This window comes from Pelophylax lessonae (assembly GCF_965119305.1).
Source record: "Pelophylax lessonae genome assembly, chromosome: 6".
Lineage (NCBI taxonomy): Eukaryota > Metazoa > Chordata > Amphibia > Anura > Ranidae > Pelophylax > Pelophylax lessonae.
This window is the reverse complement of record NC_138773.1, coordinates 76,903,075-77,047,253: the sequence shown is the minus strand read 5'-3', so window position 1 is coordinate 77,047,253 and position 144,179 is coordinate 76,903,075. Positions and strand designations below refer to the sequence as shown.

Sequence of the window (144,179 nt, the reverse complement as noted above, 5' to 3'; positions counted from 1 at the left end):
TATAGTACTGTATTGGCAGCCCGTCCGGCCCTGGTGCCTTTCCTGTTTTTGTGTTTTTAATTGCTGTTTGTAATTCCATCAGGGAGATAGTGGTAGATAATTCTTCCCTCACCTCCTCTCTTAATCTTAACATACCTGATTTAGAAATGTAATTAATCACTACTTCCGGATCAATGGACTGCGGAGACAAATTATAGAGTGACAGATAATATTTTCGGAAGTCCCGTGCTATATCTTCAGGTCGTTCAGCTTTCTGCCCTGCTTGTGATATAATCTTAGGAATATAGGTTCTCGTTTGTGTGTCACGTAAGGTTCTAGCTAACACTTTCCCACACTTGTCCCCTGTTTCATACATCACCCTACGGGTTCTCTGTAGTGCTGCTTTGGCTTTATATTGTAGTATATCCACTATCTGTTTGCGTATTGTAGTAAGCTCTCTCGTCAATTCTGCTGTAGGTGCATGTTTGTGTCGTGATTCTAAATCATGTAAAGTCTGTAGGAGTTCGTTCATCTGCTGTATACGTTGTCTCTTCAATCTAGCTCCATGTTTAATAAATACCCCCCTAATTACTGCCTTGTGAGCTTCCCATATCACCCCCGGACTTAATTCTTCATCTGAGTTAGTTTGAAAATAATGTGTGAGTTCCTTCTCCACTTCGCTAATCACCGTCTTATCTTGTAGGAGGCTCAAGTTCAATGACCATGTCTGTGATCTGATTAGGGGTGTATCTGATAATGTGTATATTAGTGTCAATGGTGCGTGGTCGGACCACGTAATAGAACCGATTGTTACAGACTGTACAGATTGTAGTTGTGCATGCGGGACTAAAAAATAATCAATCCGCGAGTATGATGCGTGTGGAGGGGAGTAGAAGGTATAATCCTTTTCTCCAGGATGTAGTAGACGCCATACGTCAATCAGCTGTTTTTTGTGTAATTGTGTCGCCACTCGCTTTCGGATTCTGGTGGGTAAAGAAGTAGTTCCTGCTGATGTGTCTTCAGATGGAATTAGGGCCATATTAAGATCCCCTCCAAGAATAAGCTGACCCTCCTGAAATTCCTGAAGCTGGTTCAAACATTTTACTAGGAATACATCCTGCTGAATATTTGGTGTGTATACTGAGGCTAACGTTACTCTGATACTCCCAATATTTCCTTTCAAAAAAAGGAATCTACCTTCTGGGTCGGCACAGACCTGTGAGCACGTCCATGGCACCTTTCCTGAGATCATTATTGTCACTCCTTTGGTTTTACCATTCACACAGGTAGAATGGTACACCAAGGGGAAAAATTTATTTTTTAGTAATGGTGTTCTTACTTCCTTAAAATGTGTTTCCTGTATATAGGCTATATCTATATGTGCATTCTTTAATTCAGAGATTAACATCCGCCTTTTCTCCGGTATGTTCAATCCCTTGACGTTTAGTGAGCATATTTTAATAGTATTCATGTTATGAATAGGCGGTAAGTAACCAGGGGAGAGAGAGAGAAGAAGAAGAGAAAAAAAAAAAAAAAAAAAGAAAAAGCAAAAAAAAATTGGGCAAATATGGCGTCTAGTGGTCCTCGACCCAAAAAAAACCTAGACGCGTGCCCTAATAGGGTGAAGATTGGGAGACGCCGGTGAGGACTCTCCAGGCTCCCTCCCCTAACCCAACCCACTACCCCCAATCAGGGGTCTTTTATTGAAAAACATTTTATTATATATATACCTGCATTTTTTAGGTGTCATATTTCCAAAAACAAAAAGGGAAGAAGGGGAGAAGAAAAGAAAAAAAAAAAAAAAAAAAAAAAAAAAAAAAAGGGGGGGGGGAGGAGAAAACTAAAAACCAAAATACTCAAAGACCCTCACACCATTGTTCCATTACTACCATTACTATGTGACGTTATTTACTATAAACTTCACAGAGTGATGAAGGTATCCCCCTCAAAACCCCTAGGGGTGTCCCTATTACGTGCTTTCACTTTCGCCTCTTTCGAGGCATTGACTCTTGCATACGTTCTATGCTACTAGCCTCCTAACTCAGGTGGCATCCAGAGGAAGGGGAAGGACCCTAAAAAAAAAAAAAAAAAAAAAAAAAGGAAAAAAAAAAAAGGGGGGGGAGGGGGTTGTGACGGGCTACACTCCCCTTATCATTCCCCCCCTCCTCCTCCCCATCTAGCTACCTTGAGATCTGGGGTCCCCCTCTCCAAAAAAAAAAAACAAGAAAAATTCTAATCATGTATAATCATGTGTAATATTCCTCTCTGATCTATTTCTCTTTATTTATTTAAGATGGATCTACTGTATCATAAATTCCTTAAAAATAAGAGGTTCGCTATCTTCACCTAAATACCCTCCCCTCTTCATCACCCCTCATCACCCTGTGAGGTACCATATTTTTTAATTAACATATATGCAAATTCCAGACAAAAAAAAAGGGGAGGGGGGGATGACGCCATAAAGAGCGCAATTCCCTACTGAAGATTTGGAGTATTAACCCTTCCTTCATTCCCCTCTCTCTCCACATCCCAAAAAAAAAAAAAAAAATTTCCCCATTCAGAATAAGCTAAATTTATGAGCTCCTCTTTCTCATCCCTCTCATCCCTCTCCTAATGTCCTCATGAAGTGAGTAGGGAGAGGACTAAGAGAGAACCAGGGGGGGGGCTCATAACCCCTCCCCCCATCTCCCCCCCATTCCCTCCAATCCCCCTCCTCTCACCCAAGAGGTCATCCCCCCCCCCTCAGAAAGGGGAAAACCATTATTTACATATTAACATATATGGATGGGATTATATGGATGGGATGAAAGCTTCTCTCTTAGAGTACCTTGTATACCAGAGCCATATCTGTCCTCATAGTCTATAGATAGTCTGTAGATAAGAGAGAAATATCTTAGACTGACGGGAGGTAAGAGAGTGGGCTGGCTAGTGGGGGAAGCCCCCCCAACGATCCTACCCCACCAACCCCCTCCCCTCCTCCCCTCCGGTAGTCAATATATATACCATCTTCTCGTTTCTCCTTGATTTCCATCCATTTCTGCATTTTATATTATTCTAGTCAGAGTCTTCAGGGGGTCTCTTTTTCCACATGTGCTCCCATATCGCTTACAGCAGAACTAAATGAGCTGATTGTAGCATTTGCTAGTCCCCCAGTCAAAAAAAAAAAAAAAAAAGGGGGGGATACACAAAGTAATAGTCAATTATATGTTTTTTATAACTCACACGGTCCCTCCCCTCGATTGATGTCACGCTCCCTCTGCTGTCCCTGGGATTGAGGGACAGGTCTACCACGGTATGCTTCAACTGTCCCCCTGTTTCCAGGTCGCGGTAGAGTAATCAGCCAATCCGGGATCTGAATTGGGGTGGCTCCTAGAAAGGAAAAGAAGGCAGGCAGCTCTGTAGGATTTCGGAGTGTAAATGTGGTAGTGTTCTTTCGAAAAAAAACTGCTAATGGGTATCCCCATCGGTATGTACAGCCTGCTTGACGGGCGATATCTAACGCTGGTCTGAGAAGTGCTCTGCGTTGTAGCGTGGCTTTGGAAAGATCTGGTAAGATTTTTATAGATGCTCCATCAAAATCCACTGCTCTCATGTCCCATGCCTTACGCAGGATAACTTCTTTTTGGAGATAGTGGTGCACTCTGCACACCACGTCTCTTGGTCTTTCCGGGTTGGTGGATCTTGGTCCTGGCGCTCTGTGAACTCTGTCTAGCTCTACTGCTTCCAAAGATTCCGAGCCTAGAACTTTTTGAAATATGGCTGCTACTATCTCTCGCAGGTCTTCTTTGCCTGTAGTCTCCGGGATACCACGGAGCCGTAGATTGTTCCGACGGCTCCTGTCCTCCAATTCCTCTATATGTAGCTGTATGGAGATGGTTGTATCTGCAGATTCCTTATGGGTATTTTCCAGGGATACCACCCGTGCTTCTAGTACCTTAACAGCCTGTTCCCCCACCTGCAACCTATCTGAGACTGTCTGCATTTCATTTTTTATTGCCTGATAGTCTCTGCGGTGAGCCTCCTCTATTCTGAGCACTAATGTCTCTATCTCTGTACGTGTTGGGAGTGCTCTAAGCAATGCCCGGATCTCTGGGTCCATCTGTAGAGGAGTAGAGAGCTCTGGGCTACGGGGGGTCGTCACCTGCTGTTGCATACTTGCTGTGTCTGGGGCAGTCGGGTCCACCGTCTCGGATAGAGATGCCGCACTTGCCTGTGTAACTGGGCTGCTAAGCTTCTCCTCTGCCTCTTGCATCTGTGCTCTACTCCCCGCCATCTCGGATGTCAGGTCTGTAGCCGCTGTATGTGTCTGCGGCTTGAGATATTGTACTATCTCTCCCCTTTGTTTCCCGGACGTGCGGGCTGAGGAACGTATCCTGCTTGTTCCGCGCCTTCTCCCTGGGGACATGCCGGGCTCACATATGTATCCCCCTTTTCCTTCTCCCCTTCCCTTCCTCCTTCCTCCCTTCTCTCCTTACGGAATTTCCCGGTGTGTTAAAAAAGAGTGTTTAAATATCTCAATGTTTCACTTGAAATATCACACAACCTGCAGTCATGAACTCTGTCCTTTTAACAACATCCAGGAATGCAAGTGGTAACTTTTTTTTTTGTATCACCCAATGAGGGTATGGGGAACCAGCCCCTCTCACCTTCCATACCCCCGGCCACAGATGGATCTCCTGCTCTCTGTCTCTCTCCGAGCTGACTTTTGTTTGTTGCCTCTCCGGACTCCTAGGGGTCACGCTCCCTCTGCTTATGCTGCCGGACGCCGGCTACTCGTTTCATCTCAGCGTCTCACGGTACCTCGCCCAGCTGATCCTCCTGGCTGCGGGGTTTTTTTTTTCCAGCTACCTCCTGCAATCGCGGCGGTCCCGGCTCTCAATACACACTGCTGCCGTATGGTGAGTCAGCAGGAGTAGGCGGGCGGGCAGGCGTTGGAGTGCGCGGCCGGCTGCTAAGACAGCAGAGTCTCTCTCATCTTTGGCAGGTGTTTGCTACTGATGGATTGCTGATTTACTGAAAGGCTGGAGCCGGTCGGATCGGGGAGGGAGCAGACAAGAGCTCATGTCGAGTGCGTCCTCACCCCTATTATTTGCTCTCACTTTGGAGCCCTTTTTGTGCACTGTTAGAAATAACCCCGATATCAGTGGCATAAAACTGGCAGGCACTCAACAGAAAGTATCCGCATATGCAGACGACATGTTATTTAATCTTACCAACCCTCTGATTTCTCTACCAAACTTACTACAGGAATTTAGTCTATATGGTATAGTGTCTAATTTAAAGATCAATCTGAGTAAGTCTGAAGCAATGGGAGTAGGAATTTCACAATCTCTGAAGGCACAACTGTATACAAATTTTAATTTAAAATGGACAGACTCGGCCCTGAAATATTTGGGGACCTTATTACCACCTGTGCCTTCTCAGATATTTAAGATGAATTTTCCACCACTATTGAATAAAATAAGAGACCAATTACAGAGATGGCGTACAGGACTTAGTTCCTGGTTTGGTCGCAGTAATATAATTAAAATGAACATCTTACCGAAATTCCTATATCTCCTTCAGGCTTTACCTATTTCGATTCCATCAAGTTATTTCCGACAGGTGCAGGTAGTACTTTCAAAATTTATTTGGGCCCAACGGAGACCGCGACTTAAGAAGCAGTTACTTTATCTTCCTAAAAACTATGGTGGATTAGCGGTTCCAGATATATTAAGATATTACCACGCAGTTCACTTAGGCAGACTTATAGACTGGAACCGTCATAAGGAGATTAAACTATGGCCTAGTGTAGAACAGGCGCAATGTGATATACCGCTGAATAGAGCACCATGGTGCTTTGGCTCATTACCACGAGATATGACACGACACCCGACTGTAGGTACAACGATCCGGATATGTTCAAAAATTTTTCAAAACCCAGCTCTCTCGACAAGGCATTCACCATTAATGCCTGTTTTAGGGAATCCACAGTTTGCCCCGGGATATCAGGAGAAAACTTTCTGTAGATTAAGAGACAGGGGGATCTATCAGGCATCCCACTTTTTGAGATCAGGCTCTTGGGTGTCGGTGGATATATTGACCTCCCCTGAAGAGGGGTATGGATTAGATCATTGGAAAGCATTCCAACTCCATCACTTTTTACAATCACAGCGTACCCCACGGGAATTTGATAGGCCACTAACCACCTATGAGAAGATGTGTACACAAACAGGAACGATATCCCATGTAATATCAAAGGTTTACTCCCTAATAGTCACGCCAACATCAGACTATAGACCATCTTATATAGATAATTGGGAGAAAGAATTAAATTATAAGTTTTCATTAAGACAATTACAACATATTTTACAATTTACATTTAAATCCTCCATCTGTACACGGGTACAGGAGACAAACTATAAATTGTTATCTAGATGGTATTACACACCAACACGCTTACATATATTTTCACCGAACAATTCAGATAGATGCTGGCGCTGTCAAGAAGAAAAGGGGACTTTATTACATATTTTCTGGGAATGTTCTAAACTTGATAACTTTTGGAAACAGGTGCGAGAGATTTCCCAGAAATTTACAGAACATATAATACCGGACGAACCTGTTTTCTTTCTTTTTCACGCTCCGGATATGCCGGATAGGCAATATAAACATTCTATCATTCGCCATCTATTGGATGCGGCTAAGGCGTGCATACCCCTGTGCTGGCGAGAAACTAACTCGCCGACTATTAACATGTGGATAAACAAAGTAGAAGAAATGAATAAATATGAAGACCTGATTCTATCAACACGAGGCCAACACGAATTATACACTAAAACATGGACATTATGGAATCAGTTTATAGTTTCAGATGAAGGGAGAACTCATTACACTTCCCCTTAGTTAGTAGAAAATAAATAGGGGTAAGGGAGGATACCAGACTCATAGGGAGAAACATTTAGAAAATACCAAGATAGCACGGAGAATACAATAGGAGCATCAATGGACACTCCCCCAAATGGAGGAGGGGTGTTTTTTTTTTTTCTTTTTTCCTCCTTTTTTACACAAGGGGTGTGGATGGGTCACGGGTGGATTTAATTGGCACAAGTGGAGGGGAGGGTTTGTCCTCCTCCCCATAACTAAATTTTTTTTTTTTTTTTTTTTTTTTTCTTATGTATTTTATATCACAGTTAATCACGTCACATTTTCAGTGGAAATATATTTATTGTTGTGGCACAATACTTAAACTAAACACATAGTAGCACCATTTTAAAGGTATTGGTTAACGAGACTACTTAACTGTAGGTAGCCTTGGAACACTAATGATAATCTTAAATAAACACAGTATCACATGACACAGGATTACACAGATACTAGGAATACAAGGAAACACAATAGGGAACACCAAGGGAAGGGGAAGACACTTAGAAATAGGATTTGGGGGAGGTTGATCTCAGTGAGGGGATTACTAAACTTAGGAGAATTCTCCGTGGACCGAGGAACCCCCCTTACATTACTTCTAAGAACATCTCCTTCCTTCAAGGGAGCAGTTCATAGAGTACCTTTGAAGGAAATATAAAAGGGAAAGTGAAATGAATAGAAGAGAAGAAAAAGAGGAAGCTTATAAACAGAGACCTTTGGGAATATAAAATGAGAAGAGGACATATATGTTTAACCCTATTTAGGGATTCTGACTTACGAATTTAGGGGAGTACTATGTAGAGACAGGAATTGATGATATAAAGGATAAGGAGCTAAAGTATTCATGGGATAACAGTTGAGGGGGGAGGGGAGAGAGAGGGAGAAACTCTTGATTTATAATCCCTTTTTTTTTTTTTTTTTTTTTTTCTTTTATCTTTCTTTTCTCTTGTTTTATTAAATAACGTTAGAAAATATTAGGGACAATGGAGAGTACAGATGACTTTAGTTAATTGTATCAATTAAGTCCTACAGCCTTGATTGAATTTAATGTAACAGATGATGTTGGAAATAATTTTGTGTTGAATGCTTTATAATGTAAAATGGACTTGAAATGATGTATTGGAATATTTTCATTGTCTCTTTTGAATAAATAAATAAAATTTAAAAAAAAAAAAAAAAGTCAGTGGTTCCTCCTGCTGAATTCCATGACTACTCTATCCTGTAGTAAGATGAAGGCTGGTGGGAGAAACCACTGAGATCTGCGGGGGGCACAGCAGATCGACTCTTGCAGAATTATCAGTGTATGTACAGAGATCAGTGAACAATTTTCTTGCAGCACAGCTGTGTTTAGCGGTAGAGTAGAGCTGCACGATTAATCGTATGAAAATCGCGATCTCGATTCACCCCCCCTGACGATCTAAACCTGACATATTCTCGATTCTTTGCATAGCTGAGGGAGCAGAGAAAACAGCTGTGGAAAACTCCCAGTAACTATAAACAAAATGATTACATTGTATCTTTCCTCCTGCAAACGCCTATCAGCATAAGTCTCCCAGTAACTATAAACAAAAATGATTACATTGTATCTTTTCCTTCCCTCTGCCAGGGAGAAAGGAAGTTTAACCTCTTAAAGACTAGACCTTTTTCTGACATTTGTTGCTTGCAAGTTAAAATCATTTTTTTTGCTAGAAAAGTACTTAGAACCCCCAAACATTTTATATATTTTTTTAGCAGAGACCCTACAGAATAAAATGGCGATTGTTGTAATATTTTATGTCACACTGTATTTGCGCAGCAGTCTTTCAAACGCAATTAATAAACTTTAATGAATAAAAAAAAAAAACGTAACAGTAAAGTTATCCCAATTTTTTTTTGTTACACAGAGAATCGTGATCTTTCTTCCAAGCTAAAAAATCGTGATTCTCATTTTGGCCAGAATCGTGCAGCTCTACGGTAGAGGCAGCAAAAAATGAAAAATTATTTCCTTCTTTACATACCACAACTTGGTTTGAAACTATATTTTAAAGACATAGTCATTTTTATCCTGAAGCCTCAGCCTAACCAGGACCAACTGCCTCAAATATTAGAAAAATGTATAGGATCAGGACAATTTACAATATACTTTTATGGATATATACATATAACAACAAAATAATGATGTGATAAAAGTTTGTATCCAAAATGCATTAATCAAATTATTAGTGCTGCAAAATATGCACCAGACAAAAGTGAACAGTACACGGAACAACATTTTGTAAGTTGGAATGCTGAGGAATAAATCTTCAACACTGATTATCAACTCCACAATAATGTACACTCACCGGCCACTTTATTAGGTACACTTGTTCAATTGCTTGGTAAAACAAATTGCTAATTAGCCAATCACATGGCAGCAACTCAATGCATTTAGGCATCTAGATGTGGGGAAGACCACTTGATGGGGAAGAAAGGAGATTTAAGTGACTTTGAACGTGGAATGGTTGTTGGTGCCAGACAAGCTCGTCTGACTATTTTAATAATTGCTGATCTACTAGGATTTACAAGCGCAAATATCTCTAGGGTTTACAGAGAAAGGCCGAAAAAAGAGAAAATTTCCAGTGCATGGCAGTTGTGTGGACAAAAATGCCTTGTTGATGTCAGAGGTCAGAGGAGAATGGGCAGACTGGTTTGAGATGATAGAAAGGCCACAGTAACTCAAATAACCACTCGTTACAACCAAGGTATGCAGAATACCATCTCTGAACGCACAACACATGGAACCTTAAAGCAAATGGATTACAGCAGCAGAAGACCACACCGGGTGCCACTTCTGTCACCTAAGAACCGGAAACTGAGGCTAAAATTTGCACAGGCTCACGAAAATTGAACAATAGAAGATTGAAAAAAACATTGCCTGGTCTGATGATTCTGGATTTCAGCTGCGACATTCAGATGGTAGGGTCAGAATTTGGCATAAATAACATGAAAGCATGGATCCATCCTGCCTTGCATCAAAGGCCCAGACTGGTGGCGGTGGTGTAATGGTGTGGGGGATATTTTCTTGGCACACTTTGGGCCCCTTAGTACCAATTGAGCATAGTTTAAATACCAGAGTATTGTTGCTGACCGTGTCCCTCCCTTTATGACTACAGTGTACTCATCTTCTGATGGCTCCTTCCAGCAGGATAATGCACCATGTCACAAAGCTTAAATCCTCTCACCACTGGTTTCCTGAACATGACAATGAGGTCACTGTACTCCAATGGCCTCCACGGTCACCAGATCTCAATCCAATAGTGCACATTTGTGATGTGGTGGAACTGGAGATTCGCATCATGGATGTGCAGCCGACAAATCTGCAGAAACTGCGTGATGCTATCATGTCAATATGGACCAAAATCTCTAGGAATGTTTCCAACACCTTGTTTAATCTATGCCAAGAAGAATGAAGGCAGTTCTGAAGGCAAAAGGGGTCCAACCTGGTACTAGCAAGGTGTACCTAATAAAGTGGCCGGTGTGTCAATGAGGTCAATACACTACATTTCAGCTTCTGAAAATTGGTATGCTTTTATTTGGTGTGAAAGAGTCAAGCTGATTTCTAATCCTCTGATGAAGGTTTGGCAGCAAGGTAACATTTTGTTGCCCATATGGATTTGGCACTAATACTTATGTGACGCATGTCACAGTTCAATACACATTTATCACACAGAAAATGTAAGTTATCAATGCCATTACTCAAAAGGCTAGCTATCTTTCAACCTAAATACTAGACTTTCAACTTCATCTTCATGCATAAGGGCTCATTCAAACAGGCAAAGAGTCCTGTGCTCCGTGTGGAGATGCTTTTCCTGCGTCTGCATCCACCTCAGAGCTGTATGCAGGCAGTCCATATAAGTGGATGCAGATGCTGCATGGGCCCAGTTGCATGTAAATATTTGCCACTGCGGGCAGGAGTGGCTTCTCGGCTCTGTTCCGTGCATTCAGATCTGTGTACCCACTCCAGCCCGCATGTCAAATTTTGACATGTGACTATGTCTGTGCACCCGCTGCTTCTGCATCCACTTCTATGGGCTGCCTGCATGCAGCTCCAAGGTGGATGCAGGCACAGAAAAACGTGGCTTGGAGCCTGTCAAGCTTTTTATATTATTTTTTTGTTAACCACCCCTTTCCTGTTATGATGGCTTATCGTTATTTCACATACTCACCCGCCCAGCAGATCCATCGTTGTCCTGCTGTGACCGCTGTTCAGGTGTCACAACCCAGGCTGCACAGAGCCATCTTGGAACTCCTCAGTGATCTTGAGCCAGTTCCAGGTTCATGCAGCTGGCCCACAATGACGTGTGCCAGCTTCGCCCATGACTTCTGTGTGTCCCTACTCCTGCAACCTCCAGGGATGTGTTATGGGGATATCCCAGGAGACTGCAGCAGAAGGTACACATCGTTTTTGCCTAGGCAAGAATGGCAGGAGGGAAGAGGTAGCCAGATTTAAAAAAAAGATCATTGTAAAAATCTTCAGAGTTCTGAAGACCCCAGACCCCTCCTCTGCACTTAAAAGTATTCAAAACGCCAAGTTTGGCTGTTTTGAATGCTGTAATTTTTTTTAATCTGGCGCCAGTACCCGGAAGTTATGTCATGACATAATTTCCGGGTTTTTGCATGGAGACCCAATCAGAGCCGAATGCGGCTTTGATCAGGTCTTCGGCGACCGTGCAGGCTGGTTGCCCGGGTCTCCCGGTGGAACGGGAGACCCGGGCGAGCCACAGAAGGCGGCAGGAGGGGGGGACGTCTTGGGTTGCTTCAGTATGTCACAGTACATGTTGGCATTCATGGTTCCCTCAATGAACTGTAGCTCCCCAGTGCCGGCAGCACTCATGCAGCCCCAGACCATGACACTCCCACCACCATACTTGATTGTAAGCATGACACACTTGTCTTTGTACTCCTCACCTGGTTGCCACCACACATGCTTGACACCATCTGAACCAAATAAGTTTACCTTGGTCTCATCAGACCACAGGACATGGTTCCAGTAATCCATGTCCTTAGTCTGCTTGTCTTCAGCAAACTGTTTGCTGGCTTTCTTGTGCATCATCTTTGGAAGAGGCTTCCTTCTGGGATGACAGCCATGCAGACCAATTTGATTCAGTGTGCGTGTTTGGTCTGAGCACTGACAGGCTGACCCCCCACCCCTTCAACCTCTGCAGCAATGCTGACAGTACTCATACGCCTATTTCCCAAAGACAACCTCTGGATAGGACGCTGAGCACGTGCACTTAACTTCTTTGGTTGACCATGGTGAGGCCTGTTTGGAGTGGAACCTGTCATGTTAAATCGCTGTATGGTCTTGGCCACTGTGCTGCAGCTCAGTTTCAGGGTCTTGGCACTTTTCATATAGCCTAGGCAATCTTTATGTAGAGCAACAATTCTTTTTTTCAGATCCTCAGAGAGTTCTTTGCCATGAGGTGCCATGTTGAACTTCCAATGACCAATATGAGAGAGTGAGAGTGATAACACCACATTTAACACTCCTGCTCCCCCATTCACCCCGGAGACCTTGTAACACTGACGAGTCCTAGAGTAATTGCTTGTCTCCTGGAATCTCCTCCATGCTCTTGAGACTGTGGTAAGAGACACAGCAAACCTTCTGGCAATGACATGTATTGATGTGCCATCCTAGAGGAGTTGGACTGCCTGTACAACCTCTATAGCAGTGATGGCGAACCTATGGCACGCGTGCCACTGATGGCACGCAGAGGCCTCTCCCTGGGCACGCGAGCTATAGTTTTCTGAGCAGTTCCGGGCACACAAAAGCTCCACACACTTCACTGAGAGGAAATAGCGCCCAGTGTCCATGCACTGTCCCGGCACTGCCCTTCCTCCTCCAGATCATTCACAGCACTTTGACTCAGAGCACAACTCTTTGGCGAAAAGCTTTGGAACCAAATAAGACTGGCAGGAAGGGCAGCCAATCACCTCCCCCAGCCGTGGGATGAACAGCCAATCAACTGGGAGGCCAATCACCTCCCTCATTTAGGGAATGAACAGCCAATCGACTAGAGGGCAAAGTAGGTGAAGTGGGAGTTTGTTTGACCGGAGGTTGCCGAATGCAGCTGCTTCAATCCATAGGGGAGAAAGCCCAGAGATGAGTTCGGAGCTGATGGTAATGAGCTGCGCCATGTGACCATGTTCTGTGCTATGTGCATTTGCTATGGGTGTGTGGGCAGAGGAAGTATGATGGGCTATATGAGTGTCACTGCACCACTGCCGTACAACAGCAGAGGGGGGAGGGGGTGGTGAGCTGCAGAGGGGGGACCAGATGTGTGATGAAGAGGAAAGTGTGACATTAGCTGTATGGAGGGTGGGATGCATGGTGAGGAGGTGTGCTATGAGTTACATGACGATGTGTAATGTGCAGCTCACTGATGTGATGTGGCTGGACAATAGAGTTGTGAGCTGAAGGGCAATACATATTATGTACTAGAAATTTACAGTGTGATGGAGTTGTGCGATGTGCTGCATGGGGATGGATGATGGCACTTTGAAATATATAAGTTGGTTTTGTGTCGCAGTTTGGGCACTCGGGCTCAAAAAGGTTCACCATCACTGCTCTATAGGGTCCAGGTATCGCCTCGTGCTACCAGTAGTGACACTGACCCTAGCCAAATGCAAAATTAGTGAAAAACAGTCAAAAAAGATGAGTAGGGAAAAAAATGTCAGTGTCCTCAACCTGCAAAACCATTCCTGTTTTGGAGGTCGTCTCATTGTTGCCCATCTAGTACACCAGTTGTTAAATTCATTAACACCAAAGCACCTGAAACTGATTAACAACCACCTCTAACCACCTCTGCTACTTAACTGACCAGATCAATATCCCAGGAGTTTTTTATTGACTTAATGCTATACTCTGATTAAAAAAAGTGTTCCTTTAATTTTTTTGAGCAGTGTATTATTGTGCAAGAATTTAATGCACCTAAACAAATCTATTAAAATATGAATAAAAAAAGATTCTGGCACCGATAAATAATATGGCATATTTTTTGTGCCAAAAAACTGTGCTGGAATTTCTATGCTGTATGCATGCAATAGATCCGAACAAAGGTTTACCTTATGACACTTTCCCCTGTAGCTGTAACAAGCAAAGTCTTCTCAATACAAAGAATGTCCGCCGTCTTACCAATCCTTCCAGTCAGCTTCACCTGTGGAGCACAACCAAAACAATGAGACAATCTACCACATATTACAGGTTGTAAAGTATTAGAGATGGGGTATACAAATGTATTGCCAGCCAAAACCTTTTTTTCTTAGTTTTTGCTAGGGTGGGAAAGGGTTAGAATGCCTTTCTGGTTTTTACTGCTATCTGGGGCCCAGTTAGAGAGATTTACCTTCACTTTCTGCCCTGCTGACATTTCGCCAGACAAAAAAAAATGAGAAAAACTTCAGATTCTAGAGGGCAGTGCTGACTTTGGACTTGATAAAAAACAGTGGACCAACACCAGCAGATGACATGGCTCCACAAATCATAACTGTAGAAAATGTTGTATTTCATTTGGAAATCAAGGTCTCCGAGTCTGGAGGAAGAGTGGAAAGGCACAGAATCCAAGTTGCATGAGGTCCAGTGTGAAGTTTCCACAGTCAGTGATGATTTGGGGAGCCATGTCATCTGCTGGTGATGGACCACCGTGTTTTATCAAGTTCAAAGTCAGCACAGCCCTCTACCAGGAAATTCTAGAGCACTTCATGCTTCCCTCTGCTGACCAGATTTATAGAGAGGCCAATTTCATTTTTCAGCAGGACTTGTCACATGCCCACACTGCCAAAAGTACCAACACCTAGTATGATATTTGGGGGTTATTTAGTTTAAATGTAGAGCCTACCAGTGAGCAGAGTCCACGGCAGTTGTGCCATTCAAGGGCTTTTTGGTCCACTCTTATTAAAGAAAAATAACAAACATAGTCCATCCAGGATTCCTAAGCAGGGGTTTCAACTTTACATAGCAGTAAACATAATAATCAAATAATACCAAGCCACCTGGCTCTCTGGTCAGCACTGCGGCTCAGGCTTTGACCTCGGTCCTCTTGACCCTGTAACAGTGTCCCTGTTAGGTACACACTCTGTACCCCTACTGACACTCTCCTTTTGAAGTCTCCTTGCTGATCAAACCCACAGGTTTGGGCCCTCCGTCTGCACTGTCAGACTGCACTGTGCACTGTACTTCCTTGCATGCCAGGACTCCTGGGGGGGGGGGGGGGGTTGGAGCCCAGAACCCCAATCCTGTCTCTACTAAAAAGGCCCAGACCCACCTGCACAATCAGTGTCCTGGCTGTTCCCAAGACCTGGTCCCAGGATTAGAGATTTCATCCCACATTGATCGCTATGAAATCTCCAGGCTCCAGGTCCCCAACTGGATTTTGTCAACCACAGGGGAAACTGAAAACACAGTTTCCTCCAAGTTAAACAGTCCTCCTGGAGCCTCTCAACCTGCCTGCGACATGCCCCCTCACAGCTGACTGCACTGTCACACTGGTTTAATAATCATGGTATCACTGTGCTTGATTGGCCAGGACCTGTCTCTGTTGATGTCCGCTTTAGGAGGAAACGCGTCAGGGAGGAGCGCCGCATCGTCATCATTCATACCCTCTGTTCGGTCCAGTCCCGAGGCATTATTTAAAGACAACCAATGTAAGTGCATCCTGTAATTTTTCAATAAATGTTAAGAAGGTACTGCACTATTGTCTGGTCTCTGTCTTTATGAGAAACCGTGTGGACATATTCACTGGCACCAGAGGGGAATCATCCAGATCGAGGCTGCCCAGGATAGAGGACACTTACCATCAGGAGAATCTACGATAAGCCCTATACCGTCTACTATCTGGTAAGAGGCTCATCCTCCCGTTTGAGTGGTGCTTTTTAGTACACATCCTCACCTGAGCACCCCTCTCCTATCTGGATTCCTATTCAAAACGCCCTTAATTTCTCAGCTCTGGTAAGGGGCCAGTCCTAACATGGTGGTGGGATCAACTGCACCTTAAAGTTGCTGTGAACATTTCACCTGGAAATTTCCGTATTCATCACGGATATTGTTTTGGACTTTATGCACCTTATTTTCTGTTTTACACTTATACTTAAGTGTCATTCTTGTGTTCACATTGTCGATTGACTCACTGTATTTGCCTTTGTGGCTCACCAGTTTACATTCACCAGTTCACTGCAATATATGTATTGGTGTTGAGACCAATTTATTTCATTTTATTTTATTGTATTGGTTTATCTCAACCTGATTGGTTGACACTTCATGAGTTTAGCGCACCTGTTTCTTTTATTCAATGCTCACTTTTTGACAAACTCTCTCTAAATGAAAATCCAAGGGGTCTCCATGAGCCACGGACACCAAGGAGTGTGCCTCCCCACTGACTGATTCAGCAGTGTGTCATAGTGACAGTAATCCTCTAGGTCTAGGCTCACCTTTGAGATCTCTTCAGCGTCCCCTTCTGGGGTTATGAAGAACCGTAACAGCAGGAAGTTCTCAGAGATCACAACAAGCATAGATTTCTTCTCTATGAAATGCAGTGTGCGCACAGGACTGTCCATACCAATTATCTGGCTACTTTTACCCTGTTCGTTCACCCAGTGTATCAAACCTAGAATCAAGAGGAAACCAAGTTCAAAAAGCTTGCATAAAGTCTGTACACAATCTACTGCAGATTCAAGCAAAGAAAGTCATGAGGCAGGTTATCAAGCAGTTATAAGTAAAATGTTTCTGTTTTTCATACTTTAGTCTCCCTCATAAGTAATCCCACTTTGGTGCATCCCCACCAAGGTAATTAATACTAATTAAATAGTGATAATCCCTCACGCTAATATGATAGCATTAATATTATTCAAAATTCAAACTGTTTAGAATAATGTGCTAATAATGTGACAGTTAGTCTACTACTGCTGCAGCTTAAATCCAAATAAAACCACCAGTTTAGTGTACATACAAATCAAATTCCTACAGCAAGCTGCGCATAAAGTGAATCAATAAATATTTTGCATATAATCAACAAATTGTAAAGAAAATTATATGTCATAGAACTCATACATATATGTTTAAATAAATGATAATAAAGTGTACTTGCTGAAAGCATATGTTCCTGGATGACATCCTCTCAATGTTCAAAGTCTCATATAAGAACTCCCCAGGTGTGGCTCCCATGAATTTAACTCGGATCACTTTAAAGAATCCACCACCAACGTGCAAAACCACTTTCATCAGTTGGTCTCTTTCCAGAAATAGTAGCCCCCCATACTCATGGTGTGGGCAAATGCGTATTTGGGATAACAGTATCACCAGTCCCCTCAGGGTTAAATAAGTGCTCTCAGGATGTCCTCTTGCACACGATTCCCAGGTAATCATATGAAAAAGAGAGAAACGTGTGATACCGTTTAACTAAAAGTTTTATTTAACATTGTAAAACCTTCTCCCATTGCACTTACAATGTCAACATGAAAACAACACATTGGTGTGAACTAAGGAGGATGTGGAGCGCTTCAATGGTCCTTACCACCTCAACGAAGTCGGGAGTGACGAAACGCATCGGGGCGTGGCTATACGGTAAACCGGATTGTCTATTGGAGGAGTGGAGGACGGTGTCCGAGGTCTGAGAACCAGCGTGGAGGTGGTAAGGACCAGTGGAGCGCTCCACATCCTCCTTAGTTCACACCAATGTGTTGTTTTCATGTTGACGTTGTAATTTTCTTTACAATTTGTTGATTATATGCAAAATATTTATTGATTCTTTTTATGCGCAGCTTGGTGTAGGAATTTGATTTGTATGTACACTAAACTGGTTATTAATACTAATTGCCGGGCTGCTATGCCGACTTATTGGTTTTGATATCTTCTAAGCCATTAGCGTGGAAAACGCATGAACGCCAATTAGACAAGTGGGAGTAATGTCAGGATTCTTATTCTTTATACTTGTCTGGGGTAAGTGACACATAATATTGTTTAGCATGACAGCCAGGCATCTAGAATTTCAAAAGAAGAGGTCAGTAAGTGCAACCGCTAAATAGGCAGATCTGAAAGGATACATTGCCATAAATAAGTTTACACCACAAAAGCCAGCGCATTCAGAAGAGGCAAATATGTATATCAAAATATGATCCAGAATACCAGGATCTAGGGAGTCCCCATATCCTGTGTGTCAATTTCCACGGTAAACACCTTTTTTAATAAAGAAGAAGGAGAACAAAAGTGATCCAAGGGGTCACGTAAACAAAAACAGCAAAGAAAAGAAAGAGAAAGGATAGGAAAAAAGAGGGAAAAAAAAGGGGGGGGGGAGAAGTAAAGGGAAGGGGACCAGGGACCCATTCAAACTACCAATCAGTCCTCCCGGGATCGGGGACCAATCATTATAGTCTCCAGCATAGGAGATTTAATTCAACAGCTTTTTGTACTCCTCAGAGTAGACAGATTTGTGCCAGTAAAACCATTTTTGCGCCACAGTAATTATAAGATGTAATATGGATCGTCTATAGACCTTACTAGAAAACCGCTGGTAATGCAGAAGGAAAAACGCTGGATCTTTTGGTAGCTCCCTTTCAGTGAATTTTTGGGTTATGCGAGCATCAGGGGAATATCCTGTGAATCTTTACCGGCATGAGGGTTATTTTAAGGTGATAATGTAGTCAGGCTATGAGTCATCCAAGTACCTAAAATCTCTTAGCAAATTAGTAAATTAGCTTTAACACAAGATCTCACTGACCTCTGTAGCTGCAGGCACTGTGCAGCAATTCATCCTGAAAGTAAACCACGTTTCCCTCCTCCCAAAGGTCCTCTTCTGTGTTTACATTAGAGATTAAAAGGCAAAAAGACTGCTGATAAGGTTTGAGCTAAAGGTTTGAACCAAGGTTCGGAGTGAACATTTATCTGTTCGTTGGGAGCTAAACATCATGTATAATAGTAGTAATACTACACATTACAGTTTTCTGCTGTTGGTAGTTGTTAAGGGCGTTGGCAGGAACAGGCACTTACCAACCAGTTGTGTCACCGGACCCAGTCACATAGTCAGGAACCCCCCGTGGGGTGGTGGTTACATCATTGACAAAATATGTCCATGGTTATAGACCAAATATAACTATGTCTGGATTTGGTCCGTGATGTCACCACATCCTTGCCCCCTTGTATATAAATCTAAAGACTGCTCCAGTCAGCTGTTATAAGTGGCATGAGTGGATCGGTCAGTGTATTAACAGGTTTTTTTCTCTCGCAACGATCACCAGTAGAGGTTTCTCATAACTGACATTGGATTTACAATGCTAGATTTGTGGGAGGGCTATTTTTTTTTTTTTAAAAGGACTCTTGTGTGTTTTATTTACATCTGACGTATTTGCATATGTATGGGTGATATGTGCCCATTACTCATTCACACAGGAGAGGGGCAAATATTTGGGGGCAACATTATCTTAAAGGGGTCTTCCAGATTCCAATAAGTCTCCTCTGCACCCCCATAACAATCAGGCTAGGGGTGTGGGAAGAGGTCCTTGTCCTCATTAGCATGGGCCCCCCACTTCCCATTTGAGGGCATGTTTTCAGAAGAAAAAGAGGCAGCATGACTTTTTTTTCCCATCCCAATCCAATTAGCTTAAAAGAAATATAGGGAAAATGGATTTGACATTTTAGCTTCTATTGACGTCAATGGGGTTCGCTTTCGGCATACGAATTCTTAAAATGTTCAGCTGAACGTCAATGAACTAAACCCAGGTGTGTTTGGCTCATTCTCAGTGCTCAGTCACTGCTGGCATAGGGTAGCTGGGGATGTTGAGAGAATAACTTAAATGACTTCAGTGCTTCCGGGGGGGATTTTGAGTTTAAATTACTCTACAGTGTCTTTAGTTACAGCAATCAATGAGGGTTTGTTTTTTAAACTAAATTGTCCACTGGATAAGAACATGTTAATACTTGAATGTTCATAGTCTGGCCACATATTTATTTTGAAATCTATATTTTAGTTTTCAGTGGTCACTGGCAAGTTAAATCACTTGCTGGCTGCTTGTATCTCTTGAGAACTCTATTGGCAAGAACTTTGCACCAGAGTTTCCAGTTTTGTCCAACTGATTGATCTTACAATGCCAAAAATGTGTCACTCTGCCCATGAAAGCTCCATAATATATACTGTAGCTAACAAATAGTTGGGAATCCAGCTGAAAGCAAGACAACTTTGTTACAGTCTTGTGGGAAAGGGCGGCAACTATAGGGAAATCTCACCACAGAAGTTACTGAGCCACTAAATTTAATTTGTTTCAATGGGATCTACAGAATATGCTCAGTATACCAAGGAAAGCAGAATGCACACACATTCATCCTGGCTTATTTTTGGTGTTCTTGATTAGGTCATTCCAGCTGAACTGAAGTTGATGTGATGTGGAAACCATTTAGATGCTCTTAGTATTGTTCCCTTAATCAATAATACCCCTAAGCAGAACTTAAATTCTCCCCATCCCCAGAAACATCAGACAATTGCTGTACCATGCATGATCTGGGGTAAGAACCTTGTCTCAGATTGGACTTCGAGGTTGCTGTCTTTTGATAGGGATGTTCCTGGATGTAGTCACAATGAGCTCAACACACCCAGGGCCACTATAAGAAATCATGGAGCCCCGTACAACCTACCTGACAAGGGGTCCCCAACCCTGCTCCTGACCCTACCCCCTGAGAGGGCAAAAGAAGTGGGGGGAGGGAGAGTGAGGTGAGAAAGGGGAAGGTGAGAGGGAGAGAAAGAGAGGGAGGGTGATAGAAAAGGGGGGGTGAGAGAAAGTGGGGGAGAGAGGAGGAGGGATAGAGAGGGGAGGGGTGAGAGAGAGGGATATGAGAGAGGGGAGTGAGAGAGAGAGGGGTGAGAGAGAGGGGTGTCAGTGTGATGAGTGTATAAAGGGTAGGGAATTGGCACTGCCCAATAGGGATATTATGATGGCGTCTCTTTTCTATATATATATATATATATATATATATATATATATATATATAGAAATAATTCTATATATAACTCTGATATTTTATGTATAGATGTACCATATATTTATGTATCTCCTATTTATTTGAGTATCCATTATAGTGACGCCATCATAATATCCCTATTGGGCAGCGCCAATTCCCTACCCTCTATACACTCATCATTCAGATATAGCTTTTGCTATATTCTAAGGAGGCTGCAGCCCCTTCATCCCCTTACATCTCCATAGCGCGGGATTTTTTCTAATATTTAGGGGTGTCAGTATGTCTGCTACTCACAATTATTTTAGTTGCACATGTTTTTAAATGGTTGATTTATATACATTATTTATCCGTGCGATCTTTGTTTTACAAACAAGCATTTATTAGAAGACAAAGGATTTCCAGAGTACTATGTATTAGCTAAAGGAACAGTACAGCAGTAATCGAGTCCTTTCCCTGAAACGGAGTCGTTTTATAAGGGATCACTGCATTGTGCGATTCCGATGTGTGTATATTCATCTGAAGTATAAAGCTTTAACCGCTGGGATTAATTTCTTGTTTAAAGTACTGCATATCCAAAAAGGTAAAACTTTTTTCTCGGGACATAGTAAGGAAAGTTTAACACAACAGTACTGTTTAGTATGTGGTCCTTTCAGTAGTCCCTCCACACCCACGGGTGTGGTCTGCTTGTTACAAACCTGTCTGCAGTGAAAACATCCCTGCCAGAATCCCTACTTAATGTAGTTAAGAAAATAAAAAACAGGCAGACTATTCATTGCTGAAGAGACATGCTATATGTCTTCTACAACACAGCAAACCTGCCTGCCTATTTGTAATTTTGTTCAGAATGTGCACTGATCTGCGAATGTGGAGCTTAGTGTACATTCTAAAGGCAATGATGGCAAACCTTGGCACCCCAGATGTTTTGAAACTATATTTCCCATGATGCTAAACTACACTGCAGAGTACATGAGCATCATGGGAAATGTATTTCAAAAACATCTGGGGTGCTCAGGTTTCACATCACTGTTCTAAAGCATGAATTAGACACACAGAAGAGGCAAGGTAAGGAAGCTCGCACATCTCACAGTGCTGAAGCACAAGTTCTGCTTTTAAGTGTTTGTGAACTGCAGCCCTATCATTCCGAAGTGTGAGCTTTGTGGGTTTAGTTTGCACCTCTTTTTATATTGATTTGGTTGCTTCTTTTATTTATATTATCGACCCTGATGAAGCTTTATTTTATTTGAGCGAAACATGTTGGGTTCTTTGGGAGCACTATTGGATTTTTTAGGGGTACACATGGATTTTGTTGGGGAGGAGCTGGCTGACTCCTTTTTGAATTTTTGGTGGCCTCTTTTAATAGTCCAAACTTCTGTATGTAAAGGGGGGCACAGTGAAATAAGGGGGCTGATAATTGTCCTTAAAGTCACTGTTTTTGAGACAATAAATTTGGCACCTCCACTATTGGTCTGATTTGAATGGGGTATAATGCCGTGCTAAGTGTGGTTATCACCCTTATAGGTGAAATCTTTTGTGTGTACCCCTGTTCTGCAAAAGAACTGTGATCTAGAATCATAAGTGGGGACCTTTTGTTTTTCTGGACAAGATAAAAATTATTGATCATCAACTTCTTTGTATGTTTGGGCTACCCTATATTGTTGGAGTCTACTATAGCCCCCATAAGTAAATAAGCACACACACAGTCTTTGCCATTTTAATAAAAGCCTTAATAAAGGTTACGTTTTATTCCAGTGCAAATTGGTGCGTAGGGAGACACATCCTTGTCCTGTAGTAACAATTAGTTGCCATATTGGAAAAAATTATATTTGGAATAGTGAAGGCTTTTGTTAGTTGATCTGATATGGTAAATGATCACAATTCTACCCTGACATGTTTGTTTTGATCATTACACAGTGCCTTGGAATAAGCATGGCAGGAATGCAAGCCTAGATCACACGGGGTTTGCCTCCTACTTACCATCTCCTGTGCTGACGAAGAAGGAAAACTCTTGCTTTGCTCCTGTCTTCATTTTCCAATTAAATTTATCAAGGGCTTTCTCATCCCCACTCACTGCAGCCTTAGCCAGCTGGGTCATATCCCTGAAACAATCACCAGAAGCGTCACACAATGTTCTTGTACATGCATACCAGCCAATCATAGATCTTCTTGACCACTGTTACGTATACTCATATAAGTGCCTTATCTGGAAATATGGTCTTGGGCATGCTTAAGGTTAATATCTTGCTAAAAAAAAAGGGCTTAGTGCACATCCATAAGGGCAGGTAGCATGTACCACAGAAGTACCTGAGCTGTCGGTGATTCCCAATTTAGCTTAAAGTTGCAGCATTGCTATTGTTCCCTATCCTATAATGCAACACAGGTGTTCCATCAGTCTACAATGAGGTTCCAGGATTGCACTAGGAAATGCATTGGCTGCCAGCCCAACTAGATCAGGGATCAGGGTGCACCTTTGAAGAGGTGATGTTTAGATTTAGAGCCGATTCACACAACCACGACTCAAAGTCGCCTCGACTGTGGCCGACTTTGAAGTCGCCCGTGCAGCACGACTTCATCACAGCTTGCCAACGACTTCTCATAATAGAAGTCAATGCAAGTCGCTCCGACTTCGCCCAAAAGTAGTGCAGGAACCTTTTTCTAAGTCGGAGCGACTTGAGTCGCTCTGATTAGAACGGTTCCATTGCACAGCATGGAGCGCTACTTGTCAGGTGACCAAGTCGCCTGACAAGTCAGAGTAGTGTGAACCAGCTCTTAAAGGTACAAGTAGGCGCCTTGTACTGTTGCTTTAATTGACTTGTCTTTTCACTGGGTAAAAAGCTAGCTTACATGAAGTACAAATGTAAAGGGTTTATTGTAAAATCTGGAATCAAATGACTACTAAAGAAAATATACAAAGAACTAAAACGACATCTGCAAGAAATAAGGCCTGAGTTGCACTCTTTAAATAATCTTTAAAAGTGTGGTGCCCTTAAAGCCATAGCCAATGCTAAACTACTAAAGGAAGGGAGAAGATATGTCTTTGGGAGTCATTAACTATATATGGCACATATGTGCATTTATATAGAATCTGTTATTCTTCTTGAAAGAGACTCTGTACTGATAACTCCTTAATAAATGACAATACAAATGAATGACAATAAAATACTAGTTTATATTTGGTTGTTTTGAGTATTTTAATAAAGAGTTTTCATATTGATAGCCATAACAGGACTCTTTATGCATTCCATTCCATGCATTTCATTCAACATTTAATCAAGCCAAAAAGTACTCTATGTTCATAAATATTAGATAATGTTTGTATCACTTACTCTTCGGGGGCTACTGGTTTAAAGATGCAGTGAGTTAATGGCTTGTGGTATTCCAACTTCAGTAAGGGGGGACCCTGAACACGACCTCGCTGATCCAATTTCCACACAATCAACAGACCATTCTATAACAGAAGTATAATTAATAATGTATATTCAAATTATAAAGTAAAATAAGCATATCATCTAAATAAAAAAACACAAAGGCACTAGACACACACATATAGGTTTCTTTCCCATTTTGGATAGGGCCAGGAAGGGTTATAACTTGTCAGATTTTTTTTTTTCCCACCACCTGTGTGCAATTCCCCTGCACTTCCTTTCCCACAGCCCAAACAGGAATTAAGGAGAAATCCCTGCAAATTAAGGGAATTTCTTGGGGACCCCCCAGGCCACCATAACTAGTGTCCCCATTTAAAGATTTCCTTTCTATTACTTTTCCGGGGACAACCCAAAATTTGGGATTTCCTTTTACTTTCACTTTCAATGATAATGGTAAACAGAACAAATAGAGAGGGTGAATCTCCCTAACGGGGGCACAGACAGCAATAAGATTTTTAGTGTTCTAATCCCTCTGTACTCTATCCAAAACTTAAAAAACAATTTGCCTTTAGTTATTCTTTACGTTTAGAAAGCTCACAATATATACTGTACATTGTGAATGATCTGAATTTAATAGGTCCTCTTTATTGACCATTAAACCAGGGCAGTTTACCTAATAAAGTGTGCACGCCATAGGGTGAGTTGGTCTACTTCCTGAATCCTATGCTGTCAACTTCTGAAAACCTTAGCAGGAAGGCTGAATGTTCTGTATGCATGCAAAGGCTTAGTCCTCCATTGGACTTGTATGTACCTTTGATAAAAATGCAAATGTGTTGCGCTACCAATTAAAGAGCTAGTGCATCAAAAAAACTAAGATATAAATCAATGAAAAGTGAAAAAACATAATACCGGTGCTTAAATAACATCAACATGTGAAGATGGATTCATTCATTAATATCCAGACACAATACATTGGAAAAGTGTTCAGTGCAAAAACAATCCCAACAAAGAATGCTTAGTGCAAACAGTTTATGAAATTGATGCGTGTGCTGCCCATACTGTGTGAACGTACACCACTTTACACCCAGGGGCACACCCCACTCACAAGACGCTTACTGACAGGCAAGACCTCAAAGGTGGAGGTCTGGCTGCACTTTGGGAGAAATCCTCACTGGGATGGATGGCACACTCCAGGGCTCAGGAACAGGGTTTCCAAAGCCATCCCGAGAAAAGCTCAAGAAGATGTAAAGGCAAAAGGAGGGACTCATAGTGTAGTAGTATAAGTTTCCACCAATTTATTAAGTTAAAAAACTACTCACATATCTACTCACCAATAACGGAGCAACAGGGGTGAGGTAATGACGTCCGTCTGGGTGTTCATTGTGCATATCTGACTACATGCTATCTTTTTACTACATATGTAAGTAGTTTTTAATTTAATAAATTGGTGGAATTTTACACTACTACACAGGATTTTCGGATTTGGGCAGCACACACATCAATTTAATGAACTGTTTGCACTAAGCATTCTTTGTTGGACTGTTTTTGCACTGAGCACTTTGCCAATGTATTGTGTCTGGATATTCATGAATTAATGCATCTTCACATGCTGGTGTTTATAATATATAATAAAGCACTGGTTTTATGTATTTTTACTTAGTTGATTTATATCTTTGTATTATTGATGCACTAGCACTTTAACTGATAGCACAACACATTTTCACTTTTATCAGTTATATGTATGTACCTATTTAGTGAGTGCTGGTATCACTTTATAATTACTATATTTGATTTTTTCCTGACACCTAGCGCAACCATTCTTTGTTTTTTCAGGATGTACAATACCTTTGCTCTACCACTAGGCTTTGAAAATATGGAAGGAAACTCAAATACCTGGAGGTAACCCAAAAAAAGGGAGATCATGTGAAATCCATGAGGACACTTTAGAAGAGAGATATTGGTGGCAAAATTAGATGCAAATCATGCTGCTTCTCATTTAGCAAAGTCAATGCGAAAAATGTTCTATACATTTACGACCCCCTATTTCACTGTGACGAGTCTTGCTTCATTGCTAGTCATTATAGCCAAGTGATTGCAATTTTTAGCCAATAACAATCATAAAATAATGTAGATTATATGTATTGATTGTATATTATTTGTATTTTTTTCTTTCTTCTTTCCAGCAACCCGTTCTAACCACACCCCCTGAAACCCTGAGGAAGCTTATAAAGTGAAACGCGTCGGGATGAGTTATCCTTTCCATATGTGAAAAAAACTCTTGGATGTATTTGCTGTACATCAAACTGATCTCACTCTCTCAATGTCCACAGGGAAGGACCTCTATCTATAGGGGTGTCTTGGTTAAAATATGGGTTGTGGAAGCTTTTCATGATTTTAGGGAAATATATCCCTTATATTAATAGAGGAATATGATCCAAAGCAAACACAGTAACGTGCCTCCATAATTTTCAATATCCCCCATGTTACTTTTTAATCACATTTCGTAATAAAGAATATTTTTAATCAAATATTTGTATAATGGTAGTCATCCTGCGAGAAGGTTTCAACCCCTCTACAGTCCCACTTCCTTAATTATTTTCTGTACTTTCATTGGGGATGTGGTGTAGATATTTTAACTGTGCTCATTTTCTTTCATGGGTTGTCTATGGTTCACGCCTCTTTCCACTAGAAACAATACGCTACACGAGCAGTGTGTGTGAAGTTACTGGGAGAATGTCTATTCTGGCCTCAAGGAGAGGCAATCTGAGCAGGTCATTGCCCCTAAGAGACTGTGTTTACTTAGGCAGAAGCCTGTGTAGCTCCAAATTGGGCAGTTTGTCACAAAGCTAAATGAGAGAATGTGGTGGGCCAACATAGTCCAGATAGCTATGAGGCTAAACAAATGTACATTTTTCATTGTGACACTGAAAAACCTGTAATGGTAACCTTCTGTGTTTATATGTGGGGTACAACGACACTCAAAACCGACCCAGTGCTGCAGATGTGGATATGGCTGCGTATGGCCTCAGCCTCCGACCACCACCCTGGCATGTTTCTCCCCGCCTACCAGGGCTTAGTCACATCCTCCATGATCAAGCACCCAGTAGGCGGGGTGAAACATGTCAGGGGGTGTGGCCATAGCAGCGCTGGCTAAGGCCATACACATATCCACATCGGAAGCACTGGGTCGGTATTGAGCGGCATCATACCGCACATATGTCCATGTTTCTGAATTAGTGTCTGACGCCTGTTCCCACTTTCAGAATACCGGTAGGTTATTTTTCAGCTTTGACCGGCGCTCCAAGTCTACATGTAGTCTCCTATGTATGTTTTGAACTTTACTTTTGAAAAAGAGTGGACAATAAGCCCTGAAATGTACTTCACTGGCTGGACTGAAGTTCACGAAAGGCACTACATTTAAGTGAAACCCCACAAGGGGTATTCATATCCAGAACCTCAGAGTTGTAAGGTCACACTACTAAGCACTGCACCAGGGTGTTTCTCATATCTATTGTGGCTGAATGTCAAGCTTACTACTGTACACTCAAATGCATTAGCTTTAGTTACATTTCAGGGGTCTAAACTCCATAGCTGCCCTAAAAACAAATCTAACGTCTAATACATTACCCACTCCAAAGTATTAAATACTCACCAAGTCTCCAGTAAGCAAATGGCTGTTGTTTACGCTCCACATCAGCAATGTGATCTCTGCGCCATGTGTTGGGGGCACTGTATGAAACTCTTTATCCTGCTCGTTAAAAATGATCACCTCTCCCATGACCCAGCCCATGGCAAGAAGACGTTTTGTTGGGTGCCAGCTAAGCAAAGTAGGCTGGTAGGACCTTTCCACGTGCGAACCAGTGATATGTTCACCCTGTACAGAACATTACAAAGAACGCAGTTTAAAGCCATTAAATCAGTAAGAAGCAACAGTTAATTTGACAGTTATGGTCAACAAGAATACATAATATTACATGACCTGCTGATCTGACTAAGGGCTAATTCACGCCAGTGCATCGATTTCCGTTTTGACACATGCTGTAAAATGCAGCTCAATGGAAGGACATCTAGATAAGAATAATTTTCAATGTGTCCTATTCACATCATAACTCTGCGCATGCATGTCAACAGACGTCAAAATGTATGTCAACGGACATCAGCGCACGTAAAATGCGACTAAAATGGATGGAAATATACATGCATTTACCATACATTTTAGCACAAATCATTGAGAATTGGCCCTAAACCTAAACTACTTCAGTTGTTATAAATACTGTGCCTGTTTGCTAGTTGATGATAATGCTACAGAACCACGGTACAAATAGACTTTTTCAGCATGGGGAACTTCAACTGGCATGGATTGAGTATGGCCCTAGACAAGTCTAAAGCCCCATACACACGGGCCGAATGCCGTTCGTCTGTACGTCAGGTGGTCTGTGCATGCTGGAAAAGCAGCAGCCGACCGGCTCCCTGATCAGAGTGTTCTAATGGGGGGGGGGGGGGGCTGTCCCTCTGCCAGAACACTACAACTCAGCGGGGGAGATCGCTGTACTAATGTTGGATCGTTAGTACAGTGGCCCCAACCAGAGCTGACAGTTTTTTTCAGGTTGAAGGAAGGAAAAAAAAAAATCAGTCTGTACCAGGCTTAAGGCTGCATTCACATTTGGCCATTTTGAATCTACCCGTGATTTCAAAACGCTCTGCTAATATGACAAATCACACAACACGAATTTCAGATGCCATTTCAATGGCCCCTAAAGACGCGGTGCGGTCCTGCCACAATTTGCGCGTGATAAATCATGCTGCAATCGTGGTGAACCACATCGTGCGAAGCTTGTCATCTGAAAGAAGCTCCTGACTCTTTTTTTTCAGCGACAAGCTTCACGTGATGCAGTTTGCCATGATTGCAGCACGATTTATGGTGCGACAATCAAAGCAGAACTGCCATTAATATGAATAGCATCTGAAATTTGCGTTGTGCAATTTGTCATTTTAGCAGAGCCTTTTGAAATCGTGGATAGAATAGCGGCGATTCTGCCCATGATTCAAATCGCCCAGATGTGAATGCAGCCTGACAAAGGTCGTGGCTTTGTTACTGTGTAGGTAAACAGGTGGGAATGTGGTTTCGAATAGATGAGTAAAAGTGTGGGTTAATTTTGGTGTATATCCCCCCCCCCCTTCCCAGTCTTACAGTCACCTGTCCCTAAACAACACAAAATCAGCTGTATAATCTCATCAGCAACAGCTGCTTGTCAAAATCTTCTGTGCTGGGACCAAGCATATGCTCTGCGCTCTTATTCAATCCACTGGGAGTTCTGGAGTATAAATTTGTACTTCAGACTTTCTCTCCATAGAACTGAATGAGAGTGCAGTGCAAATTCATGAGCCTGGCACAGAAGATTTTGACAAGCAGCTGTGTGGGTCTGTTGAGGTTACATAGCTGCTGTCTTGCTGTATTGGGGACAGGCGAGTATATGACTGGGAGACTATGCCCTAAGAATATGCACTTCTGTGCACAGGGCCTGCCTTCTGAACTGCAGAGATACTAAGAGGAGGAGTTTCAGGAGGCTGAGTCAGTACAGGAATCACTGCTTACAGGCAGCAAGGTACCATGGGATATGTAGTCCTTAGAAACAAAGCACACAGCAGAAGAGAAGATGCAAAGCAAGGTGGGAAGTCAGGAAGCTGTGGAAAGAGATGGCCAGTAGACAGAAGGCACTCACAACATGAAAAAATATTTTTTCAAATAAGCTTATATAGGATTGTCATAAATAACTCATTTGTATAGTTACAATACTGATGTTATAAAATAAAAGTGTATTCTGTGACTGCAGATCTCCTTTAACACAACATGTTTATTTATCTGTGATGCAATACACACTACCACAATGCACAAAAATGTGTGAATGGGCCATTAAAGTAGAACTATAGGCAAAATATTTTTTGATTTTGGATAGGGCAAGGGAGGGTTATAAACCGTCAGTTTTTTTTCACCATCTGTGTTCTATTGCGGAGATTTCCCTTCACTTCATGTCCCATAGCCAAACAGGAAGTGAGAGGAAATCCCTGCAAATAAAAGGAGTTCCTTGGGGACCCCCAGGTCAGTAGAACTAGTGTCCCCATTGGAAGATTTCCCCTCTATTACTTTTCTGGGGGAAACCCAAAATGTGAGATTTTCTTTTACTTTCACTTCTAATGAGAATGGTAAGCAGGACAAATAGAGAGGGTGTCTCCCCCTAACAGGGACACAGACAGCAATAAAAACTGACAGGGGTTCTAATCCATTACTACTCTATCCAAAACTAAAAAAAAGTTTTGCCTTTGTCCAGGTTTTGGAGTGTCAGCGAACACCTTATAGAAGCATGGAGGTGAGGATTCTAAGAAATCTTGAGTTTGAAATAAAGACCGCTGGTATGGTTGCAAGCCAAAGAAATTTTGATGTTTTTTCCAAGTTTTTACATTACATTTCAAAACTATTAAATATGAGCTTCTATTTATTAGGTCACAAAAAAGTAGTCGGTGTGGCAGAAATGGAACCTACCAGTTCACTGTAAATGTCCACACCTCCTGATGACGAGCTGATGGAAGCCACTGCCAGCAGAGCATGTTGACTGTGCCAAGAGATGTTTGATGGGGATGCTGCAGGGTTCGGGGCTTCTATCCGATGGTCAAAATACACCGCCATGGCGAATAAACCTCCCGCAAGACCAGACCTGTGCAACACATATAATATTAGTGTGATTCTAGAGACATTAAAGAATATTAAAAATAAATGTCACCTATTTATGGCTGATCTAATTAAGTAAATAGCAAGCACAGCTTTCTATCTCATGAAAAGAATAAGTTATTACCCGATAACTCCCTTTCCAGGAATCCTCCAGGACGGTCACATGAGAGATGGCTCCTCCTCCTACAGGAAACACAAGCACAATTAAGTTTAAAAGGCCGCCCCCCAGGCTGCCCCACAGTTGTTTAAAGATGAACTGGCCTGCTTAAGCGACTAGCTCAAATTATCATTCTAAGTATACAATTTATTAATAGGGTGGGGGTCCACCGTCCTGGAGGATTCTTGGAAAGGGAGTTATCAGGTAATAACTTATTCTTTCCCAAGTCATCCTCCAGGACGGTCACATGAGACCCCAACGATGCATACCTAGGGTGGGACCACTGCCTGGAGCACTTTGCGACCGAAGGATAGATCCTGGGCGGAGACCAGGTCGACCCTGTAGTGTCTGACAAACGTCAGATCACTTGACCAGGTAGCTGCTTTGCAGATTTGTTCTGCTGAGGCCCCAGCCTTTTCTGCCCAAGATGTTGATATTGCCCGGGTAGAGTGTGCTTTGATGCCGGCTGGTAAACTCTGGTCTTGCGCTGTATAAGCTGCACCGATGGCCATTCTGATCCACCTGGCTATGGATGATTTTGAGGCTGCTTGCCCTTTCTGAGTGCCTCCGAAAAGGATGAATAAGTTGGCGGATTTTCTGATTTCTCTGGTGACTTTTATGTAGTGTAGTATACACCTCTTGACATCCAGAGTAGCGAATACCTCCTCCCCTGGGGAGGTTGGATTTTGGCAAAAAGATGGGAGGACCACTTCCTGCGTCCAATGAAAATCTGATGAGACTTTCGGGAGAAAGAGAGGGTCTGTTTTGAGGATTAATTTATCCGGAAAAATCTTTAAGAAAGGTTCCTTGATGGAAAGAGCCTGTAGATCACTCACCCTCCTGGCAGATGTGATTGCCACTAAAAATGCCGCTTTTAGAGTAAGGTTCTTTCGATTGCATTCTTCTAGAGGCTCAAACGGAGCCTTGGTGAGGGCCTGTAGAACTAATGTTAGATCCCATGGGGCCAGACTAAGATCTTTGCTTGGTCTGGATCTTTTGATGGATTTAAAGAATCTCTTTACTAAAGGATCTTCTCCTATAGGTTTTTCCAGAAAAATCGATAGAGCTGCCGCCTGCACTTTGCGACTGCTTACAGCTAGACCTTTGTCTGCTCCATCTAGAAAAAATTCAAGCACAGTACTAATGTTCTTTAGGTTCCTGTTGCTTTGCTCCATTTTCAGTTTGTATGTTTTCCAGATTTTATTGTAAATTTTCCTGGTCACTGGTTTCCTGCTTTGCAGTAGTACCTCCGTGACTCTTTTGGATAGTCCTTTATTCAATAGTATGCAGCGTTCAGGATCCATGCTGCTAATTGTAACGTCCGACTGGAAGGGTGATGTGCACCTTTTTGAGCCAGGAGATCCTCCTGGGCTGGTAGCATCCATGGTTCCTCTTCTGCCATCTTCTGGAGTGGAGTGAACCATGCTCGTTTCGGCCAAAATGGTGCCACTAAAATTACCCTTGTCCCTTCCAGGTGGATTTTTCTGACTGTTCTTGGAATCAGCTGGATCGGGGGAAATGCATACGCCAGACCGAATCTCCAAGGGAAAGCTAGGGCGTCTATTCCCAGTGCATTCCTTTCTTTGTGTAAGGAGTAGAACATCTTCACTTTTCTGTTGTTCTCTGTGGCGAAAAGGTCCACCTCTGGTGTTCCCCATTTCTGGACCATTTGGTTGAAAACCTGCTGGTTTAGTTCCCACTCCGCTGGGTCCAGGTGCCTCCGGCTTATGAGATCTGCCAGTACATTTTCCGACCCCTTTATGTGCACTGCCGAAAGGGATAAAAGATTTGCTTCCGCCTCTGAGAGAATGTCTTGTGCTATTCTCATCAGGTGCTTTGAGCGTGTGCCACCTTGGTGGTTTATGTAAGAGACTGTCGTAATATTGTCCGACTGGACTTGAACATGTTTCCCTTTTATTTCTTGTTGGAAACTCGTCAGCGCTTCTCTTACGGCCGCTAGCTCCCTCATATTTGAGGATACTTCCTCCCCAGACTGGCACCATGTTCCCTGTCTCACTTGATGTCCTATGTGGGCTCCCCAACCAAAAAGACTTGCATCCATCGTTATTCTGACCTGAACTGTTGGCATCCAGAGTCTCCCTTGAGAGAGGGAGTCTTCCTTTAGCCACCATGTTAGCGATCTTTTTACGGTTGGTGGGATTGATATTAGGCCGTCCAACTCCGAGGTCTTTCCGTTCCAGTGGCTCAGGAGGTATCCCTGCAGTGGTCTCATGTGTAGCTGGGCCCACTGTACTGCTGGGATGGCTGCTGACATGAGGCCCAGAACCACCATGGTGTCCCTTCTTGAAATTTGGTGCAGTTCTATCAAGGGCCTTGTAGCTTCTCTGAGCTTCGCAATCTTGTCTTCCGGTAGTAAGATTTTCTGCGAGACTGTGTTTATCAGATAACCCAGGAACAGCATCTCCTGTGAAGGAGTTCTGTGGGATTTTTGGGTATTGATCACCCATCCCAGAGAGGTGAGGAAGCCCTCCGTTATTTGTAGGTTTTCCAGCACTTCTGACTCTGATTTGCCGTATATCAGGAAATCGTCTAAGTAGGGGATTATTTGGACCCCTCTTACCCTGAGATCCTGGACTACCTCCGCCATAATTTTGGTGAATATCCTGGGTGCCGATGAGATTCTGAATGGGAGTGCCTGGAATTGGAATAGGCGCGTTTGTGACTCTCGTTTGGTTGCGAACCTCAGGAACTTCTGATGCCCTGGATGGATTGGCACGTGTAAGTAGGCGTCTTGAAGATCCAGAGTCACCAGGAATGCGCCTTCTGGGAGTAGAGTTCTCACTGAGAAGATGGATTCCATCTTGAACCTCCTGTACCTTACTCTGCGGTTGAGGTCCTTGAGATTTAGAATCAGGCGGTGTTTGCCTGACGGTTTTAGCCTTAAGAAGATCCTGGAAAAGAAACCTTCCCTTTGATGTGATAAGGGTATTTCCTTTATTACCTCCTCTTGTAGTAGGTTCGAAATGGATTCCTCCCAGGCTTCCCTCGCTGGTGATGCTCTCGGTAGAGATGTTACTCGGAATTTGTGAGGGGGGGTTGTCACGAATTCTATCTTGTAGCCTTGTTTGACTATCTGTACTATGAACTGATTCGTACAGAACCTTTCCCATTGGGGGAAGAAGAATCTTAGTTTTCCCCCTACCGGCCGTCTGGCATCACTGGGGCTTGTTGACATTGCTACTATTGGTCGGAAAGGAGTTGTTTGGTCTGCCCTTGTTTTTGTTGTATACCCACTTCCTCTGGGTGTTGGGCTTTCCTCCCTTGGTTTATGTGTCGCCTCTTGGGCGGCGAAAAAATCTCTTCTGTTTCTCCCTTTTCTTAGAGGGGAAACCTTTGGACTTGTCCGCCGATCTTTCCAGAACTTTGTCTAGTTCCTGGCCAAAAAGTAGCTTCCCCTCAAAGGGGATACTGCACAGCTTATTCCTGGAGGCATAGTCTCCTTTCCATGTTTTGAGCCAGAGGGCTCTTCGCGCTGAATTTACTAGCCCGGTGGTTCGGGCTGCAATTCGTACGCCCTCAGACGCCACGTAAGCCATGTAGGCCAACCCTTTCTCTATCAAGAGGAGGGAGTCTTGTGCCTCCTCGCTGCCCGGGACTTTTTCCAGCTGTTCCCTAAGCTGTTCCAGCCAAAAAGATATGTTTCTTGCTACGCATGTGTTAGCCATGTTTGGCTGAAAAGATGCCGCCCCCGCCTCGTAAGCCCTCCGAAGTGTCACGTCGATCTTCTTATCCATGGGATCTTTTAGATGGCCCATGTCTTCGAACGATAGGTCCGACTTTTTTGACACTCTGGCTAGAGGCGCGTCGATTTTCGGGCATTTGGACCATACGCCTACAGATTCCTCGAACGGGAATCTCTTTTTCATCGCTTTTGAGAATAAGAGTTTGTTTTCAGGGCATTCCCATTCTTTCTTTATAATCCCTTTCAGGGATTGGTGGACTGGGAAGGTGCGTGTTTTCGGGACCTGTAGGCCTCTATAGAGTCGGTCTCTCACCGTTCTTGGCTCTTCCTCTTCTTGTAAGCCTTCGGTTACATATATTGCTTTCAGGAGTTCTTCCGTTTCTTCGGTTGGAAATAAGTGTCTAGTCACCTTTTCCTGGACTTCGCTATCTTGCTCTTCTGAGTCTGAGCTGTCCTCCGGCAGGAGTTCCCCTTCCTCGTCCTGGGAATCTGATTCCGAGGATTCCTCCATCAGTCTGGCGACTTTTTGGATCCTTGCTGTTTTTAAGCGGTATCCTGACGCGGAGGTTTGGTCTGCTTTTTTCATCCCTTCTATGGAGGATTGTAGCGATTTCAAGGTGGACGTGACCTCTTTTTTGAAATCAAGGAAATCCTTTCCTATTGGTTTAGATTCTTCATTAATTACTTTCCTGATGCACTTTTGGCATAATAGCTTGTCTGAGTCCGTTGGCATTTTTGTCCCGCAGGTACGGCAGTGCTTTTTCTTTGGTTTAGCAGTAGTGTCAGTAGCTTCTATATGTTTGGGCTGTAACGGAAAGAAAGAGACAGAGATACATAGCTAGTTATCCATCATCTAGGGGTGTATGTACCTCCCACCCTTCCCCCGGCTAGCCCCCCCTTCCTCCGGGATCCAAAAAAGGATTAAAAAATTTCCCCCCCTTTTTTTTTTTTTGGGGGGGGGGGCCTCCCAGGTAGGGAGTGGGGCATCCCCCTCTTCTTCCCTCCACTTACCATACTCGGGCTGGGGCCACACGCCACAGCCTCTGGCAACAGGGACTGGTCCTCCACCATTAGGACCGCCTGGAGGGAAGGAATCTTGCAGCAGGTGAGCGTAGCCAAGCCGATTCGTCTGTGAACTGGCGCCATTTATGTTTAAATCTCCCGCCAGAGCCCTCTGACGCTCTTCCGGCGCTTTTGCCCACATCCAATATGGCCGCCGCCCCACTTCCGGTTGCGACGCCATATTAGCTACGTTACTTCCGCCGCGCCAGCGGCGACGCTGGCTAACTCAACACACGATGGGAACTCCACCGGGAGCCCAGCGTGGATATGACACTTCTGAGGGGAGATGGCGAGCGGCTCAGCACGGCCTCCGGCTGGCCGCCATGGTCCCCTCTAGGTCGGCTATTCCTCAGTCCCACACGGAGCAAGGTAAGCTGTCTTTGGGCAGTACTCTGGACTCTACCGGCTTCGGTCTCCAGCTCCATTTGCCCAAAGATAAACCAGGGGAAGAGGGTGTCTTCTCGGCCATTCTGTCCCCTCCTCTCCCTTAGGAGGTCCTCCTCTCTTGCCCCCATTGCTGGTACCTGCCCGCCAGATACTCTTATCGGCTCAGGCCGGTAAAGGGAGGAGGTATCCCGGGACGCCTGCCCAGGATAGGGAAATAAAAATAACAAACGGGGGATGTTTGGAATCATGCTTGTGTAAGCAGGACGGGAAACACAAGAACTGTGGGGCAGCCTGGGGGGCGGCCTTTTAAACTTAATTGTGCTTGTGTTTCCTGTAGGAGGAGGAGCCATCTCTCATGTGACCGTCCTGGAGGATGACTTGGGAAAATATATATTTTCACAGTATCTCACAAAAGTGACCAGTATTCCAGGGGCAGTATTCCAACATTATAACAATCCCAAACACACCTCCAAGATGACCACTGCCTTGCTAAAGAAGCTGAGGGTAAAGATGATGGATTGGCCAAGCATGTCTCCAGACCTAAACCCTATTGAGCATCTGTGGGGCATCCTCAAATGGAAGGTGGAGGAGCGCGAGGTCTCTAACATCCACCAACTCCGTGATGTCATCATGGAGGAGTGGATGAGGACTCCACTGGCAATCTGTAAAGCTCTGGTGAACTCCATGCCCAAGAAGGTTAAGGCAGTGCTGGAAAATAATGGTGGCCACACAAAATATTGACCCTTTGGGCCCAATTTGGACATTTTCACTTAGGGGTGTACTCACTTTTGTTGCCAGCAGTTAAGACATTAATGGCTGTGTGTTGAGTTATTTTGAGGGGACAGCAAATTTACACTTTTATACAAGCTGTACATTCACTACTTTACATTGTAGCAAAGTGTCATTTCTTCAGGGTTGTCACACGAAAAGATAGAATAAAATATTAACAAAAATGTGAGGGGTGTACTCACTTTTGTGAGATACTGTATATGCATTATACAACATTACAAAGCTGTTATTTAAATATAGTCTTCAGTCTCTGCCATACGACAGTGCAGCTGTTGCAGTTATGTCACTGTAAATAAACCAATTAAGGAAAGCTGTAGCAGAATATGTGCCATTGCTAACCTTCTTCCGGAAACACTAGTTGCATTAGATACGGACAAGCATGCAGCTAGAAAAGTCAGAACTCCTGATCTCCATACATGTTTAAGGTGAATTGCTTACAACCTACCAAAGCCTTTGCATAAAGTCAAAGCCAGCAGCATGCCTAAGGGTGTACTGCATTTATGAAAAATGTGCAGTTATTTGTTCTTTGAAACTGCATGTGCATTTGTTTTGTTTTGTAAATGGGGGCAAAAACTAACATCATTGGTCTATTTTGATTCCAGGTCAAATGCTATTCTTCATACAGAATAAAGTATATCAGGAAAATACCACATCATGACCACTAGATGGAGCTGCTATTCATAGTAAATGGGGTATTATTTTCTATTATCATCAGCTCCATCTAGTGTCCATAATGCACTGTTTTCCTGAATTATGCTGTTCTAATGAATGAAAAACCTTAGACTGGTAGAGAAAATGGCCAAATTTGTTTTGCTCCCATTTGAACAGAAAAAAACGTACGTGCAGTTTCATAGGATGAATACCTCCGTAAGCTTTTTTATTAATGTGTGCACAGTGTAAGAGGATTGCCAAAAAACTTAGAGTCCAAAATCTTGTAATGATTGAAATTGGATCACAGCAGGTATATCAGAGGTTAAAGAAACCCACCCTTCTTCAGGGCTAAAAAGCAGACATGAAAAATACAAAGGATAGGTACGTAGGCATCCTGTACAGACTGCAAAATTCTATATTTATTCCTCTACAGCCTCAAAAAACACATTTTACACTTTTACATTTTAAAGAACAGGGTTTTAGTTGACACGCATTTGCAAACGCATGTGTAAGCTGCAGGGCCTCTACAGGGCACCCTGTTTTACCTGCAGTCCTAACACTTTTGAGGCAGCCCAAACATCCCCCAACCCACCCCCATCCATGACTGGTCTAGTATCTCAAAACTCTAAGGCTACATGTACACGGGACGTTTTAAAAAGTCCCTTGAACACTGGAATTTTAAGGACGTTTAAAACGTCCGTTGTGTCGCGTTTGCATGCCGCGTTTAGCGGGTGTTTGCGCTCAGAACTGTTTCTAGAGGTCAAAAAATCATTCCTCTTTAAAAAAAACGCAAAAAACGCGAGCGCTAAACTTGGGTGATCGCGTTCGGTCGTGTTTTTGCGTTTGAAACGCCGGTTAACACACGTTCTAAACATCCTGAATGCAAATAATTGCTTCCAAAAAACGACACTGAACTCAACTGCCTGTAAATGACTGTAAACGACCCTGTGTACATGGACAGATAGGATAACATAGAGGAGGGTTCAGGGGCTTCTAAAAAAAATGCCCAACTGCTCCTAAACGGCCGTTTACAAGTTGCAGTGTACATGGACCCTAGTAGCGATGTTATTGCAATGGTACAAACTGAAAACGACCAGCTGAGAAGCATAGACCTCCAACCCCTTGGCGGATGCTATGTAAAACACAGATTGGGACTTTATATGAGGCAATTGTCTGTAAAGCTCAATGCCTCCATCCCTAATTTCATTAAATATTTGGGACTTTACATGAGACAAGCAGGTCATGCTATTGGTCTCCATCCCTGTATATGAAAAAGACCTGACAGCTGTGTCTCCGCACACAGCACAGAGAACAGCTGTCATCCTCCTGCTCAGCGGGGGATCAGCGGATCGATACCCCGCTGAGAAAAACGGAGTCCGTCGACGGAGCGGACTGTGTAAAAGGAGCCTAACTCTGCATATTGATTCATTTATCAGAGGTACCGGCTCCATCAAAATGTTTATGGACTATATAATCTTCTTTAGCGCCGCATAATTGTGTTTGTTATTTTATATAGTTCAAGATCATATGAACTTATTTTGCTGGCTACTATTATTAGATTTGTGAGCGTAGATTGATATCCCTTCTGTTCCAAGCACGGATACGTTTTATTATTAGCAATAAAAAATTGACTGATGTTCTAATCCATCTCCACTGTATCCAAAATGATAAAAAAACAGTTCTGCCTTTAGTGCTGGTTCACACATATGAGATGTGGGAACCCTGCGAATACACTGCAGGTTCCCGCATCGCACTCGACTCGCAGGCAGTTCACACTGCCATATGCGAATCGATGGGGGTGTCAATACTAAGTTAACAACACCCCGAGATCAGTTTGCATATCGCAATGCAAACTGTCAATTCAGACATGAATCGATTCTGGTGCAGACCAAAAAATGGGTCATGTGTGACTTTGGTTTCAATGCAATGCGAATTTAGCCATACAATCTGTATGGCTGAATTCACAATGCATGGACATCGCATGTGATTTGAAGAGCAGTGCGCTGCGAATCACATACGATATCTGCATATGTGTGAACCGGCAGGAAGTTATAATTTAATCAGATCTTTTAATCTTCCTTGGACATGGAATGGGGGGTGCACCACAGTGTCACAGCGGGGTCACATGCAACCCTTAGGTTACCAATAAGGACCACTACTCTACTAGAATACAGAACTGCAAAATTAGAGAAAAGCATAAAGATTTCAAAGAGTTAGACTCCGAGTGCCAGGATTTGCAAATGAATTCTAATCTGCGAAGAAAAAGCTGGAGCCTGGAGTGGATCCATCAGTAATTCAGTCTGGACAGGTATACAGTACAGTATATCAGTTCCCTATCACAGGTATATTCCTGCATCTGTATCTAATATTTATTATTAATTATATGTAATGAATTGATCGTGGAATGGGACAATAGGCTCATCCTCCCCTCCATACCTGAATTCTTTGCATTCTTTGGTAGCTCACACCTGTGACTTTCCTTTGTTCTCAGGGACATTACAGATCTATGGTGTAAAGACTTTCATACTGCTGTGTGTTTTGACAGATAAGAAGTAGTTTAACCACTTGCTTACCAGGCACTTACTGTATACCGCCTTCCTGCCCAGGCCAATTTTCAGCTTTCAGCGCAGTCATACAACACTATACCCACATTAAAATTTTTATTTTTTTTCCCACACAAATATAGCATTTTTGGTGGCATTTAATCACCACTGGGTTTTTTGATTTTTTTTCCTAAACAAACAAGAAAAAGACAGAAAATTAAAAAAAAGTTTTTCATATATTTTTTTTAATTTTGCAAACAGGTAGTTTTTTTCCTTAACTGATGAGCACTGATGGGTACTGATAGGTGGCACTGGTGGGCACTGATAGGTGGCACTGGTGGGCACTGATCAGGAGGCACTAATGAGGCTGCACTGATGGGTGGCACTGATACGTGGCACTGATGGGCACTGCCAGGCAGCATGGAGAGGTGACACTGATAGGCGGCACTAAAAGCAGCACTGATAAGTGACACTGAGGCACCGATGAGCACTGATTGGCAGCACTGAAAGATGGCACTGGTGGGCACTGATTAGCAGCACTGGAGGGCATTAAGGGGGCCAATGTGCCTCTAACAGAAGCCAGTTAACGGCTTTCTTATTTTCTCCACGCTAACAATGTGAGCTGAACAAAAAAAGAGCCGATAACCGGCTTCTGTATACTTCCGTGATCAGCTGTCATTGGCTGACAGCTGATCACATGATAAAGGAACTGCTGTGATTGGCCCTTTACCCCAATCAGTGATCCGCCGAGCCCCAAGCACTCGGCGATCACAGAGTGCAGGAATGGAAGCACGTCCATGTATGCCCTTCTGGCATTTTACGCCCGTGCTGTAGCCATCTTTCGGCTATAGCATGAGCACCAAGTGGTTAAAGTGGAACTAATATCTAAAATAGAAAAAAAATGAGCAAGCAGGCTCTTTATTTCAGAAGAGACATGCAATGTCTGCTTGCTTGCAGTCTTCCTTACAATGTACACTGAGCTGTGCATACGCAGCTCAGTTTACATTCTGGCACAGTGCCTGAACCTCTGCACGTGCTGGGGAAGACATCATTCCACACCAGCCATATACGGTAGGATAGCTGAAAACCGACATCTGGAAGAAGCCGGGTAGAAGATGCTGGCGAGAGATCTCAAAGGCATTGGATAGTTGAAGCATAGGTAAGCATTTCAAAGTTTAGTTCCACTTAAAAATTACAGTAAATTCTAGTTTAGAAAAAATATATATTAAAGTATATATTCTCAACTCAAAAAGTACCTTCTATTGATCTCAACCTCATCTAAATCTCCAATTTTTTTTCTAGGGCCAGTTGCTGCCCTCTTAACCCCCAGACCTCACATGCTGTTTCCCAGTGTCCATGTTGCAGATTTGACAGTTGACAATTAAAGACCAATGAAGCTTTCAGTTAAAATCATAGGCGTGCGCACAGGGTGTGCCGGGTGTGCCTGGGCACACCCTAATCACCTAGGGCACATTAGCATTATCGCTCTGTTTGCCAGTGAGGAGATGGGAAAGATCTCCCTCGGACCTACTCTGCCATAAGAGAAGTGCCACACACTTCTATTTCACTTTGCCAGCAGGGAGAGTAATGTACCGGGGCCATGTACATGTAGGCAAACACATGCATGTGTATTTAAACTTTGGGGTGCACACCCTAATGCAATAGGCTGCGCACACCTATGGTTAAAATGCATTTTGTTCTGATGCACCTGGGATGTATTTTGTGGATTTAAACAGAAATTGCAGTTAGGCTTTATGCTGGCCATACACTAGCCAAAAAATCTGTCAATTGGTCCGTTCGTTTTCATCCAGTAAATGGGCACAAATAGAAAATTTAACTTTTCAGAGCTGAAAATCGAAGGAACAGTTTGGAAAATTCTGCCCAACAAACGATAAATTAAAAGGTTAATTTGTTTCTCGCCCAAACTTTTGCACTAGGTATATGTGACAAAATGAACGAGAAACTGATTTATGTCCATTGAATGATTTATCGATCAAAATTCGGTCATTACATGATGGCACGATCGTCTGCTCTCACGGCCGAGTGTTAGTTTTTCGAAAATGAGTTTGAACAATTTTTCGCATAGTGTATGGCCACCATTAGAGTGGAACAAAACCCTTCTTTTCAGCCAAGGAAGCGGCCATCCTCTGTTTAAACTTCAACCGCCATGATGCTGCACACATGATCAGTTATGACACCAGACATTTGATGGTTTGAGTTTCGCACAAATGAATGTGACAGTTAGCAATCCCGGCATTCCAGGAATTTAACTGTTTTTTTGAAACCGTTAAATTGGTGAGTTTAGTTCTGCTTTAAAATGGAATATTCAAATTCAAGGATAGGGCAAATCATAGCTGGAGCCTTTATAAACTGAAGAAATAGCATCCAAAAGCAATATAGAGATTTTTGGCTCTAACATTAGCTCTCTGGGGAACTACAAGTCACAAGTATTACATTAGCAGAATATCCTGGGAGATATAGTCCCAAGGACATTGACAGCCTTTGGTCAACCATAGACTCTTTAAGGGCATAGTTCAAACTGACTATGCAGGTAAGGGATATCTGTAGATGAAAACGAGCTGTGCAGCTTTGACCAAGGTTGAATAATGCCCTTGCTATAGGTGTAGGCCATTTACATACCTCCTGAAGCCTATATGAAAAACTCCCAGAAATCACATTTTCCCATCCTCCCTTGTTGCTAGGACGTTGCTAAGGGACTCCCAGCTGTTACTGTTCACCTCCAATATCACAGGAGTGAGCTTTCAAATGCTAAGTTTAGAGTTACGGCGTCAGAGGAGAGGAAGTGCAAGTGAGGGGATTGAATCAGAGAAATAGTTTGCTCCTGTGACGGTGGAGGTGAACAGAAAGCTAGGAGTCTTTGAGCAACGTTCCAGCAACAAGGCAGGATGGGGATGATACAATATCTGGGAGTTTTTCATACAGGCTTAAGGAGGTACATACCTAAATGGCCGACTCTTCTAGCAAGGGCATTATTCATCTTGCGCAGTCACGTTGCAACAGGAAGGGGCCATTCCCAAACTGTTCCTAAAAAGTTGGGAGCATGAAATTGTCCTAAATGTCTTGGTATACTGACACCCTAAGAGTTCCCTTCACTGGAACTAAGGGGCCAAGCCCAACCCCTGAAAAACAACCCCACACTATAATCCCCCCTCCACCAAATGATTTGGGCCAGTGCATAAAGCAAGGTCCATAAAGACATGTATGAGCGAGTTTGGGGTGGAGGAACCTGACTGGCCTGCACAGAGTCCTGACCTCAACCCAACAGAGCACCTTTGCTATGAATTAGAGCGGAGACTACGAGTCAGGCATTCTTGTCCAACATCAGTGCCTGACCTCACAAATTTGCTTCTGAAGGAAGAATGGTCAAACATTCCCATAGACACACTCCTAAACCTTGTGGGCAGTTGAAGCTGTTATAGCTGCAAAGTGTGGGCCAACTCAATATTGAACCCTACGGACTAAGACTGGGATGCCATTAAAGTTCATGTGTGTGCAAAGGCAGGCGTCCCAATACTTTTGGTAATATAGTGTGTGTTTCTAAGTGCTTTCCAACCCTAGTTAAGAGATCCAACTTGCCCCCATCTTCTCCTGCCATGGCCAATCTGACAAGAGCTATGAAGGAGATGGATTACTAATAGCTATAGCTTGTCTTAGCAACAGCAAGAGGATTGCAGGGGCTGACATGTCCCCCTCCGTCTGCATTCCTCTTGCCGCTGCTTGTCTTGACAAGCCCAACCCCCTGAAAAACAACCCCACACCATCATCCTCCATCCACCAAAAGGTTTGGACCAGTGCACAAAGCAAGATCCATAAAGACATGGATGAGTGAGTTTGGGGTGACTGGCCTGCACAGACTCCTGGCCTCAACCCAATAGAACCCCCTTGGGATGAATTAGAGTGGTGACTGTGAGCCAGGCCTTCATGTGCAACATTGAGTTTTCACGGAGGCGAGCCGGGGCATGCACCGGTGTGGGTCATCAGGCAATTACACCACCTTGAGCAGTGAGTTCTTGTTTCTCCCATTGCAACATCAGTGCCTGACCTCACAAATGTTCTTCTGGAAGAATGATCAAACATTCCCATAGACACACTCCTAAACCTTGTGGACAGCCTTCCCAGAAGAGTTGAAGCTGTTATAGCTGCAAAGGGTGGGCCAACTTAATATTGAACCCTACGGACTAAGACTGGGATGCCATAAACGTTCATATGCGTGTAAAGGCAGGCGTCCCAATACTTTTGGTAATATAATGTATATACGCTCCTTGTATATAGGGAATGTTTCGGCCACCTATGATTGGCCGGCTGCAGTGACGGCCTCCTGGTGAGGCAGCTCAGATGGGTTGGCACTAGGATCCAGGCACACCTGAGCTGATCTCTAGTCTATGGCATGGAGGAGGAGCCAGACCTGTGCTGGGCTCTTGTTTTCCTGTGGGTTGATGCGCGATGCACTGACACCTTGGCCACACATTGCACAGAAATAAAGTCGGCTTTCATCTACTGTTCTTTCACCCCAAACCAGCACAGATCAGTGCGGAGCGCTCCCATTCGCTCACCTTATATTTACAGCTCCTTGCATTGGCCTGTTCTGAAAACAATGTGCCAATGCATCTGGTGTGAATGGACTGAATGAAATCTGCTCATTCCTGCCTTCACAAAGTCTGTCCCAGGCAGAAAATAAACTGCAACAACCTTTCCAGCTGAGAGCCAATGATATCCTATACAGCCATGTATTCCATGGAGGAGCACACACAGCCTAATACTGATCCAACACGTCATATTACCCCCAGCTCCGATCTAATCCATTGCTCATCCTTCCCCGGCTCCCAGTCCCCCACCCCCCGACACCACCGTCTTACCCCGCCGGCCTCCTTCTTCTTTTTTTTTTCCTCCCGTAAGGCTTCTACTCCTGTACCAGGCCGCTTCGCTTCCCGTTACCCTGACAACGGGCCGGGCAGTCACGTGATCCGAAAGCACCAACCCTGGCCTTCCTATTGGCAGCGCGCTGACCCGAACTAAACATGCGCTTCCGAAGTTAGAGCGAAGGGTTCCGGAACGTAGCGAACACCGCTCGTGTTTTTCCGGGGAAAAAAAAAAGGCCCGCTGTGAGGGATTATCACTTCCTGTGATACAGAATGATTGTGTGGGAGATACAAATATGTTCTATAGAAACGTGCAATAAAAGATTTTCTGTCATGTATAAAGTGTATGTACAGCCTAGACATTTTTGCTTGGTTTGGGAGAGGTTAGGGAAGGAGTAAAGCAGCCATGTTAGCGGGGATTAATATATATATAAAAAAAGGTCCTTTTTAGAGAGGTGGCGGTCCATGTACTGCCACCCCCCAACTACAGGCCCGCAGCCTCTGTCAGCAGGGCCGCAGATAGGGGGGGGAACACCACTCCTCCTGTAGGGGCCCGGGCACACAGGGGGGCCCCAACAGCACAGGGAATTGGTGCAGTCGGGCGCAGAGGCAGCTGAAAGTCAGCTTCTCCCCCTCCTGCCAGCTTTTAGCTGCTGCAAAGAGAGACACAGGGCATCGTTCCTGTAAGCGCCGGTTCACACTATTGCGATGACAGACATCGCATGTGAATCGGAGCGCACTGCTCCTAAAATCACATGCAATGTCTGTGCGGTGCCAATTCAGCCATACAGTTTGTATGGCTGAATTCGCACTGCAATCGCAGTGAACTTGCACAGGACCCTTTTTTTGGTCCGCAGCAGAATCAGATCGCATGGGGGTTCACACCAGTGCGATCCGATTCATGTGCGAACAGTCAAATCGCACTGCAATATGCGATCCGATCTGGGACTTTGAATTGACACCCCCAGCGATTCGCATATGGCAGTGTGAACTCCCGCATCGCAATAGTGTGAACCGGCAGTAATTGCTTCTCCGACAATGATCCCCCTCCCTATTCTGCCTGCTTCTGATAACCCCCCCCCCCCCTCGTGTGCTTCCTTTCAAAGATTTTTTAATTAATTTTACTTTGAAAAACAAAACCAAAACATTACATACCATTTAAAATCACATATATAAGAAAATCACATATAAACATAGTATTCCTAAATTATGCATACTATCAAACATTTAGATACCCCTTGATATACATATAATTCCATAAATCTCTCAGTCCCCCCACGAAAAAAAAATGCATATATATATTTAAGTAATCTTAACCAATGTAGGAAGGAGAATCCGGTGTTCTGTGAGAATAACCTATCCCGTGAGAAATGCCTACCCTCGTCACTTCCTGTCAGGAACAGCTGAGCAGCGTAGCAGTGCGCATGCTCACAGCCCTGGATACGTAATGGAACAGCTGAGGAGCTGACTAGTGCGCATGCACGGAGGGTATGAAATGATCACGGCAGTGTGTGTAACGCGGCGGTTACATTAAAAGAGCTGTGCTGCAATATGAGTCATCTCCGCTCCTGTCCCTGTCACTTCCCTGATCTTGGCTAGTAAATATAAAAGCGGCGGCGGGTGTATGAAATCCAAATGAACGGAGATCTTGGCTCCGTGATTTATCTTTTCATACACCCACCACCGCTTTTATATTTACTAGCCAAGATCAGGGAAGTGACAGGGACAGGAGCGGAGATGACTCATATTTCAGCCGAGCTGTTTTAATGTTACCGCCGCGTTACACACACTGCTGTGATCATTTCATACCCTCCTTGCATGCGCACTAGTCAGCATCTCAGCTGTTCAATGACGTAATGGTGACGTAGGTGCACCGGAAGTGGAAGTGACGAGGGTAGGCATTTCTCACAGGTAGGTTTTTTTCACGGAACACCGGTGGACTCTATCACTGGAGATTTCCCTGATGCTACCCAACAAAGATCAAAGGTACCCATACCCCTAAATCTCAACCCAGTGAATAAATAATGATTTTAGTGTAATTTTTGTGGAAATATTGTCTTGATATATTTTTGGGGGGCTGCCAGGTAGGCTGTATGTGGCCCCGTGATTTCTAACAGCAGCCCTGTCTGTCAGTGTCCCCCTGCCATACACCGTGGTTCCTTCCTCCAAACCCTTACCTCAGCAAGAACATACAGTGCCTTGCGAAAGTATTCGGCCCCCTTGAACTTTGCGACCTTTTGCCACATTTCAGGCTTCAAACATAAAGATATAAAACTGTAATTTTTTGTGAAGAATCAACAACAAGTGGGACACAATCATGAAGTGGAACGAAATTTATTGGATATTTCAAACTTTCTTAACAAATAAAAAACTAAAAAATTGGGCGTGCAAAATTATTCAGCCCCCTTAAATTAATACTTTGTAGCGCCACCTTTTGCTGCGATTACAGCTGTAAGTCGCTTGGGGTATGTCTCTATCAGTTTTGCACATCGAGAGACTGAAATTTTTGCCCATTCCTCCTTGCAAAATAGCCCGAGCTCACTGAGGTTGGATGGAGAGTGTTTGTGAACAGCAGTTTTCAGTTCTTTCCACAGATTCTCGATTGGATTCAGGTCTGGACTTTGACTTGGGCATTCTAACACCTGGATATGTTTATTTGTGAACCATTCCATTGTAGATTTTGCTTTATGTTTTGGATCATTGTTGTTGGAAGACAAATCTCCGTCCCAGTCTCAGGTCTTTTGCAGACTCCATCAGGTTTTCTTCCAGAATGGTCCTGTTTTTGGCTCCATCCATCTTCTCATCAATTTTAACCATCTTCCCTGTCCCTGCTGAAGAAAAGCAGGCCCAAACCATGATGCTGCCACCACCATGTTTGACAGTGGGGATGGTGTGTTCAGGGTGATGAGCTGTGTTGCTTTTACGCCAAACATAACGTTTTGCATTGTTGCCAAAAAGTTTCGATTTTGGTTTCATCTGACCAGAGCACCTTCTTCCACATGTTTGGTGCGTCTCCCAGGTGGCTTGTGGTTAACTTTAAATGACACTTTTTATGGATATCTTTAAGAAATGGCTTTCTTCTTGCCACTCTTCCATAAAGACCAGATTTGTGCAGTATACAACTGATTGTTGTCTCCCACCTCAGCTGTAGATCTCTGCAGTTCATCCAGAGTGATCATGGGCCTCTTGGCTGCATCTCTGATCAGTCTTCTCCTTGTATGAGCTGAAAGTTTAGAGCAGGGGTGGGGAACCTATGGTTGGGGGGCCGTATGCGGCCCTCGAAGTCATTTGGTCAGGCCCCCGTGCAGCTGAGTCTGTGTCTCTCAGCTGATCTGTCAGAAAGGAGCCGATTCTTCCTGTATAGTTTCGGCTCTGTTCTGACAGTCTGCGTGAGTCACAGGCGAAAGTGACCAATACTCGAAACATCGCCTCTTCCTCCAGCGCGGCCCCCGCTGCTAGCCAGCATTTCCCGCCAGCAGCACACACAGCAGTACCAGCCAGAGCCAGCAGTACCAGCCAGCTATGCCCACCAGCAGTACCCGTCAGCAGTTCTTTTCAAAACTTACCACAACAAAGAGTCGACTGCGCTCCAGACTAACCGACTCAAACCTGGAAAACCAGTTGCGAGTAGCAACATCATCAATACCAGCTAACATCACACACCTCACCAAAGAGAAGCAGTTGCAGCCATCACATTAGGGGTAAGTTAGTTAAATGTTTGACCAAATATAACAGGCACATTTTTAAGTTGATAATTTTGTGCGGCCCCCGAATGATTTTATAAATACCCAAATGGCCCTTGGCAGAAAAAAGGTTCCCCACCCCTGGTTTAGAGGGACGGCCAGGTCTTCGTAGATTTGCAGTGGTCTGATACTCCTTCCATTTCAATATTATCGCTTGCACAGTGCTCCTTGGGATGTTTAAAGCTTGGGAAATCTTTTTGTATCCAAATCTGGCTTTAAACTTCTCCACAACAGTATCTCGGACCTGCCTGGTGTGTTCCTTGTTCTTCATGATGCTCTCTGCGCTTTAAACGGACCTCTGAGACTATCACAGTGCAGGTGCATTTATACAGAGACTTGATTACACACAGGTGGATTCTATTTATCATCATTAGTCATTTAGGTCACCATTGGATCATTCAGAGATCCTCACTGAACTTCTGGAGAGAGTTTGCTGCACTGAAAGTAAAGGGGCTGAATAATTTTGCACGTCCAATTTTTCAGTTTTTTATTTGTTAACAAAGTTTGAAATATCCAATAAATTTCGTTCCACTTCATGATTGTGTCCCACTTGTTGATTCTTCACAAAAAATTACAGTTTTATATCTTTATGTTTGAAGCCTGAAATGTGGCAAAAGTTTGCAAAGTTCAAGGGGGACGAATACTTTTGCAAGGCACTGTAGGGGCCTGAGGAAAGAGCCATTGGCTGAGACAGGGGGGCGCTGACAGCCAACGCTCCTAGTAATACCGAATGCTCAAAACACTTCATTCCTGGAACAATATGGATGTAGGACACATGCAGCCGAAGAGGGGAGTATAATAACCATTCATCTATAGGAGACCTTAGATTTTTAGTATCTCTTGGGATTTTATGATGCCTATCAGCTCTGTTTTATTTTATTTAGTTATTGTTGTTTTTTTCTGTCTCACATTTTTCGGAAATTAACCTTCACTTCCTGTCCTGGAGACACAACAGGAAGTGAGAAGAAAGTTATGGGATATACTTTTGTATGATAGTCTATGGGCCATCACCGACAGCTGCCTAAATATCTGGTGAGAATAGCATGCTGTGTGCTTGTGAACATTTTTGGTAACATTTAGGGCTCATGCACACTGCAGGTCATAAAAAAGCTCACAAATAATATATCATTTTTGAGATGTGATTGACGTGTGATTAGAAAGTTTGTATCCCTCTTCATCTTTACAACACATATGTCTGTAAATATGCACCTTTACCTACTATGCTGGTAAATGTAACTTTGTTATCTTTGTTCACTGAAACATTGTCTACTCATGAATGTTTCTGCATTTATCTATGTTACGTTTTTATATACATTTTTCAATAAACTTTTTATTGTGAAAAAAAAAAAAGCTGCTTTTACAGGCATTTCAGCTTTTATTTTAGTTTGAAGAAGCTTGTGATTTTTTTTTTGTGCTCTTTTGCACATTTTTATTGAACTTCTTTGAACTTTTTTGAGCATAAGTCCCCGTTCACATAGGGGCGACGCTACTTCCAGGGGCGACCTCCGAGGTCGCGGTGCGAGCAGCGCGCCGCAACCTCGGAGCGGCCGCCACGGATTTCATAACATTGAAGTCTATGGCGGTCGCCTCCTGGTCGCCCCAAAGAAGCTCCGGACCCTTTTTCTAAGTCGGAGCGACTTGTGTCGCTCCTATTAGAATGGGTCCACATCTTCCCTATGGAAGGTGACCTGCGGCGACCTGTGAGGCGACCAGGTCGCCTAAGTGTGAACGGGGGCTAAGTGTTTATTTTCACAAACTCTCCCCTCGGCTTATTTTTCCTTTTTTTGTGTGTGTGAGTGGGTATTTAAACTTTTTTATGTTTTCTCGCGCTTTTTTGCACGTTTTCGGCCACTTAGGTGTCTTTTCTGCTTGAAAATGCCTCTCATAAACACAAGTATGGTGGATTTTTTCTGCCTGTAAGAGCATATGCCTGTAAACTCATGAAAAAGCTGCAGTGTACATGAACACATTGGCTAACAGGGAGGGGAGTTTCCAGGCAGAAAAAAATGAAAGCTCAAAAGCCTGTAGGAGCCGCTTCTTTGAGACAGTGTGCATGAGCCCTTGGGTCCCCTTCACAGGGGGCGAATCTGTCGGAATGGAGTCCCCCTGCTCTGCGGGGGATCTGTCCACTGATCCCCTCTAAGCATGGGGATGACAGGTCCTGTTTGCTCCACTATGCAGAGCGGACATGAACGGAGCCGGCTCTCCTCTATAGGGTGGTCGGATGGAAATGGACTGCATGTTCATTTCTATCTGATTGTCATCCAATCCGACCCGCTGGATGGATGGCGAACGTATTGCCATACGTGTGTTTTCAGCGGATTCTGTCAGATCGGATGCCAGGCAGGTGTCAGCAGACACATATCCGCTGACACCCAACTCCCCATAGAGTACAATGGGTGGCCCAATTGATTCTGCCTGAAAAACAGACAGGTGGACCCGATTGAATCGATCGCGTGAAAGGGGCCTTAAGCTGGATACACATTATACAACTTTTGTTGTTCAATTTCCTTTAGATTTACCTTAAACTATGTAGTGCAAGGGCCTGCCTGATTGCATACAAATTTAAAGTGTTTAGGTTTGACGTCATATTATATGGTTTTGGTAAATATAAAGGAAAGTTGTACAAGATAATTGTATAAAAGTTGTATAGTGTGTAGCCAGCTTTAGGCTTCATGCACACGGCCATAGAGAGTACATACAGCTTGCAGAGCCTGCATAATCTCTCTTCTGGAACCCACAGCTGCCACATACAGCCACCCATTGAGATGAATTAGAAAATGCAACTACACTATATTATCAAAAGTATTGGGACCCCTGCCTTTTCACACACACATGAACTTTAATAGCATCCAAGTCTTAAGGGCCATACACACTATAAGATTTTCTGAAGACTTTTTCCTTCAGATTTACCTTTTCTATGTAGTGCAAGGGCCTGCCAGATTGCATACAAATTGAAAGTGTTTAGGTTTGACCTCCTATTATCTGGTTTTGGTAAATCTAAAGGAAAAAGTCTTCAGAAAATCTTATAGTGTGTATGGCCCATTAGTCCGTAGGGTTCAATATTGAGTTGGCCCACCCTTTACAGCTTCAACTCTTCTGGGAAGGCTGTCCACAAGGTTTAGGAGTGTGTCTATGGGAATATTTGACCGTTCTTTCAGAAGCGCATTTGTGAGGTCAGGCACTGATGTTGGAGAGATGGTTTGGCTCACAGTCTCCGCTCTTATTCATCCCAAAGGTGTTCTATCGTGTTAAGGCCAGGACTCTGTGCAGGCCAGTCAAGTTCCTCCACCCCAAACTCACTCATCCATGTCTTTATGGACCTTGCTTTGTGCATTGGTGCGCAGTCATGTTGGAACAGGAAGGGACCATCCCCAAACTGTTCCCATAAAATTGGGTGCATGAAATTGTCCAAAATGTCTTGGTATGCTGACACCTTAAAAGTTCCCTTCACTGGAACGAATGCCTCGTTCACACGATCAGATAATCGTACAAAAAAAAATCACTTTCGAATTGATCGAACGATAATCTGATCGTTAGTACATAGTTTTCAACAGCCGATCACGACATTCCGCCCAACAAAACCCGAAGGGACAAACAGGAAAACTTTTGACGTATGATAGCCTAGCGAACGACAATCGTTTAATCAGTACAGTATACATTTGCTAAAAATCGATAGACAAAGACCACGCATAATCAGAAACACGAAAATAACCTGGAAAAATCCTGGCTGCCATTGTTTTTGTTTTGCATTATCCGATACGTAGCTACGCAACCAGGAAGCCTTTCCAGAATTGTACGAAAAAAAAACATACGTTTAGTAGGCATTGTTGAATTCGATATTAGTATTATGCAACAAAATTCTTCTCATCCAACATCAGTGCCTGACCTCACAAATGTGCTTCTGAAGGAAGAATGGTCAATCATTCCCATAGACACACTCCTAAACCTTGTGGACAGCCTTCCCAGAAGAGCTGATGCTGGTGTAGCTGTAAAGGGTGGGCCAACACAATATTGAACCCTTCGGACTAAGACTGGGATTCTATTAAACTTAATGTGTGTGTAAAGGCAGGCGTCCCAATACTTTTGATAATATACTGTAGTTGCAGCTGTTATAGCTGCAAAGGGTGGGCCAACTCAAGATCGAACCCTACAGACTAATTGCCAACATACACAGTCCGAATATCGCCCGACTGTTGCCCGCCGACCATCGAGACAGTGTTCGTCGGTCGAAAACATTGCCAACATTAACGATCCAAAAAAAATTGTTACAGACCAATCGATTACATACGTAGTTTTCACGTTTCACGTGTAAGCGGAAGATTTAAACTGAACGACCTCAACACCAACATATAGAATATTGTTCATTCGCAAGTGCGAGACGACAGAATTTTTCGTGTTTTTCAAACGGTATTTTTCGTTCACAATATCGATTTCGCTCATTGATGGCTGGGCATTATCGAGTAGAATATCGGCCGATAGCTCGCTGAACGGAAATTTTCGGCCGATTTTCTTATCGTGTATTCCAGCCATTGGACTGGGATGCCATTAAAGGTCATGTGCGTGTAAAGGCAGGCGTCCCAATACTATTGGTAATATAGTGTGTGTGTGATCAGGAAATCTGTATTTTTATTTTGTTTACATCCATGTATACCCTAAAAATGAATAATAAGAATCCTTTTTAAACAGAAGGAGAAAACAAGCAGCGATCTCTGAAATCAGGTACAAGGCAAGCAAGGACACTGTGATGTTGGATAACTGCCCTTCAATAAAACATGCCCCATCCCAAACACTGCTCACAAGGTGGAAGTTGTCACCGTTTCAATGACAGCCAGCTTCCGGCACGCCCATCCACATCAATCAAATCTCCAACGGCCAATAGAATCCCGAGGGAGGAAAGCTGCCTGAGACAGACGAGTTCACTTTTGAAACCTCTCTTTCCACTGGATAACCTCCCCAGCCAATCCGCGCTCTCCTTCCCTGCCCACTGACATCACACGGCCCGTCCCTTCTCGCCCATGACTCTCAGCGCTCCTCTAGCGTAGCGCGTTCCGATTGGTGACCCCACCGCAAGCACCGCCCTTCCCGGCGAACCGACCAACTCGTGCGTTTGTTTGGGTTGCGAGGGGCGTGACTCATTTTGGCAGGCTGGCTTGGCGCGGGTTGTTGTCAGATGCGGACGCGGGCTGGGAAGTGGAAGGTCGGCACCGGGTCTAAAGGAGCTTTGGGCCGGGCCCAGTAAGATCGGATCTGTATTATAGTACCTTAGATGTCCGCTGGAGCACATCAGGCGCCACCCGCATAGGCCCCAGGGCCTGGGCTGTCAGTCCTGGTCGTGCTGAGGATAAGGGAAGCTGCTGCAGGCCCTTCCATCATCCTGAATGCTGCAGGTAAGACCTGTGTCCCTCCACCCATTACATTCGCATGACCTTCACCGACATGGGTTGTCGCAGCATCTGTAGAACTATAAGTCCCAGCAAGTGTGGAACTACAATTCCCAGCAAGCAGAAGGAGACCTGCCATGTGATCAATAAACTCAGGCAGCCTCTGGGTTGCTGCAGCTATGACTGCCCCACTCCTATCCCCAGAGGATGGGGGGACATGTCTCCATGTCATCTGCACAGCTGTCAGGGTGACAAATGTCTTCCATCACACCTTCATGTCATTTCCCTGTCCATGCTGCAGTGCTGGACTCTTCCTATTGCCCTGTCACACCTGTCAGCATGCTGCAGTCTGGATACAACACTTCTTTCATTTCCAGGTGCCACTTGGTTGGTAAATAAAAAAAAAAAAAAAAATGGAGGGGGGGGGGAGTGATCAAGCTTTAAATTCCTCCAATCAGTGTCACGATATGCAGGACATGATCCCCCCCACCCTCAACACAAGTGGGTTTATATAGAGGAAACAGGTGCTGCAGGGGAGTGATGGTTGACAGCAGCTGTTGTCTGCTGGAAATCCTTATCTGCTACATTCATCTAATAACAATCTTATTATAATCATGTCAGGGGTCACACCATAGGCTGTGCCTTTATTTGCCTTGCCCAGTGTTTGTATCATGTATTGATAGAATGTATCCATTGATTTCCTAGTGATCAGCTTGTCCAGTGATTGCTGATCAATAATCTTTAATCAGGAAGGCAGCAGCTGCAATATCTTTCTTCTGTTAGCTTCATCACCTCTGCTCATCAAAATCCCCAGTGTGCAGCAAAATGATACATAATAATAAAAAATACTATCAATAGGAAGAATAGTAATTTTATTCTTCTCTTGATCATGTGCTGATTTCACAACATAGATCTGATCTGATTGTAATACTAATTGGTCTATAAATGTCTGTATTTTAGTCAGTGTAACCGGTTATTTATTTTGTGGTTGTTTTATGACAGTTACTTTTTCAGTTCCTTTATTTCTTGTTATGATCCTGATGCCTGTTTAATATAAAAACAGTGCATTGTTTACATGTTACCAGATGGCACCATGTGACTTCTTACCTGTCCCCATACACTGGCTGTGTACCTGTCTGCTATCAGTGTATTTGGTCTCAGTGTTTATTTTATCATTGTTGATTTTAGTATTTTCTCAATGACGTTGATCATCTTTTGTTGATCTCAGTGTTTTCTTATGAATGTTGGATCAGTGTTTTTATCACTGAATGGTGATCTCAGTGTTTTCATCTCAATCTGTGTTTTTTTTTTTTTATCAATGATGTTGGTCTTCCTTTTCTTTTTTTAATATTAATGTTGTGTTGTTTATGTTTTATTAATGTTGATTATGTTTCTTCATTAATGTTGATCTCAGTGTGTGTGTGTGTTGTATTAATGTTGATCTCAGTGTGTGTGTGTGTGTGTTCTATTAATGTTGATCTGTGTGTGTGTTTTTATTATTGTTAATCAGCATTTTCTCAATGAGGTTAATCCCTCCTTTTTCATTAGTATACATCTGTGTTTTGTCCATGATCTTATCTTTTTCTCCCCCCTTATTGTTGATCTCGTGTATTTTATTTATTTTTATTATTATTAATCTTGATCAGTGTTTCTTCATAATTGTTGATCTCAGTGTTTTTTTTTTTTTATTTAGTGTTATTTTATGTTGATAATGATTCTTCTTTACTGTTGATCTCAGTGTATGTGTTGTTCCATCAGTGTTTTCTCAATGAGGTTGATCCCTTTTTTTTTTTTTTTCATTAGTATAGATTTAATTTTTTTTCTTAATGATCCTCTCTCTTTTTTATTACTATTGATCTCCTGTATTTGTTTTTTTTATTAGTGCTTTTTATTTGATGGGTGTTTCTTCTTTTAAAGTTGCTCAATGTTCCCTCTCTAGTGTTGATCAATGTTTTGATCCTTTTTGTCATTAGTAGTATTTCTTCATGAATGCATCTTTTAGTGTTTTTATAATGAATGTTGATGTCAGTGTTTGTGCAGATCTGGGTGTTTTTCTCATTAATTTGCTGTAATTACAGTAGATCTCAGTGTTGATCTCCCAGACAGACATTTTGAAAATGGAGTAGTGGTGGTTGTTGTTGTTGGAGATGATGTTGCCCATCCATGGTGAAGTAGTTGCAGTTTTTGTGTCCTGTGTGTAATAAACACCCGGGGGTTTAGTGTGATTGGTGGGGGGGTCTGTATATTTTTTTTTGTCTGGGGGGGTTCATAAAAAAACAATAAAATGAATAGCAGTAAAGATCTGATGACGTAGCAAACAAAGTTCAAGCAGCTCCAGACAAACCCTCCCGACAGCCCCGGCGAGTGACCCCATTTTGGCAGTCCGCCGTTTAAAATCGCGGGGTCCCCCGGGGATGGTAGACCCCTCGTTGGAAAGCTGAGGGTCTCCTCTTTCTTTTGCACCCGGTGCGGAGTTTGACGGTCCCGGCGATCGGGAGTTAGAGGGCTGGGAAGGGTCGGTGCGGTGCCGGGCGCCTGGCTGTTGCTCGCAGAGTAGTGGGGAGCTGTGAGTCTCCAGCCAGAACGAGACGCAGCAGAGAGGAGACGAGGGCGCAGAGCGGCTCCCTCCGCCGATAATATGAGCGATCCCGGGCCCGTGGAGGCTCGGGCTCCCCCGGCTGCAGGGTGAGGACGGGGGAGGGTGGTTGTAGGGGAGCCGGGGACGGCGGATCGGGCGGCCCGGGACACTTTTTTAGAAGGCGGGCGGAGCGGTGGAGGCGGCTGGCTCTGATCATCATGTCGGGTTTGTCTTGTGTTCAGCCAGAGAGACAACAAAACCAGCCCCGGCCTGCCGCCTCCGCCGGGCCCTTCCACCCCCCCAGCCTGACCCCTCTGGGGCCCCCGCACCGCCCGGCCGCCCACAAGGAGATGCAGGCAGGTCGGTGAAGTCGGGACAGGGAAGAGGATTTGTCACTAACAATGGCGGCCATGTTGTTCAGGAGCTCTCCTCTCTGCTCCTTCTCTACACAACTTTATTTCTCTTCCCTAAGGCTTTTGGGGGCCCCCTGTGCCTCCTATTGGGGGGGCCCCCTCTTCCCTCTGCACCCCCTTTTTAACCCTTTTCGTTGTTTTTTTGCAGAATGACAGTGAAGCTGAAGAGTGGGGAGGAAAGGTTGAAGAAGCCAAACAAGAGAGAAGCTGAGGAGGAGGAAGAGGAAGAGGAGGCTGCAGGAGAAGTGGAAGACCTGGGAGTAAAAGAAGGGGAGCCCCTCATCCCCAGCACCCCCCAACAGGAGGCCCTGACCCCCAAGGGCCCACAAGACCAGCACCACTTCCTGAGGTCCAGCGTCCGGCCCCACAGCAAGCGGCAGAGAAGAGACTCCTGCAGCAACGGTAAAGCCGCCACCGCCGCCACTTCCACCACCGCCGCCAAGAGCAAAGGTACTCATATGTTGGCATGACCCTTGACTTCAGGGGGGCGCCCCAACTTTAGGGGCAAGTTTTTAATTTTTTTTCCACAGGTTTAATACAATATTTACATTATTTCACTTTCTGGGAGGGATTTTCATCTCCACGCCACATTAATAAGGAACATGAACATTCTACTGTTGTTGCAGCAGGTTTGGGGAGGGCACCCCAAAAATGTTAGCAGCACACCGAGATACCGCGATGGGCAACAAAGGTTAGGGGTGCGCTGGGGCAGGTTTTTATTTTTTTCCACAGGTTTAATACAATATTCACATTATTTCACGTTCTGGAAGGGATTCTCCTCTCCACGCCAAATTATTAACGAACATGAACATTTTACCAATGTTTTGCAGGTTTGGGGAGGGCACCCCAAAAATGTTAGTGGCACACCGAAATGGGCAACAAAGTTTAGGGGCACACTGGGGCGGGTTTTTATTTATTTTTTCACAGCTTTAATACAATATTTACATTATTTCACTTTCTGGGTGGGATTCTGATCTTCACGCCAAATTTATTACAGAACATGAAAATTTTACTATTGTTTTGCAGGTTTGGGAAGGGCACCCCAAAAATGTTAGCAGCACACCGAGATGGGCAACAAAGGTTAGGGGCACACTGGGGCGGGTTTTTATTTCTTTTTTCATAGCTTTAATACAATATTTACATTATTTCACTTTCTGGGCGGGATTCTGATCTCCACGCCAAATTTATTACAGAACATGAAAATTTTACCAATGTTTTGCAGGTTTGGGGAGAGCACCCCAAAAATGTTAGCAGCACACCGAGATGGGCAACAAAGGTTAGGGGCACACTGGGGCGGGTTTTTATTTTTTTCCACAGGTTTAATACAATATTTACATTATTTCACGTTCTGGAAGGGATTCTCCTCTCCACGCCAAATTATTAACGAACATGAACATTTTACCAATGTTTTGCAGGTTTGGGGAGGGCACCCCAAAAATGTTAGTGGCACACCGAAATGGGCAACAAAGGTTAGGGGCACACTGGGGCGGGTTTTTATTTCTTTTTTCATAGCTTTAATACAATATTTACATTATTTCACTTTCTGGGCGGGATTCTGATCTCCACGCCAAATTTATTACAGAACATGAAAATTTTACCAATGTTTTGCAGGTTTGGGGAGAGCACCCCAAAAATGTTAGCAGCACACCGAGATGGGCAACAAAGGTTAGGGGCACACTGGGGCGGGTTTTTATTTTTTTCACAGGTTTAATGCAATATTCACATTATTTCACTTTCTGGGTGGGATTCTGGTCTCCGCGCCAAATTATTACAGAACATGAAAATTTTACTATTGTTTTACAGGTTGGGGGCACCCCATAAATTTTAGCAGCACACCGAGATGGGCCACCAAGTTTAGGGGCACGCTGGGGCTGGTTTTTATTATAATTTTTTTTTTTTTTTTTACACTTTTGTACATTTTGATAAGTGTTTACATTACTTTTCTCGCAGGGTGGGGTTGTGATCCCAAAGCCTAATTATTAATAACGCACATTAGTTGTTTTCAAAAGTTTGGGGAGGAAGGGGGGTCACCTCAGAATTTTAGGGGTGCACCATGCCGTCTTTCACACTCCTGGATGTCTCGCTTTTTTTTTCAGTTTTTATGGTATTTTACTTTTGGGGTAACATGGTCCCCAATACCAAATTACCATTAATTTCATTAAAATCATTTATTTTTTATTTTTTGAAAACTAGCTAGTCCAGTGCCAAGAGAAATACACAGGTTTGTTCCCAACAGACCCACTCCCCTTTAAATTAGGGGTGCACCTTGGCTTTTTTTTTTGCATAATTCTGTCTTATAGGGTAGAATTGTTATACCAGTGCCTAACTAGTAATAACACACATTAATTGTTTTTGACGGTTGGGGAAAGAGAGGGCACCATGCCGTTCTTCACACTCCTGGGTGTCTCACACTTTTTTCAGTTGTTTTTATATTATTTTACTTTTAGGGTAACATTGTGGTCCCCAACACCAAATTACCATTAGTTTCATTAAAATTATTAATTTTTTGAAAACTAAACTAGTTAATTGCCAAAATAAATGCACAGGTTTGCCCCCAACAGACCCCCTCCCCTTTTAAATTAGGGGTGCACTGAGGCTTTTTTTTTTGCATAATTTTGTCATCTAGGGGTGTATTGTTATCCAGTGCCTAAATATTAATCACACACCTTTAATTGTTTTTGACGTTTTAGGAAAGAGGGGGCACCTCATAATTTTAGGGGTGCACCATGCCGTCTTTCACATTCCTGGATGTCTTAGACTTTTTTCAATTGTCTTTATTTTATTTTACTTTTGGGGTAACATTGTGATCCACAACACCAAATTATTTATTTTTTCCCCGGAAAACTAGACTAGTCCAATGCCAAGAGAAATACACAGGTTCACCCCCAACATGCCACCACCCCGCCTTTTTAAATTGGGGGTGCACCATTACTTTTTTTTCTCATTTTGCATAATTTTGTAGGGTTGCACCATGTCGTCTTTCACACTCCTGCATGTCTCACAGTTTTTTTTTTTAGTTGTCTTTATATTATTTTACTTTTCGGGTAATATTGTGATCCCCAGCACCAAATTATCATTAAATTAATTTAATAAAAAAAAAATATATATATTTTTTGTGGAAGACTAACCTTTTCCAGTGCCAACAGAAATGTACAGGGTTGCCTCCAACAGACCACCCCTCCCCTTTTTATATTAGGGGTGCACCGTGACTTTTTTATTTTGCATAACTCTATATATTTTGATAACCGTGAAGCAGAAGAATATTTTACAATTGTTTTTGGGGGCACCTCAAATTTTGTTGTGGGCGCACCATGCCCCCTTTTACAATGTCTCAGTGCATTTTTATGGTTGTGTTTTTATAATATTTTACCTTCCAGGTAGTATTCTGATTTTCCTATGCCAAATTGTCTGCAGCGCGTTAAAATAATTTTTTAAAATTAAAAAAAAATGTTTAAAAAAAAAAAAAAAAAATATATATATATATATATATATATATATATATATATATATATATATATATATATATATATATATATATATATATTTTTAAAAAAAACAAACAAACCAGTGACAAGAGAAATGCACAGGCTCATCCCCAACAGACAACCCCTACCTTTAAATTAGGGGTGCACCATGGCTTTTCTTTTCCCTCTCCTTTTGCACATTTTTGTACGTTTTGATAGTTTACATTATTTCACTTATGAAGTACACTTAATGAAGTACAAGAACATTTTACAGTTGTTTTTGCAGGTTTGAGGAGGGGGCCCCCCTCAAAATTTTACGCGTGCTCCATGCACCTTTTTTTTTTTTTTTTTTTTTTTGGCAAAAATGATTCTAGCGTCTTTTCGTACTATCTTTCACAATTCTGGGCATCTCAACGCTTTTTTGGGATGTGTTTATAAAAATTTACTTTTGGGGTAAATTGTGATCCCTCATGCCAAATTATCAGCAGTGCATTTAGATGATTAAAAAAATTATTGGAGAATTAAAGTGCCAAGAGAAATGCACAGGCTTACCCCCAACAGACCTCCCCCCTTTAACTTTAGTGGTACTTCGTGGCTTTTTTTTTTTTTTCCACAATTCTGTAAATGGGATACAGTGTTACATTGTTTCGCAGGGTGAGGCATTGGCATTTTGATCCCAATGGCAAATTATTAATGAAGCACAAGAACATTTCTACAGTTGTTTTTGCAGGGGTCCTCAATTTTAGGGGTGCAGCATGCTTTCTTTCACAAGTCTGGGTGTCTGAATGCTTTTTAGGGGGCATAGTTACTTATAGGGTTACATTTTGAACCCCCCCATGCCAAATTTTAAGTAGCGCGTTTCTCACGATTTAAAATTTTTTTTTTTGGGGGGGGGGGGGGGGAGAAAGCTAACTAAACTAGTTAAGTGTCAAGAAAAAATATATACAGGCTCGTCCCCAACAGACCACCCGTCCTTTTAATTAGGGGTGCACCATGGATTATTTTTCCTCTCCTTTTGCACAACTCTGTACATTTTGATACAGTGTTTACATTACTTCTCTTGCGCCTGCCTGGGTCCACGCTGCTGCTGTGCGAGACACCGCATGTAACTCGCACCAGAATCTCCGCACGTTCTTTGTGCAAATTACGGTGCAGTATCTCTGGGATGCGATTTGAGCCATAGATTTGTGTGGTTCAAATTGCACCACATTTGCACCAAACTGGTGCAGGACCCTTTTTTTGTCCACACCAGAATCCAGAATCAGATCGCATGGGTGTTTACACCCAATGCAATCCGATTCTGCAAATCGTGATGCATTTTGCAAACCAATTGGGAAGTGTCATGAACTTAACATACACTCCACAATCGGTTTGCATGGATGGATTGCAATGTAGATGCAGTGCTAAAACTGCAATGAATTTGCACCACATCTAGTGTGAACCCAGGCACAGGGTGTAATTTTGAAAAAAAAATGAATTCTTTTATTTTAATTATTCAGCAAAATACATTTTTACAATTTTTTTTGCAGGTTTGGGGAGGGGAGCTTCTCTCAAAATTTCAGGAGGGCAACAGAAGCTTTTTCACAATTCTGGAAGTCTCTAGACTTTATTGGTTTTGTTTTTAATATTTTATTTTGGGGTAGGATTAAGATTCCCCTGTGCCAAATTGTCAGCAGTGTGTTTAAAACAATCTAAATTTTGATTATTTTACTTTTTTTTTTTTTCTGAGAATTAAACTAGCCCAGTGTATAAGATAAATGCACAGGCTCATATCAAACAGACCACATCCCCTCCTCGTTTAATTTGGGGTACACTGTGAGCTTTTTGTGCCCAATTCTGGAAATGTTAATAGTGTTTATATTATTTCACTTGTAGGGTGGGATTCAGATTCCAATGCTGAAATAATAGAGAAGCACAACACATTTTTACATTTGTTTTAGCAGGTAAAAACTTTAGGGGTATGCCGGAGTGTCCCCCCCCCCCCCCCCCTTGATACAGTGTTTACATTATTTCATGTGCTTGGTGGGATTCTGATCCTGATTCCAAATTAAAAAATGTATGTGCTTCATAATAATTGTTTTTAGGGGAATTACCTCTAGCGGTGCGGCGTGCTGTCATGATTCTGGATGTCTCGCTGAATTTTTTGTGTTGTTTGTAATATTTTACTTTCCAGATAGGATTGCAGTCCACATGCCAAAGTATCAGTAGTGCATTAAGAGCTCATTCACACCAGGGTGGGTCCAAGTGCACATGCTTTTTTCTGCATGTTCTTAAATATTGGGTTGTAGGGCATCCTATTCCTTTCACTGGCCTGACCTATGCGCAAAAAAGGTGATAATAGATTTTTCCACTGCAGTGCCACGTGTATTAGTGGGCGCTAACGTGTGTGCGTTTGCTGGATGCATGGATGTTCCATTAAAATGAACTGCACCCATGCACGTCTACGAAAGGCAGTGTGTATTTCTGCTCTGCAGGTTTGGCTTTGACCAAACCCTAACATATTTTTTATATATATATATATATATATATATATATATATATATATTTTTTTTTTTTTTTCTTTCGAAGAATAAACCTGTCCAGTGCCAAGAGAAATCAATAGGCTCGCCCCCTTAACAGACGCTTGCCTCCCTCTTTAAAATTACACACAACCAATATTCACCCATGGAACTTTAAATGAGGCATAATACAAAAGATGATTGCAATATGAGAGAGGGATGCATCTCGTAACTCAAAAGGTTTCGTGAATACTTTCACTTCTTCAGGAGTAGATGTCTCCAACAATAGAACTCTATACTAAAATACAGATACATGCATTGTATTAAAGCACTCTTTACTTATTGTGGCCAGCCTAAAGCCCCGTACACACGATCAGATTATCGAACGATCTGTCGTCCGTTTTTTGTGGCATGCTAGTCTGATGTGGAAAGTGAAGAGGTTATTTTCATACGAATTTTCCCGTACGACAGAATTTGACTTCAGAAGTGATGTCATGTGTTGGATTGCTTTGTATGTGTTCTTTCGTCTCTGAGCATGCCTAGTCTTGCTCTTAAGATTTTTTTCAGACGAAAATCGGACGTTGTATTACGGACGACAAAAATTATATAGCCTGCACATCAGGATTTTGTCAGCCGAAAAGTTGGAGTTGGCTGTCAAAAGCACCATACTAACAATCCGAAAATCGGCAGATCGGTCGTCGGACGAATTTTCCCTACAGATTTTCTTATCGTGTGTACTTGTGCAATAATCATGTTGTCTAATCAGCATCTTGATGTGCCACACCTGTGCGGTGGATAGATTATCTCGGCAAAGGCGAAGTGCTCACTAACACAGATTTAGACAGATTTTTGAACAATGTTTGAGAGAAATAAGCCTTTTGTGTACATAGATAAAATCTTAGATCTTTGAGTTTTGCTCATTAAAAATGCGTGCAAAAAACAAGTGTTGCATTTTTATAATTTTGTTCAGTGTATATACTCTGTATTATAATATATTTTTTCTGCTTTATTTATTTTTGGTTTGTATTGTGTCTTTCTGGTTCTCTATACAAAGTATGTGTATTGTACCTTGTGTGTTTAATGGGTAGCCTTGCTTGGTTGTGGAGCTGTGGGAGTGGGATCATTAAGATTTGGACCCCAACTGTAGCTTCACGGCTATAAGCCAATGCAATACCGAACAGTAATCGGCAATGACTAAACACAGGTGTGAAACGCGTTTGCTGAATTGTTCTTTGAACTGTGAGTGCATGTCATGTCATTTCTTCTCATGGATTTATAAATAAACATCAAGATTTTTAGCTGGATTTGCTACCGCCTTTGTTCTCTTTTGTCTCCACTCCATGGTTGCGGACCCTGGCAGGCACCCAGAGTTCTTCAGACAGCTACCTGGTTCCACCTATGGTGGTGTAACTTTTGATGGTCTGCCTTGAGCGGTAAAAACCCTTTACCGCTCAAGGCAGCTAGGGCACATAGAAAACAATTTTTTCTGCGTTCACACCACAACGCTGGTGTGATGTGGCGTGCAGTTTGGAAACGTGCTTCTTTCTTTGTTTTTTGTATTTCAACTGAATTTTCTGTTTTAAAAATTTTACAAACCATTAATGCTTCAAAAATCTACTTCAAGCACCGCTTGTTCACCCAACTATATTTGACCAAGAATGTCTAAAGGTTCCTACTGAAAAAACTTGAGATACATCATCAATTTTTAAAGGCCCCTAAACAAAAAAAAAGAAAAAAAAAAGTCTGTGTGTGCTTACATAAATTGTATTTTTTTTTTTTTTTAACCACATGCCGATCGTACTGTACGGCAGTTCGCGGTAGCACTCCTGGGGGCGTGCACCCACCCCCATTAGGAAGCGGGTAAGCCAATCCACAGGGCCGGCGGCCATGGTTGCCGCCGGGCACCCGCGATCGCTCCCCGTGGAGAGAGAACGACGGTCTGCTGTTGTAAACACAGAAGACCATTTTTCTCTCTGAAAAGAACACAGAGTACCTGTGTTCCTCCTATTTAGGATCACAGGTCTCTGTGTTCATTTCAGAAGTCCTTCCCCCATACAGTTAGAAAACATTCCCCTAGGCTCAAACTTAATCCTTTGATCACCCCTGGGTTAACCCTAGGGCTGAAACAACTAATCGATTAGTCAACAACTAATCGATTATCAAAATAGTTTTCGTAATAGATTAATCGGTCAGCCGATTAGTTGTCCTGCATTCAGAATGCATTATTTGTTTACATATCAGAAAATACAGTGCAACGCACATACAGCTCAGTACACCATCCTTACATGTATGTAGATGGCAGAGAACTTGTGAATGTGTGAGGAGCAATGCCTCATGGGAAATGTAGTCCTGGGCAAGAGAAGGAACCAAGTGATTCTAAAGGGAGAGGTTTTTTTTTTTACCTTGCTATAGGGACACTCTATACAGTACTATACTTTGCTGCTTGAAGGCAGGAGGGGCCAGACTCTGTCTCAGAGTGGATTGAATATCCAACTATATAGCTGGATGTTTATATTTACCACTGCATATAGATATTCAAGAATATTAACTAAATTATACACCAACCTTTTTTTTTTTTTTTTTTTTTTTTTTCAGGTTTTTATCCGAAACAATAATCGGCAACTAATCGATTATGAAAATCGTTATTTGCAGCCCTAGTTAACCCCTTCCCTGCCAGTGTCCTTATTACAGTAACAGTGCATATTTTTAGCACTGATTACTGTACTAATGTCACTGGTCCCCCCAAAAGTGTCAAAAATGTCAGTTAGGGGTCCGATCTGTCTGCTGTAATGTCGCAGTCCTGCTAAAACTCCCAGATTGCTGCCATTACTAGTAAAAAAATATAAATAAAATCGCAGATTGCTGCCATTGCTAGTAAAAAAATTATAAATAAAAATGACAGAAATCTTTCCCCTAGTTTGTAGACATGATAACGTTTGCGCAAAGCAATCAAAATACGCTTATTGGGATTTTTTTTACCAGAAATCTGTAGCAGAATACAAATTGGTCTAAAATGATGAAAACATTTTGATTACATTTTTTTTTTTTTTTTTTTTTTTTTTTTTAGAATGTTCTATGATTGTCGCAATTTTTTTGTTTATAGTGCAAAAAAATAAAAATCGCACAGGTGATCGAGTACCACCAAAAAAAGCTCTATTTGTGGGAAAAAAAGGACATCAATTTTATTTGGGTACAGTGTCGCATGACTGCGCAATTGTTAGTTAAAGTAACGCAATGCTGTTTTGCAAAAAATGGCGTGGTCATTAAGGGGGCAAAACCTTCCGGTCCAGAAGTGGGTAAAGATAATGTATGAATATGTAAAATTGTCAGTAAATAATTTGAGCTGAAGATACTTGGGGATAGTAGAGCAAGAGTTGTATTTTCCAGCCTTCATCTTACTTCCTGGAAGCCCAATAATCCCAGAAATCTGCCAACTATTATTTTGGTATTTCCTTTTGCCTATCATGGTAGCTAATGCTGAGCAGTATTAAATGTCTGATATCCTAATTTCTTTGCAGGTGTGGACTTTTGTAGCAGCAGCTATTGCATATAATGTAACCTTTGTTGTTTTACAGTTGGTGTTCCTTTAAGGATATCAAATATTGATATCGCCCATTACAGGAGCAGTGAAAGCAATTCACAGCGGACTGTAAAATCTGGGAATTTGCTGACATAGATGGCTCAAAAAAATCAATATTCATGCAATTTAAACAGGTTTAATTTGACTGTTTAAGTAATATTATTTTTAAGGTTATCAAAATCTCATTTCAAGATTTTACTGTTTTTTAATATCAAGAAATTGAAAAATGTTATTTTCTTTAAAGGAGAAGTGTGTCTTTGTAGCCAAAAGCTCTGTATGCCCTACTGGCCGCTGTCAAATGTATGCATTGTAGTTCTCTTCATCACATACTGCCCCTCATCATATCCTTCTCAATTTTCTCCTGCCTACACTGCCAATGGTCATACCCTCTGCCAATCATGTCCTCCATATACTGCTTGGCATTATACCACTTGCATTCCTCTCCTGCTCACATTTCCCACTGCCCCATCCTCCAGTTCCTATCCGGCAGATACTGACCCCCATCTCGTAATCTCCCACACTCCTATCCTGCAGGTACTGACCCCATCTGGATATCTCCCACACTCCCATCCTGCAGGTACTGACCCCATCTCCTAATCTCCCACACTCCTATCCTGCTGGTACTGACCCCATCTCATAATCCCCCACACTCCTATCCTGCAGGTACTGACCCCATCTCCTAATCTCCCACACTCCTATCCTGCTGGTACTGACCCCATCTCATAATCCCCCACACTCCTATCCTGCAGGTACTGACCCCATCTCCTAATCTCCCACACTCCTATCCTGCTGGTACTGACCCCATCTCCTAATCTCCCACACTCCTATCATGCTGGTACTGACCCCATCTCCTAATCTCCCACACTCCTATCATGCTGGTACTGACCCCATCTCCTAATCTCCCACACTCCTATCCTGCAGGTACTGACCCCCAACTCCTAATCTCCCACACTCCTATCCTGCAGGTACTGACCCCATCTCATAATCTCCCACACTCCTATCCTGCTGGTACTGACCCCCAACTCCAAATCTCCCACACTCCTATCCTGCAGGTACTGACCCCATCTCGTAATCTCCCACACTCCTATCCTGCAGGTACTGACCCCCAACTCCTAATCTCCCACACTCCTATCCTGCAGGTACTGACCCCCAACTCCTAATCTCCCACACTCCTATCCTGCAGGTACTGACCCCCAACTCCTAATCTCCCACACTCCTATCCTGCAGGTACTGACCCCATCTGGATATCTCCCACACTCCCATCCTGCAGGTACTGACCCCATCTCCTAATCTCCCACACTCCTATCCTGCTGGTACTGACCCCATCTCATAATCCCCCACACTCCTATCCTGCAGGTACTGACCCCATCTCCTAATCTCCCACACTCCTATCCTGCTGGTACTGACCCCATCTCCTAATCTCCCACACTCCTATCATGCTGGTACTGACCCCATCTCCTAATCTCCCACACTCCTATCATGCTGGTACTGACCCCATCTCCTAATCTCCCACACTCCTATCCTGCTGGTACTGACCCCATCTCCTAATCTCCCACACTCCTATCATGCTGGTACTGACCCCATCTCCTAATCTCCCACACTCCTATCCTGCTGGTACTGACCCCCAACTCCTAATCTCCCACACTCCTATCCTGCAGGTACTGACCCCATCTCATAATCTCCCACACTCCTATCCTGCTGGTACTGACCCCCAACTCCAAATCTCCCACACTCCTATCCTGCAGGTACTGACCCCATCTCGTAATCTCCCACACTCCTATCCTGCAGGTACTGACCCCCAACTCCTAATCTCCCACACTCCTATCCTGCAGGTACTGACCCCCAACTCCTAATCTCCCACACTCCTATCCTGCAGGTACTGACCCCATCTCGTAATCTCCCACACTCCTATCCTGCAGGTACTGACCCCATCTCGTAATCTCCCACACTCCTATCCTGCATGTACTGACCCCATCTTATAATCTCCCACACTCCTATCCTGCATGTACTGACCCCATCTTATAATCTCCCACACTCCTATCCTGCTGGTACGGACCCCATCTCATAATCTCCCACACTTGCTTTTATTATGTTTTTTTTTTTTACCTATAAAAGCCTTTCTTTAAATTGTTGCCACTTGGGTAACACATATGTGAGACGGCCAATGGGTGGGTGGGTGTATTTTAATGCCCACACGCTGCACATATGTGTCTCTGGTAGGCCAATATTTCTGCACTGAGAGGGCAATCACAGCACAGAGAATCGAGCTGTCAAAGACAGCTCTTAGTCCTCACTAACAATTAGTAGCCAGCAGTATCTGTTCAGTTTTTTTATATAATGGCAGACTGTGAGCATGTCTGGAGCTATGAAAAGTGGAGTTCGTTTGAAATATTTTTCATTAAAATAATAACCTAAAAGATCTTCAACAGTTTCAGAAATTTGTGTGTGTGACTGATTTTTTGATCAAAAATTCAGTCAACAAGAAACGTGTTTCAGAATAAATTACTCAGATCCAATCAGACGTTAAAATTGGATATCAAATAAAAAGTGGGTGTAGAAACAATTGCTGATGTATTTTGTCTATTGATCTATGACCGCTCGCTGTCAGTTTTGGGTACTGATTGAATTGTTCAGGTTTGACATGGAATAACAATTGGTGACAGGTCCTATGTAGGTTGCAGCATGCAGGAAAATTCCATCTGGTTATTTGTAAATCGTTAGGAAAAATGTTGCCTTTGGAGGAGAAAATAGAAACATTCTTTCCTTTATAATATATCGGATTGTATGAAGTATTGAGGAGGCAATGTAACTCCACCTCACCACCTTCTTTTAACCCCATTGTGCCACAATCGTGTGCATTGCATAAGGTTACAGGACATCTGCAGCACTTTCCCATTCACCACCTGCAGATTGCTACATGTCGAGTAGATTTTGCACAGGTGCAACTGCGCATTTTTACCAATCCCCCCCCCCCCCCCACACTTTTTTTTTTTTTTTGCTTTAAGCATCCCCTCCCTATCCCTAGCAGCATCTACTTGCCTATCATTCACTCCCTTGCTGTTCTATTCAACGCCAGTAGCTATAGGGATACCCAATACTCCCGGGTATGGTAGAGCATGTGACAGTTCTGGGCCTGCTATCCTGTTTTTCTTACTTTACCTAAATAAAAATCTTCCGCTTGAGATTTCATATATTGCAGCTCACTAATCCTTAAACTTTGTGCTTCCATTCCTTTTTTTTTTTTTTTTTTTTTTTTTTTGGCTTTTTCCCCTCTGTTCTCTCCTGGTGATTTGGCCAGTAACACACCTCCTGTATTAGCGTGCCCCCACTCTGGATAAGGGGAGCACAGGCGGGGCACCTTTGGACAGCAGCATTGATAATGGAGGGAGTAATGATGTATTAGCAGATTTAAATACACTAACAAATTTAATCTGAACTCCAGCTAACACTTAATAAGTAGTTGGGTATGGGATCCTCCGCTATCTTGATTTGCCAGGTCTTCCTCACGGGCACCAAAATCTTCACTCTGCCTTTCTCTAGGGATCTTCATCTATCTGAATTAGCCAGGAGGAGAAGTCCTTCGCATTCTAGTTCATTCATTCCAGCTTAAGCCCACGTTCACATTGGTTCGATTTAACATGTCAAATCAGAGGCAGTTGCCGGCAATGGCACTGTCCAAATCGGTGCCACACCGACTTAGCGGTGCCGTACCGATTCTTTAAAAGTAGTTTCTGTACTACTTTTGGCAATTTGGAGGGGGAGATTTCCATAGACATCTGTGCAGGAACCCGCACAGAAGTCTGTGAAATCCGCCCCGAAGTCAGACTGAAATGCAGGCTTAAAGTCGTGCGAGTTCAGCTGAGCTCCATTTCAAACCACCTGCCCTCAGTGTGAACCCTGGGCTCAAGATATACCCTTGTCAGGGCTTGGCTCACAGCAGCTCTCGTCTCTGTGCTCAGGCTGCTCAGCTGTCGGATAATTGTCAGCACATTGTTTCCTCAGTGGCTCACCTGGTTATTATCTGCTCTTCAGTCCCACCTACAGCCAGCCCCTTCTGACTATTTAAGCTGCCTTGTTTATTGCTTTCCTGCCTTTGCCTTGTCAAGATATCCTGAGTTTTTCCGCTGTGTTCCTTTTAAAGACTTTACCCAGCTGACGTACCTTCTGGGTCCTGGTGCCAACTTTCTGCTTCCGACTACGCTGATTTCTGGCTCTGTGATCACCGGCTTGTCTGATTTCCCTTTTTAGCTTCTGAACCCTGGGTTATGTTTTGATTACATTCCTGTTCTGTACTATTTTTCCTATTACATTAAACGTGTGAATTTTTTTACTTTTCTGTCTGTTTGATTCATGGTTCCTGACAACCCTCTCTAGCACCAACATCTTTGCTGTCGTCTTTTTCTGGGTGTAGTGTGGGATCTGCAGCCATCTTGATTGGCTGGGCCCTCAATCTCTTGCCAGCACCAAAATCCTAACCCAGTCTTTTTCCAGGTGTGGAATCTTTAGCAATCTTGAATTTCCACCCCTCACTCCCATGCTAGCACTGATATTTTCACTCTGGTCTTTTGCTAGATGCAGGTTCTTTGGCCATCATGGTTTGTTGGGTCTTCACTCCCTCTGCAGCGCCAATGTCCTCACCGCAGTCTTATCTGGCTTTGGGATCTTTTGGGCATCTTGGTTTCCTGGCCGAGAATGACGTAACTTCTGTGCTCATTCTGGCACCTAGGAATGCCAAGATTGCACACAGAGTTGCAAAGGTGCTGCTTAGTGTACGTTCTAAAGACGGCTGAGAACAGGCAGGTACATTTGTTTTATTGCAGAAGAGACGTAGCAACTAAGAGCCTACCTGCTCGTAATTTTGTCATTTTTCATTTAAGTTTGCTTTAGGTATATCCGAAGTTAATCTTTAAATGAGTATCCAATTAATAAATCTATAAATTCTCATCCTTCTCTGCTTGATTTCGTGACCGGTTCACATTGCAAGGTCATAGCTGCCATTTATAAAGTGCTCTTGTAAAGTTGTACCATGTTCCGGTGATGCCTTGTCTGACCACATTTTCAGTGCTAGCAATAAACCATCCTGGAGTTTAAGCTTGCCATATACGGTCCAAATATCTGCCAGTATTGGCTGGTAAAACAGAAACCAGTAGACATTCTGCCCCAGTGTACACCAGCCTGTTCGACAGAAGCCAGCTGAACTGGCATGCTGGAAAATCAGCATCCGATCAGCACTAATGGCTGCCAACACAGACTGGTGTGTTCTGGCGAAGGGGATGTGCCCCTCTGTCATAACACACAAGCTCAGCAGGGGAAATCGCTGTACTAACATCGGATAGTTACTACAGGATCTCCTCCCGAGCTCAGTTTTAGTTCAGCCCGTTAGGTTGAACAAATAAACCCTGATGGTGTGTACTAGGCATTAGGGACAAGGACTGCATCCTAGACTCTCAGTAACACTTTGATTGCTTTTTAAATTTAGTTTCTCCTTTTCCTTTTCTGTGTTTATCACAATTTGAGCACTTCCTGAGGGGGAACTTGTCCAGACAACCCTTTCATTGTAATATCTTCATATCGGCCTTGGTTTCTGAGATTCTGGAAGTAGTGTGTTAGTGTCAGTGATCTTTAATAGTGTGCGTATAAGATCATATAACTGCATACACAAGCCATCCAGGCACCGTGCCATTAAGTAACTCTTCCTATTGTGAAATGGGTCTTGTTTGCATACCATGGAAGTAATGTGGCCTATCGAGCCATATCTCAACTGTACATCGAATCGGGCTTGTTTACTGAATTATTAGGTGCAGCAGCCAATCAGAATTCAGCTCTTAACTACAGCCGGAGATTTGCTTTCTTGCTTGCTGTGGATTTGCACTCTGCACTCCTTTATTTACAGATTCTGCAGGTTTGTACATAGGTTTGTGTGTGTGTGTTCTGTAGTGGAGAGTCAATCACAAAATAGAGATTGGCCATAGTCTGGTTAACTTTGTTGTCTCACAGCCTATGCTTTGCTTTAATTTGAACAAAATTAAGACATTATTGGCTGTTAGTGAACAAAACATACAATTATTTTTTCTCCTTCTTTAATTTTAATAACATAATGACCTTCTCTGGTATATCAGAGCCAGTCTAGCCAAATGTGCTGTTTTAGTCTTAGGAGCCCGATGCTCTTATGTGTCTTTTGATATTTCAACAGAGAGATCACTTTGCCATAGATCCAACCTCTATTTCTGCACATCTCTGTGTGTCCCCACACCTCTTCAACAAAATGGTGGCCTTACGCGCACAGACACCAACTCCTTGTTGCATAAATGTGAATAAGATAGGTAAAAGATGGCTTCAGCTCCTGTTTTTCTGATGAGAACTCCACAGATGCGTTTCATCCTTGTCGGGCCTAAAATAGAACTATAGGCAAAACTTTTTTTCATTTTGGATAGAGTAAGGGTCATAATCCCTGTCTGAATTCTTTTCGCCATCTCAATCCCATTGTGGAGATTTGGCTTCACTTCCTGTCCATAGCCAAACAGGAAGGGAGAGGAAATCCCTCCAAAATAATGAAACCTTTGTTCCCCCCCCCCCCCCCCCCGGGTCACCCAAACGTGTCCCTTTTACTTTCAATGATAATGGTAAACAGGACAAATAGAAAGGGAGAAATTCCCTAACAGGAGCACAGACAGCAATAAAAACCTAATAGGGGTTCTGATCCATCTCTACTCTATCCAAAACTTAAAAAAGTTTTGCCTTTAGCTATATTTCCATCTTATAGGCCAAACGTCTGAGAGGAAACGCGTCTAAAGAATTCTCTGCTGGTGGAGAACAGGAACTGAAGCCATGTTTTACCTATCTCATTTACATTTGTGCAAAAAGGAGTCAGTGTCTGTGTGCAGACGGCCACCATTTTGTTGAAGTCTACTAGATCCTGAGAAGCTGTTTCTGTATGTCTTGCACCAATCTATTCACATGCTGATCCAACTGACACAGGTTAGGGGGGGCATTCAATCGGTACTATTTTCATTGTTTTGGCCCCCCAAAAGTCCAACAAAGATAGTGGGAGCCCCCATGATGTGCAGACCCAGGAACATCTCACCAGTAGAGCCCCTCAAAAGATAGAAACCATCATGTTATGTGGCTCCGTTGTCCACCATGTACCAAAAACTGAAATAAAATTTTTGGATGGTTTGACACCTATGTAAAAAATGTTATTTTTGTGTATTCAAGTAATGTTTCTGATTCCCTTCCCCATAAATGTCGTTTTGAGTGTGGAAGCAGCTCAGAAGCACCTCACATGCCTATTTAATGTGGATTGCCGAAAATAACAACCAGTGTGTTTCTGCAATAGAATAAAGTCCAGTTCTAGACCTCTGGCTCCCAAACCCTCCCTCTTCACCAGAGAGAAGGTAAATATTGAATGTAATTGGATGGTGACTAGGATGTGGTTCAGATTTATTGTGAAGCCACGAAGTTTGCAAATTGTGAACTTTTGTCCAAAAACTTTGCAAGTTTGGCACTAGTCACAAGAACCAATAATTTGAAGTAATGGAAACCCATCCCCCTTTAAAATAGAACAGCCATTTTGTCAGAGGGGTGTTGGAATGGTTATGGAAAGCTGACAATTCTGTGTAAGGAAGAATTCTCCTCCCTCTTCCATAGAGTTTAATGGAGTTCACCGCAAAGTTCACAGGCAAGATTCATGTAGCACAGGGATCCTCAAACTACGGCCCTCCAGCAGTTGCGGAACTACACATCCCATGAGGCATTGTAAAACTCTGACAATCACAGACATGACTAGGCATGATGGTAATTGTAGTTCCTGAACAACTGGAGGGCCGTAGTTTGAAGACCCCTGATGTAGCATTTTGCCAACTGAACCTGGAAAAATTTGCTCATTCTAAGTTATTAATACCTATTCTTGCATCATAACTTTGTTAAACACTTGATGAAACTCCACTCTAAATACTATGCCTATCAATCCTGTTGGGTTCAACAGGTTTGATGGATTAGGGCATTTTTATGGGAGTGGCGTGGTGGAGAAAATTTCAAGCGCACGCACTTTATATTTTCACAAAGGGTGAACAGGTACTGGAAAAGTGGTGCCAAGGTCTGTGTCAGCCTGGCAATACTCCCTACTAGTCAACCTCACCCTTATCAGGAGCGCCAAAGGATGTCTGCATTGTACCTACTATAGACTAGGCCATTAAAACTGTACTTTTTATGCATTTAAAATAATGGCATGACTTTCTGATAAAGATGGCGAATTTACTTAAAGAAACCAAAATAAAAACTAGTTGAAGCCAGTAAATGTTTTGGGTGGGGTTCTCACCAGATGAAATGTATGTGGGAGTAACTGATTGTTAATTCACTAGTGTCTGATGACACATGTTCTCTGCTGGTCTTGCATCACTAAAGTTGGTAACATTAGGCATGTGTATGTAAATCAATCGAGGGCAAGGCTTTTCCAGGGCTATTCTATAGTTTTGCATACATAATGAGACATCTTATCCTGTGTTTGGAGTATGAGAGCGCATAATAATGACAATCCTAGTGTTAAGGATGTCAATGGGTCTACAGAAAATTGATACACACTATATTACAAAATATATTGGGACATCTGCCTTTACACACAAATGAACTTTAATGGCATCCCAGTCTTAACCTATAGGGTTCAATATTTGGTTGGACTACCCTTTGCAGCTATAACCGCTTCAACTCTTCTGGGAAGACTGTCCACAAGGTTTAGGAGTGTGTCTTTGGGAATGTTTGACTATTCTTCCAGAAACGCATTTGTGAGGTCAGGCACTGATGTTAGAGAGAAGGTCTGGCTCGCAGTCTGTGCTCAAATTCATCCCAAAGGTGTTTTATCAGGTTGAGGTCAAGACTCTGTTTAGGCCAGTCAAGTTCTTCCACCCCAAACTTGCTCTTCCATGTCTTTTATGAACCTTGCTTTGTGCACTGGTGCGCAGTCATGTTGGAACAGGAAGGGCAGACCCCAAACTGTTCCCACCATGTTGGGAGAATGAAATTGTCCAAAATGTCTTGGTATGCTGACGCCTTAAAGAGGAAGTAAACCCTCCTCAGGAAGTTGTACCTATAGGTAAGCCTATGATAAGGCTTACCTATAGGTACTGTAAATATCTCCTAAACATGTACGGTTTAGGAGATATTTACCTTTAATGCAGCCAGTGACGTCACTGGCGCATGCGCTCTGAAGGAACGGCTGATCGTGCCGTTCCTTCAGAGCCCCGTGCCGTGACCGTCGGCTCCCGCGCGGGTGCGCGGGAGTGACGTCACCGCAGCTCCGGCCAATCAGATGGCCGGATGCCGCGATCCTGGAAGACGGGCGACTGAACATGTCGCTCGTCATACAGGTAAGAGAGCGGCACGGCGGGGCTCGTTCTAAGGTAAGTATTTCATAATGAGCTAGTATGCGATGCTCATTATGTCTTTCTCTTGCAGGTTGTAAAAAAAAAAAATTTTTTTAAACGAGTTTACAACCTCTTTAAGAGTCCCCCCCCCCCCCGCCCCTGAAAAAAAACCCACACCATAATCCCCCCCCCTCCACCAAATGATTTGGACCAGTGACTTGTTCCCCTCAAATGTTGGGGTGTATGGGGAGGCTGTAGCGTAGGGGTGGGGTACCTTTTTTCTGCCAAGGGCCATTTGGATGTTTATGACATCATTCGGCGGCCGTACAAAATTATTAACTTAAAAATGAGCCTGTTATATTTTGTCAACATTTAACTAACTCACCCCTTATGTGATGGCTGGAACTGCTTCTCTTTGGTGAGTCTGGCGGGTACTGCTGGCTGGTACTGTGCTGTGGGTGCTGCTGGCTGATACTGCTGTCGGTACGGCTGGAACAGGCTGGTACACTGCTGGCTGGTACACTGCTGGCTCAGGTTGGTACACTGCTGGCTGGTACTGCTGGCTCAGGTTGGTACACTGCTGGCTGGTACTGCTGGAACAGGCTTGTACACTGCTGGCTGGTACTGCTTGAACAGGCTTGTACACTGCTGGCTGGTACTGCTTGAACAGGCTTGTACACTGCTGGCTGGTACTGCTTGAACAGGCTTGTACACTGCTGGCTGGTACTGCTTGAACAGGCTTGTACACTGCTGACTGGTACTGTTGGAACAGGCTGGCTTAGGCTGGTACTGCTGGCTCAGGCTGGTACACTGCTGGCTGGTACTGCTGGCTCAGGCTGGTACACAGCTGGCTGGTACTGCTGGCTCAGGCTGGTAGTGCTGGAACAGGCTGGTACACTGCTGGCTCAGGCTGGTTGTGCTGACTGGTACTGCTGGCTCAGGCTGGTACTGCTGGCTAGAGACATCAAAATCAACGGAGTGAGTCATGTATGAGAACTAAGGAGCGGCGCTGCACTGGAGGACGATACTTCCTGTATTGGTCAGTCCCTTCACAGGCGTAGTGCATTTGTTATCACTCCGCCTGTGACTCAGACTGTCAGGATGGAGCTGGAACTATAGACAGACACCTCACCTCTCGGGAGACTTGGGATGACATGGGGGGCTGGACCAAATGATTTTTGCAGGCCGCACATTCCCCACCCCTGCTTTAGCGAGAGGTAAAAAGATTTATAACGAAAGTGTATTGTCTGGATCCTTATGAGAGAATTTAGGAGCAAAGAATGTCATATTAAAAGTGCAACACCACACTCTGAAAGGAGACCGAAGCATTTTCTCATGCAATGGAAATTGGTGCTTGTGAATAATTATTTTGTTGGTATTTTATGCTTTATTAGATGAATTATATTTTCTATATATGAACTTTTTATAAATGCATAAAATCAAGTTATATAAAAACCCTCCAGGGTTGATTGGCAGCTTTAGCTTTTCGTGCACATGAATATGGGGGTTTTTTTTATGTAAAGTTTTTTTTTTTTTTTTCTCCCACGATCTTCTCCGTGAGGAGGTGGTTTGCTGGAGCTGATTGTGTGCTTTCACGATGTTAGATTTCAGTCTAAAAATACCCACTGACTTCATTCTGCAGTCCCACTGTTCTGCTCTGGTACAAGTTAATAGCACACGTGGGAGATCTCCTCCTGGTACCTTATTCTCTGCACTAGGAAGCTTCCATCTTAGAGTGGCCATCTTGTCACACCTTGTCCAAAGGCCTACTAGACTTGAAAGTCGGAAATTAGTAACCCAAAAAAAACCAATTCAAATAAATTTTTTGAACCACTGTGGTTTCATTGGCAGAAGTTAAAATGGTTACTTCGGGTTATTGGACTGCCATAACCTTTTGCATTGCTTTACAAAAAAAGCCTGATGGAATAAAATGCAGTACACTCAAATGTATCTAAGGCTAGGTTCACACCTTGTGTGCCTGGAATGCTCTCAAAATCGCACATGCGCTAAATCGCTCTGCCCTTTGGCATTCACATGTATCTGGTAACGTGCGTGGTAAACTGCGTGGTGCAGAGTGATTTTAAATAAGGGACTTCATTTGCGCATTTTTGCGCATTTCTTGCACTTTGGTGGCTTTAGTAACACTTAAAGGTCTTGTCTCTTCCCATAGCCTGTGACTTTGCAGTAAAAGTAGAAGCCTCAGACTTATGAGCTCCTCTCTCTCTTCCTATCAGCATATTCCTTGTTGGCACCTAAGCACTAACTGCCACACAACAGTTTGGCTTTCTGTGCTGCTTCTCCCTGACCCTGAGCTCTGCTGTAACAGGTACTACGTGATGCCGCTAACAAGTCTAATTCAAGTATTTTGCACTGCTTGCCTTTTAATATATTTAGTGATATATTGATGTTTATAGAGCTGCATAATTGTATGTCGTCTATATAATTAGACCGAGACAAACCACTTGTATTTATTTTCTACCATTTGTAAGATAGTCGGAGACACAGCAAAAACGTGTTCTTTGCTAGAGACAGGAGTTGTGTGTGCACGTGTGCGTGCGTTACGTTTTAGTACTTAAAAGCGGTTTTTATTGAACTTTAAAAAAAGTATGCGTTGCTCCTCTTGTTCTGCTGTGTTTGTACAAGCTCTTGAACTGCATTTTGTACCAGTCATCAAATTATGCTCATTGTCTTGGAAGAATTTTAGAATCTCTTTACAGACATTTACTTAGTTAATATAGACTGTGATATAGAGTGTTTCCTCCATTGTACATTTGAGCATTTATCATTGGACAAAGTGGACATTTAAAGCCAATACAAGCAAAATGGCATAAGTTAGTTTAAAGTAGAACTCAGGTTAAAAAGTAAATAATGGCCCATAAGACCCCGTTCAGAGAGGGGCGACACGACTTGGTGGGGCGACCTGTGAAGTCGCGGTGCACGCTGTGCACCGCGACCTCGGCGCGACTTGCACGGACTTCATATCATTGTAGTCAATGCAAGTCGCCTCCAGGTCGCCCCAAAGTAGTACAGGACCCTTTTTCTAAGTCGGAGCGACTTGTGTCGCTCCTATTAGAACGGGTCCTGTGCTAATCAATGGCGAGCGACCCACCGCGAATTGTCAGGCGACCAAGTCGCCTGACAAGTCGCGCTAGTGTGAATAGGGTCTTAAAGGATAATTTGAAAAAACATTTTCTTCAATGCGCACCTTTAGAAGCTGTCTGTTGGAGTACTTCTTTTTTTTTTTTTTTTTGCCTTTTTTATCCAGCGCTAGTGGGGCACTATTTCTCCCACTGATACAAGGCACTATACCTCCCACCGACAATTCCATCCACTGACACCAAAGATGGAGCACTATTCATCCAACTGACACCATAGTTGGGGCACTATTCTCCCCACTGACACCAATGATGGGGATTATTCTTCCCACCAAATACCAATGATGGGGCACTATTCCTCCTACTTATAAAAATAATGGGGCACTACTTCTCTCACTAGTACCAATAATGGGGCACTACTTCTCCCACTGCTACAATGATTGGCACTATTCCTCCCACAGATACCAAGGATAAGGTACTATTTTTCCCACTAATACCAATGATGGGGCACCATTCCACCCACTGACACAAATGATGGAAATTATTTTTCCCACTAATACCAATAATGGGGCACTGTTCCTTCTCCAAGGCTATGTTGTGTTCTTTTTTAAAACCCCTCTGATCAAGTCTGCAGAATTTTTTACTCTCAGTGGTCACAATCCAGCCATCCTAAAGTCTAAAGGACAGCATACTGGCCCTTTACCCTGAAAGTTTGGAGACCCCTGGTCTAGATTGTTAGCACAGTAATCGGCTCCTCTCTGTCACTCTACTTTTTTCCTTCTTTCAGCATGCTCCTTGTGCTGCTTTTTCCTCTCCCACTCTAAGTTCAGCTGTACAGTAGACTGCAAGAGGCTGATACCAGGTCAAATTCAGATACTTTGCATATAAAGAAAAAAATAGATATAATGACGTATTAATGAATACATTGCTGAATGTATTTATGTCTTTTAGTTCTGCCTAGAGTTAAGCTTTAATGAATGCTAACTGAAAAATAATTTAAAGTGGTTGTAAAGTCAAGACATTTTTTTTACTTTAATGCATTTCCTGCATTAGGGTAAAAAATGACCCAGTAGCAGTATCTCCCCCTCACCCCTCTAAGTACTTACCTGAGCCCTCGCTCACTCAAGTTGTCTGTGCCTGTCTGTAGCCACTCTCTCTTCCTGTATTCACTGAACAGAGGCAGTAGCAGAGCCAATGGCTGTCATTCAAACCAAAACCTAGGGGAGGCGGCTCAGCCAAGCTGCATGTGTCTATGGGCACACACAGCCTGTCCAGGAGCGAGCCCACACATCTGCCTCATAGCAAGTGGCTTTCTTTTTTGGCAGATGCTAAAAAGGAGGAGCCAAGTGGGCTGGTGAGGGACCCCAGAAGAGAATGTTCAGAGCCTCTGTGCAATACCATACCAATAAAGAAAACATTTTTCCTTTTTAGTTCTACTTTTATTATGCTCTTTTATGTTTTCTTCTGCTTGAGGTTTCATTAGAGTGTGATGCTTTTATTACATAATTATATGCATATTTTTTTTCCTTCTATTTAGGTTTGGACAATGCCACCCCATCCTCACCAAGCTGCTCTACTGGAACAACTCCCAGTACGACAAAAACCTCTGCCAGCGATAAAAAAACACCCTCTGCCAGCGAAAAAGATGAGGGCAACAAGAAAAAGGTTCGGAGACAATGGGAGTCCTGGAGCACAGAGGACAAAAACACCTTCTTTGAGGCCCTTTATGAAGTAAGTGCTCGTTTTATGTGCCCTTTATCTGCTTAAGGACCATTTTGCACAGGTGGCAAAGGGGCAGTAAAAACAGGTAGTTGATTTGCATTTTTACCACCTCCCCACCACCCACTTAAATCCTAACATTGCAGCTAGGCAGTGTTGTACACATGCCATGTCCACAATCAAAGGCAAAATTAAATATGTAGCATAAAACAAATTGGCCGAAAATGTTTAAAACATTTTGATTTTTACATTTTTTTTGGGGGGGAATTTCATATAAAAAAAATGTGAAAAATATTATTTTTGCAAAATTGACGCTCTTTTTTTGTTTATAGCGCATGATCAAAAAATCGCACAGGTGATCAAATACCAACAAAAGAAAGCTCTGTTTGTGGGAAAAAAAGGATGTCAAATTTGTTTAGGTACAGCGTCGCACGACCGCACAATTGTCCGTTAAAGTCACGCAGTGCCGAATCGCAAAATACCCCCTGGTCAGGAAGGGGGTAAAATCTTCCGGGGCTTAAGTGGTTAAGAGCCGGTCGCATTCACATGTCATACGAATTGGATGCGATTTAAAACTCATCCGATTTGCATATATGTGAACCCAGCCTGACTCTTTTATACTCTTGTATTAAAATTCTCAGTGTCCCTTTCTTCTTCAAAATTGTATGATATTCTGTTAAAACAGTTTGATTTACCTTTTATTCGGTGTCCTGCAGTTTATTTTCTTTTCCTCCCTGGTTACTGGCTCTTGTTACCTTTTACTGTACTTGGACTTTACTACAAATCGATGCTTCTACATATGTGTTCCCTACAGCTCCCCTAATGACTTGTGCCACATTTTTATTTTTCTAATCCGTAAACCTAGGTAGGGGAAACGCAGATCACAAACAAACAAAAATTTCCCAGCACACTTACCAGGTAACCTGCAAAAAGACCAAATTGACCCTGTGTAACAATTCACGTTAAAGGCAGACAGTTAGTTGCACACATTTGCAAATATAGGTCAGCTGCAGTGCCCATATCAAGGCTCCTCTGTATGCTGCGGTCCTTATAGTTTTAACTATAGTTTTAAGTCTCCAAATTGGAGCACATATTGCAGTGTATAGATCAAAGGATAAGTTCACCTTTAGTAACATGTTACATCCATACTTAAGGTGTAACACCCCTCCCCCCATTCCCCTGAGTCCCTGTTGTGACAGCAGGCCAAGATCTTCTCCCCACACCCACTGTCACAATAAAAAAAAAAAAAAAAAAAAAAAAAAAAAAAAAGCAGAGTTCTGTGAAAGGGAGAACTACAACTACTGCCAGACATTGCAGCTGACAGCTTTTAGTTCTCAATGAAATCGATGAACTACCAGGGCGTTGATGAATGCTCTAGGTTAGTCTTTGATGGCTCCTGTCATTTAGTAACCGCCTCGCCGTGGAGGTACGGCAGATGGCTACACTGACAGTCTGCAGGATCCTGAGATTGCACCTGCAATCTGCCGATTGCTAGTGCATTGCTTTTTACAGGCTCCAAGTAAATAAATAAACTAAATAAATGCACATTTTTTTTTTCTTGCAAAGAGATGTGCATTTATTTATTTTTTTTTAAAAGGTGACCTTATCCTTTAAGGTTTGCCTGCAGGGAACCTACTCCTCCCCAAAGGGATGGGGACACAGCAGACGCCCAGCAGGAGCACAATGACAGCTGAAGGCATCCAGCGTCTCCCTGCACCAAATCCAGCCAACAAGCTGTGCAAGCAAGTGGCAACTGCTCCAATCCTTAACTAGCCTTTGCAGTAAGGTGCACATGGATGGGCAACAGGGGAAACACAGATGGCTGTCTGCAGGGTCCCCTGGGGACCACATTGTAAGCACCAACTGGATGCATTCAGCCTCCAGGCAACAAGTTGAGCACGAGGGTGTATACCCTTGATGCACAAGGGATTTTCTTCCCTTTTGTTTTCTTACCCTTTGTTTGTATAGCTGTTAAACCACCCTTTATCTTGTGTATCTATTCTTGTTTCGAAGATGTGTTCTTTCTTTCATCTCTTTCTGGTATATTGTTGTCAGAGCTCATATATACTATACACTGCTAAACGATGGAACCATATCAAGCAATAATTGTCTTTGCGGCTAGCAGGACATGATTTAAGCAAATGTGATTATGCATCTTTTCTTTCACTTATCACTTTAGCATGGGAAGGATTTTGAAGCCATTCAGAACAACATCGCCCTCAAGTACAAGAAGAAAGCCAAGCCAGCCAGCATGGTAAAGAACAAGGAGCAGGTCCGCCACTTCTACTACAGAACATGGCACAAAATTTCCAAGTACATCGACTTCAACAATGGTGAGTGTCCTCTGCTTATTTCTTTTAATACAGGTACTTATATCGTGCCATCAATTTACGCAGCAATTTACATATATATGGCACATTCACTTCAGTCCCTGCTCTCAGGGAGCTTACAAATCTAAGGTCTCTAACTTGCATTCATACATAAACATACAAGGGCCAATTTAGACAGGGACCAATTACCCTACCAGCATGTCTTTGCAGTATGTGAGGAAACCCACGCATGCACAGAGAGAACATGCAGACTCCAGGTAGGTAGTGACGTGGTTGGGATTCAAACCGGCGACCCTAGTGCTGCCAGGTGGAAGTGCATCACTGCCAAAAATTGCCAAGTTGTAAGCGAAGACTATGAATACTTACCACTGCCTGTGTCACAGAAGTCCACTATATTCAGTAGCAATCCTCAGAAGTCCGAAGGGAAACCAAACTTCACTGGCTCCTGCCTCTGACCTTCACGTCATTACCAGACCCTGTAGTGACATGGAGGCCAGGAGAAGGAACCAGTGAGCTCTGTGGAGGACCCTGATTTTGACACCCTTTGAGGACCTCAGAACAGGGTTTCTACTTTATAGAGCCAAGATTAGCTGTGTGGACAGTGGAATCGGTAAGTATTTGTACCTGTCATCGGGACTTAACGATAGTACTGTGTAAGCTATAAGGTGCTGAAGTCGTATTTTATACTGGCTATGACTTCCCATGTGATGGTGCTAATTGGCCCAACATTGTCACATGCTTTTTCATACCTGGAAGTACCAGATATTTTTCTTTGGTTGCGGAGCAAGTGGCAGGGGAGATGGTGAAAGGGAAAATAAATGCAGCTGGGTTTGATGGGTTAAAGCAAACTTGTTGCTTTGCTCTGAATAGATAAAGCATTTGTTTTCTCTGACTGCAACTCTAGATACATGGCTAAATATTTGGCTGAAATGCATACATTTACACATTTATATATGTTTTTGCCCATTAGCCATTCTTCTATTTCTTGGTTCAAGTTTATTACTTCCAAGGATCTCTTTATTGGATAGGTAATCAATATCACACTGTCCTTTGAGCTGAGCAAGGACAGGTGACAAAGCTGAATTGCTTTTTTAGTAACTGTCACGTGCCTGGTTGTTTAGTGTAAAAAATGTGTTTAACCCATTGGCGCCAGCCGTATCAATTATGCGGCCCTGCTGAGAGTGTGCTCCTGGCACAGGTACCAGCGGCAAACAGCTCACAATCGCTGTTTGCGATCAGGAGCTTTCCAATCATGTGACTGTCATGGACACAGCCGATCACATGGGTAAAGTGTCATGTCATTGACTCTTTACCGAGATCGGGGTCGCACCGTGTCCTAGCAACACGGCGCGCGAGAGAGGCTGTTCTGGTGCGCCGTCATATGACGGCATCCCAGAACAATAGCTACACCGCTCCACCGTCATTTGAAGGCGGGCAGGTAGCAAGCGGTTTAAAAAAAAAAAAGTTTTGCCTCTTAGTTGCACTTTAATATATTACTGTTGAGTGGTGTTACCCAGTCTATAATTTTTCCATTTTTTTTTTTTATTAGTTTGAAACCAATAATCTTGCTTTAGTTTAAAGGGGTTTTAAACTCTTTTGTGTTTTTTTTTTTTTTTTTTTTAAATAAAAATAAGCATGCGCTAATCCTCTTCTTCTGGGGTGCCCCGCCGGCGCTCCAGGCCCCTTCTCCTAATAGCGTGCTCCCACGGAAAGCCGCTTTCCCTGGGGGCACCTGTGCAGGCTCGCTCCCGAGTCCCGTTGCATCCATTGACACAGACAACGGGACTTTGCCCTGCTCGCATCATTGTCACTGGCTGCTATGAGTCTATCCAATGATGAGAGAGACCACGGCTGTTGCCGCAGCGCTTGTGCAAATTGCTGCATGGGATCGGACTCTGGCAAGAAAAAGGGGGGGTTAGGGGGATCTGCAGCACAGGTTTTTCACCCTAATGCATAGAATTCATTAAAGCGAAAAACCTTGAGGCTTTACAACCACTTTAAAGAATGGATTTGAGCAAAAGACCTGATCTACAGCGATAGCTTAAAGTGTTTTTTTTTTTTTTTTTTCTTTCTTTCCTGTATGACAGCAGCAGGATGGTTTGTTCTGCAATGTAAAATGCCTCTAATATTTCTTGTATATTTTTTTATTACAAATTTAAAATATAGTTGCCTGTCTAGCACATTACCACTCATGGCACTTATGTATGATATTTTATTATTTATTTTTTTTACAGTATTTTCTTGTGGTCTTAAGAAGTCATCACAGGAGCTTTATGGCCTCATCTGTTATGGGGAGCTACGAAAAAAAATTGGCGGATGTAAGTTTTTTTTTTTTTTTTTTTTCCCTTGGTGTAAAGGCAATGCAAACATGAAAAAGAAAATTTATAATGTGATGCCAATGTATTTTAGTAGGTAGCTTAAAGTATAGCTAGCAAACCTCCTCCTTCTTCCTTAATTTTTTTTATTTTTTTTATAGCTTTGAATAGAGTGTAGAGGGATTAAAATACCTGTCAGTTTTTATTGCTGTCTGTGTCCCCATTAGAAGATGCACCCTCTCTATTTGTCCTGTTTACTATTGTCATTGAAAGTATCAGAAAACCCCAAATTTTGGGTTGTCCCCAGAAAAGTAATGAAGGGGAAATCTTCCAAAGAGGACACTAATTCTGGTGACCTTGGGGTCCCCAAAGAGTTCTCTTAATTTGCAGGAATTTCCTCTCACTTCCTGTTTGGTTATGGGAAAGGAAGTGAAGGTAAATCCCCACAATTAGACACAGATGGCGAGAAAAAAAATATGCCAGGGGTTATAACCCTCCCTTGCTCTATCCAAAATGAAAAATTTTTTTCAAAAAACATGTTTTGCATATAGTTCTACTTTAAAAGCTAAGTTCACCTTCAAATAATAAATGCACGCTGTCGGGTAATCAATGTACCATGGATTTTTGGTCTGTGATTGTTTTTACTCTCTGGTGCCCCCCCTGTAAACAGCCCCATTGGGGTTGGTCCCCTGCGGTAGGGCGGTCCTTTTGTCTCGTTTATCCTCCCTCTAGCGTTCTAAAACATTATGCAACACCCCTTTCTTGACGTAAATGTATTATTTTGGGCACACTGTGATACCCTGTTCTGTTTGAGCTGTATTTATACCTCCTGTCCTATTTGTTGGACTTGACTCAGGGAAGGGGAGATGAGTTTGGGGGTAGGGTTTTTTTTTTATATATTTTTTTTTTTATTGAACATATGTTAAGGTCGTGTTAGTAGGCCTCTGTTGGGAATAGTCAGTACTTTAGATATTTCTTGCATGATTGTACTGTATTGTTCGGCCCTGCGAGGCCTAAACCTTTGGTGGCGCTATTTTTGTTTTGCCACCGGTGTTTTATGTTCTAGATCTTTGAAAAACACGTAATTAAAACTTTAAAAAAAAAAAAAAAAATAATAATAATAATAAATGCACTTAAGTTTGTAGGTAAAAAAAATGTGCATTTATAATTTTTTTTCTGGAGCCTGCAGGGCATTGCACTCACCAGATTGGGGGGGGTGCAATATTGGGCTCCTACAGAATCTCAGCATTGGTGTCTGCCTGGTAATCCTGAATGGGCAGACAGTTACTGGAGAACATGAAGATCAATAAACTCTGAGAGTGCTCACCAGTGTCCTTGTAGTTTAAGTGATTTGTAAATTCTCATTTTTATTTTGTTAAAATAACAAACATGTCATACGTACCTTCTCTGTGCAGTTGGTTTTGCACAGTGCAGCCCAGAGCCTCCTCTTCTCGGGTTCCTCGCCGGCGCTCCTGGCCTCTCCCTGCTGCTGATTGCCCCCACAGCAAGCAGCTTGCTATGGGGGCACCCGAGGTGAGCTGCAGCTCCCTTTGTCCATTTAGACATGGAGCCGTGACCCGGCCCTGTCCCTTGTCTCTCCTCATTGGCTCACTGAGTTTGACTGAAGGCAGTGGAAGTCAATGGTGCCCCGTTGCTGTCTGTCAATCAGGATGGAGAGTCCCGTACTGCCGAGTCTTTCGTGCAACATCAAATGAGCTTATCCATTAACAACTGTGATTGGTAGAGAAACACATTTTCCTTGTGCTGAGAAGCTGGCAGTGCGGAACCATTCGGGATGCTTTCTTCTCATGTGATCTCTTTAACAGTCATTGATGGAGAAAGACCCTTGCAGGCTACCCATGTTTTAGTATACAAACGTCTCCAGCATGCAGATGCTTCGCTTGCTCTCCTTTTTTTTTTTTTTCCTCTCTCTCTCTCATACACACTTACACTAGAAGTAACCTGGCACACAACGGGTTACATGGTAAATTTTTATCAAGTGATGATGATAACTACAAGTACTGTTGAAAAGTTTTGCTTTATATAGATGCCATGTGGTAGTCATGCATCTAGCGAGTCTATATTTCCAATGTTTGTTTCTTTGTAGGCATGGATGATAAGAACGCCGCCAAGCTGAATGAGCTGATCCAGTTAGGGTGGGTATAAAATGCCTCTGTTGTACCTCATGCTTTCCAAATATGTCAACCAGGGTGCTGGCACTGCCCTTGGGGTTTAATGTTTTTTTTTTTTTTTTTAAAGCCCATCTTAACCAAAATGTTTCGTAGGGGCTAAGCAACACGTTCACTTAAAGTGTAACTCCAGGCAAAAAATAGTTTTATATTGTGCATTCCCGAAGATTCCCTCTATGTATGTTGCCAAGTAAAAACCCCTGATTTTCCAGCAGTTCTTATCTGCTTATACTGCCAGTATGTCTGTGTTGACCTTACTTCCTTTAGAGCAGGGGTCTTCAAACTTTCTAAATGGCCAGTTTACTGTCCTTCAAACCTTTGGGGGGGGGCAGACTGTGGCCAGTAGGAGTAGAAAATGTCCTGGTGTCAGTGGTAGTGAGCAATGCCCTATCTTTGGTATTAGGAGCAGGAATAGTGCGCCATCGTTGGTGTCAGTGGGTGGAATAGTGCCCCATCTTTGGTATTAGGGGGAGGAATAATGCCCCATCTTTGGTATTAGGAGGAGGAATAATGCCCCATCTTTGGTATTAGGAGTAGGGATGCACTGATCCGATATTCGGATCGGATATCGGCTCCGATATGGCCATTTTAGATGGATCGGGGAATCGGTAACATTGACCGATCCACTGGCCGATCCGGTTCTTGCTTGGTAACGGCTCAGCCATCCCTTACTAGGTGCAGTAGTAGTATGAGATGGGAGCCGCTACTTCCTGTATAGGTCCGGCTCACAGGCAGAGTGATATCAGATGCACTCCGCCTGTGAATGGAGGAGCCGTACGCATGAAGTAGCGGCTTTGCTCTGTACTGCAGCCGCTTGCTTTGTATGTAGCTCCGGATCGGTATCGGCGATTTCACAACGCCAGATATCGGTATCAGTATCGGGTCCAAAAAAGTCAGATCGGTGCATCCCTAATTAGGAGGAGAAATAGTGCCCCATCTTTGGTATTACGGCAAATAGTGCCCCATCTTTGGTATTAGGGGGAGGATTAGTGCCCCATCGTTGGGTTCAGTGGGTGGAATAGTGCCCCGTCGTTGGGGTCAGTGGGTGGAATAGTGCCCCATCGTTGGGGTCAGTGGGTGGAATAGTGCCCCATCGTTGGAGTCAGTGGGTGGAATAGTGCCCCATTGTTGGGGTCAGTGGGTGGAATAGTGCCCCATCGTTGGGGTCAGTGGGTGGAATAGTGCCCCATTGTTGGGGTCAGTGGGTGGAATAGTGCCCCATTGTTGGGGTCAGTGGGTGGAATAGTGCCCCATTGTTGGGGTCAGTGGGTGGAATAGTGCCCCATCGTTGGGGTCAGTGGGTGGAATAGTGCCCCATCGTTGGGGTCAGTGGGTGGAATAGTGCCCCATCGTTGGGGTCAGTGGGTGGAATAGTGCCCCATCGTTGGGGTCAGTGGGTGAAATTGTGCCCCATCATTGGAGTCAGTGGGTGAAATAGTGCCCCATCGTTGGGGTCAGTGGGTCGAATAGTGCCCCATTCTTGGTGTCAGTGGGAGGAATAGTGCCCCATCCTTGGTGTTAGTGGGTGGAATACTGCCCCATCCTTGGTGTCAGTGGGTGGAATAGAGTGGCCCCATTGGTAAAAAGTGTTTGGGGGGGGGGGGGGAATAATACCAAAAGGGCCATATGAAGGCAAGCAGAGGGCTGCAGTTTGGAAACCACTGCTTTTGGAGACTGACAGCAATGCAAGGCTGTTGCTGAAATTCTAGTAGTATTGTAACCCTCTATCTCAAGCTTATTCCCTAAGGAATATATGACTGCATAGGCATGCTGGGGCTTCCTCTATCGTTCAGGCATTGCCACTGTGAAGAAATGCCTACAACACCTACATCTGCAGAGCAATGTACTGCTCACCTGTTCTGTCGAGAGTGAGTTATGGAGTAGCTGTCCCTGTTGGACAGTGCAGTCTAGAACGGGAGAAGGAAGTCACCTAGAGGGTCACGCCCACAGCCCAGCAAGAAAACATGTGACTGCAAGAAAACCTTTACAAATGATGGTATTTACCTGGCATTTACCTGGCAAATCTTACAGAAATGCATGAATAAGAGTGTAATCCATTCCCTACACTGCCATATGTGTAGCTTTGATATATTTTTTACATTTTTAGGCATGATTATTTCTGTGACCAAACATACAATAAGTATTAATGACAGGCACATATGGCTAACAACAATTTGCACATGTATTTTATTAAAGATTAAACTTCATGTGCTGAACATTTTTGCATCAATGTTCAAGAGTAAAACAATTTCAGAAGCCAAATATAAATGTTGCATCAGATTCCACCTTCCTCAGCCTTGTGGTAATGTAAAGGAAGATTACTTTTGCTTGGTTGCAGTAGGTCATGCACTGCTTTGCACTGTGTGTTGGAATTTTGTTCATTGGCCTCATATTGGATCACTAGGTGCCTGTATTCTGTAGATCAACCTTTCCCAGGTGTAAGTACTACTAGTCGCCAGGTCAGGCTGTCACTGGTGATTCCGATCATCACTTTTGATCAGAAATCAATCAGCTCTGTTCCCAATAATGTGATCACAATGACTGCCATGAAATGAGGTTCGCATGAAAGCTGGCAAAGAGGTAAGTATATGAGCTCTTCTATTGCAGGAACATGGAACCTGCAGGGTCGCTTTAAATGACACTGCTAAATTAGTTCTGAACATTTAGACTTCAGTGCACTTTTGTATCACATTAAATGTCCAGGTAGCCCCAAATTAAATTCAATAAGGTTTGATAATTGTTTTTTAAATATCTTTTCACAGAGCAACTACTGTGCGGTACAAGGGAAGGAACTTGCGAATTAAGGCTCCTATGTGCCGAGCGTTGAAGAAACTTTGTGACCCTGAAGGGAAGACAGGTAACACTTACCAATCTGTTCAAAGCCAAAGTGTTTTTCCTTGATCCAGAGAATACTGTTAGTTGGGTAGGCTTATCATCAATTCACATTAACATGACCGAAGCCTTCCTTTATTTTATTATACATTTATATTAATAAAGCACCATGTGGATATTTTTTTTTTTTTTTAAATGCTTTCAGTCTGCTTTAAAAAATCAAAAAGTGTAAAGGATATGTCAGTTTTCTCTTCTGCCAGCAGCAGGCTAGAGATCCAGACTGCTGCTCTCACACAGATCCACAGTCCAGATCTCCAGCATTCCAGAGCAGAGAGTTGGTAACTGACCGTCACCAACTCTCTGCTCACAGAGCTCTGAGAACCGAGCAGTCAGAGGTGTTTGATCGCTCAGTTCTCAGTCTTAGAGCCGGCGGGGGACAGATGCAACAACGGACCGATGCTGCATCCACCTAGGTAAGTATGATTCCAAAAAAACATTCCCATGCTTCTCTTTTAAAGTGGAACTTTAGTCAGAAAATTAAGTCCTGCTACATCACTTCAGGCTGGCCCCTTTTGTAGGTAAAGCTATGTAAAACATTAAAAATAAGGGTCTATACTGTTTAAAATCCATTAATAGACTGTTTCACTCTGCTCTGCACATACTCAGTTGCTCTCCATTTTAAGGTACTGATGAGTTTGTAGAAGGCAAAATTTAAACCCTCCTATACTTTACAGCCAAGAAAGCTGCTTCTGTTTAATCTGCAACTCCCATGGTGCTGCACATGTGATCATTTATGACACCAGCTATTTGATGGCTTGACAGTTTGGTTGAGGACACAAGCAAATGTGACCGTTAGCAATCCCATAATTCCAGGAATTTAACTGTTTTTTTGAAACCGTTAAATTGACGGGTTTAGTTCCGCTTTATGATTTACTGCTGTTCAGGGTCTCTGGGCTTCAGCAAAATGTCAGTGTCTGGTAAGAAGAAACAAGAGCAATGCATGAGGCAATTTACACCACCTCTTGCTTTAGAACATTAATTTTTATCCGGTTGTTATGGGTAATGTTCCGCCGTAAAGTAATTTGTTACTGTCCACAATCTAATTTTTTTGTTGATTGCAAAAGTGGGAGACCAAAACATTGTGTAAAAAAGCTTCTCTGTAGATTTACTATCCGTTAGAGTATATGAAAAATCATGGTTCTGTATTTTATTTTTGTTGCTTTAAATAAAGAATTAAATGGTAAAAAAGGTTCTCTAAAGAAATAGGATTTTCAATTAACACTTAGAATGTTGCGATGAGGTTTATTTGTGCCTCAGAGGTGGGTTGTGTGTGTTGTAAGCTTCATGAATTCCATACCATCCTACAATTGGCTGCCTGCATAGGCATTAGGTTTTTTCTTTTTTTCTTCTGGCTTCAGCTATTGAATTTTAATAATGTAACTTTTCCAGGCCTGAGTGATGAAGAGGATCAGAAACCAGTGCGATTGCCTCTGAAGGTACCTGTAGAACTTCAGCCAAGAAGTAACCAGGCCTGGGCACGTGTACAGAGTCTGGCACAGAATCCACGCCTCAGGTATGAGAATGGATCGAAGACATTGATAACAGTTACTGCAACTGTGTATTACTCCAAGGGGAACTATAATGTTACTGGGTAAATTGTATTTAAAGTCTTACTCTGGGCTCTAGGCCTTCCCCCCTCTCAACGGTATGTTTTACTTACCTTTTTCCTGATGTCTTATGGCAGGCCACATGACCTGCAAGATCGCCTTCCTCCTTGGTCTTCCAGTGGTGGGCGGTCCTGAGATAAGCGAGGGAGATTGCGGGTAAGCTAGAGCGATACTCGTACCCCATCTAGATCCCTGAGCCACTGAAGAAATGCCTAGTAAGGAGGGGTGTACATGATTCAGCCTACAAGACAATCTGCTGCAGGAGGTTGGTGGGGCAGAGGCAGCATTATGTGAGACACATGGAGAGGTGATGCAGCCAGGTAGTTCACATGCTGCTACTGAACCAACGCTGGCAGATGTGTTTCTCGCATTACAACCTGTAATACCCCCCTGTAAACCCTAACCAACCCAGGTCCTGAGTATTAAAGAAGATATAACACTTGTCAGTCAGAACTTACAAAAGAGATGCAAACGTGCCACTGAGCTGTAGGGGAGAGTAAGCTCAGCCCAGTATGACATGAAAGGTGAACTAAAACATACCCAGAGCTAAGATGATTAATTCACAAATCTAAGCTGGAATATATATAGACCAAACAAAGGAAGAATATTGATCGTTTCCTAGGTCTACCAGTCTACTACGTTTTGAGGGCAAACACCCAGCTGATTATATTTAAAAATGGCTAATTTGAACTGTTTGCTAGAGAAAGTTTTACTGCTATATTTGCTGTGGAACAAGCTCATAGAATAGCAGAATGCATGTCCATTACCTCTTGGTCATCCTCCACCCCCTTTTATCTTGAAACTCAATTATAAGGACAGAAATATAATCCTCATACTGGCTCTTAAGAAGGGGAATATTGATTATCATGGAGCAAAGATCTCCTCCTCCCCCCCCCCCCCCGATTTCTCAGCAGAAGTACAGAAACATTGTGAGAAGTACATAGATGTCCAAATATGGCTCAGAGCACTCCAACTTCCATACAAAATGCTCTATCCAGCTAAACTCAGGGTTGTTGATGAGAATACACACAATTTTTTTGATACTCTGGGTGCAGCAGGATTCTGGTTAGATAGAAATTCACAGAGTATTTGCTCCAGGAATAAATAACCTGCCTATTTGCTTCTGAATACGGTACTTATAGCTTGAGTTCTCCTCTTTTAGGCTTCATGTACACTGGCCTACATTTGTCGCGGCTGTGAGAAAACATAAAACGCTGCAAAATAGCAGCACTCAAGTTTAGGAGCTGCCTTTGTAGGCTAGTGTGCATGAAGCCTTAGGCTGGTAGCCCCTTTTATACCTTGTCAGCATGAGTTGATGTTTCAGACTGTGACCTTTACTGCAGCTTTTGTTTGGACTCACTTTCGGGCTGCAGGTTTTACACCAGCAGTGTTCCTGGAAGGAAATATTGGTTTATAGTTTGTGTGTGTGTGGTTTTTTTTTTTTTAGCAAAGTTTTGCTGGGATTTTTCCATGGGCATAGATTTAAGTCCTGTGCAGATGGCTCCAGTTACACCAGCTACATTCATGATCTACGTTTTACCACCAGGAGTCGTTTGGGGAATGTAAACTCTAGATCTGTACCTTTTGCTGGAACAATTTCTAATTTGCTCAGTCATAATCTGAATACTGTTTTATATATTGTTCTTTCCCATTTTGAGGGAGATTATAGGATACATCTGTTCCAACCATACATACTCTACATGCCCTAGAGCTGTAAGTGTTTTAGTGGCATCTTGAGTGATTTACTCCTGCACCCAAGTTAAAACTGATGAGCAAGGTCAATCTGATTTTCTACTTTGTACATTTAGATGCTAAATATTGTGTACTGACTAAAATCTATGACCCCCCGCCAGATATTGGAGAGGTCTTGAAATGCCTATCTCGCTTCATGGCCTGATTCCCGAATGATCCCGTACATGCTGTGGGAGAATACAATATATGGCGACAATTAGGGTTGCGCAGATCCTCGAAGATGCCAAATACCAATACCTTTGCTGTGCAATTTGAGCCCATACAAAATGAAAGGGCGCAAATCGCACTGCAAAGAACCCCATGCTCTTTTAACAGGAATGTGGTGTGATTCCTGTTTACACTGGAGCGGTGCAGGAATGGGCATCGCTTTTGCTCCAATTGCACTGCAAAAGTATCAGTTTAGAGTTTCGGAGCATTTGCACGAGTATGAATACTCGTGCTAATACTCTGTATCAGCACCCATACCATTTTTTGTACCGGTGCAACTTCAGCGACCACGCCGCCCAGACAGGCTCCAGCACTCCTGCTGTTTAAGCACCTATCATTTCAACTCTCGTAATGATTTGTCATTGGACATGGCCTCGGTTCTTCCATGGATTGAGTCTGCTTTCTGCCTGTCAGACCACTCACCATTACAAAAACTAAATCTAACCCTCATAGACCTATACCATGGATGGTTAACCCATTCTGGCTCAGTCTGATTTATGAAAGATTCTAAAATGTCTATACTAGCAAATGTCTTCACTACCAGTAGTGATAAAGCTTCCAGACTGATCATATGGGATACCATGAAGGTGTTCCTTGGCGGGGGGGTTTACTGAATAAGCATATTTCTAGGGTTAAGAACCCCACCAGGCAGTGGGAGGAAACTTTTGGAAAGAGGTACATGAGGCAGAAGAACAATGCATAGCAGATCCCTTGATAAATATTAATTTCAGTGGAGGGAGGTTCAACAACTTTATAAATCTGTGTCTTAGATGAGGGCAGACTGCAAGCATTGCTTTTCCCAAAAAGGCACTTTGAAGTGGGTGAAAATATAGACTATGTGCTAGCAGGTATTGTCTGTTCACAACAAAACTCCTCCATGATTATGGCTATTAATTAGTTGGGTGACCGAACATATAAAACCGAGGAAATATTGGATTGCTTTATCAGGGTCTATATAGGACAAAGGTTAGTTTCCCCAGGTAACTGTTGTGCAGTCCCCAGGTAACTGTGGTGCAGTGTTTGCATACTTTGGAAATGCCCAGATTAACGTTAGATGAAAGACAGTCCCTGGAGTCACTTGTTACGTTGGAGGAATTAATAGATGCGGAATCTGACTCCTCAAATAAGGCATCAGGACTTGATGGACTTCCATCACAAATCTATAAAAGATATGGTGAGATACTGTTGAGTTACTGAACGTATTGAAGGAAGCATGCTCTCTGGGAGCCCTTACGGATTCTATAGGGAAAGCGATAATAGTTGTTCTCCTGAAACCAGGTAAAGATTCTCTTCTCCCAGAATCATACAGACCCAAATCACTTCTTACATCGTATGTGAAGATCACCCTGTATGCAGATGACGCATTGCTCTTCTTGGGAGATACCCAGCGCACAATATCTTCTCTAATGTGACTAATGGCACATTTTGGAAAGTTCTCGGGTTTCGGTATAAACTTAGGATAAATCAGTTCTACTCCAACCAGACCCTGTTACGGGAACTGTACCTGTTGAGGCATCTCAAATGAAAGTACTTAATACTTTTAAATACTTAGGGGTCATTATTCCCAAAGACTTGCAGGTGTACCTAAGCCTCAACCTGTCTCCACTTTTACATTTAAACTTAAATGTACTAGATGTTGTAAACTTCCACTTAGTTATACGCAGGACTAATCTTATTAAAATGGTATAGGCACCGCAGCTGCACTACATATTACATAATTCATCAGTTTGGATTACCCAAACTGGTGAATCCCCCCCCCCCCCCCTCCTCATTCCCCCACAGGCTACTGGGACACATCACAGATCCCAGAAACCTGCAGGACCATTTAGTCATGTGCAGTTGGAATCCAGCAGTGAAGCCGCATGGCACCTGCACCCAAACCAATTAAAGAATTGGTTCGGTTGAGGACTGTGCTGGATCCAGGGACAGGTAAGTGTCTTATTATTTTTTTATTTAATTTTTTTGTTTTTAGGCATGCATCAGCAGCCTAGGCCCTCCACCACAAACTATTTCTGCAGCAGAACTCAATATTGCCATTGCTGGCACATACAAGTTCCCAAGAATGGGCTTATTTCTCAATTCTTGGGATCCATTTCAGAAGAGAAGCAGTCACTCGCTACAGTTATTTTAGTATTGCTATCTCCTACACAAAGAATTGCGCAACTGTGTGTGTGTGTATGTATGTGTGTGTATATATATATATATATCTATCACATCCCTATTAAAAAATTTCAGTGGCAGCACAGGGACACCTCTGACTGCCCTACATATGACAGGGAACAAGCAGATTTAATATGTACATTTGCTTTGTAGGTGCCCCGAGTTGCACCGGTACTGGAGAGAAGTAGTGTCCTTTCCTAGTAGAAAATCCCGGCAACTTGATGTACTCCTGGAAGTTTATTTGCTACGTATACATAGACACAGTGTCAAAAATGCCACCGCGTTTCGACTAATGCAGCCTTCCTCATAGCAGCATGTAGTGTCCTTTATCTCCACAGTAAATAATGTAACCTTACCACTTTACCCCAAAGTGTGTTTATTGAATATGTTTGATGAAGATTCTCTATACCCACCAAAACACAAGCCCCTGTCATTAGGTTATTATACAATTATCGGGGAAATTATAAGCCCAAAAATGGATATCTCCTCGCTTCTTCCCACTATCGATGAATGGAAACATCAGGTTGGCCATACCAAATCCCAGGAAAAACTGGTGGTCCAGCATAGAAACTGCCCACAAAAGATTTAAAAGCTTTGGAGTCTCTAGTTAACGGTGCCAGGATTGGCCCTATTTTATCTTTATACCACAAAGATTAGTTTTATCTCCGTCCTAATTGTATCCTTTTGAAATTCAAAAATTCTATACTTCATTGATCACTGTTGTATATTTCTACTAACATAATGATCTTGACTCTTTTTGCTTGTTTGTTGGGTTGTATGTAAAACAGAAACTAGCACACGATTGTGTGTCCCAAAAAGCAATAAAAATATAAAAAAAAAAAAAAGTATCTTTGTATTTATATATTTTCTGGTGTCTCCTTCCATTACCAGGATGATAGTCGAGCTGCACAGAAAAGTCTCCAGCCTCATAGAGTTCCTGAAACAAAAGTGGGCACTGCAGGAGGTCCGAGTTGTATCCTTAAATAAAAGTGTTTATTTCAGATATTTGGGCTATGGATAAAGGTAAAATGTTAGCCACATATGTTCCCTTCTGTTAGCTCAGAATAGCAGACCGGTTGATATGTCAACCAATGTCAGTTTAATTTTTTGCTGTAGTGTCTTGTTAGGGAAATTTGCCTTCACTTGTCCAGTCCTTTAGATTCAACAGGAAAAGAGAGGATATCCCTCCAATGTGAAGAAAATACCAGCAATTGTGCTCGGAACAAGTGTCCACATTGGAAGATTTCCCCTCTATTTCTGTTCTGGTGGCAATGTTGTAATGTGATGAATGAATATATATAATATATAGCCTTTCCTAAAGCGCTAATCTCTTTAGCAAAGCCACACCTCCTGTAGAAAGTACACCTGAGTATAAGGAAATAAAGCATATAAATATATAGTAAGTTTTGCTATCTTAGAGGTAGGGTAATTTGTATACAGTGCAGAGCGGTATTCTCAGGTGCTGATGCATTTCGTAGTTTAAAGCTTCATCAGGAGACCATGATTCAATTTATCCATCAGAATATAGGGATGGATGTAACACTGCATCTCAATTAGAAACACCCCAAGATCACCCCACAAGAAATAGGGAAATGGATGGCAACGGAGCACCCTCTGGCAACTGGACAGCAAAGGTCTCAAGCATATATTTTTAGAAATACGGGGATCATGATAATGTTAAGACTCTACCAAGCTTTGATATGTTAAAAAACAAAAGCCATTTATTTCAAGAGAACCATAATAAAGGATACACTTAAAATTTCCAAGCTTTAGATAAATCCTCTGGGTCGAGCAACAGCTCGTCCACATCTGCATCCCCAGTAACAACAATATGGGAATTAATGGTTTTTGTTTTCCAATATATATCAAACTTTGAGCTTGAAAGTCTTAGCAGCCGTCATCATGATCCCTATTGTTCTAAGTAATATATGCTTGGGACCTTTGCTTTTTTTGCCATCCTTTTTCCTATCTCATGTAGGGTGGTATTGGGGTGTTCCTAATAGAGATGTAGTGCTACTTCCATACCTATATTCTGATGTGTAAGTTCTATCAGGGTATCCTAATGAAGATTTAAACTGAAACGCGTTGGGCCAGAGGATAACTCTCTGCATTGTATACAATTACCGTACCTCCTAGATGGCAAACCTACTGTATATATTTATATGCTTTGTATCCTTATACTTGGGTGTACATTTATATAGAAGGTGTGGCTTTGTTAGCAGAGACTAGCGCTTTAAGAGTGGCTATACAGAATATTCATCACATTATTGGTTTTATATGATCTGTGTAAAATAATATTTGTAGTTTTAACTTAAAAAGAGATAGTAGGTTCAATTTCCGAAGTTGTGTGCACCTAAAAAAAAAAAGTTAATTTTTGTCCTATAATATGTATTTTGCTTCTCTAATTGGGATGTGATGCTACTCTTATTAGGTTGTACCCCTGATTGTTTTTTTAATTTCTACAGTAAATGTTTAATTGCTTTCTAATTTTTAGTAAACTTGTCACAAAACCTGTGCAATTAAAACTGAAGGTATTACAAAAAAAAAAAAAAATAATAATAATAATTGAAGTATATCCAAGCTCTAACTAAATGATATTGTTTTAAGCGCGAAGTATCCTAAATAGTTGTCTGGTTCTCCTTTTAAAAAGCAGTTTTTGCTTTTTTTTTATCCTTTGTTTTATCTCTGTGTACTGAACGCCTGCAGCCTCTTTGTAGCCACATTTTGCTCTGGAGGTGACTGCATGGAATTTCTCGAGGTAAGTTTCCATATTATAACAACAATGCACCATGCCAGTTCAATGGGCATCTGCACAGCAACTTTAAACCCGGTACGCACCAACAGACAGACAGCTCTGGTCGGAGCTGCTGTAGTAACCATGCTAGGTTAGTTAAGCGCTCTCCCCTGCTGAGCTGTTGTGATCTGACACGGGGACGGCCCCTGCCAAAATGCTCTGATCAGTGCTTTCTGCCATTGGCTGAGAGCATTGATTGGGAGTCGGCCAGCAACTGGTTTTCCAGCATGCACGACGGACGGCTTCTGTCGGACAGGCTGACGTACACACAGGCAGAATGTCAGCCTAACAATCGGCCTAGGCTTTAGGCTACTTAAGATGTGACAATGCAAAAGAGCAATTGAGGGACGGACGCTGGGTTTGATTTACTAAAACTGGAGAGTGCAAACTCTGGTGCAGCTGTGCATGGTAGCCAATCCACTTCTAACTTCAGCTTGTTCAATTAAGCTTTGACAGAAAAAAAAACCTGGAAGCTGATTGCTTTCTGAGCAGAGCTGCATCAGATTATGCACTCTTCAGTTTTAGTAAACCCCACAATGTTGTCACCTTATAATAGGAAGTGCCTGAACAAGGACCTTCATGGTAGGATTAACAGGTATTATTTATTGAAAGCTGCAGATGTAAAAAAAAAAATGTAAATTGAGTTTTGAGGTTACCTGAGCATGTTAAAGATTGAAATTTCTGGTACTGGGTTCAGATCTATTTTACATAGAGGTTACCTTCAGTGTAAACCCCATGTTAAAATAGGAGTGTTTTAATTTGCATTCAAATCTAAACTCGGCCTGTAAAGGTTTTGCCCTTCCCTCTCCCACTCCTTAGGTTCTTGGTTTTAGTAAAATTAAAGCACCAGTGGGTAGGCTCAGGAGATAGAAAGGTGGGAGGGTTAAGCTCAACTTATGGGGAGGTTAAGCTCAACTTCTAATAAAGTGTTACTAAAAGTAAATTTTTTTTTTCTTAAATTAAAATAATAAAACATGTTTTTCTCACCTGCTCTGTGCAATGTTATTGCACAGAGCTGTCCCAATCCTCCTTTTCTCGAGTCCCCCACTGGCGATCTTTGCTCCTCCTCTTTATGTGTCCATATAGCAAGCCATTTGCTATTGGGGCACATGGTGCCTGCTCACTCCCGAGTTAGGTGTCTATGGAGCCGCGCTCCATAGATGCACACCGCGGTGTTTAGCCCTGCCCTTCACTTTCTCCTCCCTGCATTTGATTGACAGCAGCTGGAGCAAATAGCTCCTGTTGCTCTTTCGATTCCCATGTGTGAAGAGGGGAGAAGAGATACAGCCATGCACAGCGCTGGATCACTTTTCCCCTTCCTTCCCCTTCACACAGGGAAGGGGAGGACAAGAAAATCTAAGACGTGTGTTTTTTTTTTTTTTTTTGTTAACCTTAAAGCAGGAACCTCACCTAAAAAGTTTTGCTTATTTGCATCCTCCCCCCCCCCCCCTCCTCTGCCACTTTTGGCACTTTTTAGGGGGGGGGAGTAGATACCTGGTTTTGACAGGTACTTGCTCCCACTTCCAGTCACATCGCTGTTATCGGAGCGAAAGTTTACCCCTTCCCCCCGCAGCCTTCTGGGACACGTCCTAGGGCCTGGTAGACTGTCGGACCATTCACAAAGCACAGCACGGCTTACATATGTGCAGTTTGTAAACTGCCTGTGAAGCCACAAGGCTTCGTGGCTGGTTTCCCTTAGTCAAGTTGATGCCTGGACCCAAAGCTGATTGAAGAATTGGCTTGGGTGAGTACAACACTGGATGCTTGGACAGGTAAGTGTCCTTATACTAAAAGTCAGCAGCTACAGTATTTGTCGTTGCTGACTTTAATTTTTGGGGGGGTAGACTGGAGCTCCTCTTTAATGCAAGGAATTCATTAAGGTTTAAACGTTTTAAGCTTTAGTATAACTTTAAGGGCTGCCTAACGTTTTAATGCTTTGTTTTCCTTGATCGTTTTGATGCATGCTCATATTTTATCATATGCTTAGTTTGAATTGGTTAGGCTTTTGACTGATCCACTTATGAAGTTTTACTTTTATTAAATTTGCCTTGGCATTAACAGAATAATTTAGGTCTGCCTGTTAGGAAATGGTATATCATTGACTGTCTGTTGACATTTTTGTCAGTTTCCTTTACTAACTTCTTCAGAGGAAATCGATAGAGGATCCGCAGCTGGCGGAGGTGGAGGACTCCAAAGAGGACTTATACCTATTCCCACCAGAATCGGCACAGTTGTCATCTTTACCTGGTGTGGCTAGGGTGGTTCACTCCAAAGCTTATTGTACCGTCCATTGGCAAGAGTCTGGCAAGTGCAAACAAAGCTCCAAGGATGCTCTCCTGCCACCTGCTCAGATTTTAGGTATCCAGACTGGACAAGGGACAGCGAGGGTGCAGCTAAAGTGCCCACGTGGCAGCACGGACACTAAACAAGCAAACAAAATGGAAACTGCAAGCAATGCTACAGCAGACACGACCCCAACAATAGAAAATGGTCCTGTAGAGAGCATGGCTTGTGAAGGGGTTCCAGATGGTCCAAAGACCCCCGATGAAGCCCCTCCAGAAAACATGGATATGTCAGTCAATTCAGACATACCTGGTGAAGTGTCCAGCAGTGAGCTGCCAATTGTGGATGAACTGTCAATAAATGACCCTTTTCCTCGTTACCTGAAGTCTTGCCAAGACCTCATAGTTCCAGAAGGAAGCCCTTCAACAGCAAATGCTGTGATAAGTCCCCCCATATCTCCCAGTACAAATCCCAAAAACTCTGGCCAGGCAGCTTCTCCCAGCCAGGAAAAGGCTGATGTTCAGCCTGCAAACCCCCAGCAGGAGAATTGCACTACACAACCGTCAGGAACGGACTCTCAGGTGAAGGAGCAGAGTGGTTCATCCAAAGCTCCCAAAGACAACTCTAACCAGCTTACTGAACAGTTGCATCAGGAAGGCTGGAACCAACGCACTTCGGAAAACCTGACACTAGCTGAGGTCTACCTCATGTTGGGAAAGCCAGGCAAGTTACAGCTGGAGTACGAGTGGATGGATCCCAAAAATTCTGATGATCCTGAATGCCCACTACGCCACAAACAGAGACTCCTCAATTGTCTTTTAAGACTCATTGCTACAGAAGTGAACCCTAAAACTGTAAGTAATTATTTTTTTTTTTTACTTGTGTTTGGACTTTGTACAGAGAAAGTATAATTTTGAGCGATGCTTGCTTAACCCTTTAATGCCTATAGTTCATTGGAACCTAGATGCCCATGCCAGCTTTAGGAACGTCCATATAGTTTAGTTAAAGTTAACTGATGAAAAAAAAAAAAACAAACAGGCATCTCTATAGTGTATAAGATGGATTCTATGTCTCTCCTGCATTAAAAAAAAACCTTTTACCTTCCTGGTTGCAGTCCTCTTTTGAATGCACACTGAGCTGCGCACACGCAGGTCAACAATCATTCACAGCACAATCTGGTTATGCCAGAATGGTGGACTACCATGTGCATGCATGGGATGATGTAATTCCTCAACCGGCCAATCAGCAGGCAGAAAACCCAGGATCTGGAAGTAGTTGAGGAGAAGGTGACAGCGTCTGGTAAAAGATTTAACTGCCATATTGCTGGCATGAGAGAGTGAATATCCCTGGGAGTTTAATTCTGCTATCCAAATGGTGATTACATGCATGTGTTAAGGGCATATAAGGACTTTATTTTTTATTTTTTTATTATTGTTTTTTAATTCTAGTCTGTGAAAAAGTATGTATGTGCTACAAGGCATCATGCTGAGAATATTAATATACAGATTCCAAAGAAGAAGAAAGGAGTTAGGCACTAAACAAACATTTGTTTAGCACCAAATATTTATCAATGCATGAGGCTGAGTGAATGTACAACAGAGGAAGACTATGGATGTAAAGCCGCCCACAGACAGAGCAAGTTTCTTTTCTGCAACCACGGGTTGCGGGAAAGCAATTCGCTCGATTCCCCCATCAACACAGTTAGTTTGAATGGGGGAATCCCTCCCATGAAGCAGTGGTGTTCTCCTAGCAGGGCAGCATGGGGAGTTGTCCCCGCCAAGAGAACACAGTGATTATTGCTAGCAGCTACAATAGTCTCTAGCAAAAATCACATGTAAAATCCAACATGCTCGTTGTACCCAAGTTGAACGATCTATCAACTTGGGTACATTCAGCCTGCCCATACACGGTTCCAATCTTGGCCGGTTCCTGCTGAATCGGCCAAGATTTAAACCATGGGTGTCCAACCTTTTGGCTTCTCTGGGCCACATTGAGTGTAGAGAAATTTTCTCGGGCCGCATATAAAATATAGACTATAGTTAAGGTATATAAGTAATAAAATGCCGCTGCGCCCTTCCCGCGCGGCCGCACCAGGCACTAATTTAACACAACCAGAGGATAATGAAATGAAATCAGTATATGGAGGTTTACTTCTTCTGAGAGATATTAAGGAACACTCTAACCACCATGACCCCTTCAGTGATTTAAATTGGTCATGGTGGTAGGAGTCAGAAAAACTGCACATGCTCACACCCCCCCCCCCCCCTCCCCTCCGAGGCAGCCTCTGCCTACAGTTAGTTGAAAGCTACTGTGGCCGTGCCCCCGATCCGACTTCCTTCCTCCCCAGCAAAAAAAAAATAAATTGTCAGGGGGCAGTGGGCCGCATTGCCTGGGGTTCCGGGCCGCAGGTTGGACATGCCTGATTTAAACCATCTATGGCCTGCTTAAGGCTTGCTATATACTGCTCAATAAAAGCCATAATGTTACTATTTCAAGCTTGCAAAAAGTCTAACTGTATAGAGGTGTGGCACCCAATCTTCAGATGTTTTCTGTATGATATTTTGATTTTTCCAGGATGTTGGAATTCCTGTTTTAACCAATAGTTTTTTCCTATTGAGAAAGCCAAAATAAGCTTTGCTGATATGTAATTAACATCTGTCGGCTGAATCCAGGGAGACCTTAGCAGGTCCTATTGTTGTGTAGCTTGTTTGAGGACGGTCAGTTGTCTTTTGTAAAAAAAAAAAAAATCTGTATGCCTTTGGCCATTCTTATTATAAAAGTATCTGTACAAAGACTGCTTTATTAACAGAGAAGAAAATTAATTTTAATTCTGGTTTCACCAAATAAAAAGCAAGGGAAACCTGAAATGGGGGCACAGACAACAAGGGTTCCAGTTTTACTCTATTCTGCTAACAAAAGGCATTTTTATTCTATTGTGTGTCTCCTCTGCTAAAAATCATCTGGTGAAAGTGCTGTCCTGTCGGCGCTCAGTGGCAGTGGCTGACAAATAGTACCACAGAGCATAGCAGGGGACCAGGAGATTGACACTACCAGAGGTGTCGGTTTATAAAGAGTCTGTCGCCAACAAGCTCCCTTTTTTATTAAAGCAGGGTTTTCATGGTGTGAGCAGTGGGACAGGTAAGTATTTTTGTAAATGTTGTTTACAGGCAGACCACCTACCCACAATCACATTTTAGTTCACTTTAAGCTAAATTGAGCAATAAATAGGTGCAGTAAAGTAATGGTAGACCATCATACTGCTGCACTCTTTCTCAGGAGAAGGAGTTTATTTTTCTACTTCTGAGATCTCCTTGTCAAAGTGATGAGCTGTGCTTTCATGTATACACATCAATACAAGCGGAAATTGGGTATGCTAGCTGTATGGCCATGGCCTGATCAAAGAAACAAATGGCAGACAGGCTAAATAACTGCCAGCAGTCTTGTTTAAAGCTGATCTCCAGGAAAAAGTCTCCCTCCCAAACCCTTTTTACCCCTTTCGGCACTAATTAAAGCTTAACCACTTAAGCCCCGGAAGATTTTACCCCCATTCCGACCAGGGGGTATTTTGCGATTCGGCACTGCGTGACTTTAACGGACAATTGCGCGGTCGTGCGACGCTGTACCTAAACGAATTTGGCGTCCTTTTTTTCCCACAAACAGAGCTTTCTTTTGGTGGTATTTGATCACCTGTGCGATTTTTTGATCACGCGCTATAAACAAAAAAAGAGCGTCAATTTTGCAAAAATAGCAATATTTTTCACATTTTTTTATATGAAATTCCCCCCCAAAAAATGTAAAAATCAAAATTTTTTAACATTTTCAGCCAATTTGTTTTATGCTACCTATGTTTGGTAAAAAAAATCGCAAAAAGCGTATTTTGATTGGTTTGCGCAAAAGTTATCGCGTTTACTAACAAAGGGAAAGATTTTTGTCATTTTTGTTGTTTTTTTTTTTTAACGCGTAATGGCGGCGATCTGCGATTTTTTTTTTTTTTTTTTTTTTTTTTTTTTTTTTTTTTTTTTTTTTTTTTTTGCGGTACTGCGACATTGCGGCGGACAGATCGGACCCTTGACTGACATTTTTGACACTTTTGGGGTTACCAGTGACATTTCTACAGTAATCAGTGCTATATATATGCACTGTTACTGTAAAAATACACTGGTAGTGAAGGGGTTAACTTTATTTGGGAGGGAGGGGCTGTGTGTGTCCCTAGGGGCGTGCTTTCTACTGTGATTGGCTGTGGCTTGAGCTGTAAGGACACTGATCAACGGATCTACATAGTAGATCCATGTGATCAGTGTCTTTACAGCGAGGAGAATAACAGGTGGCTTGTTTACACAAGCTGCCTGACATTCTCCCTCTCCCCCGCCGATCGCCGAGTGGCCGGCGGACAGCGGGTCCGCTGGTCACACGCGCGGGGGGGTCCGTGACCACGCGGGAGCGGGAGCGCGCCTCCGGCGGCGCGTGCTCGCTCCCTAGACCCTCACAAGCAAGCAACGTAGCCCTACGTTAGTTTGCCTGTGAGGGGCTGACCGCCGACGTAGATAGTCGTGCGGCGGTCGGCAAGTGGTTAAGTGCAGCCAAAATACAAAAAACACAAAAATCACCACAAGGGACATAAATTACAGTAAGATGTGTCCCTTGTGCTGATACCTCTTCTGTTGGGTGAAATCCTCCTCTGCCCATTTTATTTTGGTTGGACTTAGGCTTTAGAAAAAATTCCTGACAAAGTACACAGCTTCTGGTAGTGATGACCACTGACCCAAAGCTGCAGTCTGTGCCCACACCAACTGGTCGCTTCTCGAGGGCTTCATCAGTCCATTTCAATGTTCTGGATGCTGAGAGTTCCCCACCACCGAACAGCCAATAGGAAGCGATCACGTCAGCCAGGCTGTAACATGGACACCCGAGAAAGCACTCTACTCCTCTACAGGAAAGAGGATGAATTACTCTGGACCTGGCCTGTCAAATGACCAAGGAATTGGTTAAGTAAAAGGTTTTGGAGTTCAGCTTAAATAAACTATATGAGTACTGTATTAGAATAGATATTGAATCACAGCATACACTTTCATTTGGAAAGAACAGAATTGTAAAAGCAATACAATTTGCTTTTATGTTGTGAGTGCTGCCTGTTTGCTGGCCATCTCATTCAAAAACTTCCTGCATTCCCTTCATGCTTTTCAACTTCTCCCATTCTCATTACTTTGGTTTATGCTCCATTTCTACATAATCTGTGGTGCTTTGCTGCCTGCAAGCAGTGATTCCTGTACTGACTCCATCTCCTGAGACTCCTCTCTGCACCTTTGTAGATCAGAAGGCAGGCTCTGTGAAATGTGTGACACAGCCGTACCTACTCACAGGACATAGTGAATACGTGTCACAGAATTCAAGGTGATAAATGTGTGGGGTCTTCAGAAAGTAAACTTTTACACATCAATGTTATGATTATTGGGCATTTTCTAGACATGATTGAAATACAATGTGGAAATGAAATGTTGACCATGCTATAATATTCAAAGGAAGAGAAATGCAAGAATTGTTCATAGGTAATGGTCAAAGGAAGTCACTTGTTTTCCAGGTAAATTTTTGGCCTTTTTTGTTTTTTAGTCCTCTCAGACACCAGAAACCACTTCTGTTGCCACCTCCATCATGAAGCAAACAGTTCCGGAACAGACCCTCACACCACCTGGTAAGGTCATCACCTTGCTGTCCCGAAACCCGGACTGTTTGAGGACGCAACCTGCACAGATCCACACAACCTTCTCCCCGCCTTCCAATACCTCAGGTGAGCAGAGTGCCCAGTGACTAAACATGTTGCCTTAGAGAGGTTGCAGTAAACAGTAAATATGAATGCCCATGCATTTTATTGGACTTTGGAAATGAAAAAAAAAATAGGGATAAATAAATGAATTTGCACTGTATGTATGGTGGATTAGGAATAATCTAATGAAGAATATTTAAAATAATGATGATTTGCACATACTATTAATTAATAATGATTGTCACAACCCAGGCTGATTTGTGTAATGTTTCACACTTGGTCCTTTATAGCATGGATTGGGTCGGGTCATGCAACTCTGCATCGGTATATATAGTGTGAAAGGCTTAAATCAGTTTGCCTATGCAGTGTTAGGGTGGCCAAACGATGTTGGACCTGGGTTCTGATTTCATCCAAGGCCCCTTTCATACAGGCCACCCGCAGACCCGCCTGGTCAGCGGGGGATTTCTCCGCTGATCCCCACTAAGAGGATGGCAGGTTCGTATCCGCTCCGCTTATGTAGAGTGGACACAGCCCGCTGTCCTCTATGGGCTGTCTTATGAAAACGGACCACCTTTCTGTTTCCGTACGACTGTCATACAATCTAATCCACCAGATGGATGGGGAACAGATCCCCATCTGTCTTGTTTTTAGCGGACAGGATTGGATGTTGGCGATACTGTAGCTATCCACCACTCCATAAGGAGTTTTGGATGGTCTAATCAAGTCCACCTGAAAAACTAACAGGGGGACACGATCAGTCCATCCATGTGAAAGGTGCCTTACAGATCTGACAATCCAACAGGTGAGCACCTGCTGTACATTTGGATTTATATCCAGGCAGGTAGACTAAGACTCTCACACTGCACAGTTATGTTATGCCTCGTTTCCACTGAGCGGAACGGTTCGGTACAGTTTGGAAGGGTTAGAATGGTCTGGTCTATTCAGGTGAGCGTTTCCACTGCAAGTCGGGCCACCAGGGACCATGCGGGGTTTACACCAAATGAGGGGTTTGTTTTGCTCTTTCATTTGACGTGAGCATTGAAGTTTTCCTGTCTGCCAATCAGTGGAATCTATCGTGTGACGCCAGTAGCTCCGCCCTAACAGTACCGTACCATTTCCTATGGCCCTACATCTGAAGGAGGATCAGGAATGGTGCGGTTTGGTTCGTTTGTATGGGCCACTTTCATAATGGAAACACTCAAATTAGCGTACCATACCGACCCGAACCGATCCGCTCAGTGGAAGTGAGGCATTAGTCAACTGCATTAATTTGACAGGGCAGATATGAAACCATTTCTGACTATGTATGGCCAGCATGTCTGTTGCACAAAAGTCATATTTTATCTTTTAAATAAAAGCTTAGACTTTCTCAGCATTTTAGACCCGAAACGGTTTTAGGAAACGTTGCCTTCTGTTAAAGCCAATTCTATTTTGCGGCTCAAAGTGCCCCCTTTTATCCGTTCTTGGCAGATGTTGAAACATATACTGAAGTGATTAAAATGGCATGGTCCTCAGGTGTATTTCAGTAAAACGAAAAAAAAGGGACTCTGTCCAAACACTGTTTTTTGACAGCTTGTCATCACCTGTGTGGGCTCCAAGTTGATGCCCTTTGAGCCCCCAAAACACGCTGGATTTATTAAATGGATATGGCTTTTAATAAAACTAACTTCTAGATTTTACACCGTGTGTTTGGTGCTTTCCCCCTTGCACCACCGTCCTTTAGCAGTGACCTAGGTTAAATCATCACATCCTTAAGTGGTAATAAAGTGGTAATAACCAGTACAAAAAGGTGCGCTCAACAGCAAATATTTGAAATAAAAAAAACTGCTGCAATCAAAGACTCCTTGAATAGTAAAGAGAAACAAATGTTGTAAAGGAAATGAGATGCACTGTTTTTGACTGGGATATTATCCTAAAAGTGATTAGGTAACAGATGCAATAAACAATGTTCAATAGGCAAAATCAAACGATCGTGAATGTTCAAATGGAAACTTGTTGCCTAAAGCAGTGTAACAAGTGAATTACATAAAAAAATGATTTTTGTCAATAGGTAGCCACGATCTGTTCACAAAAAAAATAATAAATAATGGTGCAAAAAGTTCATAAATGTTCAGTGCTCCACAATTTAATGTGTTAAGTAAAAAGACGATGCCCCAACTTCCCCACATGCAAATATAACAAACTGTGGTGCAGCGGAAATAATCCACAATCGAAAGTGCGTCACCGCTGTGCTCTTTATGTGAAAATTGTCCGCTTACCAAATCAAATGATCCCACCAAGAGATCAAATGTAATGTGAGTGGAAACGCCTCGGAAGATAAGTGGTCAGTCAGCTCCAGGAAATGTATCCAGGCTTATGGTGCTCCTTAATCTCATTAATCACATCATGTGTTTATAAAAGATAATGGAAGATGCTCATAGTGCATTAGTACGTATGAAGCTAGTTTATATAAAAATTGCACTCACATCAAGGACAATAAATTTGAGCGATATGGGATAAAATCTTGCACAGCTACCTGCTGTGCGGTCCGCGCTAGTTTACGTCACTTTGCTAGCCTCAATCCAAAGCGTTTCCTCTTAGAAGGCATCGACTGGGATGAGTGTGCCCCCATATCAAGCTGTGTGCTATGGGGGCACACGTACGAGTGCACTCCTGAGCTGGCTGTGTCCATCCAAAGACACACGCAGCATGGCTCGGTCCTGCCCGCCTCTCTCCCCTCACTGGATTTGACTGACAGCAGCAGGAGCCAATGGCACCCACTGCCATCACAGCCTCCAGTGAATACTGGAAGAAGAGAGAAGAGCCACAGCAGACAGGCAGAGATCAAGAATGGACTGAACTGTAGAACCACTTTTACTGTGGTACAATCAAGTATGAATGTATCTACTAATACATGCCTCTTCCTGCAGGTTTCAGGAATTTATCTCGTCCCCTAGTCTTTGGTGGTCCCTTGGGTTCTGTGACAACCAGCTGCGATGGGGCGGTCTTTGCTGTTCCCACTATGCTGCCTCCTAACAGCCGGCACACTAAAATTTCCTCTCCAAGCAAAGAGACTGAGACGACAGGCCGACAGCAATTGGACACTATTAGCGTAAGTACCAAATAAATAGAAAGGAATCAACAGGGCTGGAATGTGTGGATTTTCAGTCTTATTTGTGGAGTGACCGTTTTTGGAGAAAAACCCATGCTATGAAGGGGATTTCACAAGCATGTTTCAAACACAACTAGCCTCCCATCTAGTATAGATCATTCTGCATCTTAATTGGCAAAGGATTTTATGTGCGTTGGCAGCCTGGGGGCCTTCAATCCTGGACATAATATAAATAACATATTGAGATTGATTCCCCCCCACCCCCACTGACACCCACTGATGTCTAATTGTGGATGATTCCAGTCTTTTGGAAACACTTCCAGATTCATCCAATTTTGAAAGAAAGTAAAATGTTCCACGTAAAATGTTTTCTAGCCCCACATTTTAAGGATTTTAACTATGTAACCAATGTAAAAGTTGGGGTGGCCTAAAATTGATGACAGTGGGGATGGATAAGAGGGGAGGTGGCTGTCACAAAAAAATATTTGATGCCCACATTTAGAGTATAAGTTCGCCTTTGTTAACCTGTTACAAGTTACACCCATATTTAAGGTGTAATATGTTACGAAAGAGTATCTGCCTGACCCCCTTCGATCCCCCGCTGTGACAGCGGATGGGGGATCTTCTCCCTGCAACTGCTGTCGTCCTTTAAAAAGGGTATTTTGTAATGAATGAACTACAAGTACTGTCTACCAGTGCGGCAGACAGCTTGTAGTTATCAATGAACTACAAGGGGACTGGTAGAGTGCTCTCCTAGTTGATCTTTCTGCTCTTCAGTAACTGTCTGCTCATATGGGAGGTGAGTCTGCAGGAGCCTGACTTTGCACCTGCAATCTGCTGATTGTAGATGCAATGCTCTGCAGACTGCAGAAAAAAATAAATAAATGCACATTTTTATACCTGCAAAAATATGTGCATTTATTTATTTATCTTTTTTAAGGTGAACGTCAAATTTAAAGTTGTTTTCTAAAGAGGATGTTTAATTCATGAAAGATCCACTTTTATTGTCCATAGGGCTCTATGAAGGGGAGTAGGCTATGCTTCATTACTAGCTCCTGTTTATTTCTTCATTTCTACACCAGTGAATAAGCCTTTCTAGGTGTGTCACATTATGATAAAGTATAGTCTGGGAATCCCATTCAACCTCTTTACTTAGGATATTTTTGCTGATTCCAGAAGGATCATTACTCCTAAAGAAATATTAATTGGAACCGTTTAGGAGGTAGGCAGGTTGCGACACTGGGTCATTGGGTAGGAGGTAAAGTACTGAGTTATGATGTTTATCAGTAAGATAATTTAATAGTTAACAGAACAAAATGTAATACCATTATGTATGTGTAAGGTCTGCTGGGATATGGGTTCCCAAGTAACTTATGGCTTTGTGATGCCATTTAAAATGGGAACCAGAGAAATTTAGAGCCTCCAATTTCCTTAGGTTTACTTTGCACTTTGACAGCCAGCAAAATGATTTCTTTGAAGAATTTTGGATGGGTAATTATTGGGTTGGTTTTGGAGACAAATGAGTCATCTATGCGTGTGATGACTTTGTCATTGGTGCTGCCAATCGCTGGGCCTTAGATATTTGGATGGGTACACTTTTTAGGAACATTATTATAGTGATAATGAGAAGGCAGGAAAAAAGGGATAGGAAGGGATTTGAGCACATAAACAGTAATTTTGAAGAGAATGTGGAACAAAAAGCAGATATGGTGGAAAAAAACAGTATGAGCCTTAGATATGGGCATTTGTTAAATGCCTGTAGGCCTATATTGTGCCTATAGTACAGTGTTGCCTGAAGCCTTTAGAACACTTTGTGAAATATATTTTTCTTTAAAAAAAAAAAAAAATCTTGTGGTCTAGCCAGAAAGGAGATGTTTGAGGGAATGACATTCAAGCATTTAGACTGTTTTTGCAGTGCTTTGCCATTGACTTGACTTGACTTTCCTTGCCTACCAAATGATGCAGGCAGATTAAATCAATGCAAATGTACTATTAATTTTATGTTTGTACCACATCATTTGTGTTTGTGTTCAAGAACAGGCATTGGCTTTGTAAAGCATTTGGAGAGCTTCGATAACCCAAAGACCATGCCTGTTCTTTATGCCCCGAACACACGTGCAGATTATCTGAAGACTTTTGTCTGCAGACTTACCAAAACCATATAATATGAGGTCAAACCTAAACTCTTTCAATTTGTATGCAATCCGGCTGGCCCTTGCACTACATAGAAAAGGTAAATCTGAAGACAAAAGTCTTCAGATAATCTGCACGTGTGTACGGGGCATAAGTGTCTTTCCTTGGTGCCCAACATTTTCTACCATAGCAGCTGCAAGTAATCGGGGAGGAGAACTTACAAGTGAAGCGGTATTAAGTGGGAAGGTAGACGATAACTATGAAAAAACACCCACTATGGAAGTGCAAAAAGGAAAATAAAAAACACCCACCAGTGTAACTGCTGATCACATAGTTTTCTTTATTTGCTCCAGCAAAGGCCACAATCCTGAAACCAAAGCGTAAGCCCACTAGTAATCCTATCACTAGCGAGAATTCACCATGAGCAGGTTGCTACAAAATACAGGAAAGACTCATATCTGTTTTGAAGCAAGGAATTGCTTCTTTGCTGCGAGTTGCAGCAAGAGGACCCCAACTCGCACATCCAGCTAGCATGTGATCCACATAAGCAGGTGAGTGTTTTTACCCCCTTTCTGTGTCCTCCAAAATGATCCCGCCTCTGACACGTCCTCACAGGCAACAGGATCATCAGTGCAACATGGCCCTTAGTGTCCATGGTAGAGGACATCTGGAGTAACAGCCTATATGTTGGACTGAAATTCCATAGTTATCTGTACCTTTTATTTGTCTGTCCACATATCACAGTGGTTGTGCTCTTCTTTCAGAGATCCTAAATCTAATCTTTTTGTCTTTTACCCCTTCAGCCTGATTTCTTCTTGCCGAAGGCCAAGAAGCAGAGGAGCAGACACCTTCGGAAACCCTTAGTTGTCCAGGTAAGATTCTCTAGTAGATCTTTACTTTGTTTCTCTTAGGCCTCATGCACACTGGGGGCTCTGCAGGAGAAAAGTAGCTTCAAAAATGCACCTAAGCCACATTTTTGCAAACACATTTTGGAGTGTCAAGTGCTTGGGCATTTATTTATATCATTGGCCAGAATATTAATTTATTCTGGCCATTGAAATGAAAAAAAAAACAAAAAACGCTTAGGCACTAAACGCTCATAATGCTTAGATGTGTTTAGCTGCTATTCTCTTGAATGCACAAGTGAGGTGGTTTTTTTTTTTTTTTTTTTTTTTTTTTTTTTTTCAGTCTTTAAACTCCTGTAAACTCCTACATGTTCATGGACAAATAGGCTAACATAGAAGGGTGTCTGGAGGCAGGGAAAAAACTTCATGTGCTTGTAAAACAGTTGTTTTTGAGCTCAAGTGTGCATGAAGCGTTAGATATACTAAACCTGAGGAAAGTTTATTCTTTTTGTTAATGACTAGAGAAAAGAAACAGAGTACCTCCATGTCCAGTTTTAAAAGGCTGTCCATCTCTAAGGCCTGTGTTGACTGTCTTTTTCATGGGCAAATGTAGCACGCTTTTGACATTGGCTCGAGACTTTTCTGAGAACATTCAAGATTCACTGTAGGTAGTACATTTGGCCTACATATGCATTCCTATAGACTTGCAAGGGAAGAAAAGAAGTTCTACTGACGCTGACCCTATAGCTGTTATAAAAAAAAAAATAGTGTAGTTGTGCATTTTTTTTTTTTTTTAATTTCGCTCTTTAGCAAAGCACATGGTACATTTAACAGAAAAGTAGGACTTGACAAAGCGCATGAACGCGAAACACATCATCACGGAAACGCTCCCTTCATGTGTTCCAGGCTGGTTCTAATGGCTTCCTGTTTCCGGGCACGACCCTTCCGCCTTGTGGTTTAGAATCGCGGTGATGTCACACGGAAGCGCACGGCGGGCCTGGCTCCAATTTGTCCACGGCTCTCCCAAGCAGCATTACATTCCATCAGTGGCCCTCCTTGTTCCATCTAGTGCAGTGGTTCTCAACTCCTGTCCTCAGGACCCACTAACAGGCCAGATTTTAAGTATTGCCTTGGGGAGATGCAGACTAGAATACTGCAATCACTGAGCAGCAAATGATATCACCTGTGATGTATTTAAATTATCTTGCAAACCTGGCCTGTTAGTGGGTCCTGAGAACGACTGATCTAGTGGATCCAGCAGCCATTCACAGATCTCCTTCAGGTTAGGCAAGCCTGGTATTGTATCAGCATTTTAGTCTTTTACCCAATTCTTCACTGACTGGTTGTCACAATAAACTTTTTACCATCTCCACTGGCCTTTCCATCATCAGGTTACTGTCGGGATAGCACCCATATCCGAATAGTGCTGTCTCTCCTGGTTGCTTGTTTAACAGAAAAGTAGCCTACATGACAGGCGGATCAAAAACATTCACATATTACCAACAATAAGAACTTAGGGAAATTTAAGAACAGAGTAATTGTATCTGTCTCTTAGGATACTAAAAAAAAAAATCTGACCGCATGAAATCAGTAGTGCAGACAAAACCCCTGCAAAGCAATATTCCTGCAGTAGCGCATTTATTAAAATTAAAACCTTTTAGACCCATTCACGCCTATACAATGCATGTATACTGGTTTTCATTGTTTTAAAATAGAAGTCATTCACATTTGCATGATGTATACTCTGCATGTTGATGCATCAAAAAAATAATCTTGGGACTATTGATGACAATGACAGCCCATTACGATTTGTTTTTTTAATATATAAACAGCGTTTCTACATTTGACCTGATATCTGCCACTTGTAATCTCCTGAACTGTGAAATTTAGACTGGGAGAGGGAAGGTCAGTACTCTGAGCCAGTCAGGCTCTACTGTACTGCACATGTACGATAAGGAACACCTGTTGACTGGATGAGACAGCAGAGTAGGCAAAGAATTGAACCAATCAGTGTATGGCTTTACTATCCAGTTGCAGACTGAGGATAGTGCGGTGATTGAGCTGTACTCCCTAAAGCTGCCCATACATTAGCAAGCGGGTTGAATAAAAAAAAAAAAATAATACGGTAATTACCTGATTTCCCCTATCGCCACACTCAAGGTGGATGGGGGAATCCTCCTCCTCGCTGTGTCTTTGTATCTTTGGAACTTTAACCACAAGCTCCAGCCAGTTCAGCCACACCACAGTGCCCACCAAACATGGATCAAAATTTGCCCGGTCCTTGCTGAGCCAGCCAAATTTCGATAAATGTATGGACAGCTTAACCTTCGCAGAAACAGTGAAATCACAAATTTGCCTGGGGTGTGCAAATGTAGTAGTTCGGTAATAACCGTGCTCACACAGCTTCCAATGTGTCCTTCTGGGCTGGCAGTTGTTGTACCCAATCTGGCAGAAGTAATTTTTTTTTTTCAGATAATTACAGCAGCGTTCTTCCACCTCTTGTACATGCCAATAGGCAAACCTGCTTGCAGGATGGTGTTAGCCTCCCAAGTACAGATAAAAATGGGATGTAGGACAGTCTGCCATAATAAAGTTTACAGTTGGTACCAGGGGCGGATCCAGAGTCTAGTCTCGGGAGGGGCAATGCCTGAAAATAAGTTGTTGCTTACAGAACTGTATTGCAAAACGAACTTTCCCCATACTTCTCTTTTAAGTGTGTACCCAGCTAAAAGTGGAAAGGGCTTAAAGGGGGGCGATAAAACAGAATCTGTGCCTTCTCTCTGAATACACATACCACAATCCTTCTACCACAAAATACTCCTAATCACCGTGCCACAGGTAACCGTTTTATAGATACATATAAACCTCAGAATGAACGATCATTTTTAAAAATTAAATGTTTCCATCACATATGCTTTACTTCACAGAAACTGATCACTGAGCCTACCTTAAAGAAGATCTTCATTAAAACCTGCAATTGTTGGGATAATAAACACTTTGGTCAGGGCTATGTAATGTACAACATACTGAGTAGAGTTTAGTGGTCAGGAGGTAACCTACAAAACATCATAATGTATAGAGTACAGGGGCCATGAGTAAAGCTCGCCATACATGGTTCAGGATTTTTCATTCAGCTAGCTGAACAAAATAAACTGAATATATTTCCCCATCCACACATTCAAGGTGAATGGGGAAATCCTCCCTGTTGTGTCTGTATATTCTGATAGCAGGATTCCCCCACTGTCAGAATATACTGATCAGCATTGCAGTCACTGGCTGCATGTGCTGATCTAATACTGCAGGACTGTCTATCAGACAAAACAATAGATAGAGTGCTGCAGTCAGGACAAGCCCCCTTGTTTACATGAATGTCCCCCCTTTACATCATAAATCCCCATCTCCCCTCTTTATCAGAGTCTTACCCCTTATGTCCCCAGAGTCACCCCCCTTACATCTGGGTCCCCAGAGTCACCATCCCCCTTACTCCAGGGTCTCCAGAGCCACCCCCTTCACATTAAAGGTGCCCTGAGCCACTCGCCCCTTACATTAGGGTCCCCTAAGCCACCCTCCCATGCATCAGGGTCCCCAGAGCCCTTCTCCTTACATCATGGTCCCCAGAGTTGCTCCTTGTTACATAATGGTCCTTAGTGAGCCCCCCTCCTTACATCAGGGACCCCAGAGCCCCCCACCATACATCAGGGACCCAAGAGCCCTCCTTGTTACATCAGGGTCTCCAGAGAGCCCCCATCCTTACATCAGGGACTACAGAGCCCCCCACCTTACATCAGGGTCCCAAGAGCCCTCCTTGTTACATCAGGGTCCCCAGAGAGCCCCCTCCTTAAATCAGGGATCAGGGACTCCAGAGCCCCCACCTTACATCAGGGACCCAAGAGCCCTCCTTGTTACATCAGGGTCCCCAGAGAGCCCCCCTCCTTACATCAGGCTCCCAAGAACCCTCCTTGTTACATCAGAGTCCCCAGAGAGCCCCCTCTCCTTACATCCTTGTCCCAAGAGAGCCCCCCCACTTATATATGAGTCCCTAGAGCCCCCCTCATTACATCAGAGTCCCCAGAGAGCCCCTCCTTACATCAGGGTCCCCAGAGAGCCCCCTCCTTACATCAGGGTCCCCAGAGAGCCTCCTCCTTACACCAGAGTCCCCAGAGAGCCCCTCCTTACATCAGGGTCCCCAGAGAGCCCCTCCTTACATCAGGGTCCCCAGAGAGCCCCTCCTTACATCAGGGTCCCCAGAGAGCCCTCTCCTTACACCAGGGTCCCCAAAGAGCCCCCTCCTTACATCAGGGTCCCCAGAGAGCCCCCTCCTTACATCAGGGTCCCCAGAGAGCCCCCTCCTTACACCAGGGTCCCCAGAGAGCCCCTCCTTACATCAGAGTCCCCAGAGAGCCCCTCCTTACATCAGGGTCCCCAGAGAGCCCCCTCCTTACACCAGGGTCCCCAGGGAGCCCCTCCTTACACCAGGGTCCCCAGGGAGCCCCTCCTTACATCAGGGTCCCCAGAGAGCCCCCTCCTTACATCAGGGTCCCCAGAGAGCCCCCTCCTTACATCAGGGTCCCCAGAGAGCCCCCTCCTTACATCAGGGTCCCCAGAGAGCCCCCTCCTTACATCAGGGTCCCAAGAGCCCTCCTTTTTACATCAGGGTCCCCAGAGAGCCCCCCCTCACATTAGGGTCCCCAGAGAACCCCCTTTCCTTACATCAGGGTCCCCAGAGAGCCCCCCCACTTACATATGAGTCCCTAAAGCCCCCTCATTACATCAGGGTCCCCAGAGAGCCTCTCCTTACATCAGGGTCCCCAGAGAGCCCCCTCCTTACATCAGGGTCCCCAGAGAGCCCCCTCCTTACATCAGGGTCCCCAGAGCCCCCCACCTTACACCAGGGTCCCAAGAGCCCTCCTTGTTACATCAGGGACCCCAGAGAGCCCCTCCTCACAGGGTCCCTACGGAGCCCCCCCCTCATAGGGTCCCCACAGATCCCCCCTCACAGGGTCCCCAAAGATCCCCCCTCACATCAGGGTCCCCACAGATCCCCCTCACATCAGGGTCTGCACAGATCCCCCCTTTACATCAGGGTCCCCACAGATCCCCCTCACATCAGGGTCTGCACAGATCCCCCATCACATCAGGGTCCCCACAGATCCCCGTCCCCACAGAGCCCCCCCACAGGGTCCTTACAGAGCCCCCCCCTCACAGGGTCCCCACATAGCCCCCCCTCACAGGGTCCCCACAGATCCCCTCCCCTCACAGGGTCCTCACAGTGCCCCCCCTCACAGGGTCCTCACAGTGCCCCCCCCTCTAACATTAAAAAAGAGCCTCTTGTACTCACGGTTTCATGCTGACACTGCTGGCCTGGAGTAGCTGGAGGGAGGAGGTGGGTGGAGCCAGCACTCCACTCGGCGCGCAGCAGAGGAGGAAGGAGGCTCCGCAGTGAATGCTGGGGCGCTCTCCTCCTCCTCAGATAAAATCACTGGTTGCGGCGATAGCAACCAGTGAGTGCACCACAGTACAGGCCAGCGGCGCGGCTCTCGGCTCCCGGCTCCGCCGCCGCTGCTGGCATGGAACTGAGAGTCTCGGACGGACTGGACACCCACTGAATCACTGTCTGGTCCGTCCAGAGTGGGTAAAATTTCTCGGGGGGGGGGGGGGGGGCAATTGACCCGTTGCCCCCCCCCCCCCCTGGATCCGCCACTGGTTGGTACTTGATCCCCTTCCAGCAGGCGCTTTATGTTCAAGGATCTTTTGTCCTCCAGGATCAAGTTTAATAAAATGTATAAATATGAACAAACCTATTTGAGCAATAAAAAAAAAAAGAGCTACTTTTAATGAGGAGCAACTCAAGATGTTCTGTATAAAAACGTCCTGAGGAATTTTTTGTATTTTTTTATTTTTTTTTTCCTTTTTCGGATGGGTTCTGGCTGATCCCATGATACGCTGATGAGTCCTTTTTCCTCTTTGGTCCTCTCCTGATGGTGAAAGATACTGGATGATGCATAGAGTGGTGCAGATATGTTTGTCATTTCATCTCTCTGCATCGATGCACTTTTTGAGTACAGGGTGCTGTTCTCAGGAGAAAAAAAAAGAGAGCGAAAAAAGGTGCCTCTGAGTGTAGACTGTTACATAATTTATTGAGAGTAAAATAATCAAACTCGCATAAGAGAGTCTAAAGCCATCTTATAGGGTGAGGAGGGTATCCCTCAAGACGTTTACGAGGTGTAGATGGCTGGAACGCCCACGCATCAGTCTTTTCCACTGATTGCCACTCTGTATCCGGCCAGCGATGTTGTAATGGAAGCCAGAACCTGGACCGAGGCGTGGAACGCACATTGAGACGCAGTGTGTACCTCTGACGTCACTAGTCCACGACGCGTTTCGGCTCATGCACAATAGATAGCATAACACAGTGCACGCTCTTTTTCAAGCTACTCCTGGACTAGCTCATCGGTTTGTTTTTTCCTTCTTGGGAACCAAGCCATAGGAAACTCTAATTTTACACAATCTATTTGAGTATTTATTTTTGGTTACACCATGGACTCCTATGCTCTAGTGCCAAACCACCCATGTTTTTAATGCTGTTCTCAGGTGGCTGACCCATGACACTAAACTACAGTCTTTTCTTTGTCGTCTTTGATAAGTGATGCTGGGTGTCGTTCAATCCAGAAAAATGAGGACATCCTTTAAAGCTTTTTAAATAATGTAAGGTATTTGAGCAGCACAATTAAACTATTAACGAAATATGCATTATTTTGTTTTCATTAAAAAAATACTTTTATATTCTGCAGTCACAAGTGCTAGGGCACTGCATCCACACTCTCAGGGCTGGGGCTGTGGTCAGGTGATAAGGGTCAGTGCACCATGAGGCAGCACACTGAGGCAGTTAAGTCCCATGCTGCTTTCTGGTATCATGCCTGCAGGAAGCATTCACATACCTCATGGGTAGCCTAACGCCCAACTGAAGGGGCGCACTTTGCAAGTTAACAACTCCACTCCTGGTAGTGAGGCAGCACCTTAGTGTTGAAAGCTTGCAACAAAAAAATCAAAAAATGCTGTCCCTTGCAGGGTCCCCAGGTAAAATACTTGGCAAGAGACTGCAAAAGTGATTTGTTTTTATGTTTACTGTATACAGTGAGGCATGATGCTAAACATATGGAAAATAGATTTATGGGATTTATACACTTTAAACAAATTCTCATCTCAAGGAAATAAAGAAACTGCCACCTAGTTAAAAGCTTTGCTGATAGAATGAGGCTGCCATTGCTGTTCTGCCTCTGCCTGTCTAGTTTCCTGGCTGTCATGTTGATCCAGTGACTTCAATACTTTCTGAGTCTGAACTTCTAATTTAAATGAATACAGAGAATCAAAAGGTATGAAGCAAGAGACAGTCAGGCAGCTAATATTGGGAGACCAGCAATGGAAGCCCCTGTCTCTTAGTACAGACTTCCTTTAACAAAGTCTGTTTTCGAAGTGGGGTCATCTCAGGATATGTCGTTTGCCATCACACCAACCTCCAGACAAGAACTTAGCTGTTCTGATTTTAACTGACGAACACCTAATCTCAGTATGTTGTCATGGTAACTGCTATATTCTGGTCAAGCCACTAAATTATCCCATGAGTTCTTAAGGTGTCACATTGAAAGATCAGTCTTTCTGAAGCTCTCTGCAGACTAACCACTGGACATTAATTCTGACCTTTTCTTCTACAGAGGACTCTTCTCCCACGGCCGTCTGGCAGCTCCTTGCCTCATGTCTGCTCCTTTTCCATTCTCTCAAACTCCACAGTAGCAGGTACGGTAATTTAAAATAGTGACTGTAATACTTATCCTGGCAGCAAAATATAATTCTTTCCAGTTACTAAAATGTTATATAAAAACCTGAGGCTAAACTACGACCTCCATAACACTCAATGAATGCAAGTTGGAGGAGCTAGCTCAAAAATGGGGTTAACCCGTTACCTAAAAGGGGCAAAAATAGTGTAGTGGTTGATCTTACCACCCCACCAAGAGCATTTAGTAATAAATGCACAAAGAAGAAAATGTAGGTTACAGCAATTTCGGGCTTGTTTACACCAGATTACACGGATGCTGATATGTACTGGCAGAAACATGGCCACCCCACTGTTTTTATCTTTGTTTTTTCCACCCCAAACTTTATAACCATAATAATAAGGTGTCATTTCATAAAGTTATATTCACACAGCAGTGTTGCAATGCGGTAGTTTGTGTTCTGTGAACTGACTGTGAAAACACTGGGACCGTGCTGGGAAAGGCTGAGTAGCATAGTCACAGCACCCCTGGTGTGAACAAGCCTTTAAAGTGTAGATATAGTTGCAAACTACCCAGCCTTTTCCCACTTCTAGTTTCCTGGCTTTCCTAAAAACCGCAAGCAGTTTAAAGGTATACCTTTGATGCAGGCACACTGCTTTGTCTGCCGGGGCCTATGCCAGTATTTAAAGGCCTCAACATTGACATACTACATTGTGTATAGCCTGCGGTCTGTACAGCTGAGCTTGCGCATGCACAAAGCAGTGGTAATGACAGCAGTTCTTGGCGCACGCACCGATCAGTGCCACTTTGCCCAGGACATGCTCAGGGTTAGTTGCGTGTCTGCAGACTATACACACTGAAGTAAATTAGAGTAGAGAACTGTAAACACCGTAGCAGTCTGAGGCATACCAAGCACTGTCTTTACATCAGATGTATAAATGCAGTGTGTGTGTGCGCGCGTGTGCGTATGCGTGTGCTCTCTGCCATTATGAAGAATAAAGAATATTTACTAGCTATATTTTTGTTCACATCCCTTCCTTCTGGTTTGGTCCAGGAAAGTAATAAATAATTTCTCCCCACAGGAAGAGGCTCCTTCCGGCCAATCCATTCCACCCTTGGTAAAGCTGTCTCCCAGCCAATTGTGCCCAAAGGGTTGACTTCCTCAACTAGCAACACAAATTCTCTAGCTAGTAAGTATTTTGGATGATGGGAAGTCTCAAGAAGTCTGCATACAGATGTAGCCAAGATACAGTATTCACCGCTCAATTGTTGTTTCCCAAATTGTGGATGGCGACATGCCCATAACGGTAATGTTATAGTACTGCCTGAGATCCAAATCTTCACAGTTTGGAGTGGGGTTTTTCAGGACACAGGAGCCATCTTCTTGAACTTTGGAAGCTTTTTTAATTTTCTTTTAATAATAACATATTGCATATTTTGAGCTCTACATGCAATAAATGCTAGAATAATCTTTACATATTCACACCTTTCTGTTCCCTGTAGTGTCTAGTGCTGATCCTTTTTATTTTCCATGAATACTTGGCCACTCCAAAATGTTCCATAGAGCTCATAGATGCTGGCACTCTTAGGTTGTATTTCGGTTCCCCTTGCTGTCACGGCTGACTTGCAGCTGTGATTTATGGGGAGTGACAGTTACTTGGAATTGAACATATGGACCATGGATCAAAAGTGTTCTCTTATTTGTTTGATCCTTATACATCCCAAGTCTTCCCATGTACCCCTGGTAGTATGCAGGCCACATTTTGGTAAATGGTACTGTAGCTCCTAGTGGGATGGTACAGGATTAATTATGTTTCAGATTGTTCAGCCCTGTATTAAACGCAATGTCCTTTCCTCTTCTTAGGTGCTATTGACTTGGCTGCTAAAAGTGCTGGTATTATCCCAGGCCCTTCGTTACCAGTTCTCGAAACTGATGGCATAGTGGGAATCGGCCCCCTGCCCTCAGACGCTTTGACTGGCACAGAGCCCAATGTAGAGGGTACAAGCAATGACCCTGTATCGGCAGTGACTGTGTGTCCTGAGGTGAGCATAACCCTTTTTTTAACGTCTTTACTGTTAAAAAAAAAAAAAAAAAACTTCCCAGTTGTAATGATGCCAAACTTTTTTCTGCACTTTGCTTTTATGTGACTTAGTTAGCATCTTGCATTTTATTTTATTTTTTCTTAGGTTCCTTTCATTGCTCTTACTACACACCCAGTGCAAGAGTCATCCCAGCAATTTCAGGTATTCTTTCCCAATGGTTTTGTACTGCAGAAATGTTATAGAAAGTTACTCTTGCTATTTCTTTCATATCCAGTCCAACAGTATCTGTGCATTTGAGGTGGTTGAAAGCTCTTAAATACATCTTCTCTCATATTATAACTGTCTCTAGTGCTCTCTCTATGGCAAATGTACAAATATATACTTTATTTTCTCAGATTAATGCACATTAGTTTTCATAAAATAAATACAAGTACCTGAGACTGGTTTGAAATTGGCCACCTGTAATCCCCTGCTCAACAACAGACTGGGAAAGTGAAGGGCAGGGCTAAAAACCAGTAAATGCACATATCCTGACCTGAAACATTTTGATAGGGGGATTGAGACGTGAGCTTAACATTGTGCTTCTAATTTGTCATTATAAAAGGATGGGGAGGTGACCATCTATATTGCTCATCTGCAATAGAGAAAAGTAAGGGCCCTTTGGGCGTTCCGTATGTCCGTATATCATCCTATTTTTTTGCAGATGATATACGGACAATAATGTATGTCAATGGCATTGCGGATGACCATCCGCTGACATTCGATTTTCGTCCTTTCAGTTCTGTTCCGTTTTTTGGAACGGAACAGAACCCTATTTTTGTTCCGTTTAAAAAAACGGAACGGATGCAAAATCGGATGTCAGCGTTGTCATCCGCTGAAATCCGCAATGCCCATAGACATACATTATATCTGTATATCATCCGCAAACGGATGGGATGATATGCGGACATACGGAGCGGATGACACTTAGCGGATGACACAAGTGTCATCCGCTCCGTGAAAAAAAAAAAAAAAGTGCCGGAGCGGATCGCAATGCGGTCCGCTCCGTGTGAAAGAGCCCTAAGCTGGCTGTGCTGTCTGGGAGAACTGGCTAAGGACTAGATGGGCAGATACAGAAATCCTTTATTAATTAAGACCGTTAAATTTATTTCAGCTGTGTATTTATCGGTTTGCCAGGGATTCAGCTCTACTTACAATACAATACAGAAAAAAAACATTTTAAAGAGTATGTTCGCCCAAAACTGATTTTGGGCTATAGCAAGTAAATTTTTTCATCTTGCAAACAGCCCCTTAGATCTAAAATACTGCTCTTTGATGGCTTTAACCTTTTAAAGTTAATCTGTCTTGAGTTTTTAAATAAATGTAAAGTGAGAGCACTGTAAAATGCAAGCCTAGCATAGAGGGATGGCAGAATAGTTTTGCCAATGCTTCCAAAAGTGAGGGCTTAGGAGATCCACGATCACAGCGTGAATGATTTAGACAAAACTAAAAGGTACATGAAGGCAACTTACAGTGCAGTGCTTCATTTTGACTGTTGATGTCGCTTTGCACTTCTCAAAATTCCTGTCAGGTTTACAATAAAGGATAAGTTCACCTTTTGGTTTTTTTTTTTTTTTACTAGGAGCCTGCAAAGCATTGCACCCATGATCAGCAGATCACAATGCAGGACTCCTGTGTAAGCTGTCTACTTGTACAGGCAGGCAGTTACACACTGACAGGAAGAAACAATGAATTACCTAGAACGCTCAACAGGGCCCGGTAGTTCATTAAGAACTACAAGTCACCATCTGCGATGGGTGTCCGTACTTGTAGTTCTCCCATTCACAGAACTCTGTGAATGAATGATGTGGGCGGAGTCCTGCACAGCTGTGTTTTAAATAAAATTGTGACAGCGAGTTTGGGGAGAAGATCCCTGCCTCACTGTCACTAGAGGCTGTGGGTCAGGTGGAGGCTGCAGCAGTGGGAGCATGTAACATGTTTCACCCTAAAAACATGTTCCCAAAGGTGAACTTGTCCTTTTTAAGTCCCCTTTCACATGGGCGCACCGCCCGACGGAGTCCATTCTGTTCAGCGGGGGATCGATCTGCCGATCCCAGCTGAGCAGGCGGATCACCGCTCCGTCTCCGCTCTGTGTGCGGAAACAGAGCTGTCAGATCCCGCTGTCCTCTATGGGGAGATCAGATGAGAACGGACTGCCTGTCCGTTCTCATCCAATCCTTCAGACGGATGGAAAAACAGGGTTTCGATCCGTCCAGATTTCACGGACCGGATCGGAATCGGCTAGCAGTGGGTGTCAGCGAAGATGTCTCTGCTGACACCCGCTGCCCCTTAGGGATGCATGGAGCATCCGAACTGGTTTGCCTGAAAAACTGACAATCAGATCGTATCGCCCGTGTGAAAGGGGCCTAACTCAAGTTCCTCTTACATTGTATAACATTTTGCATAATTGTTACATAGGACTTTTTCTATGCTATACAAGTTCCAAAGCATACAAAACTAATAGTGAAGAAAATTAACTAAACAAACTGTCAAAAACCTTCATATATAATCTGACTTTTCTTCCAGCCATCATCCATCTTGTCCCTACCTCACATTTCCCAGAGTCCACTAGAGAATGGTCCAGAACCGTCCAGTAGCTCCTGCCTGTCTCCTCCAAATGTCTCCGCTTTGCTGGATATCTCCCTGCCTGGCCCTCCTGATGATGTCCTCTCACATGGCGAACCTGCAACACACATCAGTGATTCCATCATTGAAATAGCCATAAGCTCTGGACAGTATGGTAAGTTCATAGGTCTACAATAATAGTACATTGATAGAGTTCTTGGGGTATAGCTGAACTGCTGTATAAAGATACAAAGAGTGTTTTGAATAGGTGTTTGCAGTAAACCTAAAATAAAACTTTATAGAGGCAGTTGTAAATTCCTAAGTATGATTGTTTAGGCAAAACACACTCCTGCCTATGGCTAGTGTTAGAATCTCCATACCTGTACAGGTGGTTAGATGATATTAAAGTGTACTTGTACTTAGCTCATGCATCTTTGGTTGCCCCCGCCAATGCTGATACTCGACTCCCTTGGCCAAACGTTCTTATGTTTTTCCAGGTGAGTGTGTGTATGTATGTATGTGTGTGTGTGTGTGTGTGTGTGTGTGTGTGTGTATATATATATATATATATATATATATATATATATATATATATATATATATATATATATATATATATATATATAATCTGTGTACAGGCATACCCCACTTTAAAGTACACAATGGGACCAGAGCATGTATGTAAAACGAAAATGTACTTAAAGTGAAGCAATACCTTTTTTCATTTCTCAAAGCATGTAAATACACTAGCTCCATAGGAAATCATGCTCAGCTTGACATGGCACTGCTCCCAAACCATGTGACAAGGACACCAAGCTTGGAGAGCATGTTAAGGGAATCCAGGACTATGACATAGTAGATTACCTAGGCAAGCTGGCCAGCCACAAACAGGATATGTTGTAGTTCTGGGTCCCCTCTCGGTGCTCCCTAAGTTTGGTATCCCTGTCACTTATGGTTTAGACTACCGGGAGTAGTGTCATGCCAAGCTGAACAAGCTGTGTCCTTACTCGCGAGTGTACTTAAAGTGAGTGTACTTAAAGCGGGGTATGCCTGTATATATGTATGTGCAGTGGATATAAAAAGTCTACACACCTGTTTTTAAAATGTCATGTTTTTGTGATGTAAAAAAAGATGAGACAAAGATAAATAATTTCAGAACTTTTTCCACGTTAATGTGACCTATACATTGTACAACTAAATTTAAATACAAACTAAAATCTTTTAGGGGGGAAGTGAAAATAAAAAACTAAAATAATGTGGTTGCATAAGTGTGCACACCCTCTTATAACTGGGGATGTAGCGGTGTTCAGAATTAAGCAATCACATTCAAACTCATGTTTAAATAGGAGTCAGTACACACCTGCCATTATTTAAAGTGCCTCTGATTAACCTCAAAGTTTAGCTGTTCTAGTAGGTCTTTCCAGACATTTTCTTAGTTGCATCCTTCAGCAAAAGGCATGGTCTGCAGAGAGCTTCCAATGTTAAAAGGTATGAGTCAGGAGAAGGGTACAAAAGAATTTCCAAGGCATTAGATATACCATGGAACACAGTGAAGACAGTCATCATCAAGTGGAGAAAATATGGCACAACACTGATATTACCAAGAACTGGACGTCCCTCCAAAATTTATGAAAAGACGAGAAGAAAACTGGTCAGGGAGGCTGCCAAGAGGCCTACAGCAACATTAAAGGAGCTGCAGGAATATCTTGCAAGTACTGGCTGTGTGGTACATGTGACAACAATCTCCTGTATTCTTCATATGTCTGGGCTATGGGGAAGAGTGGCAAGACGGAAGCCTTTTTTTTTCTTTTTTTGATGATCCAAGCCCGCTAAAGTTTTCAAAAACACAACTGAAGTCTACCAAAAGCATATGGGAAAATGCGTTATGGTCTGATGAAACCAAAGTTGAACTTTTTAGCCATAATTCCAAAAGATATGTATGGCGCAAGAATAACACTACATATCACCAAAAGAACACCATACCCACTGTGAAGCATGGTGGTGGCAGCATCATGCATTGGTGCTGTTTTTCTTCAGCTGCAACAGGGACCTTAGTCAAGCTAGAGGAAGTTTTGAACAGTTCCAAATTCCAGTCAATATTGGCACAAAACCTTCAGGCTTCTGCTAGAAAGCTGAACGTGAAGAGAAACTTCATCTTTCAGCATGGCAACAACCTAAAGAATACAGCAAAATCAACAAAGGAATGGATTCGCCCGAAGAAGATTCAAGTTTTGAAATGAGCCCAGACCTGAATCCAATTGCAAAATCTGTGAGCTGATATGAAGCTGTGCACAGGAGATGCCCTTGCAATCTGAAATATTTTGAGTGTTTTTGCAAAGCAGAGTGGGCAAATATTGCCAAGTCCAGATGTGCCATGCTGATAGACTCAAAGTGCTGTAATATAATCAAAAGGTGCTTCAACAAAGTATTCATTTTAAAGGTGTGCACACCTATGCAACCATATTATTTTAGTTTTTTATTTTTACCTCCCTTCACCTAAAAGATTTCAGTTTGTTGTTCAACTGGGTTGTACAGTTTATAGGTCACATTAAAGGTGGAAAAAGTTCTGCAATGATTTATCTTTGTCTCGTTTTTTTACATCGCAGAAACCTGACATTTTACCAGGGGTGTGTAGACTTTTTATATCCACTGTATGTGTTTGTGCATATACACTGCTTAAAAAAAATTAAAGGAACATTTTGAAAACACATCAGATCTCAATGGCGGAAAATATCGTGCTGGATATCTACAGTATACTGATATGGACTGGGTAATGTGTTAGTATCGAAAGGATGCCACATCTTTTGATTAAAATGAAAATGATCAACCTACAGAGGGCTGAATTCAAAGACACCCCGAAAATCCAAGTGAAAAATTAGGCAGCAGGCTAGTCCATTTTGCTAAAATTTCTTTGCAGCAACTCAAAATGGTACTCTGTAGATTGTATGGCCCCCACATGCTTGTATGCATGCCTGTCAATGTCAGGACATGCTCCTAATGAGACAATGGATGGTGTCCTGGGGTATTTCCTCCCAGATCTGGACCAGGGCATCACTGAGCTCCTGAACAGACTGAGGTGCAACCTGGCGGTGGCAGATGGACCTAAACGTAATGTCCCAGAGATGTTTTACTGGATTTAGGTCAGATGAGTATGGAGTCCATTTAATGGTATCAATTCCTTCATCCTCCAGGAACTGGCTGCATACTCACGCCACAAGAGGCCGGGCATTGTTTTGCACCAAGAGGAACCCAGGACCCACTGCACAAGTGTAGGGTTTGACAATAGGTCCAAGGATTTCATATTGATAACTAATAACAGTCAGGGTGCCATTGTCTAGCCTGTAGAGGTCTGTGCGTCCCTCCATGAATACGCCTCTCCAGACCATCATTGACCCACCACCAAAACCAGTCATGCTGAACGATGTTACAAGCAGCATAACGTTCTCCACAGCTTCTAAGACCCTTTCATGTCTGTCACATGTGCTCAGGGTGAACCTGCTCTCATCTGTGAAAAGCACAGGGCACAAGTGGCAGACCTGCTAATTCTGCTGTTCAATGGCAAATGTTGATCGAGCTCCACGGTGCTGGGCAGTGAGCACAGAGCCCACTAGAAGACGTTGGGCCACCCTCATGAAGTCTGTTTCTGATTGTTTGATCAGAGACATTCACACAGTGGCCTGCTGGAGGTCATTTTGTAGGGCTCTGGCAATGCTCATCCTGTTCCTCCTTGCACAAAGGAGCAGATACCGGTCCTGCTGATGGGTTAAGGACTTTCTGCAGCCCTGTCCAGCTCTCCTAGAGTAACTGTCTCCTGGAATCTCCTCCATTGCTGGGAGACACAGCAAACCTTCTGGCAAAGGCATGTATTGATGTGCCTTCCTAGAGGAGTTGGACTGCCTGTGCAACCTCTATAGGGTCCAGGTATCCCCTCATGCTACCATTAGTGACACTGACCCTAGCTAAATGCAAAACTAGTGAAAAATAGTCAGAAAAGAGGAGTAGGGGAAAAAATTTCAGTGGCCTCCAATTGTAAAACCATTTCTGTTTTGGAGGTCATCTAATTGTTGCCCATCTAGTGCACCTGTTCATTTCATTAACACCAAAGCAGCTGAAACTTATTACCAAACCCCTCTGCTACTTAAGTGACCAGATCAATATCCCAAGAGTTCAATTGACTTGATGCTATACTCTGATTAAAAAGTATTCCTTTAATTTTTATGAGCAGTGTTGACCACCCACCTAATGTTGATTGGGTCCCACATTTGCCACCAAATCAGCCCTTACCCATCTAGACCTCAGAAAGTATGCTGTGGTATCTGGCACTAAGCTGGCAGTAGTTGCTCCTTTAAGTCCTGTTGTTGCCAGGTGGGGCCTCCATGGATCAGAATTTTATTTTCAGCACCACCCACACATGCTCGATTGGATTGAGATATGGAGAATTTGAAGGCCAAGTCACACTTAACACCTTTTGTTGAGTTCCTCAAAACATTCTTGAACCATTTTTGCAGTGTGGCAGGGTGCATTATCCTGCTGAATGAAGCTACTGCCATCAGGGAATACCACTTCAATGAAAGGGTGTACTTTGTCACAAACAATGTTTAGTTAGGTGGTATGTGTCAAGTAACATCCACATGAATAGCGGGACCAAGGTTTCCCAGTGTTGACAAAGCAACAGAGCTTGCTTCTTTCCATACTGAATCCTGGTGCCATCTGTTTCCCAGCTAAGTGACACACCTGCAGTCAGCCATCCACATGATGTAAAAGAAAATGTGATTCTTCAGGCAAGGCCACCTTTTTACATTACTCCGTGGTCCAGCTCCGATGCTCACATATCCATTTTATGCTCTTTTGGCTGTGGACACGGGTTAGCATGGGCACCGTGACCAGTTTGCCGCTAAGCAGCCCCATACACAACAAACTGCAGTGCCCGTTTTTTTCTGCTTTCAGCACATCAACTTCAGGGAGAACATGTTTACTTGCTGCCTATTATATTCCACGGACATGGAGATGTAGTAACGGATAATCCGTGTTATTCGCTTAACGTGGTCAAAACGTTTTTGGCTGATCAGTGTGTGTTTTGTCGTGGAAGGTTTCATTACAATATTCTCCTTCTCGTCTTTCTCAGGAAAGAACAATGTTTGGCCACTCGTACATTAACATTATCCAAAGTTCTTTTGTATAAACCAAGTGATAAATTATATTTACTGACCCTTTGAAATGTCACATTTTAAAAGAAGTTGCTAATTTGCAGCTTGTATCAGTAATGTTGTTAACCTCTCTTCTGAGTCCCTTATATATGTAACCCAGCTGGATGCCTCCTTGGTTATCTGAAAGATTTCGATATCCCTGTCTATAACCAAACTACTCCTTCACCTTTTTTGTTTTTTTATGCATGAAAACTATTGCAATCCGGTGGAACTCCTCTAATCCTCCCTTGTTAACCACTTAAGCCCCAGCCCTATTTCGGACACTTTTTTTTGTTCACAAGTTAAAACCAGTATTTTTTCCTAGAAAACTACTTAGAACCCCCAAACATTATATATATTATTTTAGCAAAGACTCTGGAGAATCAAATGGCAGTTATTGCAATATTTTTTGTCACGCGGTATTTGCGCAGCGGCCTTTAAAACGCCATTTTTTTGGAAACATTTTGAAAAATCACATTTCACTGCATTTTAAAAAATACTAAACCGTAAAGTTAGCCCATTTTTTTTGTATATTGTGAAAGATGATGTCACGCCGAGTAAATAGATACCCAACATGTTACGGTTTAAAATTGCATGCACCCGTGGAATGGCGACAAACTACGGTCAATAGAAATCTCAATAGGCGACGCTTTAAATTTTTTTAACGGTTACCAGTTTAGTGTTAGAGTGTAGCTATTTTTTTCAATTATTGCTCACGCTCTGGCAATCGCGGCGATACCTCACATGTGTGGTTTGAACAGCGATTTCATTCGCGGCTCGACTTCCGTATAGGTTTTTTTTTTTGTGCGCGAGCTAACGGTGACGGCGGCGGCTAAATTTTTTATTTTTTTTTCCTATTTATTTTATTTTTTTAACTTTATTACAGGTTTTTAAAAAAAAAAAAAAAAAAAATCTGATCACTTTTATTGCTGTCACAAGCAATGTAAACATCCCTTGTGACAACAATATGCAGTGACAGGTACTCTTTATGGAGGGATCGAGGGTCTAAAAGACCCTCGACCCCTCCACTACACTTCCATGTATGCAAAACGCCGATTTTGCATACAGCCGTTTTTTAAATTTGCCGCCTTTTGCAGCACACTAACCTGGAAGTGACGAAACATGGCTGTTTCCGGCTTTGATCGGGACTCCATCCAGCCGGCGGACATGCCAGCTAGGTGCTCGGGTCTCCTGGTGGGACGGGAGGCCCGTTAAAAGTCACGGAAGGCGGCGGGAGGATGGGGGGGGGACGTCCCCTCCCACTCACCCGGGTAACGATCGAGCAGCTCCCGAGCCGCATCGGTCGTTACTGACGGAAACCGACCGTTGGCTCTAAACCACGGTACCGGGATGATGCCTCTAGCTAGAGGCATCATCCTGGTATAACCCCGCAAAGTTGGCGGTAAGTGGTTAATTTATTGCCAGAGGCTCATTAACCAGGACCTGCCAATGAAGAAAATGGCCTATAAAGGCCCATTGTCACCATAACAAATATGTTAAGTTATGGACTTATGGAAAAAATGTTGGTGTATTGTAGTAGCTAGTGTTTCTAATGCAAACTTTATTTTTGAAGGTGAAGCTGTACCCCTGTCACCGGCCAAGCTAGGTGAGAACTCGAAGAGTCTTCCTTCCCCATCCTCCAGTCCTCAGCAGAGCTGGATCGCTTCCCCCAGCCATGACCCTCAGTGGTATCCCAATGACTCTACAGACTCCTCACTCAGCAGCTTATTTTGTGAGTACAATTTTACAGTGCCATGTTGTGCATTTAGCTCTGTATGTCTTTATTCTTTTACCTATACTTACTCTTTCCCTGCTCACACAGCAAGCTTCATTTCTCCAGACAAGAGCAAGAAGACTGCTCCAATCGCAACAGGAAATGCAAGCGGCACATCTCTACTGGGCCCCAGTCTGCTGGATGGAAGTTCTAGAGATTCCTTTGTCTCCCGTTCTTTGTCGGATGTTGTTGAGGTTTGTACATCGGAAAAGCCTCTTTAGGCTATATACAGTGCCTTGAAAAATATTCATACCCCTTGAAATTTTACACATTTTGTCATGTTACAACCAAAAATGTAAATTGATTTTATGTGATAGACCAATGCAAAGTGGCTCATAATTGTGAAGTAGAAGGAAAATGATAAATGGTATTCAGAATTTTTTACAAATAAATAACTGAAAAGAGTGGCATGCATTTGTATTCAGCCCCCTTTACTCTGATACCCCTAACTAAAATCCAGTGGAACTAATTGCCTTCAGAAGTCACCTAATCAGTCAATCGCGTATACCTGTGTGTAACTTAATCTCAGTATAAATTCAGCGGTTCTGTGAAGCCCTCAGAGGTTTGTTAGAGAACCTTAGTGAACAAACCGCATTGTCAGTTCAGGGATAAAGTTGTGGAGAAGTTTAAAGCAGGGTTAGGTTATAAAAAAATATCCCAAGCTTTGAACATCTCAACGAGCACTGTTCAATCCATCACCCGAAATAGGAAAGAGTATGGCACAACTGCAAACCTACCAAGACATGGCCGTCCACCTAAACTGACAGGCTGCGCAAGGAGAGAATTAATCAGAGAAGCAACCAAGAGGTCCATGGTAACTCTGGAGGAGCTGTAGAGATCCACAGCTCAGGTGGGAGAATCTGTCCTCTGGACAACTATTAGTCACGCACTCCACAAATCTGGCCTTTATGGAAGAGTGGCAAGAAGAAAGACAATGTTGAAAGAAAGGCATAAGAAGTCCCGTTTTCAGTTTGCGAGAAGCCATGTGGGGGACACAGCAAACGTGAAAGAAGGTGCTCTGGTCAGATGAGACTAAAATTGAACTTTTTGGCCTAAAATCAAAACAATATGTATGTCGGAAAATGAAGACTGCACATCACCCTGAACACACCATCCCCACTGTGAAACGTGGTGGCAGCATCATGTTGTGGGGATGCTTTTCTTCAGCAGGGACAGGGAAGCTGGTCAGAGTTGATGGGAAGATGAATGGAGCCAAATACAGCGCAGTCATAGAAGAAAACCTGTTAGAGTTTGCAAAAGACTTGAGACTGGGGCGGAGGTTCACCTTCCAGCAGGACATCGAACGTAAACATACAGCCAGAGCTACAATGGAATATTTTAGATCAAAGCATATTCATGTATTCGAATGGCTCAATCAAAGTTCAGACCTAATTCCAATTAAGAGTCTGTGGCAAGACTTGAAAATTGCTGTTCACAGACTTTGTGTCCAATCTGACAGAGCTTGAGCAATGTTGCGTAGAAGTTTGGGCAAAAAATGTCACTCTCTAGATGTGCAAAGCTGGTAGAGACATTCCCAAACGACTTGCAGCTGTAATTGCAGCGGAAGGTGGTTCTACAAAGTATTGACTCGGGGGGGGGGGGGGGGGGTGAATGCAAATGCACGCCACACTTTTCATATATTGATTTATAAAAAAAAATATGAGAAACTTGGAGATCAATTAGTAAAAGCAGCATCCTTTACACACATAGGCACATATTTAACACCTCGATTGCCTTAGATGTTGACCTCTTCACAGTCTGTGTCGTCAGTACAGTGACAGTGTATAGTCTTATCACTGTATTATTGTAATGTAATGGTGATGACAGTAGCAGTTAGTCAGTTCCCCCCAGCATCAGTTAGTGTCAGATTGTCAGCTGCACAGTGGTGATCAAATACCACCAATAGAAAGCTCTATTTGTGTGAAAAAAAGGAATGCGTTGTGATTCAGACAGGAATCACAACACATTCCTGTTCAAATCGCATGTGATTCTTTGCAGTCCAATTTGAGCCTATTCAATCTATGGGCTCAAATCGCATCGCAGAGTTATCAGTAAATGGTTTCGGCACGTACTTGAGTACAATTATCAATACTCGTACTGGCTGGAAAAAAACAGGTATCCGTGCTTCCCTAGTGACGGTATGTATTAAGAAAAAAAAAATGAAATCTTTATTCCGTTTTTCAACAGGTGATCAGGGATATCTTTTTTTTTTTTTTTTTTACTTTTTAAATGTTTTGGACTGTTTATAAATGGGTTACATTCATAACAGCTGTGATTACTAGTGATCTGTGATTGGCTACAGCTAATCACATGGTCCAGGGTGCTGTGATTGGCCTAGGTACCATGTGATAGCTGTTGGCCAAACACAGCTGTTATGAATGAAATTCATTCATAACCCTTATTGTTGACATTATAATCATCCGATCCACAATCTGCTGGGTCCAGTGGGCACAGCGGTTGTGGGAGCGACGTGCTGCTGCATGCCCCTTACCCGGAACAGGTTGAATAATGTACAGGTCCAGCCTGCCTGCGCTGGGCACCCACAGTAAATGTACGGTTAGCGGTGGCCCAGTGGTTAATGGGTCTCCATAGTTTCCTTATTATGTGGTCCATGAACAGTTTTCTGACTTTTGCTTCTGTTTGTAGGTTGTCGATTCACATCTGGCCTGCCTGATGAATGAAAACAGTATAGATTACATCTCACGCTTCAACGACTTGGCCCAGGAGCTTTCTGCTACAGACACTGTACGCCGTGAAACTTCATTTGAAGCTGGGGCCACTGGGAGCGAGCAGCCCATCCGGGATTTATGATAACATTTTGATCTGTCCTTGGAGTTTAACAATCGGGAGCATTCAGCCTCCATAACAGCAGCTACATAAAAAGGATAGACTATGTTGTACCATTCAGGTGTATTGGTCTATATGGGCCTTTACAGCTCAATTGGCTATAAATAATAAGCGTTGTTTTATAATGCAGTATTTACACTTCATGGGACTTGGTCACAGCATGTGACGGCTTTGTTTTGTCATCTGTGATGGCAGTTCAGGATGTACAGTAAGCTGACTGCATAGTAAGCTCTGAAATTGTTTGATTACCATTGTCTCTGTGTATGTGACGGTAACCAAACTTCAGCAGTAACGGCGTAATGAAGCCGCTGTGTACATAGGAAGCTGTTTTTTTGTTTTTTTCATTGCTGGCGACTCCCGTCAGGCCTGCTCTGGATCACCACTCCGGTGGAACACACAAATGGGAGAAATCCCAACACTCTGCAGAAAAAATAAGCCATAATGAACTTCATCCAATAACAGATGGGCTTCATGCAAAATATGCAATTTCTTCATGTCTCCTGTGCTATGGACTGGTTTTCTACTAATCGAAGAAAAAAAGTCAAAAGGAAAAAAATACACTTCTTGCTTTGTACATTGGCTTATAAACCCTCAGCGCTAGGAAAAAAATGTTCTCATTCATTGAAGGACACAGGAAATGTTGATCTTTGGGTTATTCTGCCACCTACTGGAGGATTAGACACCGGTGAACAAAAGAATTGTAAAATCCCTGATACTACCAATATACTTTTAGTTTTTTGATAGTGTTTTAGTAGGATGGGTGTCTTTTTTTCTACAGTTTTGCAGCAAAACATCTAAATGTGTTTTTGCTAGGATTTTTTTTCTTAACTTCTTCAAGATTCTTGCCATTGCTGCTAGAGCCATTTTCTCTTTTCAGCTATACGGCACCGCCTTGACCTGGCCTTTCGTTCGTAGGCTAGCCTGGAAGTGATGATCAGGCACTGATTTTTGCGTAATGGGCTTTCCAGATCCCATTTTGGCAAGAAATTAACTGTAGAGTACTTTCCATGTCCTGAGTTGTTGGCATTGCCCTGTCTCTGATGGCTCACTCTATGGGTAAGCCAATCAAGCTGAGCACTGGGAGCTGACATCTTTTTGGATCGCTGTAAATTCTTAACCCCTTCCGCGATAGAAGCAGATGAAGAGTGAACACCGAGTGACTGAGTGCTGATGGGTGGAGCGTTACACACCTGCTTCTCTTTCCCAGCACATAGCATAGAGCAGGGGTGTCAAACTCAATTTCATCGCGGGCGGCATCAGCATTATGGTTGCCCTCAAAGGGCCGGTTATTATTATTATTATACAGAATTAATATAGCGCCAACAGTTTGCACAGTGCTTTACAACATGATTATATCTGTAAGATTAGATGTCCAGAGCATCTCACACCCCCTTACACCCTTACATGAGATGTCAAGAGCCCCCCCACCATCAGATGTCAAGAGTCACCCACCCTTCCTTACATCACAATGCTCCCCCTTACCTTGCGCTGCTGCCAGGAAGAAGATGCGGGTGGATCTGGGAAAAAAGTGCAGGGTCTGGAGATGAACCAGAGGAGGGCTGGAGTCAGCTTTCAGAGTCTGCTGAATGCTGAGAACAGGGGAGGCAGGAGCAAGGTGGTGTTGTGGCTGCACAGAGAGGTGCAGGATCTGTAGGAGGGGTTCTACCCTCCTCTCTGCTGTGGACTGCTGGGAAAGGGGGGGGCAAAGACGAGCCTTTCTGAAGCTGCACAGAGGAGTGCAGGATCTGGCAAAGGAGTTCTGTCCTCTCTTCTGCTGACTACTGAGACAAGGTGGGGGCAGAGACAAGGGGGGTGCAGCAGCTGTAGGAGAGGTGCGAGGGCCACATGAAATGGCCTGGGGGGCCACGTGTTTGACACCTGTGGCATAGAGGAACCATTCACCATTCTTTATTGCAAAGAGGCTTATGGAACTCCGACCTTCAATCTGTTCTTTCTGCCTGCCTGCCTGAGGTGACCACAGTCATCTCTGTCCTACAACCCTGACCTGCTACCAGCAACTAGGTTCAGAAATACCTGATCCTTGTTCTCATACCTTGAGGATATGTTTCTTCAGTGCTATGAAGGTGCAACGTGTTATATTATAAACACAGGAAGAACTGCCTCATGGTCCCTGGTGCCCCAGCTTACACTCTACTAATTACTCTTGCACTGCTTGCAGTGTGCCCACTGCTGTTGCTGGGATCTGCAGCCTGAAATCATGCCTGCTTCTAAAGACTATTCCCTCTTCAGTCTTCTCTAGCATCCATAGCCACCTATTTAGCCTTTTCCAAGGAGGACTTTACTTAGTCATGCATGACTTTGTGGCCCAAATCACCTAGCTATTTGCTGAGTTTTACAGCAGAGACCAGAAATGCACTTCTGCACCCTCCCAGGCAGAATCTCTATTGGATATGGCTGTGACTAGCGGCATCTAAGCCATGAGCCACTGAGAAACTGATTGTGTGTCTGTTCAGTCCCTGCTGGACAAGCTTGCCTCTGAAGAGTAGCAGTCTTCTTCTGTTACTCCCAAACTTAGACTGACTCTTGTTGATGCAGTACGGAAATCTTTCAAACTGTAGAATCAGCCTGATGCTTCTACCAATGCTGTACCTAGTCTGGGCTGCTCCTAGGACCCCCAAGACTTTCACAGTGGTTCTGCTGTTCCAAGTCTTCTATGGAGACTGGACACATCCCGACAAGACGTTTGTTCCCCCCAAGTGCTTATTAACCTTATACATATTTAAAGAGGACTTTAACAAGTTATCTGCCCCCCACTACGGATCTGACATTGTCCTGCCCTTACAAAGTGACTGCCATACCATTAGAAGAGGCTCCTCTCTTTAGGACCCCATTGAAAACAGTTGGAGGCCCTATCTAGAGCTTTGTTCTCACTGGCAGGTATTGCTCTTCCCTCTGTCTTAGCTGTGAGAGCTTCTTGGGCTTTTTGACAAACTACTCTTCCCAAATTGTCATAGCCTGCTCTCTTCTGTGTACAAATGCTTTACATTCTGCCAGCCAAATTTTTAGACCTCGGTTAATATTCAGTCTTTTAGATGGCATTTTGAGAAGCAAGCAGTCCCTAGATCTGTTGTTGTTTTGCTGGGCCTGTTAGCATTTTGTTTTCTGTGTTGCCCACCCCTCAGTTGGACTGCTTTAGGATTGCACAAAGGTTAACACTTCCTGAGTTCCCTCAAAGAATGATAAAAAAAGTATGTTTGTGCTCACCATAAACTTTTTCATGCACCTGTAATTGAGTCTGCATTGACAAATGGTTGTAAAAAAAAAAAAAAGTTAATTTTGTTGGGAAGAAGTGGTGTGGGTGTCACAAAAAGGTTTGCATATGTTAAGAGAGATCAAAATGGCTGCCAACTTTGCATATGAAAGAGAGCTGTTGCTGTTGAACACTTAACCATAGATGGTTCGAATCTCGGCCGGTTCCTGCTGTGCAGGCTAATTGTACCCAGGTTGGCTATAGCCGCGAGCAATAACCACTGTGTTCCCCCTGGCAGGGACTGCTCTCCACGCCCTCCCTCCAGCAGAACACAATAGCCCCGCGGGAAGGATTCCCATTAACACTGATACGGTCGATGGGGGAATGGAGCGATTTTCTACAGATTGCAGGAAAGAAAATCGCATTCCTCTGTGGCCTGCATTAGAGTTCTAATATTGAAAAATTAGAAACAGAAGGTGACAATATCACGGAATGGAATTAATGTACACTTGCATGATTGGTTAGGATAACATTGTCACCTCAATGCAAGGTTATTTAGAGGTGTTGCTTCTACATATATGTAACTCATGTTGATGTAGCCATGAAATTCCCTTTGCAATTGACTTCTAATGTTTGGAAAGGGGATGTGTAATGTGTTTCAGGGTCTTGGGTATTCTAGAATGATCAGATCATCTTTTTATTTAAATGTACCACCACTATCCACAGCTAATTATTTGCTTTTGTCTTTCAGGAGGGTTTTTGTTCTCTATAAATGTATGTCACCTATAAAGAATTGAGTTTGGGCTTACGTTTTACACACAACTTTGAATAGCAAAGTTGACTCAACAGTTGGCAGCGGCAATCTTTGAAGCTGAACTACAGGCAAACATTGAAACACATAGATACAATACATAGAAGGAAGTTATTTTATCTGCCAAAGATATGTTTTTCTGTCCAGCCAGTCCCAAGATTTATACGTCATTGCCACAAAGCATCGCCTTTTTGACAAGGCAGTTGAACTTCAGTAAAATAAAATTTACAGGTCTTCCACCTCCCTCCCCCCATCTGTAACTGGACAGTGAAACAGACTGATGAGTTTATCTCTGTTAAGCTGGCCATAGACTGTTCGAAACTGGGCCAGTTCAGCAAGGACTGGCCGAGATTCGAACCATGTATGGGTAGGCTGAATATACCCAAGTTGATCAATCAACTTGGGTACAACTAGCCTGCCGGGTTTTGCATGCGAATATTGTTAACGGCTATTATAGCCACTAGCAGTAATCACGGTGTTCTCCCGGCGAGGGACAGCTCACACACAATGACTCTGCGGGAGGGATCCCCCCATCAATTCCCACCGTGGTTGCAGGAAAGAAAATAACTCCCATCCGTCTTTACTCTGCTCTCTTTCCCTTTCATTTTGTTCGTTGTTAGTTTATGAGCACTTCAACTTAACTGACTTTTCTCTTCATTCTGCTTCACCATCACCCATTCTGAGCTCTGTTGTATAGGACAATACAAATTCAGGTACATACACTGTTTGCATTCAAAATATATATTTAATGATGTATTTATAAATACAGAGATGTATTAATTGTGGTGTTTATATTGGATTTAAGTTTAGCTTTAGGCCCCTTGCAGACGGGGCGGACCAAGCAAATTCGCCTGTTTAGCGAGGAATCTGTCCACTAATGCCCACTGAGCAGGCGGATGACAGTCCTGTGTCCACTACACTATGCAGAAACTGACACAGCCTGCAGTTCTCTATGGGGCGGTCGGATAGAAACAGACTGCCTGTCCGTTTCAATCCAACTGTCCTCCGATATGATCCGCTGGTCGGATTGGGAATGGATCCCCATCCGTCTGATTTTAGCGAAGCCGATCCATAGCTCTCAATAGAGAGCTAAGGATGTTCTGATCCGGTCTGCCTGAAAAACTGACAGCGTACCCGATCGGTCGGTCAATGTGAAAGGAAGGGGCCTTTGATTCAAATGCAGCATAGTGAAATAAGGTAATTGTGTAATGTGCACAGGTATGAGAAATCAAAATTCACCACCTGCACAACAGACTAGAATGACCCTTATCCTGGGCCAGAGCATTGCCAAATTCTGACATGACAAGGGGCTCCAATTTACCGAAGGGTATCAGACACTATATATAGTTGGTCAGTTTTTGTTCTTAAAGTGATTGTAAAGTCTCGTTTTTTTCCTATAAAAATAACAAACATGTTATACTTACCTGCTCTGTTGCAGTGGATTTGCACAGAGCGGCCCGGATCCTCCTCTTCTCGGGTCCCTCTTCTGTGCTCCTGGCCCCTCCCTTCTGTTCAGTGCCCCCACAGCAAGCAGCTTGCTATGGGGGCACCCGAGCGAAGTCACAGCTGCCTGTGTCCATTCAGACATGTTGCCCTGTCCCCACTGCTTTTCTTCCCTGATTGGCTAGCTGACTTTTGATTAACAGCAGCGGGAGCCAGTGGCGCCGCTGCTGTGTCTCAGCCAATCAGGAAGGAGAATCTCAGTTGGCTGAGACACTCATGGACATTGCTGGACAGAGAGGGACCTCAGCTAAGTGTTAGGGGGGCTACTGCACACAAAAGGCTTTTTATCTTGGGGCCAGTTCACATTAGTGCGATGGAAGACATTGCATGTGATTTTCACCGCACTGTTATTCAAATCACATGCAATGTCTTTGCAAATTCAGCCATACAGATTGAATGGGTAAATTTGCATCGCATTTAGACCAAAGTCATACAGGACCCTTTTTTTTGGTCCGCACCATAATCAAGTCTCATTGGTGTTCACACCTATGCGATCTGATTCCTGTCCGAATTGACAGTTCACACTGCAATATGTGAACTAATCTGGGGGTGTCATTAACTTTGTATTGACACTCCCAGCAGTTTGCATAAGGCAGTGTGAACTGCCTGCGAGTCGGGTGCAATGCGGGAACCCACAGTGGATTCACAGGGTTCCCGCATCTCACCACTATGAACCGGTCCTTAATGCAAAGAATGGATTAAGATAAAAAAAAACCTTCTGCCTTTACAACTCTTTTAAGGTGACTCTTATGAGGACGATTACTCAGTAATGCATTAGAGAATTCATTGTACTGGAACTTTGTTTAAACATGCTTTGTAGTATTATGTTCCCTCTTCCAACAAATTTTATGTGTTCTTAATGAAGGACAAAACTGCTTTATGTGGGTTATACCCGGTTGGAACGGGTCACAATTGGCTTGCTTGTTTGTAAAAACTCTTCAAGGGCTTCACTTAACTCACCTTTACCATAGCACTTATTTTTATTTTTTTATTGTCTCATGTTTTATTGGCTACACCCACATTTCCTGGCACATATTAATTTTGAAAACTTACTTGGGTTAATCCCCTTTTTGGTGACCATCCTTTATTGTGAGAAATTCTCTTTGTAATGTACATAGGACTTGAATTCGGTTATGATATAATATACTTCATTTTAGTATACAGTCGTACTCAAAAGTGGTGCTTGAAACACTGTTCACCACAATGTGATATATAGTGGCCTGTAGCAAAGCACTGGTTAAAGTGTAATGTGAACGGCAAATCAGCTCTTTTCATCCTCCGCACACTAACAGTGACTGTCTGCTCAGGTGATATTTGTGCATTATAAGACTGGCCATAGACGACTCACATTTCAGCCAATTCTTACTGAATCAGCTGAAATGTGGGCCATGGGTGACCCTGCAAGCACCACCCAGCTCTATAAGTTGATTTAAAAATCATCTAGGCCAAATGGAAATTTATTGGCTGAACAGTGACTGCATTCTTTTAGATGTAGTCACTCTTTGGCCAAATATTTTCCACCCATCGCTGCCATACGATGACTGCATTATTTTACATGCATTCGCTGTTTGGTAGTGCCAGTGTATAGGCAGTCGCAGATGCAGCAGCTGCCTGAGCACAGAAGTCAGCTGTGGAGATTCTTCCATCCACAGTGGAGATTACTCAATTAGGGAACTAAGCTATGTATGGTTAGCTTTAGCAAGTGGAGAAGACCCAGTAATTTGTAAATCTTAGCTGTACCTCTGATGCAAACACTGACCTATTGTTAGGGAGCTAGAGCAGGGAAGAGCATAGTTAAGCTGGCCAAACACATGGCAATCTTCGACTGATTTTAACCACTTTTGATCAAGCTGGCATCGAAATCCCAAATGATGGAGCATAGGAAATGGTGACTGGAATAAAAACGATAAGGCTGGAATTGAAAAAGCCACAAACCTGGTGAAAAAATGTGATTTGTCTATTAAACTGCCAATTTTTTTGTAATTTTGACTCCATCTTGATGCGATCACAGTTTTCCCTTAACCTGCTTTTGAAAAAAGACCTCTCTTGGCTTGACATTACAAGCACAGGAAATGGGAATGTTTGATCCCTACTTATTGTGAATATGTCTACTAGACGTATATTTAAAAGTGAGCGATCAAATTCGTGGGTTAATACTTTGATTGGTTCTTGGTGATTATTTGCAATTGTTTTTTTGATTTCAGCTGAATGTAATGTGGTTTAAAATTGTATGAACGTTGCTGTGTTAGGCCAGCTTAAAGTGGTAGTAAACTGCAGTTGGTGAAAAAAAAAAAAAAAAAAATTCCCTGCAACGCAATGTCATAATGTGCTGGTATGCATCGCATACTAGCATGTTATGAGAAACTTACATTCGAACGAAGCACTCCAGCGCCGCTCTGCCACCGCAGAGAGGGCTGACAACTTCCCCCGGGCTTCTTTCCGGGTTCGTGGCCTCCTGCTACGTGAGTGGCCAGGACGCGATGATGTCACTTTCAAGGATGCATGCAGGAGCCGCCGTTTACCGCATGGGCTCTCAAGGTCCGTCACTGTATGCTGGACCTTCAGAGCCCATGCACCTGTGATGTCACCGGCTGCATGCACTCTGAATATCTTTTAAACAGAACAGGTTTAGGAGATATTCTCAGTACCTACAGGTAAGCTTTACTACAGGCTTACCTGTAGGTATAAGTGGTGTAACAGCGTTAACTACCACTTTAAGAAGCCTTTCACCCATCCCCTGGGTTATGGTCATGTAAGCTTTGCAGCAAGTGGCCACTTTTGTACAGAGGTGTATATTAGAAAAATAATATTGTAAATAGCCATTTTCAAATGAAAAGTTTTCCAGAAAGAGACCGGTCCTTATTTTAGGTGGCCTGTTGAAAATGCAGACAGTGATTGTTCTTCAGGTTGCATGAAATTAGGTATTCTTTTTAGGCAACGCATTGCCCATGTCCGATGGGATAGTGAAAGTGTAAAATTACAATTGTCTCAGATAATTCAAAAGAGTTGCTGGAAACCAAGTCTTAAACTTGTATTCAGATTTCTATTTGAATGTTCAGATCTTTGTTATATAATTGAGTTAACCTATATATATAAATATATAAAATATTTGTACAGTGTATGTAAAAAATCTTAC

At 43.1% G+C, this 144,179-nt stretch overlaps 2 protein-coding genes across 2 annotated transcripts in view; one reads left to right on the top strand and one right to left on the bottom strand.

Annotated features, from left to right (window-relative positions):
• IFT140 (intraflagellar transport 140) overlaps positions 1 to 45,116 on the bottom strand; it is a 194,950-nt gene extending 149,834 nt beyond the window's left edge. Inside the window, exons 1-7 of the mRNA XM_082260271.1 lie at positions 45,098 to 45,116; positions 30,743 to 30,914; positions 27,854 to 28,075; positions 24,163 to 24,284; positions 22,814 to 22,935; positions 16,324 to 16,499; positions 13,966 to 14,057 (exon numbers count right to left, since the gene is read on the bottom strand). Of these exons, the coding sequence (XP_082116397.1) occupies positions 13,966 to 14,057; positions 16,324 to 16,499; positions 22,814 to 22,935; positions 24,163 to 24,284; positions 27,854 to 28,075; positions 30,743 to 30,886 (878 nt within the window). The 5' untranslated portion in view covers positions 30,887 to 30,914; positions 45,098 to 45,116. The remainder of the gene's footprint in view (positions 1 to 13,965; positions 14,058 to 16,323; positions 16,500 to 22,813; positions 22,936 to 24,162; positions 24,285 to 27,853; positions 28,076 to 30,742; positions 30,915 to 45,097) is intronic.
• Positions 45,117 to 56,567: 11,451 nt separating this feature from the next.
• CRAMP1 (cramped chromatin regulator homolog 1) lies at positions 56,568 to 136,066 on the top strand. Its single transcript, XM_082260366.1, has 21 exons — positions 56,568 to 56,912; positions 57,367 to 57,668; positions 80,752 to 80,945; positions 83,113 to 83,266; positions 85,498 to 85,581; positions 87,686 to 87,734; positions 90,530 to 90,624; positions 92,049 to 92,172; positions 97,277 to 97,358; positions 101,327 to 102,316; positions 107,070 to 107,247; positions 110,133 to 110,314; positions 113,251 to 113,319; positions 121,005 to 121,086; positions 122,147 to 122,254; positions 122,929 to 123,107; positions 123,252 to 123,308; positions 125,673 to 125,886; positions 132,471 to 132,629; positions 132,720 to 132,865; positions 135,318 to 136,066. The coding sequence occupies exons 1-21, from the start codon at positions 56,866 to 56,868 to the stop codon at positions 135,480 to 135,482; spliced, it is 3,660 nt and encodes a 1,219-aa protein (XP_082116492.1). The 5' UTR covers positions 56,568 to 56,865; the 3' UTR covers positions 135,483 to 136,066.
• Positions 136,067 to 144,179: the final 8,113 nt, after the last annotated feature.

Bases quoted from the DNA above. Each gene is read 5' to 3' on its own strand.
- CRAMP1 (XM_082260366.1), top strand. From the start codon at position 56,866: ATGAGCGATCCCGGGCCCGTGGAGGCTCGGGCTCCCCCGGCTGCAGG. The intron at 80,946-83,112 runs GTAAGTGCTCGT...TTATCACTTTAG, and splicing joins TCTTTGAGGCCCTTTATGAA to CATGGGAAGGATTTTGAAGC. The intron at 85,582-87,685 runs GTAAGTTTTTTT...GTTTCTTTGTAG, and splicing joins ACGAAAAAAAATTGGCGGAT to GCATGGATGATAAGAACGCC.